Source organism: Grus americana, chromosome 14 (assembly GCF_028858705.1).
Source record: "Grus americana isolate bGruAme1 chromosome 14, bGruAme1.mat, whole genome shotgun sequence".
Taxonomy (NCBI): Eukaryota; Metazoa; Chordata; class Aves; order Gruiformes; family Gruidae; genus Grus; species Grus americana.
In genome coordinates this window covers 20,113,760-20,235,655 of record NC_072865.1, presented here as the reverse complement: position 1 = coordinate 20,235,655, position 121,896 = coordinate 20,113,760, and the positions used below count along the sequence as shown (strand labels likewise).

Below are 121,896 nucleotides of genomic sequence, written 5' to 3'. Positions count from 1 at the left end.
AGCGTTCATTTTTCACAAGTCCAGGTAGTCAATGAGCAGCATTTTGCATCCCCTGATTTGCAAAGAGCGTTATCCTGGCTGCAGAATGCTAGTGACAAACACAGCTGACCAAAGAAGGGTCAGAACAAGGTCCATCTAGCCCAGCACCTGCTCTCCCGTGGCCAAATAACAAATGCAGGAAGGGTCCGAGCACGGGCTAAGCACGCAGCAATACTTCTCCAGAGTACTCACCCAGTCACCAACAGTTTGCACCCAGAAGTGTCTTTGTATTAACAATTTTTCCCCCCCAGTCCCTTTCTGAAGCCACATTCACAGTGCGCAGCGACAAATGCTTGCATGCCTCAGCCAGATGTGTGCAAAGCCACCTCTTCTTTTGAGCTGGCCCCCCCTTTCCTTTGACCCTCCTCTAACATCTAATATTCAGAGAAACCCTCTTCGATACTCACGGTTTTATAGACCTTACAGCTCCTTTCCCAGCTCGGTTCTCTCCCCGCAGCTGATGGGTCCTATGCGATACAGGAGCTGTGCTATACCTTTGGTCATCCTTCTCCACGCCTAGTTTAATTCTACCTTAACTTATTTCTCTGGGCACTTAGTGGGAGTGAACACCGACATCCTGCCTGCTTCACGCTGTAGTTACACGAGTCTCCAACAAGGGCTGTGAGACTGCAGAGAGCAGACTCTTAGGGAAACTGCAACTCAAAGAAACCACGTTATTTAAGGCGACTACAGGAAAGGTTTCTTGAATCCACTCTGTAGCTTTCTGCAAAGGTTTTACTGACTCAGAGGCACGAGCAGCAGCATCCACCAGCCTGCTGGTCCTCTTATAGGGAATTCAGGGCGCTCTCATCGCGCACCGATGCTGAAAACTCACCAGCACGTGCTCTGATGAGCTGAATGCCCTCCCTTCAGTCAGACTGCCCTGCCAGGGCGCTACGTGTGTTCCCAATCCTTGGGAGGGCAGGAATCAAAAAAAGTGAGAGCATTAAACAGACGGACAACAGGTCAGGTAAGAAAAATACTGCCTCTTCATTTAATGTTTAAAGACGTCAGTAAACAAACAGAACAGTACAGAGGCAAACCCCCTCCGCCTCCCCGGACGGTAGACTCCAAACCACGACAGGTACCAGGTGACGACTCGGGAGAAGGAGCAGCAAAGTTTGGGATTTGAGGGACGGCCAAAAGAAATCTCTGCTGTGTGAGGGCAAGGCGACAGGACTTGGAGGAAGCAGCTTCCCTCACCCACGAGCAGAGCAATGTCTCCTGGGTACAGTCAAGAGGGAACGGTTTCCACCCCGTGCCAGCAGCCCAGATCTCTTGCTCACACACAGAAGGGCCACGCGTGAACTTGGAAAACACAGCTGGAAGCTACATTAGAAGTGCAAGAGACACCATGTACTGACCTTGGCAGCCAAACCTCTGTTCCACAGTGATTTTAGCCTCTCGAAGAATAAAGAAAACAGGGAAATTAGGTCCAACTCGGCAAAGTGTTGCAGTACTCATTTGGGAACACAAAACTGAGTATGGGGGGGGAACGAACAAGACTATGCTCTGCATACATTCTTCCATCCCACTCCATCAAGCTGCTCCCTGCTCCAGGAACACTTCTGATCCCTATCCCACACCTGGCCTTGTCTTCTCGACTAGTTTTCCTTGAGCTGTGGAGCATCAGATGGTTAGAAGGGACATCAGGAAGCAACTCTCTGTGCAGGCTTCAGAGGACAGTCGACTGGGTACCTGAGTGCAGGGCTGGGGAGAGCAGGATTTTGCTGCTGAAGAGAGGCAGAGATCATAGGCACAACTGCTCCAGCTCCCACCTCGCTGGCAGAGGCCCGCACAGGAGTTACGGGAGGTGACCGGGTCAGGCTCCGAAGGCAGTCGCACGGCCACCAGCCAGTACGCAGCACAGATTCGAACGTTAACTTAAATTTCCATTTCCCAGAGCGGTGACAGCTGGAACTGTGACACGTGGTGGAAAGTAAGGAATACATTTCACTGCTCACGGCCTCTCCAGTTGGCAGAAGCCCGTAGTGGTGGCGTTTCTGCTGCCACCGCATGCGATCAAAGAGGAAGGGAGGGCTAACCGGCTCCTACGTGGCCCCGTTATTTGCTCCAAGCACCCATGTCCAATGTGGGACCCCCCCACAGTCCTGAGCCTCACACCAAAGCCCTCAGATCTCAACGTCACTCTCTTTGTCATTATCGTGGTCACCGTCATAAAACTCGTTGGCAGCTTCAGGCCTGGAGGGAAAAGACAACCACTGTCAGTGAGGAGAGCTTGACACCGCTGGGGCCAGAGAAGGACACCTAGGTCACACTGCTGAAGATGCCCTGCACCCAGACACCCCATGAAACATGACGTGAGGAGACCACACATTTCTAGGGAGGGGCTCCCTGGTTGAAACCAGAGACTCAGAAGTAACTTAGTATCTGCTCTAGGAAACAGATAGGCTCCTGGATATCATCCACCCAGCCCAGCAGGGACAGAGAGGGACGTCCACTTCTCCAGAACAACATCTGGTACCTGCTGTAGTTTTCCTCAGATCCTCTTTCCTCTGGATCAGGCTCATCTGTGCGATCGTAGCTGAGCAAGTCAGAAGGGACATCATGGATCTGCACGCTGGGAGCATGGTTCAGCATTTTCAGGTTCTCAAATATCGTCTGCCTGATCTGATCCAAGTACTACAGAGAAACAATAGAGAGATCTGGCAGTCTGCACAGAGCCACAACTGTTAGCACTGCTACCTGCCTGCATCATCTATGCGGTGGCCATGAGAAACAAATCTGTGCAAAAAGCTATTTATCAGAGCAGAGGAGGTGGAAAAGTTAATTCCATCATTGATACTCAAGCACACAGAAAACAGTAAGATAACCCAGCAAGGTTCTCAAACCTTACGAGACTTTCTGATGTCCCAGAGGAAAGGTTCTGCTTGTTTTCCCATCATAGCTGATAGTGCAATAAGGCTGGAAGCACTCACCTGCCTGGAGTTTTGATTTTCAATCCTCGTACTGACGTCAGGATGAAGGGTGAAGTCTGGAGCGAAGTATTCAAAGTACTCTGTGATGGAAAGAGCAAGAGAGTTACAGCACAGAGGCAAGGCAGCCAGCCTGCACTGCCTGCACAGCGCAGAGCTCACTCTCCCACCGTGCTCGAGGTGACCAGACCCTACAAAGCACAGTGATTTACAGTTCTGCAACCACAAGCGGTTATACAGAACAGAGCACACAAAAGCAATGCTCAGGTCACCGAGTAGGAAGAGATCTAGATTAAACGACACATGAACACAGCAAGGGTGTGTCTGCCCAGCAAAGCCTACAAGTGGGTGGTAGGAGATTACTACAGCCATCTCTACGATCAGAAAGTGCTGTCACTTTGGCCCTGGTCTTATCTCAGGCCAATGCAGAACAGAAGCGTTAATTCTTCAGTTGATATAACAAATATGTTAGCTCAGCTAATGAGGGAAAAAACAGGAACTCCAACTCACCACTGTATGGGAGCTCTTCGCTGATTGCTTCATCTACGAGCAATGACGTTTCATAAGTCCTGAAAACATGGAATGAGATGAGCTCACTCCAGAAAAAACTACATGGCGCACGCGGTGACAAAGCCCACAGCAACTGCTTACCCAGTGACCTTCAACAAGTAGAGAAGAGACTCACCAGCATCGTGCCACATTGCGGACTGTGTAACCACCTCCTCCCAGCACCAGCAAGGGGATGTTGAAGCTCTTTACGTACTCCACGCACTCCCTAGAAACCCCAGACAAACAAAAAAATAATGCCAGAGCTGTTAGCTGCAGCGCACACTCACATGTCAGAAAGGCCACCGTGCACTCAAACGCCACCACAGCCGGTGCGATACACCTGGAGTTCAGGGCTTCCACCCAGGGAGCCTGAACCACGTGCTATGCCGTGAACCAGCGCTCTGCAGTGCCTTGTACAAAGCCTCATTCTGAGACCCCCTCCCATCACACGAGAGTTAAAAAACCAGACCCAAAAAGCTGCCGGTGCTGCTGGAAGGCCAAAGCTCAAACCTCACAGCAGAGGACTCTGAGCCCTTCGGACTAAAGGACGGTCTTTCAACTAACTGCTCTGCCCCAGCCCCACTGTACTTACCCATGTCCTCTTATACTGAGGTTAAAACAACCCAAACGGTCACAACCCAGAGAATCAGCACCGCACTGCGGGGAGAGGAAAAAAAGAACAACTGAATTTTGGCTATGGAGGCATTGCTTTCCAGGCACACATCAACATCCCCACCCCTTGGCAACCCTCATTCATCAGAGGGTACAAACGGAAGCTCAGCTAAGACACAGCAACCCCAAATCCCTGGGGACAGAAGGTAACGCATCGATAACAGCCCCTTCCAGCCTACAGCCTCCGAAAGGGATGGACACGGGCACAGAGGCTTGCTCTCTTACCTGCAATACTATGCAGGTGGGCTGATAGTAATCTACCACCTGGTTAATGACTGGCTGGAAGAGGTGTTTATAACCTGTGGAGAGAACGGTAGGTTTGTCACGGCTCTGGAGTAGAGGGACGAGCAAACGCCTGGGGAAGGGGAAATGGCGGGGAACACCTACTTTGGTCGTCAATGCCATCTCGTAGAGGCACGTTGAGACAGTAGTAACGACCGCTCTCTGCGCCAACTTCATACATGTCACCTGGTCAGGGAAAGACAGGAGTCACAACAGCTCTGAGACTTCAGGGTGTGGAAAGGCCAGAGCTGCTCTCGGTTTAGCTCTCTGAACCTAGCTGGGATCTCTCTCTCTTACAAATCACTATACTTCCGTTCCTCTCTAATTGCTTTTCCGTGCCCTTTCTTCCACTATTTCTTGCTGCAGCTTTAATTTTGTGACTTTACACTTTTATTCTCCAGCAGAACTTTCAAAGGATTCTACAGTGAGGCCACATTCACACTGTAAGGGAAAATACATACCTGTACCAGGAAAGAAATAGTTCCCATATTTATGAAACGACACTGTCATGACACGGTCCGTCAAGTAGAAAGCCTCCTGCACACCGTCTCCATGATGGATATCGATATCAATATACAGAACACGTGGGTGATATCTATTGAATACAGGAGGAAAAAACAGCATCAGAGTCTGCACCGCAGCCAACCTCATGATTCCCCATGTGCCTCAGTATCCCCGAGAGCTCTGAAAACCACCACCGACATCTACTTGCCAAAGGAAGTCACATCAAATGGTTTTGATACGGGACATTTGTATAAAATCACACCCCACCACTAAGACATTTTCTTCTGATGCACTTGGAAGTAGATATTAGAATAAAAGGTTTTCAGATGAGGCCAGAAATGACTTGGAAAGCACATGATGAAGAGAACCTGTTTTAATCAGGTGTTAGAAAGTTGTGGGGTTTTGTTTCCTCTACAAACAACAAAGTTAATATTTAAGAGCTCCAACAATTTTTAATCGTATCGGGAACTGAAAGGTAAGCTAGCCAAGGAGGAGGTAGGAACACTTACTTCCTCCACGTGCCAGACTACTGGCGGCACTGTGTCCCAGCCAGCACCAAGAACACCAGGCTGGACTAAATTTACTGGAGAAGCAGCCTGCAGGGTCACAGAGACAGAGGGTGAGGAAGGGCGGATCGTCACGAGTAAATACATTGGGGTAATGGTCAAAGCTGACGCACTGTCGAGCTCTGGAGACGTGACCCTAAGCCGTCCCTGCCTGCCAGCTCCAGAGCTGCCTGCTCAGCTGGAGAGAACTTCTCCACCTTTTCACAAGGAAATACTGGTCAAACCCCAAAGAATGGGGGATCTGGCAATGATGCCAAAGCCCTTGGGGACTGGGGAGGGACCTGACAACACAAAACAACATCAAAACGGAGAGGAGCATGTGGTTTGTGCCATCTGCCTTGGAACCACAGCTTTGAGGTGATTAGCAGACCAGAACCTTGCCTCAGTCTCCCAAGAGAGACACCAACTATTTAAAACAGCCCAGATTATTCATCCCATAGACAAATGACAGCAAGGAGAAAAAAGGGGATGCATACAGACAGCCCAAGGGAGAAAGGGACCTTCTAAGAGTAGAGGCACCACAGTACTCCATGGTGGGAAGCAAACTCAAGTATGCAGTCGCCTGCTGCAGAAATGATTCCTGAGAAGTGGGAATAAAAGAACAGGGACATATTATAATCTCCCATGAGGGGTTACTGGGCTGTGTTTGAAGCCTCTGGCATATGGGACTCAGGTGAGACTAGAAAATGGGTGTGCAGAGACACACAGGGAAGACCTGAGGTTCCACACACAGCGCAGGGAAGACTGGCAGAGAGGACAGAGGTACCAGAAATCGCAGGACATCCCGTAAATCTGACTGAGAGTGGGTAAGCTTGCCACCAGTCATGTAACTATTGCCTGGTCAACCCCAAGACTTTTTTAATTCCGTAACATCTTGTCTCAGATTCAGTGACAAGGAGGGCACTTGAGAGTAGAAAACAAATTAAATAAATTACAGATTAATCCAAGAAATAGAAGGTATTTCTGTAACTCTTCTTCTCATTCTGAATTTATTTTTCATTTTCTAAAAAGAAAAAAAAAAGCTGACTTTTCTACTCAAAGCAAGTGTCCTTTGATCATCCATGTGTTGCTCAAGTCCTGTTCTTAAGCCACTCAAGCAAATCAAGAAAGATTCAAGACATTTAACTGTCTCCAGTGAGCTGTAATTCGCATTTACCTACAAAAGGCTCACCGTGGTAAAACCCCTGAGACTCAGGAGACCCTGAAATGAGCATTTCACAGATGGATGAGAAATGGAATTGAAGAACTTTTCTTCATCCCTTAAGATGCATGCAACAAAACTGGAAGCACATATTCCAATTCGAGATCCCCCTTCTTGTGCCTAAAGAAGAGGCCAGGCCAAAAATCAAATTCTTGGCCTTCCTTGACTCCAGAAAGACAAACGATGAGGAGAACAGGGAGAGAGAAGAGCAAAGCAGCAAAGGGAAACCACATGCCAGCCAGGAGAGTACCACACTTGCCCCACATCCTTACTTGAGCAGCTCCAGGATGCCGATAACTATGTCGTTAACGTAACAGAACCCAGAAGCCTGCAAGATGGAGAAAACCAAATAGCATTAGAACGGGATCAACATTAGAGCCTGGGCGTCAAAAAGACAGAGGAATATGCGGATTTGCCTCATTACCTCAAACTTTTTGGCATGATGCAGGCCTCCTGCCCAGTTTATTGCAATATCACAGATCTAAGAAAGGAAAGATAAAGTTAGTTTAAGGCGACGACGTGGTAACGACCACCTTGCACCCATGTCAACCTGCCCAGCCCTGTGGCCCACAAACACCCTTCTGGCCTTTCCTTCCCCACACAGGCCTTTCCAAAGTTCCATCTCAGTCGTTAGCCCAAGTTTTGGTTACATCTTGTCCAGACCAGATTAGTCCTGCGCTCTACATTCCCTGTTAGACTGGAAAAGATCCTCTCTGCCCCCCCTCCCCACTGCTCCCAGCAGCGGGCAGAGCACCTGGCACATACAGTTTGTTTCTGCACTTGTTCTTTACACTCATTAGACCTTTCTCAGGTCTCTCCTTAAACTGAAAAGCAGTTGGCTTACGCCTGCGTGTCAAAAGATGAACACATCAGCTCAATTACCTTGTTGTTCAGCTGTGTTGCTCCCTGTAGGGAGGCCCCAGTATAGCGAGAGCAAAATTCAAAGAGGCCTGGAAACACTGGGCTGAAAAAGAAAACATGATTCAAACACAGAACAACTTCTCATTTCTCCACAGGAAAGTCAGGAATAAAACTGCCCAGTGACATTACCTGAGCAAGATCAAACCTCGTTCTCTGGGAAAGAGTTAATTTGGGATCACTCTGACCCTGCTTATAACACACCATGTGCCAGCAGGCAAGTAATCTGGCTGCAAACACAATGGGAAACTCCATGAATTTGATAATTATTACCAAATCTTCCAGGTTAGTCCTGAAAACGCTCCCCGGCTGCCCTGTGCCCAGAGCTAGGACATGATGTGAGACACCACATCAGGAGAGGGGAGGACAGGTCTGCTCCTGCACTATCTGGAAGATCCTGCCCACACCCTGCTCCTAAGTGCCAGGATAAACTGTGACCGGACATGAACACTGCTCTTAAGACAGCACTAAGGTCTGGTCCATCCCACCACGCAGAGCCAGCCCAGGCACCGGGGGAGTACAGGAACACAGGACATGGAGCCCGTGTCACCAGCTCACTGGCATCGTGTCACACATCTCATTCGTGGACAAGCAACGGCTTAGAGACTGCGGGGTTTTATTTCCCCTTTCATTTCTGATAAGATAATTTCTGATCATCAGAGCAGCGAGGTTACAGAACAGTCTTCTGATTCTCAGCTTAAACGTTAAAACCCAGGCTATACCAGTATTTTCCTGGGATAACACTGTTCTCTAGCAATCATAACTCCTCCCATGCTAGTACTTACAGCTTTCCCCTCCACAGAATACATAAGAACAGTCTTACTCTCTGACAGCCCTCATACTCCTCAACCAGACAATGCCCACTGTTATTTCCCCAGTCACCCATGGAGCCTTTCTACATATTTCTTTCAAGTTTCATCTCTCACAAGGGTTAAAGACTGGAACTGAATATTCTCAACAAGATCTCACGTAGTTTTGTACAGAATCATGAATATTTCCTTAGTTCTACCTGAAAATCAGGCTCTCAAACGCCATCTTGAATTTAACATGTACATATTAAAGTAGCTACAATGACATGCAATTATTTAAAAAAAAAATAGTTAGCATGTTCAAGAAGAACTGGAGGCTCTGCAAGTACAGGTAGCGATACAGTCTCTAACCCAGCAAGCTTACAGCTTAAAGATAGATCTAAAAAAGAGGATTGCAAGATCTAAAGAGTAGGGAAAGGAATCAAGGAGGTTCCAGTAATTCAATATATGCAGCAGGGACACACTCCTCATTCTGGTTAAAAACAAGTAAGAGATGGGCCATTCTAAGAGAGACATGGGACGTTCTCTGGACAGGAGTGATGCAGGAGCACCTGCAGGTTCGCAGGAGGCACACGGCACTCACCAGTCATCGCCCACGTTGAAGGCGTTGAGGCTCTTGGTGAATCCTTGCATGTTGTTGGGGCTCACTCTCTGCAGGAAGTCTATGTAGTCCTCAGAGTGGAATCGGCACATGTCGTGCTGGGATGCCTGGTACGGTTTGAAAACCTTCAAGAGAGAAAGGCAACATTATTTCCCATCCAAACGTGTGTTTGCTTTGGCTGTAAGAAATTTCAAGCTAATTGACAAGCGACCGGCATGAGGTATTTATTTCAAAAAAAATGTTCCAATCCATTGGGTTCCTGACATTCCTGTTCATTTAAATTCAACAAGCTGCTCCACAAAGCCTGCTTTCCTACCAATTTTTCTCTTTCAGCCATAAACCTGTCTCCTGCCTCTCCCAATAACTGCAGCTCTTGCCACATAGTCTCTGATGCCTTCCTTCCCCCACTGCACACCCCCCCTTCTCAGGCAAGCCAGTGGAATCAACAAGTCGAGTTCAAACTACAGCTTTTTATTCTCAGGAGGGCACTATTCCCTTATCAGTCACCAGCTTCCGTACAATTTTAAGACCTCGATATAGGGGCTGTTTCAAGTCCCTCTGTCAGATTTGCCTGTAATAGGCTCAAAAATTATTTGGAGAAAGCTCACAGGCAGACAGCAGAGTTGTGTAAGCTTTGTTTCCTTTGAAAAGCCAGCAAAAAACGGTTAGGAAACTGGATGGATTCAAATGAAAGATCTTGTGACAATACAGGCTTGCCAGTTTGGCACCTAACGCACATCCCTCGATATGCAGGAAGTTAAAAATTAACATCGCGTACCCGACAAGAGGAAATTAGAGTTGTGCTGAAATCAATGAGATTGTGTTTCACAATTTCTCTTAATTAAAGCACTTTATAGAAAAAGTGGAACATGAAAAAAAAAAAAAAAAGATGCACAAGCTTGTCTCCAAAGGGAAAATTTATCAGGGCAACCGCACCAATGAGCCTGTTTCCTGGGCTAAGCAGGAAACATGTTAATTTTCAGAGACACAATATACCCTAACAAACCCATCATCTCCTTTCCTGCTTTGATCTGCGTGGGGTACAGCGTTTATCTATGTTTCGCTAACTCCACAGAAAACTCTCCTGGCTTTGCCAACTTATCGGATTGCATCGGTTCACAGAGGGATCCGACAGCGCCTGGACGCAGCAGGAACACACCACAGAGGAACGGGGAAGGCGAGCAGCAGGATAAACCTCCCTCTTTCGGGAATGCTGAGCTTCGCTTTGCCACGTTCTCGCGCACCGCAGCCACAGATAAACTGGGAAAGGCGTGGAGAGGCGAACCCAGCTTGACAGTATAGCAGCCTTTTATTTGGAGGAGGCAGAGAGGGTGGATAATGATGTAACCACAACACAAAGTTAACAGGACCTTTCACAGCTACAACTGATCTATAATCCCCCGTGTTTATTTGCTCATCACTTTGCCAGTCACTGACTGTTCAGGATGAAGTTTCCTCTGCAGTTTTCAGCTTGACGAGGGCATCACACGGAAAATGTAACACCCAAAAAAGAGTTTTGAGACTAAAAATACGGCGAAGCGTACAGCTCTGCCTACTGCTTCATTCAGACGCGGATCTGACATTTAGAAGCGTTACATCAGAATATGCTTTTTGCTGTTTCTGCAGGAAAAATCCCGACTCTAGGGAAGTTATTCACAGAAGTTCATACGTTTACAGTAAAAATCTGAAAGGTAAATTCTGCAAAGATTCCGCGTGCCCTGGGCGTACTCCAGCTGCATCCCCCTGTAAGCGCAGCAGCAGGGCACCGCAGCTGGATGCTATTTTATATTAATCATACTAATTACATAGGGAAGCTTTTCTAATGTTTAAACATACCAAATTAATTTTACATAGTGCATCAAGAAACTGTTCCACTGGTTCATTTTAGCACCTTCCTTTAAAAATTGAGATTGCACTTTAGTTCTGGCACAGCTTATTTTCTATTTGCTTTCGCTCAATCCACAGGTCTCTCACCACGCAGGGAGATGCGCTGGCAGTGGAAGAACTTAAGCCCACGCCAAACGCTGGGCACTTGTGCACTGCTAGAGATAACGACAAAGCTGTGCAGCATGGACAGGCAGGTACAAAACAGCTGAGATCTGGCTTTTCCCTTTGCCCCACTTCTATTGGTTTGGCTGTTTAGGCTTTGCCCTAAAAAATAAAAAGCAGGAAAACTGTATTGCTATCACGCCTACAAGGATTTTGCACCTTGTGCTGCCCATGGTGGAAAAAGCCATGGTAAACATGCCAGAATTAAACCCACTGGTCTCATCCTGCTGTATTGTGCTCACCGTGATACGACTTTGCTTGAGAAGTGCCCTTTAAGGACAGGCCTTTTTTTTTTTTTAATCACAACAACTAAATATTTAGTCAGGTCTTTGAGGGCACAGTCAAAATCGGTTTTAGTTTTGCTTAATGTCTCAGGGTGGGGATGAGGGAACCTGGGAAGCTAGTCAGAGTCTGGAGAAGTGTCTGGTCTAGCTGGAGAGGGACTGGAATTTGCATGTTTCTGTCCGACGGCTCTGCGTGATCACTGTGTTTTCCCAACGGTGCACAATTTATCCCTAAAGCATGCTGCAGATGTGAAAACACATCACTGAGACAAGCTGATCATGCTTTCTTCACCACAGCCTCCAAGCAAACCCGGCTATTACTCTATTGCAATCTTCTACAATTGCAAGCAACAATCTACGATGGAGTTCTACAATCATTTTGAGAGCACTTGCCTTCAAGAAACCTCCGGGGTCACCCAGTTCAGGCTCATGAGTAATAGGGGAAGCGGCTGGCTGGCAGAGCCCGATTGCAGAAGGGCGAGGAAGGCACATGGGATGCATGAGCAGAAAGAGGAAGGATGAGGGAACATCAAAACATCCCTCGCAGATCAGAGCAATGATGGTTTGGCCCTTCTTTCACCTCCCCGTTTGCTATGCACAACAATGCCTGTGACAGAAGTGCTCGTCACCTCTTTTCATGAGGTAATTCCCATGAAAAGACACCGCACATGCACATATGTCCCTACACGTATGTATATAAATACATACAGATTTGTACATAGAACCAGAAGTGCCTGGAGCTGTAGGCTACAGAGTTATTTATAACATTCTGGGTAGGGGCCTTTCCCCAGGGCACATCAGACAGGTCACAGGCTGCGGGGACAACAGGCAGCAGCTACCCTGGACCCCTGGATCAGACAGCACGACCTGGAACTGCTCCAGTAACCCAGGAATTAAATCGCCCAACGGCCCAAAACAGCTCAGAAGCAATCTCACCGCACTGAAAGCGAGAAAAACCAACAGGAGACAAAGCAAGTTGCCCCAAAAAGATCAGCAGCTGCAGACAGCATCTTCTGCACGTCAAAATGGGCTAAAGGCATCTCAAATGGGGCAGAATGGTAGAAGACTTTTACCATTCCTGCCTTGATTTTGTATTGCGAGGCAGTAAGTTACACGCCCTGTACTCCTGAGAGATTTTCACTTGCCCTGTGCTGCAAGAACAGGCAGAAAAAGCGAACAAGGATTCCAGGGAAAGGAGCACGGTTCAATCCCACTTGCATCAGATGAAATAAAATACTTCAGAAGAGGGGTACCACACATTCACAGCGATACTCCATCATCCCCAAACTAGTTCATTTCTTGAAAGATGAAGATTTAAGTTTTCTTTTTTGATTATCGCTACATGCTGACTGTGTTTTAGCAGGTTTACCCAGGCTAGATTTCAGGAAGAGAAAAATCTTTCTAACAGTAACAACCAGAACGCACTGAACTAAGTTGTTTGAGCTGGCTCGGCAGCAAAGACTTTGACGAGCAGGCTGGACAATCATTTATCGTGCATGAGATGGGATTAGTGAACCCCATTAAGGCCTCAAGGTAAATCAGCGAGCCTCTTAAGACTTTTTTTTTTTTTTTTTTTCAGCTTTACTATTCTACGATCACCTGGTTCCCAGGGGCCACCGGGTCCTTCCTAGGAGGGGCTACAGACACAGAAAATTCAGGCGTGGTGCCCGGCAGCACTGCTGCAGCTCCACGGACAGCCTGAAGAAGATGCTGACAGCCAAGGACGGCACCTTTCCCTTTGGGTTTGAATCAGCTCTGGGTGGTCCGGTGGGGGCTCGGGGGGGGGGGGGGGGGGGGGGGGGTGTGAGAAGGCCCGAGGAAGCTGTGAAGAACCTGCTAACATGGGCTAAGCCTTAACACGGAGGCCGTGACCGGAGTCAGCAGGACAGCGCACAGGTCCCCAGCACCTTTCGTGTATGTCAAAGCCTAAACCGCCCCCCCACAGCCCCCTCGTCCCCCGCTGCCTGGGAGCGGGGGGGATCTCCCCTGGTTGCACCCCAGGAGAAGAACCGCTTACGATCATCTTCTTGTAGAGCCCGTAGTGCAGGACCAGGCTGTGGGTCAGCGCCAGGCGGTGAGGCTTCATGGGGTGCCCCGCTCCTGGAAGGGAAACGGCGCGGGGAGTCACCGGGGGGCACACGGACACACACACCAGCCGCCCCCCACCCCCGGGGCCGTGACCGGGACCCGCCAGCCCCCCGGCCCGCTCGGCCCCGGGACGCGGTGAGGGGAGCGGCCCCGGGAGGTCCCGGCGAGTCAGGGCCGGGCTGGGCCATCCCCCCGCCTGGAGCCGGGACCGGGACCGGGACCGGCCCCGGCCCCCTCCCGGCCCGGCCCCTCCGCCGCCACCGCCCCGGTTCTGCCCCGGCACCGCCGCCCGCCCCCGCCCGCACCGTAGTGGAAGTTGCCCACGTCCGGGTCGTAGAAATAGGCCACGGTCTTCGCCATGGCGGAGAGTGCGGGACCCGCCGTTGCGCGCTTACGTCATCACACCGCGACGGCGCCGTCAGCTTACGCCTGCCTGAGCGCCGCCGGCAGCGAGCGGCGGACACCACCCGGGGGGCGGGGCTGGGGGCGGGGCGAGTATCTCAGCGGCACCCGCGCGGTCCTACCGCCTGTCCCCGGTCACCTCCCCCCCGCCCCTCTGCCCCCGGTTACTCCCAGCTGCTCCCAGTTGCCCACTGGATTCTCTGCTGTAACCCTGCGGCCGCCCCAGTCACCCCCGGCTGCTCCCCAGTTACCTCGAGTCTCACTGCAGTCACTCCTTGCTGCCCACCGCTTCCCCCCAGCTGCCCCCGAGGCACCCCCAGCTGTCCCAAGCCACTTCCAGCTGATCCCAGTTACTCCCAGTTGCCCACTGGATTCTTTGCCATAACCCTATAGCTGCCCACCAGTCACCCCCAGCTGCTCCCCAGTTACCTCCACTTTCCTCCCAGTCACCCTCAGTTACCCCCAGCTGCCCCCAATACCCCCCAGTCACCCCCAGCTGCTCACCGGTTACCCCCAGCTGCCCCCAATACCCCCAGCAGCCCCCGGTCACCCCCCACCTCCCACCCCCACAATGCGGGCGCAGCCCTCGTTCCCCCCCACCCCACGTCCCAGCTGCAGCTGCTGTTGGGATCGGGGTGCAGCGAGTGTGGGGGCGCAGGCGTGGGGACCAGCTGTGGAACCCACACCTCCATGGGACTCCCTGCAGCCCCCCGAAGCTGTGAGGGACGGGGACTGCTACCGCTGGCTGTCACCCGGCCACGCAGCCCTCCCAGGTCCCACCCCGCCAGGGTGCAGGTCCTCCAGACCTGTGGCAGCCTCCAAAAATACCTGGCCGGGGTTGGCAGGGACAGGGAGGCACCGCCAGGCAGAAGGAGAACAAAAGCCGGCTGGAAAATTGCCGTGTACAAAAAAACCAGCCGTGGGGAACGGGGGAAAAACCCTGAGCCTCACCTGGACATGGCGAGGGATGGGACTGGGGCTGTGCCACGGGTGACGCCGGCAGCAAAAATCTGTTCCCTGTGGGCTGGAAAGAAGAAAGGATGAAAGGAGCAGGTAGACTTGCCCAAAGGCTTGGAAACAAATCAGCCGAAATCGGCGCTTGGCAAGGACTCAGTCCTGCCGATCTCCTGCCCCACTGCTTCCCGCGGGCAGGAGGTCGGGGGTGAAGGATGCTGCGCTGGAGGCAGGCTGCCCAAACCACGCTCAATGCAGCAGGGTGGCAGAGAGGAGCTGGCCAAGGGCAGGGACCCCCACAGGGCACGCCAAGAGCCGACGGAGGATGGAGACCACGGCAGATCGGCACCGGGACATTCGCTGACTTCTCGGCAACGGGATTTTTATGCTGGGTAATAAACGTGTGGGAGGGAAAGTCCTTGGTGTGCAGCAAGGGGAGCTTCACACGTGCTGGGGATGGAGCTGGTGGGGCGGGATGGGTTTTGGGTGCCATGCCAGGGCTCAACCAGGTGAGAGAACTTTTGTCAACTCATGATTAAATTATAGGATTATTAAACGATGTTTTGGCTGGCTCTGCCACTTTCTGCAGGGGCGCTGCTCTCTCCACACTGCTCCTTGTGCCCTCCGGAGGTGTTTCCCTTTGCTCCCAAGCACGGAGCAAGGATGCTCCGGGGGCACCGGGACCCTCTGGCCGAGACCCCGCAGGTCACAGCTGTGGTTCGGGCCGCTCAGAGCTGCAATCCCCGGCAGGCCGAGCACTGAGCCCAGCACCCATCGCCTTAAATAAACAAACAGGCTTTTTAATGTGCTGAACAACAAGGGTGTAGCAGCAAACACGTGGAGCCCGCTGACGTTCTCGGCGGGGGCTGCTTGTTCAGCGTGACGATCGCCCGGTCGCCGCTCCACAAGGTGCTGACACCAGATAGTGTCCAGCCGGGGCCACTGAGCCACGTGGCTGAGCCGTCTGGCTGGGGGAAAGGGGTGAGGAGGGGAGAAACGCGTCCCTGCTTCCAGCAGGGATCGCTTTGCCAGCTGGGCTCGCCCTCTGGAAGCCGGTCACTGCTCCGGACATCTTCACGGCTCTTGGAGCAGTGCAAAGAAACGTCAGAGAGGGATATTTTTAGATGCTTTTTATGCTCAGAGAGCAAAAGCACGCTGTGGTTTAAAGGCCATTAGCTTGCCGGGGATGTTTGAAAAACTTAAATAAGGGCTGAAGGTTCAGGGAGATGTTTGACATGACATTTCTGCAGAGATGATGGCAAGTTTTGGGCCGAGCAGCATAGTGGAGACCCCAGGAGAAGCCTGCCCATGGGATTGCCAGAACCGGGCAGCCTGGCCCGTTTAGCCGCCACGTGGGCAACCAGCGGGGCCCCGGCGGGCAATCCTCCAAGCGGGCACATTCGCGTTGTTCGCGGGGTGACATCTGTCGTAACGGCTGCGGAGGCGCGGGAAGAGACCGGACGAGAGGTAACGTGGCAATACGCCGGGACCGGAGCCGGCCGTGGGATGGGGCGATGGGGGACGGTGCTGTCCCTTCACCCTCTCCTCGGTTGCTCTGTCCCTTCCATCCCCGGCCACCTTGCGACCTGGTGGCTTAAAATTTAAGGGCTTCCAGGCAATGTCGCGAGAGGATTCGAAGCCTCCAAAGACGCCCAGGATTCGTGCCCATACCCAGCAGAGAGCCCTGCATGGGTGACCTGGGCAGGAAGGGCAGGGGGATGGCAGTGGTGAGTGCAGGCAGCAAGCAGGCAGCTGCCTGCCCCAAAGCTCCGGTCAGATTGCCGTTGTGCCTCAGCTTGCGCTGCCTTGGCTGGTGGATGGGGACAGGAGCTGGGATGGGGTCGGGAGGATGGAGTGGGGGCTGAGGATGCAGAGCCCAGCCTCCGGAGATGCCACAAGCATCCAGCCTGCAGCCATGCCCACACCTCCATGGCACGGTGTGGGGCTTAGTCCCACGCAGGGACCGTCCCCCCCAGCTGGGATGGACACGGCCAGATGGGGAGGGAGAGCTCACGTGGGTAGATTCACGCCTGCCACGCTGGCTGGCCCCAGGGCAGAGGGGAGCTGTGGCATCTTTTTTGGGTCACCTGCGAGGCACAGCGTGGGACAAGGCTCGTGGTCCGGCCATGAAAGTGCCAACAGGGTCCTACAGCAGGACGAGGACTGAGCAGCCCAGAGGGATGCTGAGGCCAGGGTGGTGGAAGCATAATGGAGACCAGGAGCACGCGATGCCCAGGGGGAGCATCGGGAGGGGAAATGCGATCGGCTGGGATAACCCAGCTGCAGAGCTGGGTGGGAGCAGCTTGACAGCAGTGGAGCCCTCTCCTCATCCCAGTTCACCCTACGCAGGGCCAGGACTTGGTGATGTCCTCCCTCTCCCTGTCCTGCTGCCCCCCGGGCTGTGAAAATTCTTCGACACCAGAGGCTGTGGGAAAATGAGAATCTTCCTTTGAAGCGGGGAGGGCTGAGCAACCCGGGCACGTTCAGCCTGGCACGGCTGAAGGCTGGAAGGGGGGTAGGGTGCAGCAATGTGTCGGGTGGGCGGTAATGCCTGGGAGGAGAAAGAGCGATTTATTGTGCAGGACAACGTGCGTGGGCACGAGGAAAATGGGAATAAGCTCACCATGACTGCATCCCCTCGGGGCTCTGCAGAAACCCAGAGCTGTGAGGTCCCCCGCTTGGAAGAAACAAGGGTGAGGAATAAACTGCCTTTAAGATCTCCATCAGCAGAGACTCACATGATGTTGCAGCTTGTTGATCAGGAGACCTCTCCTCTCCTGCAGCCTTAGCAATGCAAGGCAGGAGCAGTAAGTCTTGCTGCCCGTGGTTCTTTTCTTGCCATAGTTGGTCCATCTTAGGGCCAGGACAGCAGACAGATGGGTGGCACCTACAACGCGGTGACCTCCTGAAGTCATGGTGGTGGAGGAGGCTCTTGGGCTCCTGAGAGCTGACTCTTGGCCAGTTGCAGAGAGGGGCAGGAGCCCTCATCATCATGTAGTTGAAAGCCTGGAGGAGTTGCAGGTTACCTCACAGCAACACAGAGCGTGGTGGGATAATTCCCACAAATGGATATTTATATAGATGGACATTCGGTTCAGTAGAGATGGGGTGGGAGGGATTTTAAGGGTTGCCTGTGCTTTTTGAGGTCTGGGTGGAGAACTGGCAGGTGGGTGAAGGACTGAGAGGAACAAGCCTAATTTGCAGTAGCAAAGAAGATTTGGGTGAAGCCTCCCAGAGTGAGGATAATGTGGTGGAGATGAGGAGGTTATGGGACCACCACAGCCGGAGATTTCAAAGGGCTTAGCTGTCCCTTTTTTAAGAAGGAGGGAGAGGCAGTTGGGCTGGGGCAGGGTGTTGTGCTGCGGGGTCTCTCAGGGCTCCTTTTCCACCGTCTCCTTGGTGCTGTGATCACGGTGTGGGTGTCTGCACCCCTCTCCCCCTGCACACGCTGGTGCGGGACCGGTCCTGGTCTTGCTGAGCCCCATTTCCACCCCTCTGCCCTCCCGTCACCATGGCTCATCTCTCTAAAAATTCCCAAGAGTTTCGGAAAGGAGGGTGCCAGGGGAAATCGGGGCTGGCTTGCATGCGGGCGAGATTATTCACCCCGGGGCGGGCAGCAGCTTGCCAGCGCTGGCTTCCCTGAGCGGCACTCCTGTTTGCTCCCCACTGCAGCTGCCGGCGTTTCCCTGAACTTCTCTCTGCACCTTCATCCGCTGAAACCGCTTCGGAAAGATTTTTTTCCAGGGTCGGGACAGGCGGGTGTTCTTGCTGGCAGATAGCGGCAGGCTGTCGCGGCAGCCAGAAGCAGCTTTGGCTCCTTCCCGAGGAAGGAAGGCAGCCGGGAGCCGGGGGGCTGGAGGATGTTCGCCGCGGTCCCCAGCCGCGGGGATGCGGGGTTGCTAGGAGGCAGGTGAAGGTGAAGAGGAGAGCGCTGCGGAGGAACGCAGGCCCAGGTACCGCCGCAGCAGCGGGGACGAGGGACGGCCGGGGGACATCCTGCCCGTGCCGGGAAGCAGAGCCGGCGAGCGGGACGGCTGAGCTTTGAGCCCCCCGGGAAAGGGAGACGAGGAAAGCCCAGGGGAGCCGGGGAGGAGGGAGCGAGCTCGGTTCTGCGGGAGGACGATGCGGGAGCTGCCGGCTGGCTCGGCCCTCAGCCCGCCCGGCTGCCGCGGCTCCCTGCCTTTGCCTTTGCCGGCAGAGGCCCTCGGCCGTGAGTAGCCGGGGATGCAGGGGGAGCGGGCTGGTGCGGTGAGGATGCTCATCCCCCCGCCAGGGTGAGCGGGGTGATGCTGCCCGCCACAGAGCCCAGGGGAGGCCGGGGGACCCGTGCCCTTGGGAAGCCGCCTGCAAGGGATGGGGGAGCGCCGCAGCCCGGGGCCAGGCGGGCCTGCGGGGATGCTGCTGCTGCTGCCGCCGCTGCCCTTGGGATGCCTCTTGCCGGGTGCGTGCGGGGTGGTGGTGTCCTTGTCGCCGAGCCGCCTCCAGACTGCCCTCTCCTCCACGGGGCCCCTGCCATGACAGACCTGGCAGGGTGAGAGACAAGCCCTTGGCAGCCCACCCCAAGCGGGGAGCAGGCTCTTGCCCAAGGTGGATGAGAGGAAGAGGAGGAGGAAGAGGATGGGGACAGGGAGCTTGGCAGGGGGGTGAGCACCGGGGTCTCTGATCCGCCTTTCCCCTTCTCCTAGATCCGCATGTCAGACCAGAACAGCACCGACGATGGGGAGTCAGACCCCCAGCACAGCCTGTCTATGGTCTTCCTCCTCGTCCTTGTCTTCTTCATCATGGGGCTGGTGGGTTTCCTGATCTGCCATGTCCTGAAGAAGAAGGGTTACCGGTGCCGGACTTTCCGGGACGAGCTTGACCCAGATAACAAAGATGTGCTGGCGGAGCTCCAGGCCAGTGAGTGCTGGGGCGATGGGGGCTCAGTGGGGGCTCGGCCGCTGCCTTTCGCTGGCATGGACCGATGCTCCTTAAATACGCTTCTGGGATGCGGGCTGGGGGCGGGAGGGTTACCTGTCACGTGCTGCTGGGTTGGGAAAAAGGGATGGGGTGGCGAGAGCAGCGCAGTGTTCCCCAGGGATCAGGAGCCTGCAGCCCGGAAAGACCTCTGATGTGCCAGCTCTGTGGGCTGGCGAAGGCTGGTGGTGCCAGGGAGGTGGGAGCCAGTGCCTGGCCCTTCCCAAAGCGGTGTTATCACCTAAAGATAATTCTGATCAATGGCCAGGACCTGCGCAATCCCCAGCACCTGGATTATAACCCATGTCCCCTCCAAGGAGAGCATCCCCAGCCAGGGCATGAGCTGTCCCTCTGCACCTTTGGTAAGTCCGGCATGGGGCCAGCGTGGTGTTTGCTGCCTGTCATGCAGGTCAGAGGAATAGGGGTGTTTCCTTGGGGTCTCTGCCCCACACTGGAAGGGGACATTTAGTGGTTTCTCCATCACTTCAGACCATCGTAAGCGGCTCTTGGGTAGTAGGATTGGGAAGTCACTGCAGCATCGAGCGTGGGTGCAAGCCAGAGCTCAGTCCAAGCGAACTCTGTCATTTAGCGTTTTCATTAGTCTCTGCTGAAATGGAGAAGACACGTTCCTCCGGCTGCTTCCTTGCCTGAAAACAGCCAAACAGTGCTACGTAACTCCTCTGGATCCTTTGTGCCATTGGCAGTGCTCAGGAGGTCAGCACCTCCCACTGCCACTTCTTGTGCACAGGACGGAAACGTGGCTCCCCCAGGTCCCCCGCGGATGCAGCGGGAGCTTCCAGGTGTCCTTGGATATGCTCCTCTGGCTTCAATGACTTGGCTGAACGTGACATGGGCACAGTGTCTGAACCTTCCAGGATTGGCTTTGCCCGCTGGAGTTGCCACAGCCCAGGGAAACATCTCCGTGGGCTTCCAGGAGCACAGCAGCAGCCCCTGACCATGCTCTTTGAGGCAGCTGCCTACCAGACCACAACTCTGACCTGCTCACAGGAACATAAAACGCTTCAGACTGGGATGAAGGTCCAGCCAGCCAAGTCTCTTGCCTCCAACAGCAGCCAGAAGCAGGTTGTGATGAATGCCGGGGATGAACACCACAACAGAGCAGACACCAAGCCAAGTTTCCCCAGTATACTATTTTAAGCTTCTAACAGTGTGTACCTCCGGGGATTTCTCCATCAGAGATGGTTCCTCCGTATTTAACAGGCCCCAGTGGGTTTCTTTTTTGTGAACTTGTCCCGTTTACCCTTGGAGACTTTTAGCGCCTGCAGCATCCTGCGGCCAGGGGCTCCAGGGCTGGACTGTCCCCACGAGGACCCTTCTCTTTCAACTTGTTCCAAACCTGCTTCCCACCCGCTTCACGTAATGCTCCCCAGTTCTGAAGGAGCAACACAACCTCCCTCTCCCTGCACACATGGCTGCTGCTGTAGCCATTTCTTTTCCAGGGTGAGGGATCTGGTGTTCCCCAGGGGCTTCCCGGAGTGATGGGGACACAAGGCTTCTCCAACCTCTCTGTCGATGTGGCTGTTCCTGGGGAGGGACCGGTGAGCCGAGTGTCTGAATCCCAGCCCTCAGTGCCACGTTTTGTCTTTTCAGATGAAGAGGAGGAGCTGAACGAAGACACTGTGGAGAAGATTGTGAGATGCATCATCCAAAATGAAGGTAAGCGTTTCCTAGGGCTGGCTGGAGACATGCTGACCGCTTTGGCTGACACATGCCCTTTTTCCTCTCTCTTCAGCAAATGCAGAGGCCCTCAAGGAGATGCTGGGGGACAATGAAGGGGACATCCCAGTGCCAGTGCCCAGGTGAGGGAAGCCTGTGCCAGCCTGTGGCTCTTGCAGAGTAAGGGAGAAGCAGCCTTTGGGTATCACCTTGGTCTGCAGACTCTGCAGCCAGCCCTTTTCCAGCTTGTTATAAAGCATCTTCCCAACAAGAAGTCCCACTGCCTTGAGGGTTGCAATGAGTGCTTCACCCTACTGTCAAGGGGAATAGACCTTCTCATTCCTGTCCTCATAGGAGGTCCCCTCCAGAGCTGCTGCTTCTGGGGGGTTGCCGCAGGTTGGAAAGACTCCTCCAGAAAACACAACCTGTCACGTCTTTCTCCTGTTGCAGCCTTTGTCCTCACCGTAATAGCCAGGACGGGGGCCCACCACATCACCACACAGTGCATCTGGGCTCCACGCAGGCCCCCTGCATCCACTGCAGCAAGAGGAAGAGGCACCCACTGCATCGGCAAGGACGGTCCAAGGATGGCAAAGGCAGGATGCATCCTGGAGAGACCACCGTCTTCTCAGTGGGCAGGTACTTAAAGGAGCTTTGCCAGACATGGCCCATCTGCTCTGATGGACCAAGCATCGTGGAGAGTCTTCTCAGGTCCCCTACTCCCTTCCCCACTCGCCCCATGCCAGGCACCCTCTTCTCTTCCGCATTTAGGTGCCCCAGTAGTAGCTCTGCAGCTGGGAGTCCCGAGGATCCAGGTGCCTCCTGCACCTGGAAATGCCTGTGGTATGTGGCAGGCCATGACACACCGGTGGCTTCTCTCCTCCTTCTCTGGGAAGGTGACTCAAGCCTGGCTTGTCCTGCTGACTCAGTGCTGGCAGAGCCCCAAATTCATGTCCTTTCAAAGACTGCTGTCCCAGCTATGTGCGAGCAGGGCTCTTGCCGCCCAGCAGGGACAGTGACCCCAGTTTTAGGGATCCCATTAGGAGGAGGAGGAGGTGACAGCAGGTCCCAGGTGCAAGTTACCAGCCACCACCTTCAGAATGAAAGAGTGGCTATGCTCCTCCAGGTCGTTGCCTCCAATGATGACTGTAATTAGATGCCATGGGAGGAATATAAGAATAGGGGAGTGTACCCAATACTTCCCACAAATATTCTTCCAGTCCCCAGCTGGTCTCACCTCAAGGGACTTCCTGAGCTGCCTGTGGTTTGTGTAGTCAGTAACCTTTAGGACAACCTGCAGGCTTGCCCAGGTTGTCCCACTCCCCAGCAGAAAGCATGCACAAGCATAGCAAGATCTTCCAGGGTTCAGCTTCATACCATGATGGTGACTGGGGCTGGGTGACAACCAACTGCTAGTCCCTGGTGTGGCCACCCCAGCAAGACACAAAGCTCTGCTGTGCTCAGATCCTGCAGCAGGTCTTCATTCAGGGCCTAAGCCTTGATGAAGCTCCATGTTGTGGTCCAGAGAGCCAGTCCTTTTGTGGTGATGTTAAGCCAGAGAGGGCATAGGGGGTGTGGGTTTTTCCACCATCACAACTAGGAGTTTCGGTAGGGAGGTGAACTGGGGGCTTTATGGGGAGCTGGTAAAGGGGAGAGACATGCCGGACCTCCCCATGCTGAACTCCAGCTAAGATCACACCTACTGGAGACCGACAGCTTCGGGCTTCCTCTGCCTGTTGCTGTCAGCTGTCCTGGTTTAAGGGGTGGTGTTTGGTAAAGCCAGATCTCTGCACAGTTGCATGTTCATGGCTAATCTCATCCCCTGGCTGGCACTCAGCTCCATCCACGCCTCTGTGTCCTTCATCCATGCTCTTCTCCATCTCCTCTCACTCACCTCTGAGTGCTGGAGAAGGTGGTCTTGTTTCCTAAAGGCACTTTCCCTCAAATATTGGTTTCCTCTTTTTATACTTGATACCCTGTGTCGCATCAGCATTCTCCATGGGACAGTCATTGCATTTCTCCAAGGTTACATTTTAAAAGTTTCCGCTTCCTGAATCTCCTTGGTGTGAGGTATGAAACTACCTCCAAATTCTGGTTCTTGCTTCCAAGCTGGCCCCTTTGCTCTTTCAGATCCTGGATGACTTTTCTAGGACCGTCCTTGCTGTGTCTTATTTACTGTGAATATCCTCATCGCACGAAGTACCTCGATTCACGACTGATCCTACATACAAAAGCTCCTTTAACCCAGCTCTTCTGTTGCAATCTTCAGGTCTTGGTCCTCTCTTTTTTTTTTTTGTTTTGTTTTTTTTTGCTGTTGCTTTTGTTTTGGACACAGTGGTTGAGAGTCCATCCCCCTTCCTTATTACCTACAGCTCATTGACTAGATCTGGTTCCCAGCTGGTAGGCACAGGCTCATTGCTAATGGAATGAGATTAGTAGAGATCCACCAAGATTGTCAAGGGCTGTAGCATGTGGCATGTGAGGAGCTGTGGGACTGGGGTTTGTTTAGCCTGGAGAAGTCTAAAAGGGGGATCTAATTGCTCTCGAAAACTACTCAAAGGAGTGGGGGGAGTTTAAATGAAGATGGAGCTAGACTCTTAGAGATGCACAGGGAAGGGCAAGGGGCAATGACTGCAAGTTGCAATAAGAGAAATCCAGAAAAGATGTTAAGGAAAAAAATATTTTACTCGGAAATGGTACAGCCCTGAGACAGAGCCCAGAGGAGTGGAGAGACCTCCCTCCTTGGAAGTTTCCAAAACCTGACTGGACGGGGCCCTGAGCAGTCTTACTGAGGGTGGGAGGTGGACCGGTTTGAGCAGAGAGTTGGACTGGAGACCTCTTGTAGGGCTTTTCCTACCTAAATTATTCTATACTTCCAGGTAATCAGGGTTATATGATCTGTACTCTCATATTATTGATTGATTTACCATTTATCTTAGGGCTTTCCCCAAACCAGTTGCTGCCAGTGGCAGAGCTCATCCACCAAAGCATCTGTGTCTGACCCTCTGTCCTTAGCCCCATCAGCCGCAGTGTGTCATGTCCTACTGAATCAAATGCTGAGGAGGCAGACAGCCAAGGCTCTCCTGCCTTTCCCCTCACCATCCGGAGGTTGGTTACATTACCTCTTGTCCTCCTTGCCTTCTCCTTTGAATTCGTTCCTGGCTCTTCCAGGCTGACATTGCTCAATGGTATTACCAATAAATGATCCTGCCACTCGTGCCTCCTCCCCGTCCCTCTTCGGGACCAGAATGTTCTCTGGTCTTCCCAAATCACAGTGCTGGTTCCATGTCTCCAAATATCTGGATAGACCTGAAAGGTCACATTTGCCGCTGCTTGGCCTGACCTGAGCAGTCCTGTGGGTACCTTGTCCAGAGCTGGAGCACTTCTCTTCTTGACCCTTCCAATCATGAGCAGCACTTCTGCTGCAATGCTGAGGGGGGTCTGTATTGTCCACAGACTGTAGCCCAATCCTCAGTCTGGCAGTGGTCTCCTTCATCTCTGGTTTCTCATCTAGGATCTGGTCTTATCTCTTAGAGCTTTCTTCTCAGCTTCTTCCTTCAGGATGGCCATACTGCCATTTCCTTGACCTTTGGGTCTTGTTCTTCTTTCAACCCCAGCAGTGCTTGAACTTTGCTGCTGAAATCGCAGTTTCAGCTGCAGAGTCCATCTGCAACTTCTTCGTGCATGACTCAAGTGCAGGGACAGCAGTTGCTGGGTGAGTCACAGGCTGCATGATGGATGTGGTTGGATTCACGTTCTTTGGCTGGTGGACACCAGCTCACCATGGAAGAGATTCCCCATCTGCTGGTCCAGTAGTGGCTTGCATTGCTTACAAAGAGGAATCACAGTGTTAGTCACAACCAGCTCACTTGCAATTCAGACTTTTAGGCTTTGCCTACACGTTATCCCTCACAAATCCCAAAGTTGTGGTAGATCCCTAACTTCCCTCTTCTCCCCACGTGCAATATTGCAACATCTCCGATTATAAATGCACCCTTTGTGGGTGTCAGACCAACTTCTGCAGTTGTTCTCCTGCCTACCCTGGAGCTCATGGTGGAGCCTTGGTGAACCATCCATCACTCCAAGAGATTGTGCCCAAGGTGCTCTGGCAGATTTTAACCAAACAGCTCCTCCTGGCTTCTGATCCCTGTACCCAAATACAGCTTGTCCTACCAAAACCCTGTCCCTGCCTTCACTTAGGGTGCCCTGCCTGCCAAAAACTCTGGCTCTTGTTCTCCTGATGGCAGTTGGTGACTGGGTGCAACATCCACCTGGCTCTGCACGGCCATCCCTTCCTCACCAAGCTCAGACCGTTTGCATCCCACTTTCTGAATCAACACCTGAGTTGTACGAGCTCTTGTTCATTCAGGTTGCATCTCAGAACATTTCTAAGAGCTTCGACCCATCTTGCTGCGTAGAGGATAGGCTGGCAGGGTCTGCACCAGCCAATATCTGGATTGACCTTTTCATCCTTCTTTTCTATTTGCTTTGCCAAAAATGAAGGGAAAAATGGGGTCAGGTAAGTGCAGGCATAGCTAGAGTGGGGGGTCAGTGGTGTTGAATGGATCTGAAAGGTTGGAGATCAGCACCAGTCCATGACAAAGAGAGGAGAACAGAGGCTAGAGGTGCAGGCAAGCTGGAAATACAGCTGGGAGAGAGGAGGGAAGGGATTTTGATCCATCCTGCCCCCATTCCAGGTTTCGTGTCACACACATTGGGAAGAAACCCACTTTCCATGAGCAGCAGGACGGTCCCCTGCCCGACGGCAGCCGGGAGCCGAGCACGGAGGAGCTGGAGCACAGCAGCGACCGGCTCCAGCGGGATCGGGCTCGCAATGGGACTGTCCCCACGGGCGGCCTGCAGAACGGAGCCGTCCAGAGGGGTGCCCAGAGTGGGAAAGGTGGGGAGCAGAGCCGCTCCACCACCCCAGCCCCCAACACACCAGCCAGCTCCGGCACTCGTGACAGCAGACGGGCAGGCAAGGCGTCCGGCGCGGCAGGCTCGCTGCAGGATGCCAGCACTGCTCCCGGGAGCACGAGCCGGCAGCGGAAGCTCCTGAGCCATCGGGTGCTGGGAGGGTCGAGTCCCAGCATCCCAGGAGAGCTGGTGCAGGAAGGAGCCAGCATCTGCCTGGAGGAAACCGGACTGGGGTCAGCCGATGAGGTGTCAGATATTCACGGGAGTCTGAGTCTGCACGAACAGGCTGATGAGTTGGAAAGAGAGGACAGCAGCAGAAAACAGCCCGGAGCAGCGGTCACGGGGCAGCAGGTAAGTTCCTCCTCTTCTTTGTCCCCGTGTGGTCCCCTGGGCTGGAGGGTTTGAAGGGCTGTGGCTCAGCACCCCAAGTCCTGCCTGCCAACAAGATCAACTAGCCCAAGCACAGCGGTGTGAGCTGTGCAGTGGGGACAGGCAAGCTGAGGCTTGGGACCTACCCTGTTTCTGCTTAACTTTTCTGATTGCATTTTCCCATCCGTTTCCTAATGTTTGGGGCAGGCAGAGTCACCGTGACAGTTCCCACCCTGCCGGCACCCGCACTGTGGGGGGAAAAGGCAGGTCACTGCTTGACTTGCATGGGAGATGCTGCAGACCCGCTGCCCTTGGGCAAGGGACGAGTTTTCCTTTGTGGTTGGGCTCTTTGGGGACATCCATTGGGATCACTTTTTCTTGACCTGAGGGATCTCTGCCATTGCACATAGCTTGGTCTCTCCAAAACCGTAGCTTCACTGCAGTGCTGGGGCTCAATGTGGCCAGCAACGTAAAGGCAGGGACAGATGTCTCGAGGAGCCTTTCTTGCCTTGAAGTCTAGGAAATGGTGAAGCCAACTGGCTGTCTCTTGGTTGTTCTTCCCTGCCCCAGAGGGGCTGGTGCTGGCTGTGCTCAGAGAGGAGGACAGCCCACGCTGACTGGAGCTCCCAGCACCCTGGTATCTCCCAACCTTCCCACCCAACAACCTTGCTCCAGGGCAGCACTGGTGAGGACACCATCCACTTGGTTGTCAACGGCCCCTGATTTGGGGGATTTGCTCCCTGATGCTGCCTCCGGGCTGTTACCACTGAGCAAACGAGGCTCACTCACTTACACGCTCACCCATGGTTCTGTGGTTGGGAAAAGATGGAAAGGAAGCTGGGGGGAAGCACCTGGGTGCAATGTCATCCCACTGGGGCCCAGAACCCCCAGAAGTGTCCAGGGCTTGCCCCACAAAACCAGCACCGGGGCACACGTGGCAAAGCCCCTGGAAGAAAAAGGAAGCAAACGCACCTGAGTAAAAATCCCGGTGTTCTTCGAAGCCAGGGACTTTCCCCAGGGCTGGGTCTGCTGGAGCTCCATGGGCCTGGCACGGCATGTGCCAGCAGCCCTGGGCAGGGAGGTGGGATGGGGCAGGACTGGGTCAGGGTGGGAGAGCCCAGGGAAGGGTGCCTAGCTGAACTAGCTGAGGAAAAAGCAGGAACCTGCTGTGTTTATTGTGTTCCTCTTCCTTCTGGTGCTGGGGCTGGAAGGGTCTGGGCTCCTCCAAGCTGGAGGTTTGAGCCATTTTGTGGAGAAGGGTGGCCCAAGGCAGCCACGCTGGACGGACCTGATGAGCTGCAGCCCTTCTCTGGAGACTTGGAGAGGTGGTGACAGGTCCTCCTTCCTCCCCCTGCCCACCACGCCTCAGGAGATAGCCATGGCCCCTCTGATCTCCAGGGAAAGATTTGCATGCAGGACAAGTCCAGGGACACTGATTTTCTCATCTTTGTCTGTCCCCTCTGCGGTGCCAGGCTCTGGGCATTGGGGTGTTGCTTCAGCATGACCCAGGACACGAGGTCCCAGGAGAATGGTGATGGGACCTCACTGGGATGTTTGTCACTGAGGCCTGGCACCGCTCGTATGTTCCCTTGTCCCTTAGGTCCCAGCTGGGGCCACCACGAGGGTTGTTAGCTGCTGCTCACCACGTCCCGCAGGCGATGGGGCTTGGGCTGTAGTCAGCTCCTGGAGCCTCAGCGGGGTTGCGCCCACCTGCCCGTGGGTCACTGCTGTCACCAATGGAGACCTGGCCCCCCCACCCCAGCACCCTGCTCCCATGGGAGTGCTGACATCTGCATCCCTCCTCCCTCCTGCAGGAGCCCAGTGTCGAGGTGCAGGACCGAGGAGCAACCGTGTGATGTGAGTGCTCATCCCCAGCCCCTGGGGTGATGTCCAGGGTGGCGGGGGGGGGGAAGGCACTGGCAATATCCCTGCCCCAGTGGGTCACAGCCTGGTGATGGAGAGAGGGTGACCCCCTTCTCCAGGAGGGTCAGTTCCCAATGCACTGGGTCCTGTACCCAGGCACAGGTAGTGCTGCCGGTGGGCAGCCATGTCGGCTCCGGGCGGACACGGGGCCAGGACAGCCCAGTCAGGGCTGGGGGATGCCACAGCCGTGGGGATGAGCCCCATCCTGCCCCTCTCCCCACAGCTCCTCTCCACTCCCGGCAGGAGGACGGAGGTGCGCGGCCCCTGGCCCCCACACTGGGCTGGGGACTCTGCTGTGGGGGGACCGCAGGGCAGCCGGCCCCGGGCGAGCAGCTACGCGCTTGGCATGGCCGGAGCAACGTTCCGACGTTACAGACAACCGCGCTCGGCGCCAGACCTCATCCCATTGGCAATAGGTACCTGACTCCCACCCACTGCACCTACCCTGGAAACCCCCCCCGGGGGACCCTTGGGCCTGGCAGGGGCAGGACAGCACCCGGTCCCCACTGCCCACCTGGACCCCGCAGCCCCCCGACGCTGGGGGCAGGATGCATCGGATGGGGCTGCAGCGAGGGGCAGGGACAGAGGCAGTGGCTTGAGTTCCGAGTTCCCCTGGGGTGGGGGGCAGCACCCCCCCCCCACCCGGCACGTTCACCGCAGAGCACAGCCCCGTCCCGGGCACCCCCCTGCCACGCAGAGTGGTCACGGGCACAAATCCTGCGCTGGTGAGGGACCCCGCAGGTCCCTGGGAGATGCTGGCAGAGAGGAGCATCCAGCCCCGTCCCAGCACAGGAGGGGCCGGAGCCCGGCCCTGGGGGCAGGATGGCACCCAGCTGGGTCAGCGGGCAGCCCTAGTGCCTGTGGCGAGCTTTGGTGTGTAACCGCACTGTACATAGACAAGCTAAAACCATTAAAGCTGCTGAACCCCTCGGCAGAGTCAACTGGCTTTATTGGGGCACAGCCCCCACGTGTCCGCTCCTGCCTGCGGGGAGATGCCGGGGGTGCAGGCAGGGCGCCAGGGCTGAGCAGCCCCCCGGGGAACCAGGGCTGCGCCGGGGCGGCACAGGTGATGCCAGGCACGAGGGGTGGAGGCAAAGGCTGGGTGGGATGGGGCATGGCCGTGGCACCGAGCACCCCAAGAAAGGGGCTGCTGGGACGCCTTGTGGCGCACAGGGATGCAGGACCGCTCCGCAAGTGGCGCTGGGCAGGATGCGGCCCCTGGAGAGACCAGCTCAGGGCATGAGGCAGCCCCTGCCGCTGGGACAGCAGCCCACGGGGGTGCAGAGGCTTGCTCGGGCAAAGCTTTTTGGGGAGCGGGGAGGGACGGGGTGACCCGCGCGGTCAGCTGAAGTGCAGCTCGGGGTCGGGCTCAGGGGCTCTGCTGGGTGGTGGTGGGGGTGCACGGAGCTGCGGAGAGAGAAGAGGGGATGCCGTGCCGACACACCGAGGTCGCTCGCCCTCCTCCAGACCCGCCCCTCCAGAGCACACGGGTGGCACCATCCCCCATTACAGGGGGGCTGGGGGCAGGTTTGGGGGGCACAGCATCGCTGTGACGGGGCTTACCGGCCGGAGGCGGGTGGCTGCTAGGTCCGGAGAGCTCTGCCCGCTGCCTGTGCCATCCTGCCTGCAACCTGGAGGGGCCGGGCAGCTCAGCCCAGCTCTCCGCGTGGCCCCCCAGCCCCTTTCCCAGCCCCCCCCCCACGGCACTCACCTCCCAGAGGCGTTTCGGGAGAGGGGCTGGGGGCCAGGCTGGTCCCGGGCACAAGGCCGGGAGGGGAGAAGGGCGGCGGGGATGGCGATGGCAGCTCCTGCAAAGACGCGAGATAAGAAGGGTGGGAACAGCAGGGGTGGGGGGCCACCCACCAGCAGCCACGGCACAGGATGGGGGGGCTGCCCCACACCGAAGGGACGTGGTGACCCTTCTGCCACCCACCTGCCCGGCTGCCCCCTGGCCCCCGGTGAGCTCCTCCACTACCAGGGAGGGGAAGACGCCGATGCGGCCATCAAAGTCGCCTGTCCAGAAGCCGTCGTCCACCTCGCCGGGGGCGTGCGGCAGCACCCGGATGATGGCCCCCTCGGGGAAGCTCAGCTCCTCGGGGCTCTGCCCCTCATAGTCGTACAGGGCTCGCACCAGCCAGGCTGCGGGCAAGATGGGGTGGGGGGCTCAGCACCCCCCCAGTGCTGCTGCAGGGGCTCAGCATCCCCTGGGCATCAGCCCTGTGCATCTGTCCCCCTCCCCAAAGAAGGTGGCACCCCAGCACCCACCTCCAGGCTCCAGCACCAGCTCCGCAGCCATGATGCTGGAGAGCTGGCGGTGCAGGGCAGAGGGTCCTGGGGGGCCAGCCCCGGCCCCCGGCTCGCCGCCCAGGGACAGCAGGTACTTTTCAGGGACATAGCCGACCTGGCCTGCCTTGTTCCGAGCCTGAGGGGGCAGAAACCGTGTCACCGTCCCAGCCCCTGGAGTGGGGACAGCCCTGGGGACCTCCGAAATGTGTGTCTGCCCAGTATGGGGGGGGGGGGTGCTCAGCCCGCTCCCACCTTCACCCACTCCTCCGCGTCCCCGTCCTCGATGACCTCCAGCTCCTCGCCCTGGGCGATGGACAGCTCATCCGCCTGGCAGCCCTGGGGGATGGGGGACAAAGTGGCAGAGAGGCTGAGGGTGCCGGCTCTGGGGCAGGGTGAGGGACAGGCAGACGCGGGCGTACCTGGTATCCGAAGATCACCCGGCAGGTGTAGGGGTAGGTGCGGGCAGCAGGGCCAGGCTCATCGTCCTCATCCGGCTCGTCACTGTCCTCGTAGTCATCAAACTCGGACAGATCCAGCCCTGTGGGTGCCTCCTCACCCGCCCCCACCATGGCCCCTGCCAGCCAAGCATCCACGTCCAGCCCTGCTGCCTGCAGCAGCGCCAGCCGTGCCTCCGCCTTCACCTGGCTGACCTGGGGGTGACACACATTGCCAAGGTCTAAGGGGACACCTGCGGGGTGGGGGGACAGCCCAGCAAGGCCCGTGGTCCCCGGTCCCCAGCATGGCTGCCACGGTGGCAGAGCATCCCCAGCGCTGCATCCACACCCTCCACATCTCCTCACCCCTGCGTGTCCCCCACCCCAGGGGTGACAAACCTCGAGGCCACCCCGAGCCTTCTGCCTGGGGGACCCACCTCTGCCTTCCGGATGTTTTCTCTTGCTTCTTCCATCCGCCGCTCCACGACGGCCACCTCCACCTCCGGGACTTGCTGCCGCCTGGCCTCCAGCCGCTGCAGCACCTGGGTGGACACCTGCAGGTCGGGGGGGGCAGGGAAAGACCCTCCTTGAGCCCCCCTCATGCTCCGTGGGGAAAGGCAGCACCCACCTCCTCGCTGTGCGCCTTGTTTTTGTGGTCCCGAGCCACGCGTGTGGCCCAGCGCCGTGCCTCCTTCTCCAGGCTGGCCCCATCGTCCGCCGGCGGCAGCAGGCACGCCTGGGCCAGGACAGGGTGGCTGAGAAGGCTGCGTGGATGTCCCCCGCTGTGACGTGTCCCCCCCCTCACCTACCTCCTCCACCCCGGTGAGCTGGAAGCGCTGCTCCGGGGCCAGGGCGAAGGCGGGGTGGTCCTGCAGGAAGAGGAGGAGGTCCTGCTCCCGGCATACCTGTGGTGGGGGAGCAGCATGGGGCTGGGGGCCTCGCCTGTCCTCTCCTGCCCGCCCCCCCCCCACCCCGGGATGGATGGGTGCCGTTACCCGTGCGGATGCCTCCGCAATGCCCTGGAACCAGTCCCGCGTGGCCTGGCAGGTCTCCACCTCCGTCCGGCTGGCCACCGACAAGTGCTCCCGCAGCCGCTCGTAGAGGTCACCATCCAGCGCCTGGGGGAAAGCGGGTGGGAAACCCCCCTGGCACTGTCTGCATCCCCCTGGGGAGCATTCCTGACCCCCCCAGGGCAGCCAGCCTTGTCCCCGCACCGGCGGGACCCTCCCCACCGTACCCCCTTGCAGCGGCACTAGGGAGATGCTTTTTGGGGGACCCCGGGGAGGGGAGAGGAGGGGGGGGTCTGCAGCTCCTACCTGCATGGCAGCAGGCAGCTCCACCCGCCGGTAATGCTCCAGGTGGGCGGTGGCGGACACCAGGGCGAAGCTGTACTCGTTCTGCACCCCCGCGAGCTGCCTCGAGTGCTCGGCCAGCCGTGCCGAGAACTGCAGGGACGGGGAGAGTGAGGCTTGGTGGTGGGGTGGGGACCACCACCCCATTTCCCCCCCATATGATATCCATAAACACCCGCATCCCTCTGCTTGGGTACCCTGCCGGCCCCCCACGCTGCTGACCTTGGCGCTGAGTTTTTGCAGGCTGGCCTTGGTATGAAATATCCTCCGGTCGCTCTTCCGGAGCCTGGGGACGATGCGGGGGGGATATGTAAGACCACCCCACGGCCACAGCAGCCCCCACACCACCGTCCCCTCCGCTCACCGAGCCTCCACGTCAGCCGCCTTGTCCTTGGCCACCTCGCTGCTCCGCTGGAGGTGGGTGAACTGCTTCTTCGCCTTGTCCAGCTCCTTTACCGTTTCCAGCAGCTCCGCCTGCGCCTTCTGCAGCCGCTCGATGCCCTGTGGGGAGTGTCAGCCGGGGGGGGGGACACAGACACGACACAGGCATCCCCATCGCCTGGGCACGGTGACACGTCCTTGCCCTAGTACCTTCTTCAGCATCCGCTCCTTGGAGAGGCGGGCGGTCCGGGCAGCCTCTGCGGCGAGGGCACGGTAACTCTCTGAGGTGGTGACACGGACCTGCCCGGCATGCGCAGTCCCCTCGATGACACCCTTCCAGACAGCGACCGCGCTCCTGCGGGTGCAGGGGTTCAGGCAGGGCTCCTGCCTTACTGCCAGCTTTCGGTGATGCCCGGCAGGACAGCCAGCACCCCCAGCCCCTGCGGTCCCCTCTGAGTTGGGTACCACATCCTTGGGGACATCCCACCCAGGGACATCCCCAGGACACCCGAATCCTGGCTGGGAGGGACACGGATGGGCACAGCCACCCCCAGCCCCTCATCCCCAGCCCACCTCGAGTCGCTGGCCTCGCCGCGGCCCCGCTGCCAGTCTCTCTTCACGAACTGACTCGCCAACCTCTGCAGCGCCTGCGGACAGACCCGCCATCACCGGCACTCCCCAATCCTGCCGAGCACCCCAGCACCCCACCGTCCCATTCCGGGGCTGAAACTGGGCTCCCCCCCACTGGCTGCCTGCCTCATGGGTGTCCCCAGAGTGGGGGACCCCACAGTGGTTCGGTGTCAGCAGAGACCCCATCATGCTCCTCACGGGAAAACCTTTTTGGGGAGCAGCCACCACCATGAGAGGACTCCCCAACTCCCCCACTGCGGCTTTTGGGACAGAGGATCAGGAAGGGGACGCCAGCGAGGGACACCGGCTGCAGAGGCAGAGTAGAGGAGGCCCCAGCAAAGCCAAGCACAGCACAACACCAACCCTGGGGGACCGGTTCCCCCCCAGCCTGGGGGCCAAGGGGGTGCGGGGTGGCATGGCACCTGGCCGCGGGAAGGGGGCAGGCAAGCAGGGAGGGCGTCTCTGCTGCATGGTGTCCCCAAAGGACGCTGCGGGGACGTCTCACGAAGCAGGACCAGGCTCTGACATTTAAAAGCAGAGCCCTGCAATGACCCAGCAGACAGTAGAGCTGGGCCCTTTCCTCCCCCTGCAAGGTTTTCCCTCCAGGCTCCGAAAACACCCGAGCTTCGGGCCCCCCTGTGCTCAGCAGAGCACCCCAGTGGGTGCCCTGACACGGCTGGTGTCCCCCCCGGCACAGAAAATGCTGAGCCCATCTGCCGCTGCCCTCCGCGGCGGGCATGGAGCAGCCAAGCCCTGCTTTGGTTGGATAATTTCCAATGCTGCCCGTCGCCTGCGTGGGGCTGTGCCCCCCTCCGGAACATCCCACGGGGGACAGACGGAGCTCGGTGCTCGTGGCTCCCCAGGGCCATCGGTCCTGAAACCGGCAGCACCCCCTTACCTGTCCATACTCCCTCTCGATGGCGGCCCTCTGCTTGCTGTAGGACCTGCGGGGAGAGGCCACGGGGGGCAGGCGAGGACCCACGCCGGGGGGGGGGGCAGGGATGGGCCACCCCCCCCATCACCCCCCTGCCGTCACCCCGCACCGGGATGTCGCCCCCAGCCTGCCCCCCGACCTCGAGGTGGCAGGCTCAAGGTGAGCAGTGCCTGGCAGGCTGGCCCCCGCCCCACGCGTGGGATGAGCTGGGTGGTCTCAGCTCGGGGAGGGGGGGCAGGACACACGCGTGGGACCCTACCTGATGTCCTCCAGCAGCTCGGCGTCCCGCTGCTGCTTGCCCTGCAGGCCCGAGAGCTGCTCGAGGAGGTGGACCCGCACCTCCTGGGTGAGCTTCACCTGCGGGACGGCACCGCTCAGCACCCGGGGACGGCTGCGGCCCCGGCCGGGCCGGGATGCGGCGGGGGGGGAGGGCGGGTTGGGGACACGCGGTGCCCCCGCTGGGCCGGTACCGGGGACTGCCCCCCTCCACGGCTGCCACTGCAGGTGCCGGTGGCCACCGCCCAGCCCCAATCCCGCTTGCCCAGCCCCGGTGAGGGTCCCGATTCCCGCTGCAGGACCCGGTACCTGTCCGCCGGCACCGACAGAAGACCCGGTCCCACTTCCCCGGTCCCGATCACTCGTCCTGCTACCGGGACCCGCCCCGGCGCCTTCTCAGCCCCACGCTTACCTTGCGCGGCGGCGGCTGCATCGCTGCGCTCCCCCGTCCCCGTCCCCGTCCCCGTCCCGGTCCCGTCCCCGTCCCGTCCCCACCGGCACCGCCCCGCGCGTGCGGAGCCCGGAACTGCCGGGACCGGCCCCGCCCCGCCCCTCTCCCGGTGCCCCGCCCCTCTCCCGGTGCCCCGCCCCTCTCCCGGTGCCCCGCCCCTCTCCCGGTGCCCCGCCCCTCTCCCGGTGCCCCGCCTCCTGCTCAAGCCCCGCCCCACAGACACACCCTTTCCCCAGACAAGCCACGCCTCCCGCCGGGAAGTACCGCCCATCGCGCCAGGCAAGCCACGCCCCCCCGCCGTGTCCCCCGCGCCGCCTAGTGGTGGGTGCTGCACGTCCGGGAGGAGCGCTGGGACACGGACACGGGGGGGCACGGGGAGATGGGGACACGGGGAGACACGGACATGGATACAGGGACACGGGGAGATGGGGACACAGGGAGACACAGACATGGATACAGGGACACGGGGAGATGGGGACACGGGGAGACACAGACATGGATACAGGGACACAGGGACACAGGAAGATACAGACACGGGAACACAGGGACATGGGGAGATGGGGACACGGGGAGACAGGGACATGGGGACATGGGAATAGAGCGACAAGGGGACACGGAGATGGGGAGACAGGGACATGAGGATACAGGGACATGGGGACATGGGGATACAGGGACATGGATACAGGGACATGGGGAGACAGGGACACAGGGAGATATAGACACGGGAACCCACAGACATGGGGACACAGGGAGATGGGGACATGAGGAGACAGGAACATGGGGACATGGGGATAGAGGGACATAGGGACACAAGGAAACACGGACACAGGGAGATATGGACATGGGAACACAGGGACATGGGGACACAGGGACATGGAGACAGGGACACAGGGAGATGGGGACATGGGGACACAGACAGATGGGGACATGGGGTGATGGGGAGCACTGGGGCCCATGTCCTTGAGCATGGAGACATGGGGAATGCTAGGACACCGGGAACGCTGGGGACCAAGTCCTTCTGCATGAGGACACACAGGGACGTGGTGACACGTGGGGTGCTGGGCACTGGTCCTGGGGTGCCAGGGTCTGGTCCTGGGGTGTGGGGGCATGTGGGGCATTGGGGCCTCAGCCCCTGGCACAGGGACACGTGGGGTCCCATGTACCCTGGCTTGGCCGGACCCTGCTGTGGGGCCACGGGTGTGGTGCTGAGCAGTGGCATTTGGTGTGGGGCACCTGGAACCATGAGGGTTCCCCAGCCAGCCCTCACCCTCTCTGTCCCCCAGCCCCTCTGTCCCTCTGTCGCCTCCCTTCCCCCTCCACCCCCTTCAGCTCTCACTTCTCCTTCTGTCCTGCTTTTTCTCTGCCTGTGGTTCCTGCAGACCTCGTGCCTCTTCCCACTGTCCCTTTTGTCCCCTTCTTGCTCTTTCTCTGACATTTTTGGGGTCAGCTGCACGTGTCTTGGTGTGGTTTAACCCCAGCCAGCAGCTCAGCCCCATGCAGCCGCTCGCTCACCCCCCCGGCGGGGTGGGGGAGAGAATCCGAAGGGTGAAAGTGAGAAAACTCATGGGTTGAGATAAAGACGGTTTAATAGGTAAAGCAAAAGCCGTGCACACAAGCAAAGCAAAACCAGGAATTCATTCCCCACTTCCCATGGCAGGCAGGTGTTCAGCCATCCCCAGGACAGCAGGGCTTCATCATGCGTAACGGTGATGTGGGAAGACAAACGCCATCACTCCAAATGTTCCCCCTCTTTCCTCCTTCTTCCCCCAGCTTTATACACTGAGCATGACGTCATATGGTATGGAATATCCCTTTGGTCATTGGGGTCAGCTGTCCCGGCTGCGTCCCCTCCCAACTCCTTGTGCACCCCCAGCCTGCTCACTGATGGGGTGGGGTGAGGAGCAGAACAGCCCTTGGCTCTGTGTCAGCACTGCTCAGCAGAAACAAAAACATCCCCGTGTTATCAGCACTGTTTGCAGCACAAAGCCAAACCACAGCCCCGTGCTTGATACTATGAAGAAAATCAACCCTATCCTAGCCAAAACCAGCACACTGGTTCCCCTGACGCTGTCGATGTGTGAGGCTTTGTGTGTGTCGCTAGCTCTGTTATTCCACTCTGCTGTGGGAGGGAGCTGGGAAAATGGACTGGGGGCCACGCAGCACCCATTTGGGTGGCAGGAAAGGGACGGCAGAACGGCACAATGCAGGGTGGCCCATCCACAGGGTGACATCGGCTTGTCAGCTCAACCGAGGTGATCAGTCCCTGGGGATGTCTGGTCCTGGCAGGGCTGGACAGAGGTGCCCCATGACTTGGGACGCTGCAATGGTGCCAGGGCATGTGTCACCAGGTTGGGAGCCGGCCGTGTCCTTCCTGCCCTGTGCCCGGAACACATACAGCTCCATCTGCCCACTGTGCTTCACAACTGTCTTTGGACGGCTGCGTTACGTCTGCTTCCTCCTCCCCGCAGCTGTGCCATTGCGTGCCGGCGGTTGGAAACCACCCCGGCCTTGATGATGTCCCCGGATGCTTGGTGACGGTGGCAGCTGACAGTCTCCTCATGCTCCCCACCTCCCGTCTGGCTGCTTGGACCACAGAGATGTGGGCAGGACGTAGGCGCGACGTGGAGGAGAAAGAGGTAGAGTTCCAGCGGAGAGAGCGCTGGTGCCTGTTCTACTGTGGTGACGCACGGTGGGATTTGTGCAGACCCAGCTTGTGCAGAGGCCACCTTGAAGAGATGTCCCGGCTGGTGCCTTCACCCAGCTCTGCTGCTGCCTGTGTCACCATCCTGCTTGGCTGTGTCTGGCTCGTCTCGGCCACCCAGTTCTCTCCAAGTAAGTGCCTGGGTGGGTCTGGGGGGTGATGGGGCAGAGAGGCTTCACTGGGACACCCTGACATCATGTCCTGTGAAGGGGGTAGCTGGGTGTCATGGTGAAAGCTCAGGGCACTGTTCTGCTGCCTTGCTTGCATGTCCATGTTGAAAACGAAAGTGAAGACCTGAAACTTTGCCACCCCTTCCCCTTTTGGCAGCAAAAATCAGGTTACTGCTCTTGTAACCTGAATTTCCCCCGTCCTCTGGCTACGGAGAGGTGGCAGAACTTGCGGGAAACCTGGTGGATGTAACCCGGGCCTCCCGGGGCCAGGCCTCCTGGAGACCACCGGGATGGAGCTACTGGAGCTGGGGGTGACGTGCCGAGGAGCAGAGCCCAGCTGTGTTTTCTGAGAAGCACAAGCCCTGTGTTTTTTGAGAAACATCAATCCCCTTTTCAAGCCAGAAAAGGGATTTGATCAGGAGTTGTTTGTCTGGTGTTCTGGGACTTTGCTGTTCTTCGCATGCAGTGAAAAGCCTTTGAGCACAGGAAGACGAGCAGCAGTGCACGGGGGGTTGAGTTGGGGGGCTGGCTAGGAGGACGAGGAGGAGGCAGGAACTCTGGTGGGAGAACATCTCCCATCCTGGCATGGGTGGCTGTATCCCAACCCTGTCCTGGTGTGGGTTTCCCATCTGCTCTTTTGATCCTGTTGGGTTGCGGGGTACCCATTGTGCTGGGCTCGGTAGGAAACGGGACGTCGGCAGAGCCCGTCTGGGCTGCGGATGGGGCTGGTATCGCCATGGTGGCACCAGCGGGTGAGCGGCGCAGACGGCGCAGGATGTGGCATGGCTCCGCACGGCGAGGGCGGCAGGATGTTAAGTGTCCCAAGGTGTCCCTGCCATGTGCAGGGGGACACCAGCTCCTGCATTTGCTGGCAGCTCTGCAGGGTGGGGTTACAGCTCCTGCATGGTCCCAAGTGGGAAGGGGCAGCAGGAGGGGGCTCTTGGCCAAGCCTGATGCCTTGTGTCCTCCGCAGTGCGAGACAAAGGGCGCACCTTGATCCGCCTCACTCCACAAGAAAAAGCCACGTGTCCCAGTGCCTCCGTGGAAGTTTTTCTCAACAGCACCCTCACCACACGCCTCCTCCCTGCCCTCTACTCTGTGGTCCTGCTCGTGGGGCTGCCGGCCAACGCTCTGGCCTGCTGGATCCTGGTGACTAACTTCAGGAAATGTTCCAGCACCCTCTTCCTGCTCAACCTGGCCATTGCTGACCTGCTCTTCATCCTCCTGCTGCCCTTCAAGATCTCATACCACCTCTTGGGCAATCACTGGCTCTTTGGGGACTACCTGTGCCGCACCATGGTGGCCTTCTTCTATGGGAACATGTACAGCTCCATCCTCTTCCTCACTTGCATTGGTCTGGAGCGCTACATCTCTGTGAGGCACCCATTTCTGTGGAAGGGCTCCAGTTGGACATGGGGCAAGGCAGGCATCTGTGTGGGCATCTGGCTGGTGGTGGGGCTGGGCATGAGCCCTCTGCTTTTGTATCCCCAGACAAGCCACATTTCGAGTCTGAACATCACAACGTGCCACGATGTCCTAGGGAAGGATGAGCACAAGTTCTTTGTCTACTATTTCCTCTCCCTGGTGGGTCTGGGCTTTGGATTGCCCTTTGTGCTCATGACCATCTCCTACAGTTGCATCCTGGTGCGACTGCTGGCCAAGGGGAGACGCTATGGGCAGGTGGTGCGTGTCTTGGCACTGGTCCTCCTGGTCTTCATCTTCTCCTTCACCCCCAGCAATGTGCTGCTTTTCATCCACTACATGCTGGAGGCCACGGGGTGCCACAACGTCACCTACATCTGGTACACCCTGGCCCTGGCACTTGGTGCCTTCAGCAACTGCTTTGATCCCTTTGTCTACTTCTATGTCTCCCAGGATTTTCGGGGATGGATCCGGGATGCAGGCAGCTGCTGCCCAGGGGGGCTTAAGACCTCAGCGGGCAGGGCCTTGGAGAAGGCAGCCTTGCCTCTGAGGTCCAGCGAGGAGAGCCAGCTGTAGGCAGGGCTGGGGAGGCACCAGGCTGTGTCCCCCTGCCCTGGAGAAGGGGGATCCTGTAGATCAGTGCTCAATACAAAGGGGTGCGCTACTTGGCCTGTGCCATCCCTGACTGGTGGCAGACTGGGGCAGAAAATCCCCCCTGGACCTGAGGTTTGCAGGGACTTTACCCCAGTTTTGCAGTTCTTCTGCAGGATTTCCAGGCGTGACCTGCTCCCAGCATGCTGCCGGTGCAATGCGACTGGCACTACCCCCATCCCATGGGTCCACCAGCCGGGTGCCCAGCCCTGGCACACCGCAGCATACCTCACCTCCCTCACCACTCCTCCTGCAGTGACCAAACCCTCCAGAGTACAAATAAACCTTTATTTCTCCCTGTTGGTGGAAGGAACAGGTATAAATACCCCAGCCGAGCAGGAGCTGTCCTCCATCGCCAGGACTACGTGCCGGGCACACATGGCCAGCCCTGCTCCTGTTGACCCCCCTGCCCCCCTCCCCAAAAAAAATGCCACGATAGATGCAAGAAGGGAAGTGGGGATGGCTTGGGTGTCCTGACCCTGCCTCACAGGTCCAGCACTGGGGAGGGGACATCATGCTGTGTTCCCCTGTGCTGGCAGGGTCCACATGTCCCCCTGCCTGACACCGCACTGTGCTGCTGAAATACGCAGGCAGGCTTTTGCTTTCTCTTTTACTTGCTTCCCTTGGCACTGGGCCTGATGGCAGATGTGCCACCCACGAGTGAGAGCACGTGTGGCAGCATCCCCGGCCCTCCCGAGAGGGGGTACCACCCCTCAGCATCCCGGTCCCCACTAGTCCCCTGGTCCTCACTGGTCCCCGCTCCCAGCCCGGATCAGGAGGAGGAGGAGGGCATGGGCTCCATGGTGTGGGAGCGTGGGGTACCCATTGTCGCTGCCACCGGGCACGACTTGACCCCCAGGCTGGTGGCCATCCCTTCGGCACGACGGGTCACGTCACTGGCTGGCCTGGCCCCGGCGGCTGGCCCTCGTTCTTCCTGAAAATGACGCTGCTGAGCTCCTGGATGAGTTTGTCGTTGATGGGCGAGGGAGGTTGCATGTTCTTCTTCCTGGGGATCTCCAGGGAGGTCTCTGTGCTGGGACTGCTCCCTGGTGTGGCCACCTGGTCCCAGTCCCTGGCCAGCACCAGGGAAGGCTCCATGTTCCTCTCCAGAGAGGCTGTTTTTGTGGGTCTGAGCCCCTGGGCTGGAGCTTTGTCACTCTCCAGGTTCAAACCCCTTTCGAGGGACAGGGCTTTGGTGACGGAGGGAACCGTCACCCTCTGGGCTGGGTTGGAGGGCAGTGAGGAGCGCAGTGCCATGGCCGGGGGCTGCTCGGGGAATGGGGCTGGCTTCTTGGACCTGTCCACGGGGGGCACGGCCGACAGGTCTGCCAGCAGCTCCCGCCCCAGCTCCAGCGCGGCCAGCTCGGGGAAGTTGCCCACCTCCTCATAGACAGGATCGGCATCCACCTCCTTCTCCTGCTGCTCCTCCAGGGAGTCCTGGTGCATCTTCATGGGCTGGGGGAGGGCAGGGGGTCAGGGTGACGGGCACTGCCTGCACTGCTCAGCCGTACCCCTCCGCCCCCACCCCGCACTCAGGCACTGCCCAGGGACCCTTGTCCCCTTGATGTGGGGCTGATGCCCGCAAGGCACCCACCCTCCATCAGGTCTCTTTGCTCAGGCACTGCTGCCCTTTTTTCCCTCCATCGCTGATGGAGGGGAAGTGTTTTGGTTACTACTGAGGCACTGTCCATGGCGCCAGGCTGTGGCACCTGACCAGCATCCCTTGGCAGAAGTGGTCTGGGATGGGGAGGGCAGATGAGTGCCCATGCAGAGCACAAAGCTGGAAGAGGTGAGGTCCAGCCAGGTGGCCCCCGCAGAAATAACCTGATGGTGAGGAGGACCCAAACCTATTTCCTTGCATTTCTTATGTTCAGCCCCTCTGGGCAATATGGGAGAGGTGCTGGGACCTGGGCTGGGCTGTTGTGGTCTTGCTTGCATGCACCAGGACCATGCAGGGACCCTCTGCTCACACACAGCAATGGGCACCCCCTCCTCTGCCACACAGTGTGGGCAGGATGGCCTGAGCATGTCTCTGCAGGTGAGATGCTGCAGGTGAGCCCTTGCCGCCGTAACCAGGAGGCACGGTGCAAAGCCAGCAACGGACGCGCTCCATGCGTGCGGGTACTTACAAAGAACATGGACAAAGTCCTTCGCGTGTGCAGGCGGCGCTAGAAACAGAGGAGATAGGCAGAGGTAAGCATGTGATAGCATGGAGCAGGGTCATGGATGCCTTGACAGGCAGAGGACAGGCAGCAGGGCACAGCACCATGTGTGCCCACACTGCCCTACATGCACGGAGAGCTGTCATGGACATAAGCAGAGCATGCAGCACGCACACACCGCTGAGCACAGGGACACACACCCAAAGCATCCATTGGTGACAGGCGGCATGCACCCACCTCCGGGGCCCTGGGGTGGGTGCATGGCCTCAGGACAGGTGCATGGACCTGGGTGGGTGCAGGAGCACCCGTGAGCAGGGGTAGCTGCGGGGGCTTTACCAGGGTTTGGTTGGCGGAGAGCATGGTGGCATCAGTGCTGTCCCCATGCAGGGGCACCAGTGGCATGGTGCCGAACTTCTGCTTGGCGAGGTCGGAAGAGGAGCGACGGCGCATGATCACAGGGCGCAGATCATCGTGCTGTGCACAAGGACAGGGCAGGGAGGGGGGTCATGCCAGGCTGCCCTGCCAGCCCCCTCCCCTCCCGTCCTAGCCCAGCCCAGCCAGGTAGCATGGCCAGCCTGCACCCACCTGAGCCTTCAGGATGCTGGTGGTCCAGTCCCACAGCTCAGCCTGCCCTGAGCACACCAGGTACCTGCAGAAGAGTCACCTTAGAAGCTGCCAGGGAGTAGGGCCAGTGGGGTCCACATCCCCTTGTCACCTTGCCTGTGAGCCCAGGGCTGTCAGGTACAACTACACCCAGTGTGGCTGCACTTCCAAAACTCTCTGCATGCCCAAATCGCTGCTTCAGGGCAAGGCGAGAGCTTGTTGGGCACCCATGAGGCACCTCGGCTCAGCTGTCCTTGCTGCTCTTAGAAGAACATCTCAGGCGGGGTGCTCAGCTGCTGCCCCAGCATCAGCAGTGTCAGGGGAATGGGGACAGGATCAGCAGGGTGCATGGGTGTGCCTGGGCACCCAGTGGTGCCAGGGAGGCCGGAGCAGGGACCCCAGCTCATTGTGGGAGCAGGGTGCAGGACCACCTGGTGTTGAGTGCGTGGGAACACAGAAGAATGTTGGGTAAAGGCTGGAAGGCAGCACAGCCATGCAGGTGACATGCACACCTGGGCAGGACCCTCTGGAGCCTGGTGCTGGATGCTCGGAAGACGCCTCTCCCAGGGGTGCTGGTGTGGATGGGGAGGTAGGAAGGGTATGTGGTACAGAGATGGATTGCCCCTGGAACCCGGCCCCCACCTTGTGCCAGGGAGCGTGTGGTCACACCAGTCTGTCCCTTGAGTGCCCCAGCCAGGCACCAGCTCTGCCCTGACTCCCAGGGCCCTGTAGCACTGCCCCGGCTGTCCCAGTCCCACTAAACTTGGGGACAGGTCTCAACATGCCCCCCTCCAGCCCCGGGATGGCAGGGACAGATACTCACAGCTGCTGCTTGTCCAGGGTCAATGTGAAACCCCACCTGGGGAAAGGGAGAGACAGGCTGTGGGGCAGCACCGCCAAGCTCAGACACCCCCCTGGGTCTGTGGGCAGTGGGGTGGGGGGCTGACCTTGCCCCATGGGCCCAGGCTTGTCATGGCTTTGGGTCCTGGTGGGTCTTGGCATGCTCCCAGGGGCTGGGTTTGGGTGCTGGGGGCCAGGGAAGGTCCCACTTACTGGGCTGGTGGCTTCAGCTTCTTCCTAATGCCCATGTAAACCTTGGCTGCATCCAGGGGCCACTCGCGCTCTGGCTTGGCGCTCTGGGGAAGGAGATCCATTGGGTCAGCCCAGCTTGGTGCCAGCCTCCCAGCCAGGAACACAGCCACCACTGTCCCCAGGCTCCCCCTCCCCGCCTCTCCTCCCGCCCTTGGGATGCAGGTCCATCCCTGCAGCATCCCCTGGGTACCCTCTTCTCCTTGAGCAGCAGCAGCCTCCGGTCCCGGATGACGAAGTAGCGCTCCTGAAACTTGTTCCCCAGCAGCTTGGGGGGCTCCTCGCGGCATTTCAGCAGCCCACACTTGGGGGTCTCACGCTTGGTGCCTGCCCAGAGGGAGGAGACGGGGGTCAGGAGGGCTGGGGGCATGTGAGAGTGACTGTGGGTCTCAAGGATGTGCCCCTGATGGCTGCAAGGGGAAGCTGGAACAGAGCTATTCTCCTCTGGGGACATCCCTAAGGGCTGGGCCCCTCTGTGATTGCCTTACCTGTGAAGAGACAGCTGCCCTCGCCGATGGGGACCTTCCTCACCAGCAGGTATGCAGCGCTGGGCTCTGGGAGCTTGCACCACTGCAAAGCCTGCTCCAGCACCTTCTCCTTGGGGTGCAGGGGCCGCTCTGGGGAGGCAGGGACACTCTTACCACTGCATCTTCTCCACTGTGCCAGTCCCTGTCCTCCCCTGCCACTGGCAGCAAGCTGACCCCATACCACACACCTCCTCCTCACCAACCCGGTTGTGCTGAGACCATCCCCCTGTGCCGTCCCCACCATGCTCACCCAGCTCCCCGTTCTCCAGGGCCTCGAAGGTCAGCCAGATGTCCAGGCTGGCTGCCACGTTGCGCATCTCCAGCACCTGGTTGGTGAGCTCCTCTGCTGTCATCGTGGGGGACACCTGGGACCGGACACATGGGGAGCTGTGGTGGGTGGTGGCAGGATGGGTCCCAGGGACACGCTGAGCTGGGAGCCTGCATCCCTCCTCATTTCCTCTTGCACGGCCATCTTTTGGGACTCACCTTCAGGGTGACGCAGCAGTCAGGCAGCTTCTGCTCCAGGTAAACCTCGATGATGAGGTCCCCTGCCTGCGAGAGCTGGGGGAAGAGAGGGCAGCATTGGTACCATGCTGGCATGGGTGCTGTGCACATCCCCTCTCCCCAGGGGCTGGTGATGGTGTTCCCAGGGAGCTGGGGCTGCTTCTTCCCTGGGCAGAAACCTCAAAGTGATGGGCAAAGGGGAGACAAGTGGGGGAAGATCCTTCCCCAGATATCTGGTGTGGGACAGCAGGGACCCAGGGTGGGCAGCTGGGACTACCCCTCATCCTCCAGACAGTCCCACCAGTCCAGGGGTCCCTGACATGGTGGGGGGTGGCAAGCACTTCTCTAGTACCTGGGTGTCCTTCCAGGTGGTGATCAGGCTGTTCTCCAGATCCATCTGGGATACCTGGTCCTCGTCAATCTGCCAGAAGATGGGCACACGGGGTGAGAGAGAAGACATGTGGAGTCAATGTGGAGTGGGATATGGCTGGAGGATGCATGGCCAGGATGGAGGGATACAAGGGGAGACAGACAGAGCCAGCATGGAGGTGTCTGGCATTGCCCCTGCAGGAAGCTTACATTGAAGATGCTGACATAGTTATCAATGAGGTCTTCCATCACCTTGACCTCGTGCTCCCCTTTGCCATCAGTCTGGAAGAGGCTGGGTGCAAAGAGCAGTGACAGGTTCTTGGTGCTCATCTGGTTGAGGTCTGCACATTTCTGTACCCTGGGACAAGGAAGACAGAGGTGAGGGGCTGGTCCCACTCTGGATGAGGTTTCAGCCCCAGCCACCCTCCTCTGCCTCATACCATCTCTCCTAAAAAACCAGCCCACTTTCCCCTGCTCCCCAGCTCCCAGCAGTGGAAACTTCAAGCCAGGCAGTTCCTATTTCCAGGACTTCCAGCTGCCATCAAATCAGAAAACAGCCCTACCTCACACTCTGAGTTGGGGATGGGAATTTGGTTTCTTCTCTCTTTTTTGGGCACTGGATGAAGTTTATGTCCTACAGGGCAGATGTCCCCTACTCCCAAACCTCCTGTCACCCCCCCTTGCTGCGGGATGACTTTGGGAACATCTGAGATGTCCCAGAGCAGCGCTCCAGCACACCCCAGCACCCCAGCAGTGATGGGAGCCAGCATTCCCTGGGCAGTGGGGAGACCCCACACTGCCAGCTGGCCTTGGGAACCCCAGCTGGACCAGGGGACCCGGCGGGGAGGTGGCCCACTGACCGGTAGAGGTGCCCGATCAGCGCAGCCAGGGTCTTGTGGTTGAGGCGAGGCAGGCGACGAATGAGCTCCTTGTACCGCTCCAGGCGCTGGGGCTTCGAGGAGATTTCTGGAGGGAGGGAAACGAGTCATGGACCATTTCTGAGTCTGGTGGACACAGAGCTGGACATCAGTCCCAGGGGTCCCTGGCAGGCAGCTCAGCGTGAGAGCAGGGGTCAGGTGAAGGAGGTACCTGCAGCCTCCTTCCACTGTGGGTGCAGCTCCAGGGTGAAGACAGGGTCCTCGAGCTCACGGAAGAACCTCTTCAGCACATCAGTGACGTCCTCAATGAAGTTGTCATTGATGCGCAGCTTGACGTTGCGGGCGTCCCGCCGAAACTCCTCCATCAGTACCTTGATCCGGGACTTGGCTCCATTCTTGCGGTAAATCCCCTCGTGCCGCAGCCCTGGGGCAGGGACATAGGGTCACAGGGGCCCGATCCTGCCCAGAGAGTCACCAATGGGGCTGGTGCCCCGAGAGCAGTGCCTTCTGCCCGGACCCCTCAGCTGCCCCGTGTGTGCTGGAGGATGATCCAGCCATGATGCCGCCGCACTGGACTCACCGTACTGCGTGATGAAGGCAATGCAGCTGTCCACGATGATGGGGATGTCTCCCCGGCTCAGCTGCTGGTCCCGCAGCGCGTTACCCCGGCCGCCCGCTGATGCCTGGATGTCAGTGTACCATGCCGCCGAGTCTGCCCGCGACAAGCCCTGCAGGTAAAATGTCCTGAGAACAACAAGGGCAGAGAAGAGGGAATGAAGGTTGCTGGGGGAGCATGTTATCCCCTCCTGTCCCCCATGTACAGAGAGGCTCCAGGACAGGGAACAAGGCACAGCCAGGCTGAGCTGAGGGACATCCTACCCCAGCAAGAGACCCTGGGCTGGGGTGACCTCTGCAAGCCCCTTGTCCACAGCCCTGCTCTCCCAGCAGGATCCCCACCGCAGGTTTGGGATCAGCATCAACCCATGCATGAGTGCCTTTGCTCCAGGCAGCCTGCTGAGGTTGCTTGGCTCATTCCCCATCATTCCCACAGACAGGACTCACCTCCCCATCTCCACTAGGATGAGCAACTCCTTCTTCTCTGGGGTCTCTGTGGGGGGAACCAGACCTGCATTGGAGTGAGAAGTAGAGGGGTCAGAGCCATGCACAGCCACCCACCACATGGTGCCCATCCCGGGCTGTGGTATGGCACTCACTGAGCTCCTGCAGCCTCCGGAGGTTGATGCTGTCCTCACCCCCGTCTTCCTCGGCAGGGCAAATGAAGAGGTGGGCTTTTTGCAGAATGAAGAAGGCCTGCTGCCACCGCTCGGGGTTGAGCATGCACTTGTAGCGCAGCTGGCCCACGCGTTGGAACTCGTAGCCCAGCAAGCAGTGACAGCTCACAGGCGTGAACCACTGCGGGACGGAGCAAGAGACAGGCCAGGTAAAGACAGGGCTCAACCCCCAAGAACAGACCCCCACGAGGATGGGGGCAGATTACTGGGGAGGATGGGAGCCCCTGCAAAGGGAAGGAGGGTGCATGCCACAGAGGATGAAGAACATGGGGAGCCTGGAGGAATCACAACAGGGAAATGGGGACAGAGCCCAGGGACCCACCAGCGGCATAGGGTGCTGGGGCTGGGGCTGGCTCACCTTGCCGATGGCGCTGGCCCAGGCTTGCAGTGTCTCAGGCCCATTGGTTCCCAGCTGCTGCACTTTTTCCCCGGTGAGGAAGAGCTCAAGGGTGAAGCGAAACCTGCAGAGCATGAACCAGCCCATCAAGGCAGCCCCTCACCCCGAACCTGCACCCAGAGCCATACCAGACCATTGCACCAAGCAGGGGAGCAATGCCCATCCTTGCCCCACAGGCTCTCTGGGCATGCAGTGGGGGCATGGCTGGGGGTACCTTTCGGTGGGGCCAGGGCTGGTGAGTGCCTGGGCTCTGCTCACGCCCAGGGAGATGAGGTCCCCGCTCTCGATGTGGCCCAGGGGTTCGGTGCATTTCTCCGTCTCAAAGAAGAGCAGGGCTCTCTCCAGAGAGCACCATGTGCGCTGGAAGTCTGTGGGACCAGGGGGGTCAGCGGCACTGGGGTGGGCACCCCACCGACTGCCCTCCTGTGCTCCCCACGCTTACCTTCTTTGCTCTTCTTGGCACTTGGGAGCTTGGGGGGGGGCGTAGCCCGGTACAGGTACCCACTGTGTGTCACTGGCTGCGTGATCTCATTGTAGACACCCTCCGGACCCAGTTCCCGTGCGCAGGGGCTCCCTGCAGGGAATGGCGCTGAGAGAAGGGTGGGAGAAGGCACCCACCAACCAGGTGGAGGTAGAGGGAGACCCCACTCATGCAGGTGTAGGCAAAGGGTGTGCCAAGCATGAGGTTCCCTGAAAAGGGCTCCAGAGGTACCCGCTGCCTTGCCCCATCCCAAAAGAGGACTGCGGTGGGGCAGGCGGGTCCCCCAGAGAGCCACAGCACCTGATACCCTGGCTGTCCCCAGCCTTGGGGCATGCTGTGGGGGGGCAGGGGCAGTGGCAAGGAGGAAGCCCTCCCATCACGGCCAGATGGGGCTCGAGAGTCCTCCTTACCTGAATGGTTCCTGGGCCTTTTGCTCTCTGGTCCCCACCAAAGGTCGGCCCCAGGGGCCACCTCGCAGGCAGTGGGGTCAGCCACCAGCCCAGCCTCTGAGGAGGAGAAGAACTGCAGGATGGTCTTGAGCAGGGCTGGTCCTGCCACTGCAGCGCACAGTGCCTGGGATGATACAGGAGACTTTAGGGACCGTGTCCTGGCTCATGGAGACACCCAGTCTGCTGCAGGGGTGCTCGAAGGCAGGCAAAGTGGGACACAACCTCCCACCCCAGCCCCTGGGATTGCCTGGCACAGGGGTGCAGGCATGCACATGGGGCAGGCGCACATAGTCAAGCAAGAGGTGTTGGCATCTCAGACTCAGAGCTCTGGGGTGGTTCCCAGCATCCTGCCTGCACTCCGAGGTGGCCCCTACCTGGAGCACGTCCTCCTGAGTGGCGTAGTGGGGATGGGGCAGGCGGTACCGACCCTCTCGGTACTTGCGGGAGATGAAGTCCCGTCTCTGCTCAGCACTGGCGTCCGGGTAGAGGGCCTCAGTGGTGGGGAGGCGAGCAGCCCAAAAGCGGTTGGCTCGGTCATTTCCCAGCACGATGAAGAGCTGCAGGAGAGTCCTGTGGTCATGGCGAGCACCAGGGCCAGCCAGGAGGAGCAGGATGCCTGGCATCCCTGCATCCCATGGGAGACCGCAGGGCTGCTGCCCTGCCCGGGGAAGTAGCCTGGCCCCTGAACATGCTGTGCCAGCCCCAGAACCCTGCCCTGAGTGCCTCTACCTGCACGATTTCGTTGGACCAGACACTGGTGTCAAGCTTCAGACTTTGCACTTTGGAAATGTTGGAGCCCAGGCTGCGGTGCTGCCCTGCAGGGAGCAAGCGAGTGAGCACCCCATGACCCTCTCAGGGGAACCAGCACCCACTTTGCACCTGTGCCCCAGCCAGCACCCTGCTCACCCTGGCAAGCCCAGCCAGCACCTGCCGGGACCCCCATGTCCCCCCCGGTAGATGTACTGGCCTGCACACTGCTTGCAGATGACCACACACAAGTTGATGGATGCCCAGTCGGGAGTCTGAGCCCAGCAATCTGCACAGTATCTGTTGGCTTTGTTGGACCAGATCTTCTCTGCCACCTCGTAGTCGTAGAGCATCTCAGCTATGGCTTCCTGCAGGGCCTCCATCCACTCCCGCTTCTCCCGCTCCGACTCCGCCACGAAGCTATGAGCACCAGCATAGCCCAAACTCAGGGGACTGGAGCTCCCAGCACCTGGGTCCAGCACCCAGCTTCTCCCCCCGCCTTGTCCCACCCAGATTCCTGGGATACCTGAATATTTTGAGGGGGGTGATGAGCTCGAAGCTGCGGTTCTTGGCTTCACGGATGGTGGAGCCACGCATCTCAATGAAGCAGATGCCAATGCCCATTTTAAAGAACTGCAATTCAGAGTGACACCGGTGTTGGCTTTGCAGCACCGTGGCCACGGTGGACACACCACCCCGGACATGCCCATGATGCTGGGGCCGGAGTCAGGGAGCTGCACCAGGTACCCCCACTCCATCACTGCTCTTCTTGGACCAGTCAGACTTGGTACCCTGCCACATCTCTCAGCCATCCCATGTGGGCTGACATAAAGCCTTCAGTAAGTATGTTACACCTTAAAATGAAAGGCAAGTTCAGCCCACAGCCCCCAAAATCTGGCCATTCAAATCCCTCTGTTTTGGGGATTTGAGTCCACACTGAGACAGGCACACTCATGAAGCAATTATCAACTTGAGCAAAACCCACAGAGCTTCGATGCTGCTTTGTGCACTCCAGGGAAACTGGAAATGAGGTGACTGGAAAAAAACCAGGGGTGCTGAGAAAATTCAGCAGGCAATAGGTGGGGATTTCTGTGGGCAGTGGGCAGGATGCGATGGGTCGGCTGCCTCCCGTTGGGCAAGCCCATGTTGCAGCAGGTATGTTTGCTGGTGATTTTGTGGTCATTGATCCACCTGTCCTGTGATGGGACGCTTTGGTGTGACTAGGACCTAAGTGCCGGGCAGAGATGAAGATAATTTGGTGATAGCGAGGAGATTGGGAGGGGGGTCTGCTCCTGGCAGTCCCTGCATCTCTGAGCCCAGTCTCCCGCAACAGTTCCCCTGTGTGGGATCTCCAGCTTCCTGCTCCACCATTCTCTTTCTCCTGCCCGTCCTTTTCCTCTCTGCTCTCCCTTTGGCACTGACCCTGGCTAAGCTCCCTCCACCCCTCCATCGCTCTCACCCCTATCCACCACTGCCACAGCCCTCTGTGCCAGTGGAGTGTCTGATCTGACCACGAACCTGCTCGCTCTTGTACAGCCACATCTCGGGCAGGCTCAGGGCTGCGAACACCTTGGACTTCTGGCCCTTCAGCTCCAGGATGCCTGACTTCTGGCAGTGAGCGGTGTTGGTGGGCCGGGGCCGGGACCCCACCAGGCGCTGCTCCGTCACCTTCTTCTGCAGCGTGGAGCACCACTCATTCCTCTGGGCTGGGGACCAGGCATGAGGGAGCGGGTCTGAGCCCTTCCCAACAGCCCTGGCATGGAGCAGAGCACCCGGCAGGCATGGCAAGGGAGAGGTCCCCTCACTCATCGTGGCTGGATGCTTTGGGGATGGGGTAAGAGCTGCCCCTGGGATGCTCTGATTAGAGAAGGGAATCGGGGACAGTTCTCTGGGGACTCGTGGGCCTTGGCCCAGGTCTTCGCTTACCCTCATTCTCGGCGCGGAAGACGAAGATCCGGTGGCTGGTGAAGACCTGGAACTTGTTGTCCTTGGTGGACCGAGCCATCTCGATCACAGACAGCGGGATCACCCCCTTGGGGTAGGGCTCCTGGAACGAGCCCCAGGCAGGGTTACCCCCCTTTGCCCTTCCTGTGAGACACCTCCAGAACCTTTCCACCCCAGCACTTGCCTTGCCAGGCACGCTGGCACCATAACCATAGGGGTAAGGGGATGTAGCAGGGATGCCTGCAAGCTCCTGCAGTAGTGGCTGCTCTGGGGCCATGTGTGGGACCTGTTTCTGTGTGGGTGCCACTGATGTGTGCCCAGCCTGGCTGGCTGTGCTGCAGACTGGGGCAGCAGTGCCTGTCACCCCAGGCAGCATGGCAGCCACCAGCACCCCACGGCCTAATGGGGCCATGCAGAGCCCCCCCAGAAGGATGAGGAAGGGCTGTTGACTCATCCCACGCACTTAACCCACAGCCAGCGCCCAAAGTGAGAAAAGCTCCTCCATGCAGCACATCCTCCACATCCCCCAGGCGCTCGGCTGGGTGCTGCCTCATAACACAGCCTGATTGGTGGCTGGGACCCAGAGATCCCCCAGTCTGCCCCAGGGCTTCTGAGCCAGTAGGACCACCCCCCCCTTGCCTGCTCCCTGGGCTTCCTATGATGAGAGGATGTGTTCAGAGCCCCCCCAGGCACAGGGGGCCATGGCTGCTCCACCCTGGTGGTGGTAAAGCGGTGCTGGCTCCTTACAGAAGGACGAGGGGAGGCAAAGGGGATATGGCAGCTCACATGGTGTCCAGGCACCCTGTTTAAGCCTCCCCACCCTGCCCACATCCTGCCCCTTCATGCCTTCTCACTGCTGAAGTACATCAGGTTCTTCCCGTCGAAACGGACGTATCGCCTCTGGAAGACATAGTTCCTGTTGGGATGGCAGAACAAACAGGGCTGTTGGGAAGGGGATGATCCCCCCCAAGGACCCCACTTCTGCTCACAGACCCCCCCCACCCTTGCCCCAAGGATGGCTGCACAGAGACTCTTGCAGCACAGCTGGTGTACCCAAGAGGATCCTCCTCCTGTGGGGCGGTCTGGCTGCCCCAGTGTGTCCACCTCACCAGCCTTGCCCAAGGGGGCTTTACCTGTGGGGACTGTCCCACGGGTGAGCACGTACCCCTGTGGGGAGAGCTTGTCCAGCCAGCCGCTGAGCATGGTGGGTCGGGGCTCGGAGAGTGACGTGAAGCTGGCATAAGGGGAGATGGTGAGGTCATCCAGGACTTCATCTGGGTAGAGATGGGCTGGCAGGCTGAACGGGGTGCCCTCAGCCCGTGGTGCCTCCACGGTGGAGTATCCCTCTGTGTCATTCTGGACGATGCGGTCGATGAGCCGAGACCGGGTCTCCTCATCCTCGCTCCTTCCCTCGCTGCTGCACTCGCTGCTTGTCCTGGGAGAAATGGGGCTGTGATGGAGCCTGGCTGTGGGGTCCCGGTCAATGCCATCCCATCTGGGGACATCTTTCACTGCTCCCAGTGCCATCCTGAGCTCCTTGGGGCACCCATTGAAGTGCATGTTTGCATCTCCATGAGCAGGGTGGGACAAGGGCTCAGTGCTCATGGGCCCTGTGGCCACCAACAGCCAGAGGCTCAGCCACATGATGGCAAGGCTGGGGGTAGCTGGCAAAATGGGCTTCTCTACCACACAGGCCACCACACATCTCCAAACCCCTGGCATCACCTCCTTCCCCTCTTCACACCACAGGCAGCAAAGCAAGGCCAGACAGCTCCCCAGTCCCATGTCCTGCTCCCTGCTCTACACCCAACCCAGCTACCTCCTCACCAGGGGTCTCAGCCTGCCCTCTCCCTCTACCCCTCCAGTGTTCGTGGCACCAGGAAGGTCCTTCTGCCACAACACTCTCCTGCCTGCTCTTGTGTCCAGCCAAAATGTTTTGCAAAGGGATTGAGATGGACAGATGTGCTGGTGGAGCTCCTGCATCTGTCTCCTTTTCTTGAGAAGCCATGATTAAACCCCCAGCCGGGCCTGGTGAGAGTGTCCAGCCATAACAACAAAAGGAAATTATAAAAATAAACTGCTAAGCCTGCCCTTTTCCCTCAGCCCTCTCAGCCAGACTTTTTTCTTTTCCCGAAAAGGAAATGTGCTGGAAAATGTCTGGCAGTCCCAGGAGCTCACAGGGGAGCTGCCCAGGTGCAATGGTGATGGACAAGAAGAGAACATCAGCAGGAGAGCACCCACGCCACTGGGTCGCTTGTGACATCCAGTGCCAGGATGAAGAAAAGGCTCAAGAAAAGCAGCAAGCATGGTCCAAGATCTGTCACAGCTTCTCTCTGAGGAGCACCTGAGCAAACTGGGCATCTCCAGTGGGGAAAGGGTGAGTGATGGGAGCAGGTTTCTGAAATCATGAGCAGTATGAGGAGGGCAGAAAAGCATCTCCTGGCCACCACTGCTGCAGTCACAGGAGCCAGGTGACATCAGATAAAGGCAGCAGGAGCAAGGTGCAGAACCACTTGGGAAAGGAGCAGCTGACCTACGGGACTCCTCATCATGGGATGTTGCAGGAGAAATTTATGGAGGAGAAACCCATTGGGGGTTACTGAATATGAGAAATAACCTCCAACACAAGTCCATGTGCTAGAAATGCTTTTGGACCAGGAGAATGACTCCAAACACTTCCCCTCATCATAAATTCTCCAAACACCTGGTTCTGAGCCCTGCCTCATCATAGGAGCCAAGACAGTGCATGGACCTGTGCTTTGACCCTGGACAGGCACCGTATGAAGCCATTGGACATCGGATGTCCCTGAGCCATATGGGACAGAAACAAGAGCTGAAGACTGCCTGGGAGAGTGATGGGCTGGAGCCACACAGGCTAGGGGACAGCTCAGGAGAAGTGGGATGGTGTATGGGGCTGAGGAGGTGGGTGGAGGGAGAAAACAGCCTGTTTGGCTCCAGTGTCTGCAAGAAAGACAAGAAATGGCCATGGGCGTCCTGGAAGCTCAGAGAGCAACAAAAATTACTACTTAGCGTAACAGAGCCTTGTCAGGGTGATTCATCTGGCTGGAGTCCCAGCCTGGTGTCCAGCTTCTTCCAGAGGGACTGGCCAGGGAGCGGGGAGGCTGAAGGACTCTGTACATCATAGCCAGAGCTGAGTGGGAGACAGACCTGCTGAATGGGTCAGGACAAGAGAGAAAGGGGAAAAATCCATGACAGCCCCATCCTGACCCATGATTTACAGCCACTGAAACCACAAACAGCTGGAGGACAAGCAACATCTGGTCAAGTCATCTCCCTTTTCAGCTGGTGTCAGGCAGTGAAGATAACCAATGTTAGGGCCAAATGAGTCCCCAGGGCAAGGAGAGGGTATTTCCAGGTCAGCTGAGCCTGCAGGGTGATGCCTGAGGTGCACTGAGTTGGGGCAGCCTCAGCCTGTCAGTGCTCACATGGGAGAGCCGGTGGAGGATGGAGGATGAGTGATGGAAGAAAGGGATCTGCTGGTGGTGAGGGGGGCAAGGAGCTGCTGATGGATCTGGTAACTTCGACCGGGGGTCACGGGCCAGACAATCAGCCTGCGAGTGGGCATGTGGAGGTAGGTAGGGAGATAAGAAATAAGCTGTCAAGGACACACCATTCCCGGTGTTTCTTTTTCTGCAGGGAAGATGCCTTGAGGTGTGGGAAGAAGCAGTGTGGGTAGGCACCTGCCTGAGGATCATCTCATCACGGGTCTCCATGCAAACCAGGGCAGGGTGCACTGTCCTCATCATGATGCCTGATGAGTCACCAGTATGCTGGTTTTGGCTGGGATAGAGCTAATTTTCTTCATAGTATCGAGTATGGGGCTGTGGTTTGGCTTTGTGCTGCAAACAGTGCTGATAACACGGGGATGTTTTTGTTTCTGCTGAGCAGTGCTGACACAGAGCCAAGGGCTGTTCTGCTCCTCACCCCACCCCATCAGTGAGCAGGCTGGGGGTGCACAAGGAGTTGGGAGGGGATGCAGCCGGGACAGCTGACCCCAATGACCAAAGGGATATTTCACACTGTATGATGTCATGCTCAGCATATTCAGCTGGTGGAAGAAGAAGGAGGTGGGGGACACTTTTGGAGCAATGGCGCTTGTCTCCTGAAGTCACGGTTAGGCATGATGGAGCCCTGCTTTTCTGGAGATGGCTGAACACCTGCCTGCTGATGGGAAGTGGGGAATGGATTCCTGGTTTTTCTTTGCTTGAGTGTGCAGCTTTTGCTTTAGCTGTTAAACTGTCTTTATCTCAACCCACGAGTTTTCTCACTTTCACTCTTCTGATTCTCTTCCCCATCCCACCGGGGGGAGTGAGCGAGTGGCTGCGTGGGGCTGAGCTGCCGGCTGGGGTTAAAGCACAACACCCAGTCCCCCCAGCTCCATGGGGTGACACAGGCACTGCTGTGTCATCGTCTCCCTCCTGCTGAGACTGATGTCTGAAGCAGGGCAGATGCTGTCCTCCGCACCAGCATTTCAGGGGGATGAGCGTCATCAGCTCAGATGAAGGTGCTCAGTGTCAGAGCGGGCAAATCCCACCCTGCACTCCAGGGTCTGCTGGACCCTCAGAGACCCAGCTCCCAGTTTTAAGGGGAATTTGGCATTCCTCTTCTTCTTTGCTGAGGATATCTCATTGCTGGCTGAGGTGGCTCTGCCCATCTCTAACACTGACACTCCCTGCCCAGACCCCAAGCCAGGGAACAGTGTGGTCCAGATGAAACTCCTCCAGAACAGAGTGAGAGGAAGTAACGCTGGTCGGAGGAAGATATTTTGCCAAAGGGGTGGGAGGGCCTCTCTGAAGACTGGGAGTGGGAAATATTTCCCACAATGACTGGGTTGGTGGGTTGCGGTAGATGTTCGCATTGTCCCCAGAGACCAGGTGCCAGTGGGCAGGATGAGGAACTGGCTGAACTGGAGAAACACCAGTGCTGAAGAGGAGGATCGGGAGGTCCCACAGAGGCAGGGGCAGGGGCAAGGACTGGCAAGCAGCAGCTCAGCAGCTCAGCAGGAGCCCATAGCTCTGCTCCAGAGGGATTGCAGTTGGACCAGTGGGGCTGGTCTGGGGAGAAAACCATTGGAGCAGCTGGCCGACGGGGTCCCTGAGCACAATGCAACAGGTCTTCAAAGGCTTTTCTGTCTCTTGTTCAACTCCCCACACCCCAGCCACCTTAGCGCTCAGGCTGGGAGAAAAAAACTGGTGAACCACTGCCTCTGACACTGCTGATGGTCGCATCCTGTCTCTTCTCAGCAAGACCAGGCTGCAAAGTCCCTGGACGATCCAGGGCTGCAAGTGCCTGGCCAATGCCCTCGGGATGCTCTGGATCCCAACTCCCTGGAAGCTGCTGGATGGAGACCATGACCCCCAGGCCAAGCACCCAGCCCTGCTCTGGACTGCTGGTTCAGAGGCTCCATGGCAGATTTCAGTATTTCTGTTTACAAACCTCCCATTCCCAGGTATTTGCAGTTCCCCACCCATGGCCTGTGTTGGCTCTCATCCGACTGTGACACTGGATCAGGCCACGCTGCAGTGACTCGCAACCAGAGCAGGAGGTGGGCTGGACCAGCCAATACGGGGGCCAGAAAGGCAGGGGCATGGGGACCAGCAAGGCCATGGGCAGAGCTGAAGGACACAGAGCTGCAGCTCACCTCCTCCTCTCTAAGCAACACAGGAAAAGGAACCCTCCCCATCCGAAATGGGAAGAACAGCTTTCCTTCCTCTTTCTGAGATGCTATCAGGAGTTATGGAAAGTACATTTCAAAAGCATTTTAAAGGTGCCCCTCACATTATCACTGTCCACCACAGTGTGACAGATCAGCAAATGCTGATCTGATGATGCTGGAGCTTTTGGAGGTCGCACATCCCTTCCTCTGGAGCTCGAAACCATTTCATTTCTGAGCAATCCCTGTCTCTCGTGGTGTTTCCTTGCTCCCGGTGGCCAAATCCAGGCTCTGCCCGGTGTGCAAGCACCCAGAGCATCTGTTGGCAAGCACTGTCACTCCAAGAACCACCCACCAGCACACCTCCTTCTCATCTCTGAGCCCATCGACTCTTCTTGAGACTCCTGATCTGATCCCAGATGCTCCTGATCCCACTGCTCTACAGTGTATGAAAAGCCCCCACCGCCTCTCAGGCTGTCCCCAGGGGTGTCCCCTGTCCCCCTGGCATGCAAACCCCACACCCCGAGCCCAGACCAGCCCCTGCAGCCCGGAGGAGGTGATGCCTACCTGCACGCTTCTCTCTCCAGGTCCAGCTCAGACACTGCCTCATAGCTCTGATCGGAGAGGACGCCAGCACCCTGGGAGGAGACATTGGTCACATCTCTTTCCTCTGCCGTCTCCCATCTCAGACCTCCTCCACCTCCCTGGGCCACTGTGTGGGGGGCTGTGACCCCCACCCCAGCAGTGATGCTCAGCCAGGCACTGCCGGGCACCCACAGTCTCACCACCCCATTTTGCAGCAGCTGGTGGGATGCAGAGTGAAGGCAGGGCACAGCCACCATCCCCACAGTCTCCTCTCACCTTCTGCTCCCGTGATGGGGCTACATGTCCAAAGACGGTCTCGCTGTAGGGGCTGACAGGCTGCTCACCGACCTCTGTAGGCACAGACGTTGGGAGGAAAGGCAGTCAGCTGCAGGGCAGCAACCAGCCAGGACTGCCAACCCTAGAGGGGAACCCCCCACCAAGCCCACCACAACACATCCCAACAACCAGGGCATCTGGCACCACAGAGATACCAGCCCAAATACGTGTGGGGCTGGGCCCCGCCTTGGCCCAGGGCCAGCCCGGTCCCTGAGTGAGGCAGGAGCACGGGGCAGGACCTAGGGGAAGGCAGGGTGTGTGCGTGTCCCCCTCACCCCCCTTCCTTGGGGACACTGAGAGGTCGCTCAGCGCACCGGTGCCCTGGGAGCTCTCACCTGGCTTGCCGGTGGGTCTCTGCGGGACGGGGGGCAGGCCCCCACCGGGCCAGCCAGGACTGCTGGAAAACAGGAGAAGGGTTACTGCGGCTGGAACGAGGTGGGAGCCTGCGAGGGTTTTCCACCTTATTTTCCTGTCTGGCTTACATGGTCTGGGGGCTGTCCCTGACCAGGGCTGAGCCCAGCTTTGTCCCCTGGGATGTACAGCATCCCCTCCCTGCTCCCAGCACCCTCCTTGCTTCCTTTGCCCCCCCACCCTGGGACCTGCCGGGCTCTGTCTCCTGGGGCTGCCGGGCATTTCGCATCCCAGCTCGTCCCCCTCTAACACCTCCTGCCTTGTTCCCAGTGTGAGCCAGCCCCAGAGCCTTCACTCAGTCACCCCCTGACCATGCTGGGGAACCCCAGCCCTGCTCCCTAGGGGGCAGATGAGGGGCAGCAGCTTCTCCCCCCAAGCAGAACGAGTCATCTGGGTGCCCAGATCAGAGGGGACCCCAGCTACCCTGCAGGACAGCTCCATGCAGAGCCTGGGGAGGCATGGGAAGGGTGGTGAAAGGGGCTTTGTCAGCACCCAGAAGCAGGCAAGGCCAGGCTGGGGATGTGTTCCCGGGGGTGGGGACCTCTCTGGATCCTCAGCTCACACTGCTCTGCACCCCACCTCCGCTCCCCGGGGCAAGGGAAAGCAGCTGCTTACTCAGGCTTGTCGTCCGGCTGGGTCGGCTCCTGCGGGGACAGAGCCGGGGGATCAGTGAGACCCTGACCCTGGGGACCATCCTCCCCTCCTGAGTCCTCAGCGGGTACTGTCAGGGGCTTGAGTCCTTCGTAGATGACGTTGGACACCATCTCCAGCCTGCCCTGCCCTGAGCCCGGCTGTGAGGCTGCCCTGGGGCACGGCGAGGGATCTCTCCTGGCTGGGGCGGCTGCGGCGGGCAGGAGAGGGTTGGACGCGGGGTGACTCTCTGGCACATTCGCGGGGCTGGGCTCAGCTGCCAGGACCCTGTGGCTGTGCCGTGGTGGGACAGACAGGATGGTTGAGGGGGATTTCTCCAATGCCTCCAGGGTTTGTCCATGATCCGGAGCCGGGGGTGGCCGTGTCTCCTCCCGAGTGCTCTGCCATGCTCGCAGCCTGGATGCTCCCATGCCCATGGCCACGGCTGCTGCTGGGCCAGCCACTGGTGCTGTCCTGTGCTCTGGGCTCTCCAAATCTGTGGAGCTCTCCCCTGGCACAAACCCCTCCAGTACCACAAAGGCTGCAGGTGCCCAGTCGCTGCCCGGGCCGGGTGCTGGCACTGTGGTGCGTGCTGGTGGCACGGGCGCCAAGCCCTGCTCTGGCTTTGAACGAGGGAAAACCGTTCTCGGCTTGGGAACCGGCTTCACGAGGGGAGGAGCAGGGTCCTTCTCTAGAGGCGATGCCTGGGCGGGCGCAGTGACACGCTGCGTCCCAAAGGCGTCAGTAGCCCCTTCCGGCTCTGCTTTCATGGCATTATCACCTGCCTGGGGGGCATCCAGGACCTCAGTGGCTCGGAGATGGGTGTCTCCTGCTGCAGGTCCCCCCCGGGACTGACTGAGCATCCATGTCTGCTGTGCCAAGTTCAGGATCCTTTTGCGATGCCCAGTGGCAGTGATGCCGATCTGCTGCAGGTGGTCACTGTTGAGCGAGGCGACGTCTCTGGCCACATGGTACCCATGCTGCTTGAAGACATCCCGGTACCTCTCCAAGTGGATGGTGGCCAGCCAGTCTGCAATATCGGAGTCAGGACCGCACAGGGAGCTCATGGCCCTGGGGTGCCTCTGCGATGGATGCTCAGCCCATCATCTGTGGAAGAAGGAGAGAAAGGGAGTGAGGAGGCAGCAGGAAGGGAGGGGGGGGGTTCAGCTGTCGTGAAGAGCACACTTCCCATGGGTGGGCGTGCAGGATGTTCCCAAAGGTCCCCCTGCCTTGCCACTCTCCCCGGAGCTGCTCACCTCCCAGCTCAAGAAGCAGACATCCTGTTGTTCCTCAGCCTCAAGCCTCTCCGCCCCTCCCCGGAGCTGCCGGATCCTGGCCCTGCTTTGTCGGTGAGGCCGTGACCCGAGTCCAGACAGGAACCGAGCGGCTGGGGGCTCACGGGGGAGCGGGTGGGCGAGCAGATGCTGGGTGCTGGGACATCCTGGGCTCCACCGCATGCAGGGCTGGGCAGGAGGAGAACAAGAGCCGGCGCAGCCGGGGGGGGGGGGGGGGGGGTGTCCCAGCAGAGGGGGCTGCCCGTGGCGGATAATGGAGGGGGGGAGCAGCTGGGCCCCTCCCAGGGGATGAGCTCCTGTGCCGGCCAGCTCGGGGAGGGCTCTGTGGCCGGAAGGGCCAGACCATAATATCTCTCTCTTGCTGCTGGCGAGGGCATGGGAGAGGTCAGTATGACTCATGGGCAGGCAGAGGGGGGACAGCCTCCCACCCACCCCCAGCTGGGATGGGCCCCCGCACACCCTGCCGCCAGCACCCACGGCCTGAGACGGAGTGGCACAGCCCTGGGGCTCACACTCAGCACGGTGCCCACCCACCAGGTCCTGCTCTGCTGGGGACCCCCATTCCCAAATTATTTGCTGGCACAGCCCCGGGACAGAGCTGTGGGCTTTCTGTGGAGTGCTGAGGGCCTTTTTCCCATGAATCACGCTGCTCTGCACTAAACCATCTGTGCTGACTGTGCTGCCACTGGGTCTTTTTCCAGTTCCTCCATTTCCCTCTATTGTTCGGCGCAGGCTTCCTTCCTGCTGCCTGCACGCTCCCACGCATCCCCTACCCCTCCCGCGGGAGCCAAGGCGCAGCCGGGCCAGGTTTCCCACTGCACGAGTCCCCGTGCCCCTGCGTAGGCATCTGCATGCTCCCCGCTGCTGCCTGCACCGGCAAAGGGTTGCATGAGTGGCATGGGGAAGTGTGGGCAGGCTGGTGTGCTGGCAGAGGCGGTGGTGGCCCTGCAAGCACGTGGGGGGGGGAATGCTGTCAGCAAGCACGCGTGAACAGCGGGGGTGTTTGCTTGCATGTGTGGGTGCAGAGTGTGCAGGGTGTGTGTCCCCAACCGCATGTACGCTTGTGCAGGGGGTTCACCATGGGGTGAGCAGCTACGCACCAGTGTGCATTGAGGAAGGATAGTTACAGCAGGCACTGTGGGGAGTAGGGCATGGGGATATTGCAGCTGGGAGGCTGCTTGTTGATGTAGGACCCACACAAAGGGCAGGGCAGGGTGTGGAGGGTGCTGTCCCAGACCGGTGTGGGCTGGGTGTCTCTGTCACAGGCTTAAAGGACTCTACCTACTTCTGCCCAGAAGCCTGGAGTTGAAATGGGGCAATTTCCCCCTTTCTTGTGCTTGTATCGGCAGGCAGCCTTCCGTGGGGTGCTGGGTCCTGAGACCTTCCCACGCCTGGGCAGTGGGTGCCAGGGCCGTGCTGGGTGCTGGGCTGTGGGGTGGCCCTTTGGGGCAGTACTGCTGCGCCTGTGGGCAGCAGTGATTTATGGGGAGGTGGACACCATCCCTGTAAACCCACGCAGACCAGCCGGTGCAGTGGGCATGGACTGACCCGGTCCTGGCCCTTTCCCCCCTGTTCCCAAGTCTGTCCTGTCCACCCGTCCCCTCGGGGTGGTCCCTCACCTCTTGCCCCGCAGTGCGGTCCACAGCCCCCCGGGGCTGGCTCCGGCAGAGCAGTACGGTGGCAGTGCTGCTGTGGGCTCCACAGCTGCCCTGCGCTGGGCTCCAGGGTGATGCCAAGGTGTCCCCGCTGGGCACAGGGCTCAGTCTGTGGGCACAGGCAGGCAGCCCTGCAGGAACTGCTGCGGGCGCAGGCAGGCTTCGCGGCACCCAGCCTGCACCTCCCACTGCCGGTCCCTCCTCCAGACCAACCCTACGGTCCCCATCCCTCTCCCACCCTCCCGTCCTGCCCCTTCCCAGGCATGACGCTGCCCCGCACTTGGCCCCTGGCCTGGCTGCCCCGTGTCCTCCCCCTTGGCTAGGATCTGCTGTCCTTTGGGGGCTGTCCCCCACCTTTCTCGCTCACCCCCTCACGCTCCTTCTCTCACCTTCCCAGCAAGGGTCCTGTTCCCCAGCACGCGCCCTTGGACATGCACTGCCATGGGGGGACCAGACCCGCACCCCAAGGTTGCACTGCTGAGGGAGAGCTTTGAATTCCCTGGGTGCATTTGGCTTTATCTGCTGTTTCTGCCTCTGGCTGCAGGCAAGAGGAGATATTCACTATATCCACCATGGCAGCGTGCAGGTGCTGGGAAGGTGCTGCCAAATTGGAGAAAACAGGCTAAATCATTCATGCTAATGAGGGGACTTGGGAGGGCTGGCACTGGGGCTGGTTGGGTGAAATGTAGGGAACCCAAAAACCAGACCTGTGCTGCAGGGATGCTGGGGATGCAGCACCCCATCCAGCTGCTGGTGCCCCATGCTGGGGAGTGAGCTGGGGGCAGGGAGGCAGTGGGCTCTGGGGTGGCAGGGGGGTGTTGGGACGGTTTCTCTCCTGCAAGGAGCCTGTGCTTTCACCCAGCTGCCTTTAACGCAATGCTTTTCGCAAGAGCCCCAGTCAGGCTGGCAGTTAGCCTGGCTCTGCTGTTACCCAACCTTGCACATGGAGGATGTCCGAGGCTGGTATCTCACAACACCCTTCAGCCCTTCTCCGCTCCTGATGGCAAGGCTGATAACTGCTCCCTGCCCTGTGAGGGTCCAGCTCCCTGGGGACCCACTTTCTCCAACTCAGGCTGGTCCTCCCCTGCCCCAACGATGCCCCCAAAAGCCATTGCGGGGGGCTGGGAGCGGCGCGAGCCCCTGGTGTGGGAGGGCCACCCGCACAAGTCTCTGTGCACGCAGCTAGGTGTGGAAAGGCAGCTTCTCCTTATCGCACACTCGCTCCTACAAAGCAGAAGCAGAACTCGGCATGAGCCCAGCTCAGCTTTCCCCTTCCTCCTCCTTCCCTGCCAGTTGCTCTGGTGGGGGGTGACACATCCCTGGTGCTGGGGATGGTGTGGGTGGCCCCTTGGACCACCCTGTAGGTGGGGTGTGGAGACAGGGTGCATGGGCACCCTGAAGGTGCACAGGGACCTTCAGGACCTGCACCATGGACTGTGCCATCCCACTGGGCTCCCGCCTCTGCCTCTTAAAGGAAGTTGTTTGGCTAAATATAAACACTGCCACTCATGGGAAGGTTGATGAGATCTGCAGCATGAATGGCTGGAGGGGCAGAGCACAGGGTGCCAGTAGTGCTGGTGGCAGCCAGCGTGTTATCATTTCCATCCTGCCATGCTGGAGGCATTAGCACTGGTGAAGCATATTCCTGCGTGGGGCCAGATCCTGGCTCACCGCTGTGTGGCACCCTGCAGCACCTCTACAGACCCCTCATAACCTGCTCCCGGGGGTGGTGCTCCTCCCTGCGTGCCAGGAGGGCAGAGATGGGCTACTGAGGAAGGAAATGTTGTCCCCTCATTAGCAGAAGGAACACCCTGAGACATCCTCAGAGTGGCAAGTCATAGTCCTATCTCATGGCCCAAGGTGACCAAAAGCAGGGTCCAGCCCCCACAATCTATATCCTGATGGCTGCTGACAGGACACTTTGGTGCACAAAACCTTCTCCCTGGCTCCCTTCTCCCTCGACAGCCACCTAATTGCTGATTGGGGCTCAGTTCCCCTGGCAGGGTGGAAACTCCTGCTCAAGAACCTCTGCTGAGCCCCAGCACCCAGTTCCCAGAGGGGGCTGCCCCTTCCCAGAGCTGGGAGGACAGTCCAAGCTGGGACATCCCCCAGCCAAGCCTCTGCTTGATCTCTTTGGTGTCTGCCAACCTGCTGATGCAATCTATATTTAGACACTAGCCTCCTTGGGTTGAGGCAGAGCGCCCTATCATGTCTATGAGTTCACACAGCGGGAGGGTCTTGCCTGTTCCTTGGAGGAGGCAGATGGGTAGGATCGGAAAACACCCCTTGGACTGAGGGATTGGGCTTTGTGAAGATGCTGGTAAGGGCTGGAGGAAGCAAAAATCAAAGTGAAGGTTGGATCCTTCCAACATATTGGCCTGTGTGGTCCTTCTCCTTTCCCGGCAGCACCCACGATGACACTGTCCCTCTAAGTCCACGTGTCCATCCATCCATCCATCCATCCATCCATCCATCCATCCCTAGCCATCAGCCTTTGCTGCACTCTAGGGCAGCCTTTGCTCTACCTTCAGCCCTACCCACGCTGGATCATGCGGTGATGGTGGGAGCATCTCTTGGGAGCAGGACAGGGTGAGGGACACTCAGGGCTTGTACCTAGAGGGCAAATGTCATGTTGGACACCTGGAAATGTGGGGTTGGGACTGAGCCTGGAGGGTGTGCTGGGACACAGCAGAGAGCTGAGCCCCTGGGAGGGCTTGGTGGTGGAGTGGGGAGGGGGAATTGGGCTTGGAAACCTGCTGGACCTCTCCAGGCAAGACCCTTGCTGAAGGTCAGTCCATGAGATGAGATGGGCAGCTGGGGATTCCCTGCTGGTCTCAGGGTCCTGGTGTGGGTGGTGGGGGCGAGAGCTGCCCAAGACCTATGCACGAGCTCAGGAGATGCAAAGCACGAGAGCCTGGGGACAGGGTCACATCCTGCCACAGCCAGGGCACATTTGATGCTGGGAGCACTGTAGTGGGCTGTAGCAGCGTGTGCAGGCAGGACAGGGGCGGGGGGGCACGCCACGCCTCCCCTGCCCCCATCCATTGGAGTGTCGGCTGACATCACTGCCTCCGGGCTAATCTCTCGTCCAGCAGCAGCTTCCGGTTTCCTTTCCAATCTGTGCATCTGGGGCGGCTCCTCTCCGCTCAGGGCCAGGCAGGAAAAGCTGTCCAGCTGGGCTCTCGTGCGGGGGGCCGCAGTCCCCGTGGGTCTGGCCACAGCTGGGTTGTGGGCCACCCGCTCCCCCAACACCCCAGCAAGGGCACCCGGGGGGCTCCAGTCCCCCCGCACACTGCCTGTCCCCTCCATCGCTCAGGTGCTCAGGGGATGCCGGCGCTTGGCATGTTTGTGCCACAGGAAACCCAGCAGTGACACATCGTTCAGTAAGAAATCACCACACTGGGGCTCCTGGCACCCCATGGGGTCCGGGGCAGCTCCCCTCTCCAGCCCCACAAGTTTCACCCTACTCCCTGCCAGGGTGATGCTGGGGACCACAACCCAGTGATGGATGAGGACCAGTGTCCCTGCCACCCCGGTGGCCCTTGTCCTCCCCACTTGGTGCTACCTTCATCCTGGCCATTTTGGGCAGCATTCTGGGCTGAGATGTCCCCTTCCTCGGGGCTGGCTGTGGCATGGGGACTCCCAGCTGCCCTCTCAGTGCTCAGACAGCAGCTCCTCACACCTACTTAGGGCTGGCTAAAAATAGTCCCGCAGCAGAGCCGCGGCCTGGCTGCTGCAGAGAAACATCCGGGGAATGAGAAGAGACGACGCTGCATCCCGCAGCACCGAGGCTGTGTGGGGAGGTCTTTACCCCAGCACCCTGCGGGATCGGGGTGCCAGTGGGCTCTGCCCCATCAGGGCAGCACCCAGGGGTGTTTCTCCCCCTTGTTCTAGCCACGATTCCCTGCCCAGCTCTACCATGTTGCAAAGTGTTATCAGGGCAATTTGGGGCTGGGGTGTGTCTTTTCACAGGTAAAATCCTCTCTGCTGTGGGTGCCCTCCATCTGCTGACATGGTAGGAGCAGCACAGCACAAGGAGGAACTGCTGCCCTCGCCATGAGCCCTGTGTGCTGTGAGGGGGGAGCCTGCACATCTCCTGCCATTGGGTTTTCTGCATTTTCCCTGCAGAGGCGGCTTCTCGCCCCTGCTCTGCTTATGCAGCCAGCCCAGCTGCAAACCGCGGGAGCTGGCTGCCCCGATAGCCAGGACCTCCTCTCCCCTCCCCAGCACTCTCTGCAGGGACACACATGTGTGTGATGTCCCTCTGGAACAGCACAGGGGACATACATGACCTAACGGGGTGGCTAAAGGGGAGCAGTGAGCATCCGCGCCTGGGATGCTGCGATGTATATCCCGACAAACTGGGGAGGAGAAGCACGAGGTGTGGGAGAAGCAAGTACAGGGAAGCAGCACTAACAGCTCAGGGTGGGACCACAGGGGGTCAAGGTGACCCGGGAGCATGAGGATGGGCAGGGGCCCCCAAAAACTGCAGGGCAGGCTGCAAGCCCTGGGTGTTGCCAGGGGCTTGTCCCCCACCACTGTCTGGATGGAGCTCCGGCTGTGAGAGCAACTGCCACGTCCTGGTGATGTTCCCCAGTCTTTGCCTTGCTGGGACAGGTCCGGAGCCGAGCACCCCAGCACCGTGAGCAGTGACAGCCCCGTTTGCATTGGCCTTGCACAGATCAGGCTTAGACCCATCCGGGGCAGAGGCCCAGCAGCCACAGGCAGCTGCAGAGCACAAGGGTGAGCGGGCGAGTGGAAAATCCAGCATTTGTCAGCATATTTCCCCAGTGGTGTCTGTCTAGACTAACTTCCCGTTGTCCGGTGGAAGCTGCCCCATGCCCACGCACGCTCAACCACACGCATGTGGGTGTGCGAAGCCCAGCATCTGCCTCTCCTGCCTCACTGCTGGCCACCTCACTCCCTGCCGAGGGGCACCTCTGGGTGCTGGGACTGCAAGACTGGACAGCCTCAGCGTGGGATGGATGCCAGTGTCCTCACCCTCCTGCGCCAGCCCACAGCTCTCTCGCACACACACCAACCCCTTTTATTGTTGTGTCAGAAACCACAGCAGCAGCAAACACCGAGAGAGTGGGGACAGAGGCTGCCCAAGACCCCACTTCCAGGACAAGCCCCCGCAAACACCACCTGGGGAAGGGGTCCTCAGAGCCAGCTGGGCTAGAGCCAGCCTGCGGAGGTGAGCCTGATGCCCAGGAGAGGACCTGGGAGGGGGTTCCCTGAGATGGGAGGGTCACACAAAGCCTGGAAGGGCTTGGTGGGCTGGAGTGGGCCCAGCATGATTGCAGGGCTGGCAGAGCCAGACCTCGGGCCAGAAAGGGTCGATCTGAGCCCTGTGCTGTTGCAAAGCCCGGGCAGCACCCCCATAGAACCCCCTACTTCTGGACCTTTGAGGGACACCCCTAGAAGGTGTTATGGTGGTAAAGGGACATCCTGGTACCAGAAAAGCTCCTTCCAACCCCATGAAGCATTATTCTGCCTCTCTTGCCCTGCCCAGCCTCTCCTCAGGGCACCCACCCCCTCCCACTGTCAGCTCTACCTCCAGCGTGGGGACATCTCCATGGGCTACCATAGCCCCAGCACAAGGGGACCAGAGTGCTCATCCTCCCTCTTTCCAGCACCCGTGCTACGGGTTCCCATGGGACAGCACCCTACTGCATGGGTAGGGAGGGGTCTGTGACGAAGGAATTGGAGAGCAGACGTGACTATTTGGGGCCAAATTCCTGCCCGTGCCCCTTGGCTGCCAAGCCCCAGCTTCAAGGGGGGTCCCCCCACAAGAGGGCTGTGACGAGGGCTCAGGCTTCGTGGTCACTGGTGCTCAGGTGGTCCTCGGGCAGCCCCGTCTCATCGATGTTCTCCAGTGAGTCGGCGTGCTGCACCGAGAGCTCGGCCAGGCTGACGCTGGGCAGCGTGTTCTGCTCCGGGTACACCCAGGGCTTGTAGCTTGGGTCATGCTTGCGTTTCCACTCTGGGTACTTCAGCCCAGCCTTGTAGATCTTCTTCATCGCCTGTGGGCAGAGCGGGACCAGCCCTTCACAGTGCCCCAAGTCCCCAGTGGGGATGGAGCTACCCTGGTCTGTGGGCATGGCTCCCAGCTCCCCCATTGCTTGCTTTCTGAGGGTGCTGGGAGAGGATAATGGCCTGGCTCAGACCACACAGCCTCAGCAGCATGCCCAGTGCATGCTCTGGAAGCCTTGGGATACCCAGCACCTGTCCTGTGAGCCCTGGGTCACCCAGCACCCATCCTGCCCCTACCTAGGGGGCTGCTTCAGGGCAGCTCATCCCTGATGCCCACACATCCCACCGCTGACCACGCACCCTGCTTACCTTCGGTGCCACAAACTGGGAGACGCGGTTCACCACCCACTTTGGCAGCGAGCCTGCAAAAGCCCAAAGCCCCGTCACTCAGCCAATATGGGCCAGCCCCAGAGGAGAGTCCTGCAGCCCCCCAAGCCAGACTGAGCCCTCCTAGGGCTGAGGGCACCTGCCCCAGGCTGTGCCCTGGGAGGGGATCCCCTTCTTCCCTGGGCACTGCCCACTGCCCTTTGGACCTCCAGGTGATGGAGACCCATGGTGGGTGAGATCTGGGGGTACAACGGGACCCATCCCTGAGGAGGCATGCTGCACCTTTCCCTCCTGCTGGCACTCACCACGGGGGTCCACCTGGGTGAGATAATAGAGGATGCAGGCACTGGCACCATTTGCCTTGATCAGGTAGCCTGTCTGCAGGGACACGGCCCTCACAAAATCCTTCCGGGGTGGGTATTTCTGCAAAGAGATGCCATGCACCTCAGAGCCTGCCTGAGCCGCTGCCCAGCCCTGCCTGTGCCCACTGGTCCATAGGCTCAGCACCCCTGCAAGGGCTGGGGCCTGCCGGGGGCTCACCGGGTGCTTGACGCTATAGTTGATGATCATGTAGTCATTGCCCAGGGGCAGCCAGGAGCGCAGGGTGACAAAATCTCGGTTCTTCAGGGGGCTCGGGCATTTCCCTGTGGAGACACCCCATTATACCCTGACCTGCTGCCCCCATGGCCCCGCATCCCTGCACAGGGCTGTGGGGTCAGGGAGAGGGGCCCTGGGGGCTGCTCACAGGAGTAGTATCCCACATCAGCGTTTACAGTCAGGCGCCCGATGTCATAGGTCTCAATCATGTTCGAATCCCATTTCTTGCGGTAGCGGGTGTCATGCAGTACGTCATAGAGCGTCTCGGCAGGGACATCCTTGCAGGAGATGCGAGTCTGTGGAGAGACGGGCTGTTGGGCAGGGGCGCAGCACCCACCCCCAGAGCACAGAGCTGTGCGTATCCGAGGATGAGGACTTCAGGCTGTTTCTGTGTGTGGTGGTGTTCCCCTGTGCTGCTATAAAGCCACATACATGGGTGCCATGGAGGCTGCTTGGCAGACGTGGTGCAGGGCATGTCCCTGTGTCTGCTTCAGGACAGCCCAGGCAGAGCCACCATGCAGCACAGTGCAAAGGCAGGAGAGCAGCGGGGGTAGAAGGACGCTCTGCCCTCAAACGGGGTTGCCTGGTGGTCCAGGCTCTGGTGCCTGGGTGCCCCAAGCCCACCCGTCCCCTCACCCCATGTTGCTGCAGAGCAAGCAAAGGGACGCTCCTGCCCTGGCACGATGCTCTCAGGCACAGGGTCTGCTCTGGGGAGGCTGGTGGGGCCCCGGCTGTAACCGGAGCTGTGGAGCTGCCCGACCGCACCGACAAGTGCATTATTGATGAAGCTGGCCGCCCTGCTCCTCTCAATGCCGGGAGGAAGGAGATGTCATCTGCTCCTCGTTAGAAGCCTTGCATCTTTGATGAGGTGTTTGGCAGTGCCATGTAATTGGAGATGGCCCTCTGAACGTTTCAGGTCCCATCAATCTCGGGCAAGCTTTCCCCGATGGCCTGGGTGATGGTTTCTGCCCGGCGTGTTGGACTCGTGCCCAGGACAGGCTTGGAGATGTGCTGTGCTCCACAGGGCACCATGGAGGAGAGTGTGGGAGCACCCAGCTCCCTCCTTCTGCTCCCTGTCCCCAGCCACCCCCTCCCAGCTGGGTCTGGAGGTGCTGCTGCTGTGGGGTGAAGGATGCCTCCAGTTGGAGGTGGAGCTCATGGTCCTCCTGGGCTCCTGGAAGCTCCAGTTATCACACTGGGGCCATCTCAGCCTTGCACCCCAAAAATCCCCCACTAAAGCCTGTACACCAAGGATGAACAGAGGCTGTGCAGCAGCCACACCAGGCACAGCAGCAGGCGGTCAACTGGGATGGGGAAAGCACAGAGCCCCAAACCAGGCCATCCACAGTGAATTCAAGCAGAAAAAAATCCAAAACTCGAACTGTTCAGGGACTCTTCAGGTTAGGCCTGCATTAACAGAAAGACCGGGGCTCTTCTGACCCCCAAGTCACAGCCTGTACAGCTCAGGTCTCCTGCCCAGACTGGGTGTCATCCTCCATCCCTCCTTTCAGGAAGGGTCCCTGGGCAGTGCTAACCCCTGCATGATGCCCAAGCCCTGTCCAGAACAGGGAAAAACCACATCAAGGAGATATTACTTGTAATGAGCCAGGCTGGGCGATCACGCCCCTGAGCCTGCCTGGGGTCCAGGCAACCAGGTCCAGGCTGGTCAAGCATGACTTGCCCTTGGTAGGTCCCTGCTGCTCTTCCCACTGCCCTTGTCCTTCAGGACATGGTTTCCAGGAGGATGTTCGCCATCACCTTCCCAGGGACAGAGGTGACACAGCAGCCCATAGTGCCCTGGAGCATCCTTCTTGCCCTTCTGGAATACGGATGTGACATATGCCTCTTCTCAGGGACCTCCTGCAGTCACCAGAACTTTTCAAAGAGACATTGGCCAGACCCCTCAGCACCCCATGGCACGTCCTGCCTGGTCCTCTGGACTTGTGCATGCCCAGCTGGTTAAGTGCTCCCTGATCCTAGCCCAGAAGCTCTTCCCTGGCTCACTGCGACAAGGTGGCGTGTATTGCAGCTACACCTCTGCAGAGAGCACCACTCCTCCTCCTCACCTTTGCCCTGAAGGGCCTCTATCCATGGCAGCATTGCAATTGTGTGCCCAGCTCCTCCTGGTGTCTCCCCAGCAGCATGCACTGGTGCACAGGCACCTGAGATGAGCTGCCAGTTACTCTGTGTTCAGGAGAGTGGTGCAAGAGCCTCCTGCAGCGTACTGTACACAGGAGCCTCCTCACCACCTCCCCACACCTCCCCTGCTCTTCAGATCATAGTAACCCTTCCCTGACACTCCTGGTTGAAAGCTCTCTTTGTCAGGTTGGCTGTCCTGGAGGTAAGATGCTCTGCCCCTACTTTCTTAGGTGGATCCCATCCCTGCCCAGTGGTCCTGATCCTTGGTAGCCAGAAAAGCCAAAGCCCTGCCCGCAACACCAGCCATGGAGCCAGGCACTGACCCGTAGGATGCTCCCATGCAGGGCTTACCCCACGATGGGGCTCCCATGCCCCTCTCCCCCAGCACCCTGTAACCACTCCTGATGTACTCAGGGTCCCCTGGCAGTGCCATGTGGATGAGCAACAAGGTGTCACAGCCTGAGGGATGGTTGAACCTCGTTAGTCACTCGTTAGTCACATCCCAGATCCGGCCCCTGGCAAGCAGCAAACCTCCTGAGACAGCACATGGGGGTACTTAAACTCTCCGGGATGCCCACTGAATGCAGGATGAGAGGTCATGTGCCTCAGGATGGTGTGTCTGGGGGAGAGGCACCAGGGAGGCATCCGGCCAGTCTGTCTGATGCCCCAGGTGCTCCCAGCAAGGCCATTTGCATAATGTAATCGATCCCAGGGCCTTCCCACCTATGCCTGGATCAAGGGCAGCCACAACGTGAGCCCACAAGTGTGCATGCATGGCAGAGCACTGCAGCGGGCATCCCGGCAGGTCGAGAGGGTAAAGCCACGGGGCAGGCAGGGAGAGCCCGCAGAGCAGCTTGCCAGCTGGGGAAGCACCTCTGGGGAACTAACCCTGCTGGCATTGGGAGCAGCAACACCCCCAGGCAGGCTTGACCAGGGTGCTGTGCACCCCCAGGATGGGCCAGCACCCCAGGGACCCTCAGGAGCAGCTGGGCACACAGCTGGGGCAGGGAAGGGTGGCAGTCCTGCAGCCGCCAGTATCTACTTACCTTGATTTTCTGCACGGCGCAGCTTTCCTCCTGGCCCTGACTCCACACGGTCACACCAGCCTTGTTATACCGACAGTGCCAGCCCTCCAGGCTCTCACACTGATCCTTGAAGGAGCTGAAGTCAGAGTCATCTGGGATATAAACCATCTCCCCTCCTCTGGACATGGGGCTGAGCAGCCAGACCCAGGGTGCGGGCACCAGCTGCAGGCAGGCTCCTTCTGCCTCGCCTCCCAGGGAAACCTGGCTCTGCCCTTGAGCTCTGCCTCGCTGGGTGCCTGCTGCAGCTCACATCATCCTCCGAGCCCTGAGCCCGTGTCTCTGGAGTGGACACCAGCTGCCTAGGCACACCCAGAACGGCAGAGACCTCCAGCTACCCCGGCCACGCTGCGCTGCACGGAGCAGCGGGGAGGAAGGCTCCTTCCCTGCAGTTGCTATCGCGGCTGCTGAGAGCTCGGGTGTCTTCCTCGGCTGGCTAACCAGGATCACATTTCTCTCCGGCTGGCTGTCAGCTCCTCTATTATTCAGCAGGTAGCAGCACGCAGGTGGCTCGGCTTTCAGGGCAGAGCTGCCCCTGGCTCCCTGAGCCCCCTGGCCCTTGCCGGCCCCGCTCTCCCCTTGCCGACACACTGGCAATCTCTGTGCCTGACTTTGCAGCACCAGCTCGCTGGCAGAATCAGCTGATCACCTGCCAGGAGCAGTGGCCAGGCCCCCCAGCAGTGTGGAGGAAGCTGATGGGCTTTAGAATCACTGGGATGCGGGCCAGCGCGAGTCCTGGCCTGCCTGGGATGGGGCCACGGTCCAGTGCATGGGACCTTGGTTGTCAAGGTGTCCTGGGTCTGTGGGGTGGGAAAAAATTTGCAGGTAGGGAGGTTGCCCTTCACTGGGCTGGCAGGATGCTGGTGCTGCTGGTGGGAAGGGACCCCTGAGGGTCTCTACCCCACTGTCCTGCTTGGAACAGAAACACCACCAGCACAAGGTAAGGTCACCCATGTCTTTATCCAGTTGTGTCTTGAAGGATGGACCTGCCCCACCTCCCTGGTGGCATGTCCCACAGCTGCACCGCCTCCCCAGGAAAAAATATAATATTTCCTACTGTCCAACCTGAAGCTGCAATTAATGTCCATTTGTCCTTTGTTACACCTCATATCCTACCCAGAAAACGTGGCTCTGTCACCTTTGCATCTGCCCTCCAGGTAGCTGCGTGATGCTGGTAGATCCCAATCCATGTCTCTTGTGGCCCCAGGGCCACACCTGCTGGTCCGTCTCCAGCTCCTCCACCTCTCCCTGAACTGGGGGGCCAGGTGGGCACAGCAGCCAACTGGGGGTTCCCTGGTGCTGTGCAGAGGGGACAACCCCTTCTCTCAGGCAGCTGGCCATACTCCCCCTCATGTCACCCAGGATGCAGCTTGCCCCATTTGTTCAGTCTCTTGTCCAGGACCTTGTCTGGGATCTTGTCCCAGGTCCTTTCACTGGGACCCTGCTTAGCCCCTCAGTCCCCAGCCTGGGCAAAACCTGGGGTTATATCTGGCCTGTCTTGATGTCCACAAGGTTTCTGTTGAGCCAGACTTTGAGTTCCTTGGGGTCCACCTGGACTGAGAGCTGCAGCTGCTTGTAAAGTCTTTCCTGGGGAGGAAGGCTGCCTGCAGCTGTCTGCAGCTGCCCACGCTGTTGCAGGTTGGGCTGAGCAACCCCTTCTCCGTGCAGACTGGCTTGTCGTGGAGCTGCACCTTTCACAGCTTGGGCTGCTCTGGGTGCTGTGGTCATCTGCTGGTGAGGCAGAACTGCCAAGTGCCACGCTTGGTTAAAGAGCTGCCGCAGCGAGCAAGGAGTGACACATCCCAAGTTGGGGACGATGCAGATGAAAGACCTTGGGGTGGCCTTGGGGCTGTGGAGCAGGGAGCAAGCAAGGCCAGATGGATTTATGGTCTAGAGCTGTCTAATGCCATTGTTATAGTGTCCCGTGGGGTGCACAGGAGCATGTGCACATCTGTGTGTCCATGTGCGAGCATGTGCAGTCACCCCAGCCCCTGCAAGAGCCAGACACAGCCTGGGGAACCACACGTGGGTGTGTGGGGGAAGGTGGGACCTGAGCCTGGAGGCTTTGTGGCTCCAAAGAGTGTCGGTGTCATCCCGAAGGGGTGAAGGAAAGGAGGATGCTGCACCCTGGGGATGGAGGAGCTCAGGCCAGCTGCGTGGGAAGGAGCAGACTGCCTGCCCAGCATCGTGGAAGCAGGAGCCAGCCCTGCCTGGCCACACTTCTCTCTGCAGCTGAGGGATGGGAGCATTTCTCTGCCCAGTGAGTCAGACTGGAAACTTGAACAGAAAGTTCTTTCTTCTCTTCTGAAGCAGCCCTTGGGGTCAGTGTTCGAGCTAGACAACAGTGCAGCCACCCAAAAGTTCTCCAGTCACTATCACATGTCCCCCCAAGCCGTCAGCTGAGCTGAGATGGGTTCCCGTGACCCATTTGACCTTGCAAGCACTTGGGGCACAAAACGACTCCATTTACCACTGATGTTGGCTCTTTTGGACTCAAGGCCTGGATCTGGGGGATGCTGCTGGGAGCCTGCACCCCCCAAGGGAGACAGATGGAGGCAACTGTAGCAAGTGTAAAGCAACACGTTACTGTGACCTTGCTGCTGTTATATCTTGTTTCACTTCTTTTTGAGAGCATTGAATACTAAATGTCCCGTGGCTGGAGCTGCCTTGGGTTCCCAGCCAGGCAGGGGCTATCTCAGGAGGAATGTGACACCATCTTGTGGGGTGTCCCTGAGGTACGACAGCCCCATCCTTCCCATCCTCTGCAGAGGAAGCAGCAGGAGCTCAGCAGTGGGGAGGGAGGAAATAAAGGATGTTTCTCTGGAGGCATCAGAGCTGTCACCCTAACAAGACCCGAGCCCGAGGAAGATGGACTTCATAGGCTCATTCCGCACAAGTATCTGTTAGCAGGGAGCTGGCTGGGCTCTGGGCGCATCCCCATGGCATGGTGCCTTCCAGGGTCTGCTGTTGGGGCTGGCTGAACCTGCACCCTGGGGTTACACCCTGCAGCTTCCAGCAGGTGGTGGTGACTCCTCACACCCAGTTTAGTTGGACACTGGCTTTCCTTGGCTGTGGGACACCGGCAGCTTGTGGTGGCCCCATGGCTGGCATGGAGTTACACTCCCTGGCCTGACAGCATAGCTGTGCTCTGTGTCTGTGCCCTCCCAAGTGAGAAATGCAGCATCAGGAGACAGGCTTGTCCTTCGCAAGGTTGTCCCGTCTCTGGCATACTCTCCCGGGGTGCTGCTGAGATGAGTCCAGCTGCTGCGAGCACGCAGGGTCCTGCGCTTGGCCACGCTTTGTCACTGTGCATGGGAAGTGGGGATGACACGGGGGACCATCACGCCAGCATCCCCCAGGATCCCTGCATGCCACCAGCTTTGTGAGCAGGAGCCTCTCCACAGTCTGGTGGGACCAGGGCATCCGGGGGTCCTGGTTAGGGTACGACATGGAGGACCCAGTTCACATCATGGCTGTGTCTGAACAAGGACATTCTGGTCCCTTCTGCCTCCTCCTTTCATTCTCCAGGTCAAATTTCTAAACTCTCCAAGTGTCTTTACAGTCTCTAGAGCCAGGATGTGGGATTTACACACCAGGAGTGGGGTTGCAGATCTTTGTGTGTGGGTGTCCACGGTTCCATTAACAAGCTCAGATGCCTCAGCAGGACAATCTTCCAGCCTCTCCAGAGCTGGAGAAGAGCATCCAATCCCCTCTGCAGTGACTGCTCCTGCTCCTCTGAGAATCGGCTTTGGAAAGCTTTGCAAATTGAAATGAAAAATGTTTTTCCTACAGAAAATGGTTGTGCTTTGTCTCTATGTGAACTGCAGCACTGGCTCCCCTCAGATCCTCATTCCACCAGGGTTTATCTCCTGGGGAATGAACAAAAGAGCTAGGAGGAAAAGCTAGAGATGGTCTGGGAGTTTCCTGGCCTGAGAACCCCAACTGGAGCAGTTAAGAAGGATTACAGCCCAACAGCTTTAGGAAATGGTGGCTGGGAGGTGAAGATCTTCCTGGGATGGGAGCAGGAAGGTGTTATGCCCCTGAAAGACATCAGGTCATGCTATCTCTGGCCAGGTTGCCCCCCCTTTGAGGGACACAGCGAGAAGCAGAAAAGCCAGGGAAAAATGATATCCTAACCCAGGAGTGATGCAAGTCATGAAACACCCTGGGGCAGCAGAATCCCTGGGGAGACCCCAGAGCAGACCCCCAGGCCTGCAGGGACCCCTGGGTGCCAAGTGTGGTCCCAGAGTCCCAGGGTTGCAGGGACTCATAGGGGTCCTGGAGACACCCCAGAGCCCCGGGGCTGCAGGGACCTGCAGCCCCGGGGCTCTGGGGTGTCTCCAGGACCCCTATGAGTCCCTGCAACCCTGGGATCCTGGAGAGATCCCCGAACCCTGGGGCTGCAGTGACACCGCCCCCCCCCCCCCCAGTCATGTGTCCATCCAACCCAACCAAGTTAAACCCCAGCTTCAGTGTCACGCCATTCCCCGCAGGAAGACCACGTCCACCCACATCGGTGACATCCCCAGGCCAGGACCACCATCCCCGGGGACCCTGGTCGTCTCGTCCGGCGTGTGCAGTCTGGTGCTCGCCCACTGGGTGTCACGCGTGCTCCACGGACGACAGGGACAGGGACACGGCCAGCATCGGGGAGAGGACCGGGAAATGGACAAGCCGAGGGACAGAGAGAGGAACAGGGCCATGGCCGCGGGGGGGGGACAGCCGCAGCTCAGACACGATGTGTCCCCCTGCTCCACGCTGATGCCACCAGCTTGTCCACGGAGGTGATGGCTGGGGTTGCTTCTGACCTGGGTCCTCCACCCCGGTGCCAGGTGGGTGCTGGCTGCTCCCCCACATGCCCTCCCAGGGTGGCATTGACACTGGCTTTGCCCCCCCGCCCCATGCTCGGTGTTCCCCACTGCCTTGAGATGTTTTGTGGCACCCCAGGAACAGCCCAGTCTTGCCAGTTCAAAGCTGAGGGTTTGGGGTGATTTGCACCTCAGTTTCAGGCTTTTGGGATGCTCGATACTACTGGACTCAATTAAAGGTCTCCAGGACAGTGGGCATGTTTGGGGGGCACGATCTCAGTGCCGGCGAGCCCTGAGAGGTGACCCCTCCATAAATTTTGCCATTAAGCAGAGGATGGGATGAAGCCCCAGAAACTCTCCTGTTCCTCCTGGCTCCTACCCTGTGCTGCTGTTGCATCCTTCCAGCTCCTGGCAGGGTCTGAAAAGCCAAGCCCATCCACAGTGGCCTCCTTGGCCACTCGGAGCCTTCCCAGAGAGGGGGACAGGGCAGGGACAGCATTGGCATCCTGCACCTGTGGACCACCAGCTCCTGTATGCTTTATCATGGAGCTTTTCCTGCCACTTTGGGAGCTTCTGGTGCCAGGGAGAAATGCAGGGGTGGGGGGGGGAATGCTTCCCCCACACCCCCTTGGAGGCTGGGACCCAGCACAGCCGGGGTATCCAGCCCTGCTGGGTCCCTTCCCAGTCCCCAGTGCAGGGTCTCATTTCTGGCACCGTTTCACAGGGAGATGGGCAGAGGGCAGCACCATCTCCCTCAGGCAAAGGCAGGGGGCAGCAAAATCAGGTGGCACCGAAGACAAAGCACGGGTGGGTTGTGGGGGGGCCAGGAGGCTGCCAGGCACATTCCCAGGGGCTGGCACAATGACCAGGGGCATGGAGGGGTGGGGGTTCCCTGCTCACCCACACCATGAGTTTTGGACTCAGCTCTGCCCTCAAGAAGCCTGGTGGAGACCAATGCATGGGGTGCGCTCCTTGGAGTGCAGGGACCAGGGGTGCAGGTCCCACAGCTGCTATGCCCCATTGGTGATGGGTCAGAAAGTGCCTTCGGTGATGACTCCACATATCTCCTGAGTACCTGTGTTCCTCTCTGCTACTCCTCAGTGTCTTCCTACAGCTGGGGTCGTGCCAGGGCAGGGTCCTACCCCAAGATGCTCCTCCAGCTATGTGCATCCCACATATCTGTGTAACACATCTACACAGGATGCTGCGCAGTGGCATGCATCTGCATGACACACAGCATGGACATGGCTGTTGAAATGAGTCCAGAGGAGGCCACGAAGCTGATCAGAGGGCTGGAGCACCTCTGCTATGAGGACAGGCTGAGAGAGTTGGGATTTTTGAGCCTGGAGAAAAGGCGGCTCCAGGGAGATCTAACTGCGGCTTACCAGTACCTGAAGGGGCCTACAGGAAAGATGGTGAGGGACTGTTTATCAGGGAGCGTAGTGACAGGACAAGGGGTAATGGGTTTAAGCTGAAAGAGGGTAGATTTAGATTAGATGTTAGGAAGAAATCCTTCCCTGTGAGGGTGCTGAGGCCCTGACACAGGTTGCCCAGAGAAGCTGTGGCTGCCCCTGGCTCCCTGGCAGTGTTCAAGGCCAGGTTGGATGGGGCTTTGGGCAACGTGGTCTAGTGGAGGGTGTCCCTGCCCATGGCAGGGGCTGGAACTAGATGGGCTTTGAGGTCCCTCCACCCCAAACCAGTCTGTGATTCTGTGATTCTATGATTCTATGAAATGGCAGCACACTGCATGCATGACGCAGCATCATGTGGGGCAAGTGCACGTGTGGACGCAGCCGTGGAGCAGTGTCATGCCCACAGGATCCTGCTACATCCGGCAGGCACCTGTGACTCCTCCACCTGACTGGTGGCACAGAAACTGTCACTGACATAGAGACCACAGAGCAATGACATGTCTGCACGTGTGTGTCAGCCACCCGCACGTGCCCAGCTTACCAGCACACGAGTGGCAGCACACGCAGCTGGTGAAACACACAACCCACAGCTTGGCAGCGCACCAGCCGGGGGCCCGGGGCAGCCCACAGGCACTGAGCACCCACACACCCATGCACATACATGTGTATGCACACACAGAGTGGTGCAAACGTGCTCAATACGTGTGCAGACACATGTGCGCACACTGCAGCTCCTCCCACGGGTATCCTGATGCTCCTCAAAGGCCTCTCCTCGAGCCCCCCACTCCCATCTCCCTAAGCTTCCTTGTTGCATCCTGCTCCCCATTTACCTCCTGCCACCATCCCTGCATGGTGGCCGGGTGTTCCCCCTTCCCTGGTTCTCCCACCACCTCACACTGCTCGTTTTAGCTTCACCCTTCTGCTCAGAGCTGCTCGGGTGGCAGCCAGCCTGGTGTCAGCCCTGCCTTGTTTGCCCCAGAGCATCCCTCCCTCCCTGTGCTGCCTGCTGCCAGCTCAGGACCCTGCACCAGCCCCCGGCTGCTCAAAGCCCCGCTCTGCTCCATCACGCTTTTCCCAGCCTGGCAGACAGGGCTGTGGTACCTGCAACCCCACATCTGCCAGGCTGGGGCTTGTTTGCACAGTGCCCCAGCTGGGCATCAGGAAGATTTAAAAGGACTGTGAAAAATGTAGTTATTTTTCCCCCTTTCAGCTGCAAGTCAATACTTGGGGAAGGATCTTTAATTATCTTCATCACCCTCCTAAATCTCTTTATGAGAGGGTTTGGCTGCAAATCTCCACATCATTTCAAAGTTATTGGCTAGCATGGAACACAGCGGCACAGTGAATTAGCTGGTCGGAGCAGGCATGGGTGTCCCCCCCCGTGCTGTGCACGGCTGGTCCCCCCACTCCGGGGCTGTGCGAAGGCTGGTGGCAGCAGGGAAGCCCCCTGCTAGCGCGGGGGTTAGGGCTGGTGTCCCCTCCAGGCATGGGCACTGCCCTGCCATCGTGCCTGGTACGTGCCCCATCCCTGGGGCCTGGCTGCAGCAGGGGATGATGCCACAGGCTGGCAGCTCCTGTGGGATCCAGGACCAGGCAGGATCCAAGGGACATGAGACAGCCAGGGCCACCCCAGAGTGACCTCCTGCACCATGAGGTCCATCCTTCTCTCTGTAGCATGGTACCCCCAGCACAGCTTTGCTGCACCCCCTTCCAGATGCTCTCCCCAGCCCTGGGACCCTCTCCCCAGAGCGGGGGCTGTGGTTACCAGGTGCCCAGCCCCCCACGGCTGGCAGGATTCCCCCGGGGTGACCCCATCCCACCCTTGGCTGAAAGATGGACCCGGATGGGGCTGAGGCATCTGCACACCAAAGATGCCAGGTCCACCCAACTGCTCTGACCCCCCCCAACTCCCCAGCCCTCCACTTCGCACTTTCTCAAAGGCAGATGGGAGAGCGGGCACCACTGTGCTCCCCAACCCCTCCTCTGCTGGGGGACACAGAGACCGGGGTGCATCCCCACCACCCAGCACCATCCCTCACAGGCAGCACCCAGCACCTGCCATGCCCTAAGTCTCCCATTCTCATGCAAAGCCAGCAGAGCCGGGGCTGGGCTGGAGGCCTGAGATACGCCAGAACAAAATACCACCTTCCCGATAATGCCTTTTATTGGACTAGGTGACACGCAGGCTTTAGGGGATAGCAGGAGAATCCTCTCGGCTCATCCGCAGAAAGGATTTCCACAGCCCTCCCGGCGGCTTGTCAGCGCTCGGCTGCGAGTCCCTGAAGAGTTATTACCTCCCGACGCACGGCTCTGTCTGCTGGGAACTGAATGGCGTCCCTGCCCCCTGTTTGCTGCTTAGAAAGATTACGCCGCCTTTGAATAAGCTCCGTGGAGCGCTGCTGCCGACGCATCAGACAGGGGCTAATCAGAAAATTAGCAGGGAAAGAAAACTTTGTGGCAGGAACTTATCTCTGGCGCGGGTGCGTGTCGCTCCGGCTGCTGCTGCTCCCGCGCCCGGCCCCAGCCCTCGCCCGGGCTTAAGCAAAACTTCCCTGTGATTGCAGCGAGGAAACTGGCTACAAATGCATTGTACGAGGAGATGCACGCACACACACATGTGTGTACAAACACACCTGCATGCACAAGCAAACACATCCAGCCTTATACATACACATGCCCATCTGTGCATGGTTGGCACAGACATTTCTGTACATGAGTGCATGGTTATACACGTGCACGCACAGACACAGAGGCATGCCTACACTCGTGCGCATGCACGTGCACACATGCAGACATGTATATATATATGTGCATATGTGCACATGCATCCCTGTGTGCATAGACATGTGTTTACACACATGCATGTACACACACAGCTGCACTTACAAGCATGGACTAACACACACACATACATCTGCACACGCATATTCCTACACACGTGAACATGCGCTCGTACGTGCATACGTGCACGTACCTCTCCCATTGCTGGCTGAGGAGTGAGCAAGGGACGGATGCTGCACCAAGCCCAAATTACCCCACCGATGCCATGCCCACTCAGGACAGAGGCGTGTCGCTCTCCTGCAGTGGCATGGCACTAGTGCCCGTGTCGCAGCGCCATCCCGGCGGCATTGCCGGGCACGCTTGGGTGGTCCCCAGCCATCCTGTCCTGTGTCCCGGGAAAGGGTGTGGGACAGGGCCCATGGAGATGGCACGGGGTCCACGGTGGGCAAGGGGGCAGTGGGCCGTGCCAGGTGTGGGGAGCAGTGCCTGGGAGCAGCGTGCGGGGGTGATTAAAATGCGCTGTTTGTTTTATTTGAGCACAACTGTCAGGGAGAGTTACAGGGCACTGAGCTAGAAAATAGCATTTACAGAAGCCACCTCCTGACACTCGGAGCCTTGACCTTTGCAAACTTCATCAGCGCCATGTAGATGCCTGCGCATCCAGCCCGGGGGGCACATGGAGGGAGAGGGCAGGGACCCCTCCCCACCTCCCTCAGCCCACTGCCAACGCAGCCCCTCTGTGGGTCCCCAAACGCCGCCACGTCCCTCTGCGGGGGGGTCTCCTGCCTGACCCCCACGCCACTCAGCACAGCAGTGTTGGTGGCACCGAGGGCAGGAGGACACGGACCGTGCTGGGACCCCCGTGCCCCCTGTGCCACTGCCCCCAGGGCTGTGGCTGCTGCTGGGCAATGCCACCAGCCCTGCTCGGCCACGGCCACGGCCATGTTTTGGGGATGGCTGGTCCAGCCGTAGCAACAGTTGCTATGATTTTCTTTTCCCATTCCCTTTTCCTGGCTCCAGCGACTTCCCATGGCAGCTCTGGCGCTGCCGGGGATGTGTTTACAGGCAATTAAAGCTCATTAATTGCGCAGAAGCAAGAGAAACCCCGTGGCAATGTGCGGGGATGAGTCCCGCAGGAGATGGAGCCAGACCCAGCCGTCCCTGGCACATCCAGGGCGGCATGGGGGGCAAGCAGGGGTCTGCACTCACCCCTGGCCATGCAGGGCTGAGCTTGGCCCGGAGGGATCCCAGAACCGGCAGCAAAGCCTGTGTGATGGGGGACACGCACGGGCATTGCACCCACTCTGCAGCCCCACGTGGATGTCCACCCGGGCTCCAAGCACTACCGACACCAACCTCAGAGCATGGGAAAGAGTCAAGCCCCCAGCTGCTGCATCCCTGGGGGGCACCAGCCCTGTTCCCCCCCTTCCCCGGCAGCCCAGTGCTTGGCCGTGGGGATGAAATCAGCTCCGGTCTCGGCAGGCGGGAGCTGAGCGGGGGCTTGCTCGAGGTGTTTGCCCGCACGTGTCTGAGCAGAGCTGGCGCGGGCAGGTGCCAAGTCGCTGCTCCCGAGCTGGGAAAAACAATAGCATTTGGTAGCAGGGGGGAGAAAAACCTTCTCCCGAATGGATTGAAATGATGTTTTGATTGGGAACAGATGTGAGAGATAAGGGGGGGAGGCAGGTACTGGCATAGTTGCAGCACGGGGCCAGCCGCCAGCCTGCTCACGGTTCCCTGCTGCAGGGAAGGGAAAAGTCCCCGGAGGTGGCTGGCACTCGGCTTCCCCTGCCTTGCCTGCTCCGGGGCTGCCGGGGTGCACGTGGGCCTGCTCGGGCGGGCAGCGGTGCCAGCGCTGGCACCGGATGGGGCGGAGGACGCAGCGGTGTGTGGGATGCAGCGGGCAGCTGGGTGCGGGATGCTGGGTGCGGTCCTGGGAGGACTGGGTGCTGCCATGGCGGGGTGTGGGCAGGGGACCCCACATCACTCCTGGGGGGGGATAAGTTGTTCCTTGGCTGGGTGGGGGTCACCGGCAGCGGGGATTCATGGGGAGGGTGCTCTGCCATACTGGGAGGAGCTGCAAGCCTGGGACTTATCCTGCCGGGGAGGATGTGGGACTGGACGTGTGAGGCTGAGCCCTGTGCCCCACACACCGCTGCCCGCACCTGGCTTGGCACAGAAGTGCTGTGGGGAGCATGGCGTGGCCTCCCCTTCCTCTTCCTCTTCTTCCTTCTCCTCCAGCGCTGGGCCCGGCAAGACAAACCACAGCTCTGCCAGGCTGAGACCAAGGGCACAGCTGAAAAATAAAGACTAATCATGCTGCCGCCGAAATTCCGTGCCCCCTGCCCTCCTGCCCACACAGAGGCTGGTGTGCATGGGGCCAGGTCCCGGGGTGCTGGCAGGGATGCTTGGGGGTGTGTTGGTGTCAGCGAGAGATGGAGCATGGCTTGGCAGGGCCTGACCCCTGCCCCGGCTTTCCCCCCCACCCCTCCAGCTCTCACGCTCGCCCGTGGGGCTGTGGCCCGCTGGCACTGCCTGGCAGAGGCTGGTGTGGGGAGGGGGGGTTGCAGGAGAGGCATGGAGCTGCCCACTGCTGTGTCTGGGCTTGGGTGGGCAAGGACATCCTGCCACATGAGTGGGGGAGAAGAGAGCACCCGCTTGCCCTTCGGAGACCCCCAGATTCCCCTGGCAAGACCTGCAGAGGGTCATCACCCCCCTCTGAGGAGGTACAAGCCTTTTTCCCACCTAAAGCCAGCTCCCGAGGCTGGGAGGCGGCTGTGCCCCCATTCCCTGGGAAAGGATGCGGCACGGCAGGAAGGGATGCAGAGCTCACCCAGCTTCCCTGCGAGGCTGCAGGCACCCGCCCAGCCCCGTGCCGCCCCTCTGCCCCACCGTGCTCTGCCCCAGGGCTGAACTGATGTAGGACTGCTCCCTGAGCCCTAGGACCCGGGCTGGGAGATGGCCGGGGCAGACAGTGAATACTTACGTGAACCAGGGCATCGGGGTGCCTGGCATCCTGGGGAGCTGAACAGGCTCTGTCCTGCCTCTCGCCCCATCCCAGCTCATGCCTGGGCGGCAGGCAGCGCCAGCACCAGGGCGGGGCGGGGGGGGGGGAAGATGCTTGGCCCTTTTTAACCCTTTCCATGGCACCGCTGCCTCCGCCGCATGATTGCCACCGGGCTGGGTCCCCGCGCCCCCCGTCATCTGCAGAAGATCCAGCGGGAGGCAATCGGCAGGCGCACGCTGCGGAGCGGCGCTTTTCTTCTCTAATCTTCTTATTTCATTTTAGCATTTACAATACACCCAGCCGGTAATCCTGACATCAAACACGCCACGCGCACTTTCAAGCTGCACCGACGTCAGGCTGCGCGAGTGCTGGCAGGAGCTGGCAGCTCCGACGTCTCGAGATAACACGCAGAAGAAAGACAAGGAAAGCTGCTCTGCCAGCATGATGAGCAGGCACTGGGCGCCGTGTCCTCCAGAGCCCTTCCCCAGGGGGCCACCCACAAGGTGCCCCCTCGGGGCTGCAGGGTCTCTCTGTTCGGGGTGCCCTGGGTGCTGGAGCCATGGGGCACCTCTGGAACTGGCATGGCTGGGCTTAGGGGGATGCCCACGCTGTTCAGGGCAGGTTTTGTCTCTAGCAAGAGGTTGGAGTCAAAGTCATCCAAGCTGGCAGCACAGGGGGCAGGGACAAAGCTGAGCGACCCCACTGGTGCCCACCCGGCCACCTTCCTCCCCCCGGAGCTGCACACACCTCCGGGGCAATCGCAACCCCCGAAGATGCTGGAGGCTCTTCCCAGCCTTCTCCTCACCCGAGCATCCTTCAGTGCCCGGGCATGGCAGCTGGACCATGGGCTGGCTGGGGCTCCTGGGGGACCCATCCCCACCGCAGGGATGTCCCCTTTCTCAGTGGGAGGGTAGGCAGGGGGCAGCTGCATGCTTCAGGTGGGGGAACAGTGTGATACCTGCTATCCGTAAGCACCACGAGTGATGGGGCTGTGCAGTGCCATGGCACCATGTCATGCCGTGGCTGGGCAGGTGGCGATGCCCAGAAGTCCCTTTCTCTGCTGCATCTGTCTTGTCCTCGTTGGACACCAGCTGCTGGGAGAGAAATTTAGGTGGCAGACGCTGCCAGGGAAACATTTCCTAATTCCCACTGGGTGCAGTGCAACACCTATCAGTGTTTGCTGAGTCCCCTGGGGTGGCTTTTTTTCCCCCAGTTTGGTGTCCAACACCAAGTTTCCAGCTGCTGGGAAATTCCTGGAGGTTTCTGGGAGCCGAAAGTCTCAGCGGGGCTGGATCGGGGAGATGGGGATGAAGGGCTGAGAGAGGCAGAAAAGCCTGAGAAATCATTTAATCCCCCTCAGGTCCTAGTGAGGATGGGACCCCTGCCCAGCACCCTGTCATGGGTGGTTTCAGCAGGCACCCCAAGGCTTAGCCAGGCTTCACCACATCAGAGCATCCTACTGCCCTGTGCCCGCACAGTGCCCTGCGCCTGTGCAGCTTTACCGTTCTCTTCCTCAGCTCACATAGGAGGAATGAGCCCAGCAAACACGTGCTCTGTGCAGCGCTGGCAGTGCCAGGGGACATGAGGAACAACAGCCTGTCGAGGATGGTGATGTCTCGTGTCCCTGTGCATGCCTTGGTCCTGCCAGCCCCTTCTCAGCATCCCTGCACCATGCCAGGCAGGCGCTTGCTGGGGGCAGCCCTGGCCCCGCTTCACATGGTGGGGGGACCCCCCGAGGAATAGTCTCAGCTCTAATCCTTGTCTTGATATTTGGGATTTAATCAGCACTGAAGTAAGTAGTTTTTTTTTTTTCTTCTTCCTTCTAAGGCAGAGAAGAGCTGCGACTCAATAGGAATTAATTTGCCTAATTAGCGTCTTTGGGAAGCTCTCCCTTCTGCGCACGCCCCGATGGGGGGGATTTCAGGGCTTGGAGACCCACTGTGCAGGCTGTGCTGGGTGGGGTGCTGCCCAGCATGCTGCCCGTACCCCTGCCTGCCCGATCCAGACAGTCCTGCCCCGGTGCCCTTGCAGGATCCAGCTGCAGAGCATCAGCCGGATGCCCATCACCGTGACAGCACCCACCAGCCCCATGCTGGTCCGGCCGCAGCGGGCATGGGCGGCGTGGGGTAGGGGGCCGGCCGGGGGGGTGCGGGAGCGGGCAACTGACAGGGAAGATGAATGGTTTTAATCACACCGCTTACAGGGCACCATCTGAAGTTTCGTGTAAGTTATGATAGCGACAGTTTGCACGAAAATTGTATTTCCAGGCTTCATTGACTGGCTTAATGAGAATCTTTACGTGTCAGATATTAAATTAAGAAATTAAAGAGCTGTTTCGGTGTGTATAGACTCCTTCCCTCGCACTGAGCTGCTTCTTCCAGATCAATCAGGAACGCGCCTCTAGAAAAGATGGGAGAAGCCTTTGATTTTCTGTCACTGGGGAAGTGAATCTAATATGCGTTGGCACCTAATTCATGTTTTATTAAAAGGCATGAGGTGGATGCTGCCGGCCCCCGCCTCTGCCCGCTGCCCTCTCTCTGCCTGCGCCGCTCTGGGAGGAGGGAGCATTCCTGGCTCTGCCATCCTCGGTTCTCCGTGCTGCCTGTCTGTCACACCGTGTCCCACATGCCACCATCCCGGGGCTCGGGTGATGCTGAGCACCGAGAATGTACAGGGCATTGCGTGCCCTGGTTGGTGGGTTTTGCTCTGGTCACCAGAGATTAAGGTCAGTTTGGAAGAACCCATGCTGGAATCAGTAGGTTGGAAAATATTGCTGCTGTCCTGCCTTGCATCCCTGCTTTCACTCCTGTGCTGGATGACTTTGACCTGAATTCACTGATCGTTTTGGTGTTCCCTCAAATTTTGCTGGGAATGTGTACTTGCCAACAACTCACCAGCTGGTGGGGAGCGGGGAAGATGTCCTGGCCACAGGAGGAACTCAAATGGCCGGGGGATGTGGAGCGGGCCACGGTCACCGCAGGCTCTCAGGCATGGTGAGTGGGAGTCAGGAACCAGAGCAAGGTGGGAGCAGTGAATCACTGAACACCACACCACAGGCTTTGGAGATAAACACCTGGCACAGGGATGCTGGAGAGTAACACCTGGGGCAGGGACACTGGGGATACATGTCCCAGGGCAGGGGCAGCCAGGGACACTGGGGATAAATGTCCCCATTCAGAGGAATCCAGGGACACTGGAGATAACCCCCGGGGCAGGGACATGTGGGGACAGTGCAGATAAGCTGGGAACACCACTCAGCTCAGTGTGGTCGGGGAGGGAGTCCAGCTGGGATGTCTCCCTGTTTCCTGATTCACCTGGCCCCTGCAACATGTCACGGAGGAGCCCGGGGCCACCTTGGCCCCTGCCGCCATCTCAGGTGTCCCCAGCAGGGGACAGAGGCATCGGGCTCTCTCTGGCCAGGAGGATGCTCTGGTGAGCCCTGAGCCCCGGCAGTCAGCGTGCCTGGATGGAGTCCTGCTGCCCACGCGCTCTCCGAGTTCCCTCGCCGCATCTCCACCTTCCAAAGTCGAAGGCGAGGAGGGGAAGGCCGTCGTTGTTGCAAACTGTCTGTCACGGCAAGAAAAATCACACCTCTAGGCCCCTGAGCGTGCCATCCATCTTCAGCTCCCCGTGCCGGCCCCGGCTTCTCCTTGTGTGGGGAAAGTTTGAGTAAACAGCTTAATTTGGCACTAATACGAGTAGAGACATCGTTCGTGGTGTCAACTATTGATTTGTGTCCTTACGGCCCCATCAGTCATTCGGGCTTTTTCATTTTTTGATATTACAATTGGAAGGGATAAACCTCCCGGCAGCCCCGGGCTGAGCTCGCCGAGTCCCGTGGCCGGGGACCCCGTGTCCCTGCAGGAGGCTGGTCCCAGTGCCATTAGCCCCCTCCCCACTGCAGCTCGCAGCGTTGCTCCCATGGGACATACGTGGGTGCAAAGGGGGATGTGGGGGGATCTGGAGCCACGCTGACCCCTGCAATGAGGGCTGGCTACCAGGATGCTTGCGGGGCCAGTGCCCCGAGGACCCTTGCCCAGCAGGACAGGGATGGGGTCAGGACTGGGGTCTGTCGGTGTTGTCGTGCCCAGGCGATGGCCGTGCTGGCCGAGGTGCCGTCACCACCCGCACCAACCCACCCCACAGCCAGGCACCCCGCTGGCCCTGCCTAAATGTCTCATTAAAGGGATTTGCAGGGCTGCCGAGCCGGGCTGTAATCTGGCGCTTACCGTTCATTTGTTCCAGCGTCTCAGGCAGCCGGCAAAGGTCGTTGGATCTTTAATCACGCCAAGGCAAGCGGCGGGCGCAGCGGGGAGGAGGAACGGCTGCGGGCATTGGGCAGGCAGCCCGAGAGCGGCAAGGGAGTCCTGGCTGATGAGGGAAATGCTCTCTGGCCTCCAGGGCCCCAGCAGATGCAGCGAGCCTTCCCTGTGCGGCGTTGTCGCGGCCAGCCAACCGATCCCCTGGCTGCGCGGTGACCGCAACCTCAGCTGGCATTGCCCCTTCCCCTTCCTCCTCCTCCTCCTCCTCAGTGGTGCATCGCCTGCCCCGCAGCCCCAGCCCTGCTCCCGTCTGTCCTGCTCCTGTGGGACGTGATGGGAACCCAGCCCTGGGCTCAGGGAGTGGCTGGGTGCACACCTGTGCACACTTATGCATGCTCCATGTATGCAGCATGTATGTTTGGGGTCACACCCCCCCTGCTCCCCGGGGCAGGTTTTGGGGCCGCAGCTGTGCCTGTGCCAGGCTGAGCGGGGTGGCTGGAGCTCAGTGAGGACAAGGCAGCATCCCCGGCTGGCAAAAGCACTGGGACATGCTGGTACCTCGTATGCCTGGGCAAGGGCATGCGTGTGCTCCCTGCCTGCAGATGCATGTAGGATGGAGGTGATGGGTGTGGGAGCACTGTATGGGTGTGTTTGTGTGCCACGGTGCTGAATATGGGCTGGGCGTGCATGTACATACATCTCCCAGGCCTGAATATGCACGTGCATGTGTGTGTGTGCACGCTGAACAGGCGGTGTGTTCGAGCATGTGGGTGTGTTTCCTAGTGCTGAATGCCCCCAGAATAAAAGATATGTGTGTATATGTTATGTATGTGTGTGTAGTGACATGCATGCAGGATATAGGCTGCGCCGGTGCATGCACACAGGAGAAGGGTTGTGTGTACACACTGCGTGTGCACACATGTGCAGGGCTGCTCAATGCTTGCAGGATACAGTGTGTGTGTGCACACTGAGCCGTGTGGTGCTTGTTTGTGCTGTGGGAGGGGGCTGGAGGATGCCGCATGGTTGACAGGGCTCCAAAGAGCAAGTGACAGCAGGATGGGAAGTAAAGAAAGTCAAACAATTATCCCTCCCCTGCGCGCAGAGCCATCCTGCTCCGCGACGGTCATTAATGGACTGTCATATCCCCGGCTGACAGGTGGGGATCGCGCCTGACACAGATTGGCAGGGAACATGGCGCTCCGGGGCTGCGGTCTTGGGGCGACAGGCAGGGACCATGGCAGGCAGTGCTGCCTACACCGGCCCCCGCGCTCTGCCTGTCTGCAGCCCCCCTTGGCCCCCCACGACCTGCAGCGTGATTCCGTACCCAGGCGTCCAGGGAGGCTCGGTGCTGGTGTGCAGCCCTCCCCGCTGTCCCCATGGGATGCAAAGCGTGCCGGAGGGATGCAAAGGCTCTGCCACCCGCCCTATGCTGCCGGGGGTCCCTCCAGCCCCCAGTGTGCCCCCAGGGCTGGCTGCAGCCTGAGTGACAGCCCGTCCCACTAATGAGCCCCAATGCAGGGCGGGATGGCTGACACCCCCGGCCACATCCTCGGGCTGTCCCTGGAGGCTCGCTACCGTCAGGCATTGCTGGGGGAGGTCCGGGGTGAGACAGGGCTGGCGCTGATGTCATCCTTCCTTTCAGTGGAAAGATGCCTGGATTTGCCCGAACCCAGCACTTTTGGGGTGTTGATTTTCCTAGAAAACATGAGGACTCGGAGGTGCAGCCGTGCTGCCCATGCTCCCCAGCGTGCAGGGTCATGCTGCCTGCCCAGACCCACGGCCCACGAGGACTGGTGGCACCCAGGAGCCTCCCCTGACTGGGCGCAGCCATCCTGGGCAGGACAGAAAGACATGGAGAAAGGATGAGCCTGGCCAGGGCTGCAGACCACGGTGGGCACTGGGCACTCAGCATGGATTCTGGAGCACCCTTGTCATGCCACAGCATCATCCTCCTGCCTCAGCACCATTTCTGGAGCATCCTCTGCCTCAGCATCACCATTTCTGGAGCATCCTCCTGCCTTAGCCCGTCATTTCTGGAGCATGAGCATCCTCTGCCTCAGCACCACCGTTTCTGGAGCACCCTCTGCACAGCTCCTCTGCATCGCTGCAGCTGTGCCCCTGGTGCCAACTCCAGCTCCTGGCTCCAGCCCTTGCAGTAGTGAGGGACCGTTATTCCGCATTTGCCTATCTCCTATCTCCCCTCCTTCCTCCCACATCTCCTCCGCTCGCTCGCTCCCTTGAAGACACACACGCCTAATCCGCTTGTTAGCCTCTCCCTTCATCTAAAACCAATATGCAGCTGAATGCCAGAGATAATTAATTGATCAATTAGATAGAGAACTGCCTGTGCTCGTGGCACCACACACACGTGGAGGGGGGAGGCTGTGCTGGCACACCTGCCAGCGTGATTCCCCAGCACGCGTCCCGTGCCTGTGCGAGCGGGTGCTGCAATTCACACCTAGTTGTGCTCAGTGCATGCACACAGCCGTGCACACCCAGCTGCATTCAACGTGCACAGCTGTGCACACCTGACCACGTTGCATTCAGTGTGCACACCCAGCCGGGCACACCTAGCCACACACATGCTATATGCTTGCACACTGCTATTTGGAGGGTGCTGAGCACCGGTGTGGAGCTCAGGGTGGCACACCCCAGTCCCGCATCCCCTTCCATCTCCAACACCCAGTTTCCTACCCCAATTTGCTCGCCAGCTGCAGGGGCACATCTGCAGGGGTCCCACCGGAGGGGATAGACCACCAGCCAAGGTGACCACAGGCTACGTGGCTGCTGCTGCGCCTGCGTGCCCCCAACCATCCCAGAGCACAGGGTGGGATGCTGGGCACCCAGGGGGTCCCAGCTGGCAGGGTGGGTGCCCCAGCACCCCGGGGGGGGCAGGCAGGGCTGCCGGGGAGGCAGAGCGCCGCAGGGAAGTAAATAATGCAGCAAACCTGTGTCTACCAACCCCCTCCTCCACGGGCTTTGAAAAGAAACACATTACCCTGATCTCCAGACATGAGTTTTTGTCACCAAACAGGGTGATGAGGAGACTTTGAAGCAAATACAAACACCGGGAAAGGGAATACATAAGAAGAGAGTCGCGTGTTCTCTTCAGAAAACAATTGCGGTGTCAACTACACGGAGCAGCTCCGCGGAGGGGGAGCTGCTAACCAGGAACCTGACAGCCCCACACGCCGGGAAATTATCATCAAAATAAAGAAATCCTCCCTCCACTGACAGTGCTCCGGCACCTTCCTCGCTCCTGGCCTGGGGCGCCCCTTCCCCTCCTCCCCTCGCACCCCAGGTTGTGCCCGGTGCTGCGTGTGCCCCTGCCCCTGCGCCCCAATGGGTCCCCTGTGGGGGACACTGTGCCCCTCTGCACACACTCGTGCTTTGCACGCCTGCTTGTCACCTGCAAATGCATGCCTTGTGTGCACAGTCCTGTCTTGCACTTGCACACTTGCGCCCTGCGTGCAGACGGCTTACACAGCTTCTGCAAACGCTCACACCTTGCACACATCTCCCGCTTTATGCATATGCTCACACCTTGCACAGGCACCCACACGTTGCACAGGCACCCACACCTTGCACGCTCATACCCTGCACACACTTGCACATGCACTCGTGCCCCATGCACATGCTCACACCTTGCATGCCTTGCACACTTCACCTCTGCAGTCCTACCCATGCCCTACCTGTGTGTTCCCCTTCTCCCTGACATCCTCCTTGAAGCAGCATAAATAAATATATATCTGTATATGTATATAAAGGCAGCGCTATATATAGCATGGAAGATGTTATCATTTTGTGGCAGGTCCCTCTCTGCGGCTGCCAGCTCCTGCCAGATTTTGCTTGGGCATTTAAGGTGCCTTGGTAATCCAGGCGGGATTTTGCGGGGGGTCTCCCTTTGAGCTGGGCCATGCTAGTGTGCCCCGCGTGGGAAGGGCCACCGGCCATGTGTCCTCATGGAGCTCAGGGTGGCCCCGGGGGTCCTGGTGTGGGGTGCAGCCCCTGCACCCTTGGGGTGTCCCCCAGGGCACGGCTGGCACTGGGGGTCCCTTGGTGTGGCGGTCCTGCCACAAGACCCCTGGGAGATTGGGGGAAGGGGGGGGACCCTCACGTAGCACACAGTCACCTCCTAGCCTTCAGATGCACGTGCACTAATGCTCTGCACGTGCACTCCTGCCCCGTGCACACTTGCAGCACATGCACACTGACCTCCTGCACAAGCACTCCCACCCTGCTCACACCCCCTGCACAAGCACCCCACCCTGCTCACACTCATGCCCTGCACCAGCACCCCCTCTCTGCTTGCACTCATCCCTGTATAAGCACACCTGCTCTGCTCACACTCACCCCAGCACGAGCACACCCACCCTGCTGACACTCACCCCCTGCACAAGCAGGTTTCCACCCCGTTCACACCGTCTGGCCCTGCACATTTTGTACACTCATTCATGCCTTGTGCGCACACACACACCTCTCACTCACTCATGGTGGCATGCTCACACCCACCTTGCACTATCCCACGTTGCACGTATGCTCAGCCACTGCGCGTGTGATCACACTCTGCCCACACACCCTCCCTCATGCTCCCGCTCGTGCCTTGCACGAGCCCATCCTGGTGCACGCTCAGAGATGCCTCCCAGGCACGACCACACTTTGACACCAGACATGCCTCTTCGCACCCCCGCGGCTTCAGACACTCCTCACCCCTCCCTGCACCCCCGCACCCCAAACCTTGCTCACACTCCCCCACCTGTGGGGGCACGCGGCAGACTGGGGCATGCCGGCTCACTCCCCCGTGCATCCCTGCAGATGCCTCTCCCTGTTCCCTCCTTCCCGCTCTGCTCATCCCCCAGCAATCCGTCCGTCCACCCCCTCATCCATCCGTCTGTCCGCCTGCCTGACACCTTCCTGCTCTGGGTGCTGGGCACCCTTCTCCTCCCTCTTTATCTCCGACTCCCAGCTGCTTCTTGCCCCTCCCCGCTGTTCCCTCCATCCCTCCTTCTCCCCATCCCTCGCTCCCGAAGCCTCCCGCCGCGGTTATCGCTCCCTCACACACATCCCTCCTCCCTCCCTCCTTCTGCTCATCCTTTCGCCCCTCTCTTGTGCTCCCCTTCTTCCTTTTCATCTCCACCTCTCATCCCCTCCATCCCCAGATTCCTTTCCTTTCCATCCCTCCCTCCTTCCACCACCTTGCCCGGGCACCTCATGGTCCAGCCTTGGTGCCGCCACCTTGCCCGGCTGCACGCGTCCCCCACGTTCCCCTCTCTCACGTGCCCCCCAGGCCCCTCCACGTCCCCGCGACGTCCCGTTTTACCCCGCTGCCGCAGCCTTTAAAGTTTCAATCAGCGCTCGGCTGGGAGAGGCGGGGAAGGCTGCTTCCAGCCCCGCGACGCCGCGCTGCCACTCTGAGCGCTCCCGCCTTATAAATTTTACATTATTACCCTCTTTAAAGTATATAAAATAACTATTCATAAATTATTGAGGGGAAATTTAAAATACTACAAATGTTTATAAATGTTTATCAAGAGGTCTTCAGAAGTGAGCGAGCGGAGCCTGAGTGACTTCCCACGGCTGGCAGGAGCACGGCAGCCGCCCTGCCCCTGCCCGCAGGGGGATTTTCGTGGGACCGCCAGCAGGAGATCGGCACAGGCTCCCACAGCCTCTTTAATTCATGTCCCCGTGGATGGCGAGGAACAAACTACCATCCGTGCGCTGTCTCCTTCTGCCAGCGGCGCTCTGCATCCGGGCAGCCCTGTCCCTTCCCGTCGCCTGATGCTGTGCGACCCAGCTCTGGGGCTGTCCCTGGGCAAGGGCAGATGGCCTGCCCTGCTGGGGACATGTCCCGTCCTGCTTGGGGACATGTTCTACCCCACTGGGGACATGTCCTACCCTGCTGAGGACACATCCTGCTCCGCCAGGGACATGTTCTGCCCAGCTGGGGACACATCTTGCCCCACTGGAAAGATGTCCTCTCCATCTTCGGGAGGTGTCCTGTCCCGCTCGGGACGTGTCCTGTCCCCCAGCCCAATGCCCACTGTGTGCCCAGGCTGGCTCAGGGTCCCCAGCGAGGGACCAAGCGGTCCACGCACACAAACACTCCTGTACACACATGTGGGTGTGAGTACACACATGCACAGGTGTGCACATGCAGTGCCAGCCCGCTTGCATCCAGGGCAGGGACGCGTCCCCTTAGGCAGAGTGGCACGATTCAGGCAGCCAGCACCCTTCTCACTGCTGATGGCATCCCCAGTGGCCCCGATGCTGGCTCAGCATTGGCACAACTGCTGGACCCCCGCAATGCCATGGGAGCAGCGGTGCAGTGGCACCGAGCCACGCCAGGATGCCGGTGGCAGGCAGGCAGCAGCGTGTTGGACACAGTGAGCAGGACCTGGCCAGGGCTGCCCGAGTTGTGTGGCAAACAGATGGGCCCTGGCACAGTCACCAGCTTCGGCGCTTGCCAGTACTGGCACTGACACACACACGTGGTACCTCCCGGCAAGCACAGCACCTCCGAGATTGGGCAGCCGGCATGGCATGGCATGGCATGGCACAGACCTGCAGGTACGGTGCTGGACAGGCACAGGACTCCAGAGATGTCCTCTTGTTCAGTCACCACGAGAAGCCCAGCACAGGCTGGAGACCGTGCCCACGGCAGTGGGAGCTGTGCCCACCGCAGGCTGGCAAAGGGGAGATGCTGCAGCCCCGGCGAGCGGGTCTGCCGAGTGTGTGCAACTTGTGCGTGGATGCTCGGTGATCCTATAGCTTCCAACAGGAGCTGCCTGCAGGGATTGTGTTTAAAGCGCCGGCTGATTGGGGTAATCATGGGAGCACAGAGTGCATTAGCTGTGAAGGTTTATAAAGGGAAATTAAAATAAAATTGGATGTGACAGAAAAGTACATGGAAAATTAGTATAAGAATATGAATATTTATGGCTGCAGGAGCACGCACTGGGAAAGTGCTCCTCTGTGCTCCCTGCCACCCTCCCTGCCATGGGTCTCGGGCAGGTCCCGGGGGCAGCACCAAGCCGTGGGGCCAGGCTGCGGGGCTGGGCCAGCCAGGGTGGGCATGCCGTGCTCCTGCCACCACCAACCTGCCTTCGGGGGGTCTTTGGGGGTGATGGAGGCTGCGGTGTCCCGATTGCATGCCCGTGTGCCCCTCACATCCCAGGGGGTGTCTGCGGGGCTGGCGTGTCCCGGTGTTGATGGTGGCACTGGTGACAGGGACAGGCGCAGCTCGGGAGCATCGCTGGTGGCAGAGAGGAGGAGGGTGGCACCACTGGCGCTGGCACACGCCGAGGCTGCTCATGCAGGAATCGGGGCACTGGGACAGAGCTCAGTCTGCCAGGATGGCAGGACACAGCTCACCTCCTGCCCGCTGCGGCTCTGCCCGCCCGGCTGAGCTCTGGCAGGGCTCACACCCGCAGCCGGCAGCGCTTGGCACCGGCAGCTCCCCAGCAGCACGCTGAAGATGCTGCCACCCTGCTGGGGACAACATGCTGCCCCCCCCCCCGCCCCCCGCCCCAAGCGGGGGCTGCCCTCAGCACCCCTGTCTGCCTGCCCTGCTGCGGGCCCTGTGCCGGACCCGGGGGCAGCCATCCCCCCCGTCCCCTCCCGCTGTCACACTTAGAAGCCATTAAAATAATTGAATGCTTTAAATATTCAGTGCTCGGCTTAAATATTCATCAGCAAAGTTATTCTGATTGCTAAACTGCATCAGCACAGGCTGGGAAACAGTTCCTCTCAACAGAGCTCCCCTCACCCGTGTGCACAGCCGTGCACATGCCGATCCTCACGTGGGCGCGCACGGGCACGCATGCACACACACGCACGTACACACGTGCACGCACACATGCGTATGTGTATGCACGCGTGTGCATGCATGCAGCTCTGCATAGACACGCATATGCATGCACACACACAAACACTCTCCCAGTGCAGGTGGTTGCGGGCATTGGGAGCAGTGGGGAGCACTGGGAGCATGTTTAGGTGGGTGGTTTGTACCCCCCAGCCGAGGGTGCTCCCCTGGCAAGGCTGGGAGGGAGGCGCTGAGCCCAGCACCGCCTGCAGTGTCCTCGTCACCAGCAGCCTAGATCCCACTCCAGGACCATCTGGGGTTGTCCTCAGCACCCCCGTAGCTGTGTCACCCAAGGTCCTGGCACAGTCCAGGGCACCGCAGCACCCGCCTCTACCGAAAACTCGTGAAATCTGCCGTGTGCTGTGCACCCTGAGTAATATTTCTGGGCAGTCTCTGCTGCAGGGGTGCAAGGCTTTGCAGTTGAGCATCCTTGAGCTGGTACTTGCATTATCTACGTTTTTTTACAAAAGGGAAGGACAGATTAAGGATTGGTTGATAAAAAATAGTAGCGAGAGACTGTCCGAAGCTGAGCTCGTTGCCTGGGAAGGCATTGCTTTGAACACCCCTTGCCCACTCCGGCTGCTCCCCACTGGTACCCCAGCCCTTGCGGTGCTGCCAAGCCGTCGCATGCTGGGGACGGGCAACGGAGAGGAGCCTTTGAACACGAAAGGAGGGTTTGCTCTCATCTCTGCTGGGCTGATTCACCCAGCTGGGCCCGTCAAAGCCACATCTTTATTCTTCCTAAATGCCTGCTGCATAATCCTATCCCTCAGGCTGGCTCTTGGTGGGGATCCTCTCTGCCAGCTCTGCAGATGTGGCACCACATGTCGCTTGCCAGGGTGATGGCAAGATGTGCCTGGTCTCGGCCATACCTCCCTGCCCTTGGCTCTGATGAGCAGGTGATGCTCCACTTCGCCCCCTGCTGTGTATTTTCTTGGCCCCCAAATGCTGACCAGGATGGCCTGAACTGGGGTGTGAAGGAAAAGAGCACCAGTGGAGCATCCCCTGCAAAGCTGGGGGGGCAAAGTGGGATCTGCTGGGAGCCTTGAGAGGGGTAAGAGCTCTGCACCACACGAGGCTCTCGAGCTCCTCTTGTCTGCTGAGCTTGACAGCGCTCTGGTATAATTTTCCATTAGGAGACAGAATATCATTGCTCAACACCTTTGTTACTGGAACAGAGCAACTCGGCTATGAGAAGAGCAAGAGGAGGAGAATCATGAGCTGATAGAACCCATGGCTGGGAGCAAAGGATTCCCTGGAAGAGGAAAACAACTTGTTACCAGCAGTGAAACCTCTGCTACCCACCAGAAACCAGAGCCAACACCCACTTTTAAAAGGATTTTCCTTCTTCACTGAGATGTACCGAGGTGTGGGAGCATCGGGGGAGCTTGTGGGAGCCTGCACATCCCTGGCCAGGCAGGCACACCACTGCTTTCTCCACCTTCCCATCTGGAGTCTTGCAAGAAGCAAGATCTGAAGTCCAGCACCTGCAGGAACCGGGGATCCAGTCCATCATGTGAAGCCCCAGAGCCACCCAGCCCTCCAGCAAAGGTCTGCACCACCTGGAACCTTCCCGGCTGAAACCTGCCAGCAGTCCTGCATCCCTCCTCATGGGTGTCATCAGTCGATAAAGAGCTTTTGCCTTTCACACAGGATGCATTTTCTCCCTACGGCTGGCTGGCAGGGAGGGCATTACATGCGGGCTCTGGTGCACAAGTGCATTCCTGCATGCACATGGGTGCTGGCGTGTGCAGGCGCATGGAGAGGTGGAAACAGCCCCAGCAAAGCTCTGCAAACAGCACCGATAAAATTGTTCCTCAAATACCTAAAGCAGGCTTAGGTTTAAGCAATCTCGCTCCAAAGACGGCTCCCGCATACATTTCGCAGGCTAGAGCTGCATCTTTAATCCCAAGGAATCATGTACTTTGCATCCACATTTGCCATTCAAATTTGCACCGCAGCAGGCTGTGCCGTCCTGCACAAGGGGGGAGAGGGGGCTCGGTGTTCCCCGCCGTGCCGGGGCTGCTGGCATGCTGCCAGCCCCGGGTGGCCGGACCCTGCCTGTGCCGTGGCTCAGCCGGACCCAAAAGCAGAGCTGCCTGCCTCCCTGCGCGTCGGCTGAGCGCCGGGAAGGAGTCGCTGGTTTATCTGATACGATTTAATCAGCCCTATAATTAGATTAATTTGTTGATTTGATAGCAACCCATTTCTCGCCGTTAGATTTGTTTATGTGTGTTTTATGCTTCAGTTTGGCAATAAAATAGGAACCGAGGAGGTGGGAAAGTCTCTCCGTGCACCCATGCTCTGCCCCTACTGAGTGTCTGGGCTGGAGACGCACGTCCTGGGGCAGGAGTGGGCAGGACGGGCAGCTGCAGGGCTGCCGCCTCGGGGGCTGCCAGCAAATAGTCCATCGTTGCGGGGGTGCATCCCTATGGGGGCAGCCGGGGGGGATGGAGGTACCAGGGATGGTCCCCGTGGCAGGAGGCACCCCGTGCCCTGGGCTGGGCTTGGGGGAGCGGCTGCAGGAGCCGAGGGGCTGCATCCCCCGTTCGCTCCTCTCTGCCTGGGGTGTTTTACAGAGATGGGTTCTGCTTGCTGAAGCCGGTTGCGTTTTGTTTTGAGGAATGGGCACGAAGCTTACCTGAACCTGCTGCATCGTTTCCCCAGTCCCACCCTAGCCACCCCACCACACCCTAAAGCAGTGTCCCCTTAAAGGAAAACAAAACCACCCAAAACGTGCTTGTTCAAGGGGGGACTAGATGGGCTGCAGAATGTATTGCAAAACAGAGGATGCTTGTGCCGACTTGGCGAGGCAGGGGGAAGAGAAGGCTTCAGAAAGGCTTTGCTCGCCCCCCAGGCTCTGCTGCCGGCTCACCCACCCCGGCAGCGCAGCACGGCAGCCAGCAGCTGCTGCTGACTGATGCGGAGGGACGTGGCCCTCGCGATGCCTTCGGTGACGGGCTGTGCAGAGCCCCGAGCTGCTGCATGCCCTGCCTGCCCCCTGTCAGGTCTTTCCCCCAAAGGAGCGAGAGGCTCGACCCTCCTCCTCCTCCTCCTCCTCCTCCTCCTTGCTGCTCTCCCCGTGGCTGCAGCAGGACAGGAGATGTGTCACGTCACAGCACCCGGGCTGGCTGCCGGCACCTCTGCCAGACACGCTGCCTGCTCCCAGGTGTGGCACAGCCGTGGCATCGCCTGCCACCGGTGCAGGGACACCTCGCCGGCACGTTGCGCCATCACCTCGCCGGCAGCTACCGCGGCATCACCATTTGCTGGGCTGGCAGCCGCCCCGGCAGCCCTTCCTGGCTGCCTCACAAAGAGAATGGGCTGAATAATTAAAATTAAAAATAATGATTTCGGGGAGGAGTGTGGAAGGCTGGGGGAAGGCAGGCAGGAGAAAGGAAGGCAGGAGAGACGTGGAGCGAGCGCGAAGGTTTGCTGGAGAAGCCAGCGCGAGGAGCTCTTTGATGGGCAGCTCCTTTGATCAGAGATCTGAATATAGCCCTCACGTTTCCCCCGTGTGAGCCTGCTGCCTAATTACCAAATGGCAGGGCCGCTTTGAGTCCTCGGCACGTTGCTGTAATAGATTTCACCACGTCCAGCCTGGAGAAGGACATCGATTCTCCCCGCAGCCGCAGACTCATGCTAAACATTGCGTCCTATCGATTTTTTCTCCCCCCCTTTTTCCTTTTTCTTTTTTTTTTTTTTTAAGAATTTTCTTTATTTTCATTAAATCATTAATCAGGGAGAAATCTACATTTTTATCATTTCTATGGCTGGAGAGGAAGAGAGGAAAGTTATATTGCCATAGAAACCGTTCCCTACCATTCTCAGCCTCGGAGCAGTCCCTCTTGTGCTGTCTCTTGTCAAAAGGCGTAATTGTTGCTCCTGATCTTCACTGCTCAATTAGCAGTGATGTCTCCCTTCAAGTTAATTGCTGGAGATGGGAGGAAGTAGGACAAATGTAACCTTTTAGATGAAAAGATCTCTCTCCCCCCCCCTTCCCCGCCTCTCCTCACTCGCATGCACTCGAGGGCCCCTCTGCAGCGAGCTGCCGGGGGGGGAGTCCCACCGACCCAGGCAGGGGTTGCCACGTGCTCCATCGCACCAGCGCCGGGCTGGGGACCCCTCCTCATCTTACTCATCCCTTTATCCGTGGCAGGACCCCTCTGTATCCCCCCTCGGTTCCCTCTGCCTCTTCCAGCAGCATCGCTGCCTCTCCCCAGTCACCTCCATGCTGCTGGTGCCACCCACCCCGGCATCTCCTGGGCTGGGACAACCCTCGTGGGTGCTCCAGGATTGCTGGTCCAGCTTGCACGGCACAGTCCCGTGCTGTGGCAGAGCTAGGATGGTCCTCTGGCACCAGCAACGGCGCTTGGTGGGTTCACGGAGATGGGGTGTCCGTGGTCCAGGAGCAGGGGGACCCCAAGGCAGCCCCTGCATGTGCTCCGGGACTAAAAACTGGTGGTTTGAGCACAGAGGGTATAGGTGGGAAAACAAGCTTGAGGTTTTTATTTCCTGCAGAAATAAAGAGCATGGGTGCAGCTCACCAACATGTTTGATAGGAGCAGTGACCCTGAGCAGGAGGAGAGCTCAGCAATGCTGCCTGGGCAGAGGGATTTTTTAGCCTCGAGGGAAGACAGACAAGCCAGACAATACATTAAGGAGCGGAGAAGTGTGGCAGCTGCCTGTACTTTCGTAGTCCGAAGAAGAGCACTTAAACAATGACTAGAGTGTTTGTAAGACACAAATCACCCTAACCAGGCATGATGTGGAGGGCGCAGACCCACGCGGTGCTGCTGAGCATGCACAGTAGCAACAGCTAGGACAGGCAGGGACGCAGCCCCGAGGGTCACCCCAAAGCGGGGACATGACAGCCCAGCCAAGCCTGTGGCACAGGAACCCCCCCTCCATGTACCAGCTAAGGAAACAAGGGAGCTCCTGAAGATCAGAACGGTGGTGAAGGCAACATGGACAGCTGGTTAACAGCAGCAGATGGAGGGTGCAAGGGCATCCAAAGAGTTGTCCGGCAGTCAGAAGTTGGATGCAAGGAAAGAGGGTGTCACGATCCATGGGGGACACTGGGGGACCCTGAAAACCCTGGAAGACCACCCAGAAGGTCCAGGGCAGATCCAGCTAGCAGAGGCTGACAGCGAGGAGAGCTGCTATTGCCTTATGACAGTCCCTTGCCCCAGACCTGCTGTCCTCAGCTCCGTGCTAGGACCTGGGGGTTCCCCTGCAGACCTTCTCCCCACAAGGACCCCGGCTGACTGTTCTGGGTAATAATCCCTTGTGATGTCCCCAGCCATCCTGAAGCATTCTCGCTCTGGAGTTTTCTTGGTGGTGGTAGGATTGCTACAGCTATGCGTGCCTTTGAGAGCTGGCACCTTCTGCAGCAGTGATGTGGGAGAGGTGTCACCGATGTCCTCGGGCACTTCTTTGCCTTTCTGCGACATCTCCCTTGTGAGGATCCCGCTGCTCTGAATCGACACGGAGCAGGAAGAGCCCTTGCACCCCACACTACCTCCTCCTGAGCTGCATCGTGGGAGGTCTCAGCTAACTGAGGACCACGGCTGCACGGCCAGGACAGAGGGGACTGGGTGGAAGGGCCCTCTAGAACCCAGTGCTAGATCCTGGCAGAACCACAGCTAGAAACTCCCCAAGGATGCTGTAAGGAAGAACCCGTGTCACTCCCAGAATGTCTTCAGCTCAGCTGAGAGAGACCCACCTCCTTCAGCAAGCCCAGGGCAGCAGGAGACCAAGTGAAACCCTGCTCAGCATGACCAGCCCTCATTAAAAGCAAAACCTTGCTGTTGCTCAGCAAATCACTTGCAAGAGGACCCTGCCGAGAGCAGGACACTGTTCATCCTCACTCATGGTCTTGGGGTTACCCCCAGCTCCAGGCTGGTTGCTGTTTGGGTAGACCTGTTGGACAGCAGAAAGGTTGGCAGTGAGGTGTGAGGGTGGTGAGGCCACCAGAAATCGTGAAGCAAGGGGAGCCTTCACCTTGAGATGATGGCAAGGGACACGGGCACCACTGCTCACCCCTTGAGCAGGGGCAAGAGATGCTCGCCAGCCCACAGAATGATGGTTCTGACTGCTGGCAGGCTTGGCCTCTCCGGCTGATCTTCTCCTTTCGCCGTTCTGCCGAGTCAGACAGTAATTACTCACTTTCATCTCACGGAGTGGGGATCGGGGGAGCCAATCTCATAAAGCCAGAACTAGGTTACTCTCCCAGCTCCTGTCACTTGCAAGATGTATTGCTGAGCAGATCCACCCTCAGCCCCTGCTCCGTGACAATCTCCACCTTACCAGCCCAAGGCCACCACGTCTCTGCCTGGATGCTGCTGGCCCGAGCTCCTCCTGCTCCAGCGCTGCATGCCCTGGCTCCTCCTGGGCTTGGTTGGAAGGTCTGAGACAAGGACCCACTCCACCACCGTGCATTAGCCCTGGGGCTACCTTGCAGATGCTGCCCTGGCCATGCATGCACCTTCTCTAATACCCGGGATGCTCCTTCTGTAATGCTTGGGATGCTCTGGAAAGTCTTTAAGCCAGAAGAAAAAAAAAAAAAGCCACGTGAGGCTGAAAAGAGGCATTTTGGGGGCTGAGAGCATGGAAGAATCACTCGAGGATGCTTCCCTGTGTGGATGAGCACTTCCCTGGCCCCTTGGCTCCGGAAGGCACGGAGGAGCAATTGGCAAGCTAGTGCTCAGCTCCTGCTTCCCTTCCACTGGATGCAAACAAGCCCTTAACATTTAAGCAAGTGCCTCTGCTTGTGGAGACACGCGGGGTGCCGAGTGCTCACTTCAGTGCGCCTCGTGACTCACGCCCTCTGCAAGAAGGTCGGGGAGGAGGATGGCAGGGAGGAGAGCACCCAAAGGCACCGGGCAGCTCCCCTCCTGGCGGCAGGAGGTGAGGGCGCCCGTCACCCTGCCGCCCGGGCCCCGCCACCATCCCCCGGCTCCGCCGCTCCTGCCACGGCTGCAATTAAAGCTCACCCTGAGCGCTGCGTTAATGTCAGGTTTGCATCTGATTTCCCCTGCGCCAGGTAAGGAGGGGCCGGCAGGCTTGGAGAAGGATCACACGTGGCAGCTTTTAATAGAAACCCGCCCGCCTGTCACTGGCTTCTCATCATTCCTCTTGAAACGTTTGCTAATTACCAACAAGCCGGTGTTTGCGTTTTGGGTGTGACATTCCCCTCTGCAGCCCGTCTGCCCCTCACCAGAGCCGGCAGCACTGCTAGGGAACTTCGGGGAAGGTGGGACCTGCAGGGCAGGCTCCAGAAGGGATGTAAGGACCTGGTTCCTTCTAGAGATGGACCCAAGGGTGGGTGGAAGATGGCTCCCCACAGTCACCCTCTCCTCCAGGGCACCTCTCTTGCCCTTTTCAGGCCTCACCTCCTCCTCTGGAAGTGTCTGGACAGTTAGACCTGATAGTTGGGGCTTTGGGATCACACCAGCCCCCCCCTCCCACCCTGGCAATGCTCTGCTGGCCCAGGACACCGCTGCCACCAGCTCTGCCTGGGCAGGACACATACCCGTGTCCGCCTGCCCCACGCATCGCCGCTTTGGGGCCTCACTGTGGGTTGTGCCCAAACTCCTGGGGTACTGGGAGCTGAGCGGTGGCACATGTCAACTCCTCTCGTCTCCCAGCTGCTTCCTGGGGACGTGCCATCTTTTTGTCCCGTGCTCTGGAGGGCTGGGGGATGGTGAGCATGATGGGGCAGGGATGGGACGGGGACCTGCTGCCAGCGGTGCTCTGCAGGGACAGAGAGAGCCAGTCCTCAGGAGCTCCGGCCCCACGGGACATCTCCTTCGCCTCTCGCCCTGTGTTTGCGATCCCTGCTGGGGCAGCGTGGGGCGGGGACTGAGGGGGCGCATCAGGCAGGGGCAGACAGGGTTGGGAAAGGGGCTGGAGACTCGTTTCAGAGGGCGTCCAGGGACGTGCAATGCTGAACAGCCTCATGCCCCTCTCTGACCCTGAGCACTGGGTCTCGCACGCTGCCCCACGCCAGCCGCCCTCTCCTCGTGCCCGGTTTGCCGTGGCAGGGAGTGCTCAAGCATCACGGCACTGCACGCAGAGACTGGAGAGGGGCTGGAAGGACGCGGGGCGGATCTTTGCTGAGCCCAGTTCCAACCATCCCTAGGGCAGGGATTACCACTCCCTGAGGTGGGAGACCCCTGCGAGGGCTCCTCCTGGTCCCTGCCAGCCCCGGCAGCTCCCCGCTCCCCCGCCTGTCCCAGCAGCATGCCAAGCCCCGTGTTTCTCCAGCGGGTTACTACACGTGGGGTCCCCGGTGCCTCAGAAATGCTCCTTTTACCGCGTTGCAATCCGCTTCCCTCCTCTCACCATCCATCTCACCGGGGACGGTGACGGGGTGGCAGAAGCAGGGCAGCTGTACGGGAGACCCCCAACTTTACCCACCCGCCTGATGAATGTCAAGGCTGCCGCGGTTTTGGTGGTTGGAAAGGGACCGAGGCAGGTGCCTTGCTGGCTGGGGAGCCCACCCGGCACGGGGAGAGGCACCCACGGCACCCAGCTCCCCGGGGGCTGGCCGGCTCCTGCTGCCACCCGGGTGAGTGACAGCTCCCAGCCCCCCAGCCCACCTCCCCCCTTGTCAATCCACTGGGGAATTATTTATCCTGACAATAGCAATTGTCTGCACGGGCCCTTCCCCCTCCCCAGCACCTACCCCAACAAAGGAAATCATCCTGATATGAAAGGGAAAATTAAATTACCCCAATAAAGACTTAGTGCTGCTTTAATGACATCACCAGACTCAGGCGCTAATTAGCTGAGTACAAAGGAAGCTAAATGTGAAAACGTGAATTTTTGTTCCCTTTTCTCCTGTCGTAGAGTCTCGGGAGTGGGAGTCTTGGCAGGCACAGCAGGAGGAGATGCTCCCGCCCGGCCGGGTGGCTGCGGGCGCGTGCCAGGCTCCAGCAGCCGGGTGAGGGTGATGTCACTGCCGAGCAGCACTGGGGGAAAGAGCTCCCTAAGGTTTTGGGAGACATGTATAGCAGCTGGACCCTGTTTGGATCCAGCCAGGGATCGCCGGGGTGCCAACGCTTGAATCCTGCTCCACGCTGTCCTTGGCCACTGCAGTCTGCCACTCTGCCTTGGGTGTGCAGCCGCATGCCACGCTCCTCTCGCCAAGTTCATGCATCCACGCACCTCGCATGGCGTACTGCGCTGCACAGCTCACACCTCCCACAGCGAGTGTGCGCTGCGTGCGCACACCTCCCTGCACTGCACAGCTCACACCTCCCACGGTGAGCCTGCACTGCATGCACGCACCTCGCATTGCACGCTGCAGTGCACAGACTTGCAGCTCACTGCGTGCACACCGCACTGCAGGCGTGCACACACGCTGCGTCGCACACACAAACTGCACCCACATCTCATGCTTGGTGCGCCCACAGCTCCCATGCACTCTGCATGTCCACACACCTTCCCTGCACACCTGCACTGCATGAACAGACAGCTCACACTGCACACACTGTGTGTACACACCTCACACCACATACGGTGCGCAGCCCCTTGCCCCATGTCCATGTCCCCTTGCTCTGGGCAAGCATCTGCCAGGGGACCATGTCTCTGAACCCTGCCTCCATGACCTTGACACCCAGGACAGTGCCAGCACCTCCCTCTGACCTGTGCCAAAGTCGGCCACCCTCCTTCCTCCCCACACCCCATCAAGGCATCATTTCTGTTTGCAGCTTGCAGGCTTGGCCACCTCCTGTGCCACGTTCCCCCCCTCCCCGCCAATTGCTGCAGACCCCTGCCCTGGGCACTCTGGCCAGCAGTGCTCGCAGCCACCTCAGCACCCGGCATCCTCCTGGGCATCAACTTACCGGTGCAGCTACGCCGGTTTTCTTCCAGTCCCATCCGAACGGCGACAGCGCTGAGCAGCGTGACAGCCCCAGGGAGAGCTGGCAGCATCACGGAGCTGCTCAGCCTCGGGGTGTCGGCGCTGCGTGGAACCCCCCAAGGGCCAGGGGACGGCTGGCCAAGGAGAGCTACAGCAAACCCCCACCAAGCAGCGAGCCCTGGCCCTACCGCTGTCCCACGGGACCAGCGCATACCCGAACCCCCTCCTGGCCAGGGGGAGCAGGGCGGGGGGGAGGGACCTTTGCATCCCTTTATTTGCCTCCATATTTGGGGCTGTTTCTTCCCTTTGGAGGTGCTGCTACACTTAACCCCCCCTGGATAATTTCTCCCTGCGTGTGAGAAGCCGGAGGGGCCGTGGCAATGCGGAGGGGACTCCAGCAGAGGCACCAGAGCTGCCCGCAGGCGCCAGGAGGCCGAGCAACAGCGTTCCCGCTCCCGCCGGTTGCGGGGAAGGGAGGGCTGCTAATACGTAAAGCCTTATTTTAATTAAAGCTTAAATTATCCAGAAAGCCAAGATATTACTGCCTTCACCCTGAACCTCACGCCAACCCCTTGGTCGGCACTCGCAGCCCCTCCCCAGCACACGGGGCCATCTCAGGAAAATGGGGGGTGGGGGGGTGGGCAATGTGTTGACCTCTGCTCCTCACAGGCTGTTCCCTGTCACCTGCTCAGGCTGGGCTGGCAGCAGAGTAACTCTGCCCCAGTGCCACCAGTTGCTCCCAGCTGTCCCCGAGGGACGCTGGCCCCCAGGCATGCCCTGGGCAGGCAGCCCTGCCTGCAGACCCGCTGCCGGCTGCCGCGTGGGGTGGCACTGCTGGGGACCAGCCAACCCTCCTGGGATTTAAGGGGATGCCGGTTACCCCCACCCCGCTCCCCTCGCCTCCCGCTGCCGGGGTTCATCCGAGAGGGGTGGGTGCGAATGCCTCCGTGCCTCCTTAAAATGACATAGCTGGTCTCCATGGCAACTCTTCTCTGCCTTTCGCCTCAGACCAAGAGCATCATCCACTCCATCATCCCTGCAGGCCAGTGTCCGGCCTCCCCGGAAAGGGGCTGAAGGGGTGCTGAGGCTGCAGGACCCCCGCCTGCCCCATGCCTCTGCCCCGCTGGCAGTGCCAGCTCACGTGGCTCCCCGGTGTCTAGTCCGTGGCCAGCTGGAGGGGACCCGCGTGGCTGCGGCATCCTGGCCCCCAGCTGCCTCCATCCTCCTCCGGCAACTGCCTCCTCCCCTTCGCACTGAGGCCAGTGCCGCGGGATGCCCAGTACAGCCACAGCACAGCCTGCCAGGGCTGCGGGAGCAGCGGGGCTGTGTCTGGATGGAGCTGGGACTGCTGGTGATGCTTCATGGCCCCTGCCCACCCCAAAGGCTTGCAAATTCACAGTGAAGCCCCTTACTCCATGTCCACCTCCTCCAGGCACATGCTGGGTGGGCTGGGAGGCAGGTGAGCATCGTCGGCGGAGCAGAGGGGGACTGCACCAGCGATACCAACCTGCCCATCAACCACTCAGACCCTGCCGCGAAAATGAGAGGACAGAGCGGAGCGGCAGGGAAATTGCCCGGCACTCCAGCAAATCCCACCACCCCCTGCCTGGCACAGTGGGGCTGGCCTTGGCCTCCGACCCGGCACGTCACCGCCTTTCCCTTAAACCTCTCTAAGCTGCGGCATGACGGCAGCCTGCCGGGAGAAGCCGGGCTGGCAGAGACGTGGGGGCATGCATCCAGCTGTCCTTCTCTAGCCCTGAGGAGGCAGGGCCCCGGGGACACGGGCTGCCAGCCCCGGGCGCTGTGGGGGTGATTTTCGGTGGGGATGCACACGGGGAGAAGGGAGACGCGTGCAGGCAGAGGTACACAAGGGCTGAGATGTGTGCAGAAGGAGGGATGGAGGTGTGTGCATGTGGGACACACGAGAAGTGAAGGTGGGTGAGCATGGCGGGGGACATGCCGGGACAAAGGGGTGTGCGCACCGGGGTGAAGGCGGGGGTAAAGGGGAGTTTGCATGCACACAGGGTAGCATGCAGGGATGGAGATGTGTGTGTGCACTCACACGGGGGACAATGTGTGTGTGCACGTACGTTTGTGTGTGCGTACAGGAGGGATGTGGAGGCGTGCATGTCCCCTAATGGCACATTTTCCCCTCCAGACTGCGCAGGCGTTGTGTTACTTCAGACACCCTCCTGCCTGGGGGCCCCGGGGCTGCCCTGGCCCTGCCCGTGCCCTGCAGAGCAGGCAGCATGCCCGGCTCCCTGGGGAGCTGCCTTCCTCCTGATCGCTCCTTTGGCAGGCAATGTTTCCTAATACCCACACGGCATTTCCCCGTGCTCGGTCTCGTCCCATTACTCCCTGCTGCCTGCCGGGATCCACACGCAATTGCCTCCCGCCAGCATCCCAGAGTGTGTGCCGCGGCGTGTGGGTGTGTTTATTTATAGGGTTGCTGCAGAGCCGGCGTGCTGTGTGGGGGCCCGCCGCCCCCCCGGCTGGGCTCCTTTCCCCACTTCTCAGGCTGGGCACACGCCTGCCGCGATGCCCCAGTGCCCGCTGGTGTGCAAATCTACTCGCAGAGGGAGTTTATAACCGGGGCTGGGCTGGCTCCAGTGCTCTCTCCTGGCGGCACCATCCTCGCCCGTCACCCTGTCCTTCTGCACCTTGCTCGGCCCCGTTGCAGCCTTCAGGCTTGCCTGAGGTCCTGGTGTTGGGTTAAACTTTCCTCTCCAGAGGCACATGTGTCCTGAGATCTTCTCCTAAAGCCTCTCCTAAAGCCTCACTGAGATTTTCGGAGCACACCTGGTGCTCCCAACTTGTCCTGGCCTCCCAGTCCATCCCTGCTCCAACAAGGGAGCCTGCCTGTGCCCAAGGGCTCAGGCACAGGGACGTGCTGCTCCAGACCACTCATGCTCAACCCAGCGCACTGCTCCGCTTGCCTTCAGACTACAGAGAGACATGGAAGAGCTGCACAGGGATCTGTGTTGCAAATGCCTTCCTGCTCATGCACAGCCTCTAAGCATCCAAGCGAGAGCTTTGGAGTCCCAAGGTGCAGCTGGGCGGGTGCTGCCACGGGAGGTGACAATCCGCATGCCATGGGATGTCCTATGGGGCGCCAGCAGCTATCTGTCTGACGACAGGATAACTGGACGCTCAGCCTATGCGGGGAGATCCACCTGGCATCCAGCTCCCCTCTTTGCAACCAGATGGGCTGCGGGGGAGATGGCAGGGTAGGGCAGGACACCCTGCAGTGAGGGAGCACCAAGACCCAGCTCCCAACAGGACTTGGCGAGGGGGTGAGGGGGGCAAGGGGACAGGGATGGGCCAAGGGGTGCCAGGACGGTGCATGTGGGGTGGTAGCCGGTGCCCTGCGGGGTGTGGGCTGCTGCAGGGGGGCATGGTGGGGCCAGGCAAGCTCTGCCCCCCCCCCATCATGCCCCGATGAGAGCGGTCACTCGATCTCCAAGGGCACCGGGCCAGAGCCAGCACGTGGGACAGGGTCCGGATGCCGCGGCCCAGCCCCGCACTGGCTGGCCTCTCATTTGTTCTCATTAAAGGCTGGCAGGGTGTCTAATTAGGCAGCATGAGTGCCAGCGCCCTGCTGACAGACACCTGTGCAGACAGACCTCCTCCTCGGCCTGCCTCGTAATTAGCTTGCAGGATGCTGCCACGCCACCCGGCAGGACCTGCTCTGGCACCGGGAAACAAAGCTCTTCCTCGCCGGGACGTGGCATGGTGCCAGGCCCCACCAACCACTGCCGGGGCTGACGGCATGGCTGGCACCGCTGCCCCGCGGCATGTAAATCCCAAAGCTGTGGCATCCTTGGAGGGCATCCCCCTGCATCCCGCTCCTGCGGGTACCACCGGCATCCCAGCCACGTGCCAGCACCTCTGGGTGCACGAGGCAGAGTCACCCCCTGCCATGGGCACCCGGCTTTTGTGCACCCTTATTCGCCCCAGGGCTCTGCAGTGTCCTGGGCACCTCGGATCCATGGAGGAAGCGAGCCGTGGCTCTCTGTGCCCACCCGTGTGCACCCACCCGTGGCGCATGGACAGAGGCACGGCGAGGACGAGGCGCCTTCGTAGCCTTGTGAACTGTGCAGGGATAACGAGCCAGCGGCCGCTTTAATTAGATTAATTGGCTCCCATTCGGCTCCAGAAGAGCTGTCAGGCTGCAAGTGTGTTCCTGCTGTACCTGGCTAATTACGGCACCACGGCTGCCACTCTGCAGCGTTCACGGCCGTGGAGAGCCGGCACTGGGCAAAACCATGTTGGAGAGATGCTGCCAGGCGAGGGACTCTTGCGGGGGGTATGGCTACTAAAATAAATTGAAGACCAACAGGAGGAGAAGGATTGGGAGGTCCTGAGGATGCTCCAGGGCCGGGGGAAGGGGCAGAGCTGCAGGCGAGTGAGGGCTGTACCCTGCGAGGAGCACAGGGATGGGGTTTGGGGTGACCAGGAGCAGAGGATGGGGATCAGGGATGGGAAGGTGTTGAGGCAGGAGCCAGGAGGATGCGGGGAGAACAGCCAGAGGATGGGGTGTCCAAGGTGGGGGGATGGTGTCTGAAGCACCCAGGGGAAGCTGTGCCCAAGCCCCCGGGGGCTGGCAGGGAGGGCTGGGTGGTGGGATCAGGCTGTGTCCATGCTGTCCGTGCCTGGAGGAGGAGGATGCAGGCAGGTGGCAGTGAGCGGGCAGGGTTAGGCAGCTGCTGGGCAGGTGAGGCAGGGTCCTTCCCAGCTCCTCCTAGCATGGGCACATCAAGCTCCTGCCTGGCACTGGAGCTGCTCAGAGGCACTGGCTATTTATAAAAGCCACCCATGAGAGAAGCAAGGAGGTAACAGCCTAAAAATAACCACCTGGGCTGGGGTGGCAAGGCGCCACTTCCCCACAGACTGGAGAGTGGGAGGCAGTACCAGGGGCTATTTTTATCCCTCTTGTCCTCAGCCTGTTATTAAAGTGCTGGCCTGCAGTGCCCACTGCAGCTGGAGCTGCGGCCTCTGCCCACGCAGACGGTCCATGCTCCAGGGCACTGCCTTTTCCTGGAGGCACAATCCAACGATGACCAACGCTGGGAGTGCTAAAAGGCTGGTGGGGAGGAACTTAGCAGCTCATGGAGGCAAATAATGTGCCAGACACCCCTGCATGTACCCAACAGACACCCCACAACCCCTCTGGGGACCAGGGCTGCTGCAGGCAGCTGGTACCCCAAGGATTTGCCCAGCTGTGGGATACCAGCAGCTCCCTGGGGTGACTCCCAAGAGAGAGGCAGCGATGTGAATACGGGTTGGGAAGGCACACCTGCACACATATATGCACAGAGCATCCAGCTGATCCCACACAACGACTCACGACATGACACCAGGGCACAGCGTGGGGACCAGCTGGACCCCGAACACTCCTAACCACAACACAGGTCACCACACATCCCTGAGTACCAGTGCAATGCCCCGGGATGCCTTCCCAGCCTCCAAGCCCCAGCACACATCCATCATGCCTGCACGTCCCCAAGTGATGTCTGCACAGAACCCCTGCCCCAGCACTGGTCCCTGTGTGCGGTGGCTGGAGGAGGTGATGGCACTGCCAGGAGACAGGCAGAGGACAGGAGCTGGGAGAAGGGCAGGGAGAAGGTGGAGGCAGCCGGCTCCATCCTCAGGTGTGCGTAGGACACATTCAGCTGGGAGCTTGTTAGCCAAGACATTAGCAGCCCTTGCAAAGAGCTGACGCGGCTGCAGCACACACATCCCCGGGGCTCCCAGGGGAGCCTGCGCTTCGATTCGTGCCGCACACAAGGCCCCCAGAACAGATGCAGCTTGGATGGAGTTATTTTTTCACTGGTGAATGTTAATCCCGGCTCAGCTAATGCCTCTGCAGCGGCTCGCCTGGGCCCCCCTCCAGGCTGCCTGCTGCCCGCACTTGCCCGAAATGCTGCCGTGCCCATGGCAAAGCGCTGTGCCCAGGATGGGCGGCAAAGGGAGGAGGGTGGATGAGCTGCCCATGCCCAGCACCTAATGGGTGGGACACCCTCAGTATGGGGCAAATGGGGTGTCCCTGGGGCTTCCCTGTACCCACGGGGATGGTGGGGTTGGTCAAGGGGGGGTCTGGTACCCCTGTATCTGGTCCTGTGGGGGATGTGGAAAAGAGCAGGGTGGTGGGAGCTGAGAAAGGGCTTCCCCAGCTGGCGAGGAGGATGTAATTGTACAGTACAGATTGAGCCTGTCAGGCATCCCTCCGACAGTGCATCCCGGGGCGCCTTCACCATAAATAATAAATAACAGCCCGGAGAGGAGGGGATTAACAAGGACAGGCGAGGCAGTTATTTCCTAATTGATGGTTTTGCATTCCTGCGGAGGCTGGAACCACAGCCACCCTGATGCCATCGCAGGGAGCAGGCGCCTCCTCCCCACGGCTTTGCCGGGGAAATGCTTTTCCTCTCATCCTCTATTTTAACTTCATTTCTGCTAAACCTTTAGAGGAGTGACCAAAATGCCTTTGCACTGCCCCATCCCCTGCTCAGACAGGTCTGGGTGCAGGTTGTTCCATCTCCTGCCTTGCCCAGGATTCAGGGCATCTCAGCTGGACAGGAGAGGGGAGCGGGATGGGGTCCCTGGGCAGCACAGACAGCTTGAATTTCCACGTGGGTTTAGCTGAGCTAAAACCAGCTCTGGGAGGAGGCTGGGCCAGTTTCGGAGATATAATTATGTATAAAAAAAGCTTTGCCTGGTCCCTGTGGGGAGGAGCCGCATCCAGCTCTGTCGCTCGGGACATGCTGGGACCTGATGGGACCATGCCAGCCTCTGGGGACCCCAGACCCTGGCTTGGCCGGGCCAGGGGGTCTTTCCCCTCCACCCAGCAGTGTGGAGCCGGGCTGTGGGCAGGGAATGCCCGGCCACCGCTGTGCACAAGGCTGGTGGCCCATTCCTGCAGCATGGCCTGGTTCCCGTCCCGGATTACCCTCTCCCCACTGATGGGAGGGGGAAGAGCTCACTGAGTGCCAGATGGTGCCATTTAATTTTTTTTCTGGGTGAGGCTTGAATCTGTTTGTGCCTGTGAGCAGGACCCCAGGAGATCGACGCAGGCAGTGCCGGGCTGAGAGCCCTTCTACCTTCGGGCTCAGCTATTTCTCATCCAATAACAGGAGTTTTGCAGCAAGGACCATTCCCCAAAGCATCTTCCAAGGCTTTTTCTCACTTAGCAAACACCCCTCACTGCATGGGGCAGTGCGAGTGTGGCAACCCCAGCCTCCTTCGGCGTGATTTTGCCCAGTGATTCAGGCTTCCCCCCAGACCTGCCAGCTTGCCTGCCTTCTACAAGAGACGAAGAACCGGGTCGGCTTGAGGGACCCGAGGAGGAGGGTGTGAGGAAGGCAGGGAGATGTCCATGGGGGCAGCGCTTTCCCTGGTGCACGGGCAGCAGCACAGGTGCTGCCTGCCAGATTGCTGCCTGTGGCCTCCGCTCAGCTCGTAATTATCTGGGGTAATGGCAGGGGAGGGTGACCCAGATAGCGCGGGGAGGAGGATAATAAGGAAGATGTAAGTGAGGCTTTGGGAACGGAAAATGGGTGGGGGAACGAGAGAGAGAGAGAGGAGAGGAACTTCAGCATGAACCCTGAACTGGGAGGTTGACCTGGCTCAGAGCATCCCTGTGGTGCACATCATCCCTAATCCAGGCAATATACACCTTGGTAACTTAAAATGTTCCCTCCCTGCGTGTCCCTGTATGGTTTGGGGTTGAAAAAGGGGGAGGCAGAGGTCAGGACTGGCAGCAGTGTCTCCCAAGCAAAATCTTCCGTTCCCAGTGAGCACTCCTGGCTGGGATGAGCTGAGAGGCTCCAAGAAAGCCATGCTGGGGGGCTGCGAGCTCTGCTTGGCTCACAGAGGGGATACAGCTCTCAGCATGGGGCCATCTGCCATCCCCAAGGTCACATGGGGACTTTGCTGGGGGGCATCTTGCAGGAGAGCACCTGCAGGTCAGCAGAGAGGGGACTGGTGCTCCTGCCCTTGCTGAGCACCTTTCCTCCTTGCAAAGGGTCCACGCAGCAGTTCTGGGACCCAACCGGCACACGCCAAGCGATATTTCGTTATAAATCTCTCAGCCCTCTCCCATCATCCCTTCTCTGCGAAGAGCTGAGGAAGCAGACGTCTGAGCCAGTGCTCGTCCATCACTGTGGAGAGGTGTCCCCATGCTGCTGCCACCTGCTCCGGCCACCTTGGCAATCTACTGCAGCCATTCCCTGGGCGAAGCGTTGCCTGTTTGCTGCCTCTGGGCTGCAGCTCCTCTCCGTGACTCGATTTCCCCTCTGGCCTGCCCTGGGCTGGTGGAGAGCTCACCTCTCCCCTCTCCGATTGGGCTTTGAGGCTGAAATTCCGAGTCCAGCAATGAGAAGGACCAAAAGTGGCGGCCGCCCATCCGAGCATGGTGCTGATGACTTGCTAGCTGTGCGAGACTCTTCATTTAAAATAAAGGAAGCCAGGAATGATGTGGGATCAGGCCATTGCTCCCAGATCCTGTGGTGGGAGGACAACCCACGAGCTGCCCCCAGTCAGTGGATGCCTGTCCCCAGCCTGGTGGCCAGCCACGCTTGAGCTGAAAGCCAAGGGTCTTCATCCTGGCATGGTGCTTGGCTGTCAGTTACAGACCACAGTGGGGCACAGGGTCTCATGTGAGGCTTTTTCAGGAGAGCAGAGTCTGTCCCGGTCCTGCAGTGGGTGCAAGAGGAGCAGTCCCAGGAAGGGCAGCTGCAGAAAAGGGACCTTCTGCTCCACCAGTGGGTTGTGAGGGTGCTGCCAGGTGACCCCAACGAGCATTTTAGCCAGAAGGGTGTTTGTTGGCTGGATGTGGGTGGAGGGGAGCATTGCTCTGGGCACCAGCAAGGAGCCGGGGAGCAAGAACCGGCGGAGCAGCACCAGTGTTTCCAAGCAATCCGGACTCATCACTGCACAAAAATTTAAATGACAGAAAAGAAAATAGAACAGACAATGAAGGGTGGGAGAGAGGTTGTGCTGGAGGGAGGAGAGGAGCTGTCCCCCTCCCCTCCCACGCAGCCCCATGGCTTTGGGGGGGCCAGGTGGGCTGGGGTGATGCTGGCAGGGGGCCGGGGTGCGGGGCTTTTTCCGGGCTGGGTTTCGAAGGGGAGGCTCGCCGGTGACAGGAGCATGACGTCCTCGGCAACAGGCTCGAACGTGACTCAACGTCACCTACTTTCCACCACAATGACTTCTGTCGCTTCATCTTCTCAGCGCAAATCTGGGGCTCGGAGCACTCAAAACGTGGCTGGGGAGGGGGGCTAAGGGGAGGAGGCCGTGATGGGGAGGAGGATGTGCTGCTTCCGCCTTTGCTCCCCTCCCAAGCTCTCCCTGAGGGTGCCTCCGCCCTGGGGAAAGGAGCACGGAGAGCCCTGCAAAGCCACTCTTTCATTAATTGAATATTCAATTTTCAAAATAACCTTGAGGAACTAAATGAAGAGGCTGGGAAGAGATAGCTAATTGTCAGCTGCACCTGCTCGGCACACAACCACAAAAATGCTGCTTCTAGCTTCCTTCCAGCCCACTCACGCAATTTATTTATTTTTTTTTCCCCCAAGCCATTACGTCAATGCAGAGGGCACGGCAGCCTTGCAGGGCATGAGAAGCACACCGGGCCCCGGCGTGGGGGTGCGACAGGGGAACTGGGGCTCCAAAAGCTGGCGAGTGACTTGTCTGGCCCTGGGCGATGCTTTACAAAGGGCTGGGAGTGCAGGGTGGGATGTACAGGGGGGTACAGCCCCACGAGGGGGTGCAGGCAGTGGTGCATGTGGGTGCTGCCTCTCCGGGTGGCCACGGTGCTGGTGCCCACCAAGTTTGGGTGCCCCGGGAGCATGCTGCCTCCCTAGGGTGGTGCAGGGGTATGCAATGGGCTTCAGGGGCTGGCAGGGACTGGGGCATCCTGCACCCGTGCACGAGGGCTGTGTGTGTCCCCATGTGTCCCCATGCTGCAGCCAGTGCCACTGGGCCAGCCCAGGGATCTACACCTTCGCTCCACGACTGCCCATAGTGCTGATGCCAGCTTCTCCCTCCTTCCTTCAGGCAGCCCCCTGCCCCTGCATCACAGCCACACCACGCGCCTGCCCTCACCCTGGAAAAACCCCAGCACCCCTCTGTGCCAGCTAGCCCCATCCGTGGGACATTTTACCCACCAGGAACAACACGTCTTGCTCTTCTGGGGGGTGCTGAGTCCCCCAGCCCCAGCATCCCAGGGCAGAGGGTGTCCTGCACACCCAAGCTGGGAGCCGCAGGTGCAGGCAGTAGCACGGGGCACTTCTGCAGCTGCCGCATCGCTGCCTGCATGCACAAGGGGCAGGCAGGGCTCTGCTCCTACCATGCAGGGAGCAGGCAGCATCCTGCAGGCAGGGACCTCGCCACAGGGGCAGCCGGGCTGGGCCATATGCTGCCTTTCACCAGCGCTGGCTGGGCCCGTCTCTCCAAATCGTTTGCTGCCTCCACACTTGGCTGCATTAATAATCAGCCGGCTGATGGGGAAGGATTTACCAGCTGTTTTTCATGACTCCATTGGCCTCAGATAAATCAGGGAGGGGGTGTCGCACGGCGTTTGCCAGGGGCCTGATGGATGGTGCCGAGTGAGCGGATCGCTCACACGCTGACACTTACAGACTCTGTCAGGTTGGCGGAGAGCGCAGGATTAATGGCCCCAATCAAGCGGGAAGGAATCGCTGGGGTGGTACCCAGCCCACAACCCCCCCCCCCCGCCGCAGCATCATGGCCACCCCGGCCCTGTCCCGCGCGGAGGCTGCTGACAGGGTCCCCTCCCCTTCCCCAGCTTCCCTGCCGCCCAGGCTGGTGTGGGCAGCTCCCCCAGCCCCGGCTGCAGGATGGAGGAAGGAGATTAGCTCTAAAGAGCTGAGCACACACAATATTTCCAAAGCAATTGCAAGCGAAGCAGGGAGCAGCTGTGGGCTGAGCAGCCTGCCTCCCTCAATACCGGCAACATCTGGACGCGGCAGCTGTGCCGGCGAGTGAAACCTGTTTGGGGCAAGGGGGAAGGGTGTGGGACCCCATTGCGCAGCACAGTGTGTGCTGCTGGGCTGGTGATGAGAAACCTGCCTCCAGCTCCAGGTCTCTGCTCACAGGCTAATTCTCCAGAGGCACCATCCCTTCCCCTGTGCTGCAGGGCAAGGTGCTGGTGGCCCCCCCGCATGCACCCACTGCCCTGGGAGGGCACTGGTCCCCCATTCCCTGGGGTGTGGGGGGAGCTTTTGCCCTGGCACTGCGGCACGTTGCAGCTATCATCCCCTCCACTTGTTCATGGTCCCTGTTGCACAGAACCCCCTGCTCTGTGGCATGGATGCTGGGGAGGAGGGTACCCCAGGAGGGGCTGGGTGCCTCAGTGGGGAGCCCAGCTCTGCTCCGACCATCTCCACAGCATCGCCAGAGCAGGAGCAGATTTTAAAGGAGATCTTTAAAGTGAGCCAAAACCCGAGGGGGTTGTAGCTCAGGGGTTGCAGTTGGCTATCAGGGGCTGCTGTAATCCACCCCAGCAGCACGGGAGGCCCCAGCAAGCAGGGTCCCCAGCACAGCCCTCCCTGCCCACAGGGGTCTGCTGTCCCTCCGTGCTGCTGCCTGGCCCAGTGCTGACACAACCCCATCACACGCTCATGGCCCTGCTGCACACGCAGCCCCACTGCACACGCACACAGACACAGAGCATGCCTGGAAACAACCCGCAACACAAAGATGTGTGCGTGTACAGCCCATGTCACACTGCCACTCTCCTCAGCACACTCTGCCCACCTGGCCCCCCCGTACCACCCACTTTCTGCCCTGGGGGCTGGCCTGGGGATGGGGCATTGAGGGGCAGCCCCACATTCCCACTGAGCCCCACTGCCCTCCTGGGGACAGTCCGTTAGGGTCCCGAGGCCAAGAGACCATCTCCTGGTGACACCCCTCCTGTCCGTGCCAGCCGTGCCAGGAAACAGCGTGGCAGCAGGGCCCGGGCATGCTTCACAGGACTTCCAGCAAATGCCTTTTTGAAGCCAAAGCAAATGAATTATTCCATTTAATTTGGGGGCATGAACAGCAGTGCAGGCAGCAGTGCTGCCTCTCCCAGCGCAGCAGCTGTCGGCTCTGCGGCATCCCGTGCCACCCTGTGCCCTGCAGCACCCCGTTTGCAGGGCTCGGGGTCGGTGCACACTGCAAGGACTCTGTCTGTGCCGGTGGGGACTGTCACCCCTCTGGGCTGTGAGGATGGCTGTGTGGGTTCAAAGCAGGGCAGGGCAGGAGGTGGAAGCGAGCCTTTAGCCCAGCCATCCTGGGGAGGAGCAGGGTGCTGCAAGGGGACACCTCCAGCAAGCAGCCCCATGCCCACCCGCGGGTCCTCGGCTGGGCGGCAGCTCCCTGCAGGGCTGCAGCTCCTTGGTGTCCCCAGCTGCGGGCAGACAGTGCCAGCACTTGGACAGATGGGCTGAAGGAGGCACGGGCTGTGCCCAGGTCAGTGCAGCCTTCCTGGGGAGGGCATGCTGCCCAGGTGAGCTCCTGGCTGGGCTCCCACCCAGTGGCTTTGATCTCCCTCCCCTGCCTGCTCCAAGCAGACGTGCCCAGCTCTAATTGCTGCTACCTCTTTGCTCTACACCGGGCCTGGTGAAATATTTACACCATGTTCGCCTTTGAAGTCTGACGTGATTACCAGCCCCAGCTCACCGCAGCTTGCTCCCCTCTCTGCTCAGTGCTTTGTGGGCACTGAGCTCAGCCCCCTTGTACCCATCCCTACAGCGGGGAAAGGCTCGTGGCTGGGGCGAGCCACGCTACCTCCCACCGAGCCCACTGGCCTTGCTCCTTGCCTCCTGGCACGGGGTGAAAATGATGCCACGGTGCAACGCAGAGGTTTCTTCCATCCTTGGGGTGATGCTTGGATGGATGTGCCTGAATCCACAGACAAGCATCCCTGCTGCATCTCAGGTCTTACCATGCTGTCATCCCCTCCTGCCCTCATCCCATGGTGGTGGCAAACAGCCCCAGGCTCCGCAGCGAGCTGGGAAATGCAGAGCTGTGTGTTGGCTGGCTGGGGAAGCCGTGCCCCGCGCCATCAGCCCGGCTGCTGCTCCAGAAGCAAGGCTAACAAAGTGGAAAATGGGAGCTTGCCGCGGGTTGCTGAGCTGGAAACGGAGCCACCTCCCGCTCCCTCCGAAGGCAGCGCGGGGGCAGCCCCAGGCGACGAGTGAGGTGCCGCTCCCTGCCCCGGCCATGGTCCATTTGCTGCTGGCTGTGCCGTGTGGTAGCGTCCGTCCTTGTCCCTGGGGTGCCACAAAGAGGAGGTTTGCTACCAGGAGTGCCGCTGGCACTGCCACCCACCCCTGAGCACCGGGATGGGGTCTGACATGTGCTGGGTGCACCATCCATGGTGCCACGCAGGGGCCATGCAGCAGACCCTGGATGTGCCTCGCACACACCGCCATGTCTTGGGCAGCCTCCCAGTTGCCATGTCCTCACAGTGGGAAGTCCTCCACCTTCCCTCTCTGCATGGCACAGGGGGGATTTTGTTGAGCCTGGATGCTCTCCATGAGAGCCTCACTTCTCTCTTTACAAAGTGTGGTGGTCTTTGCAGAGCCACCAAGCACACACCGACACGGTGAGGACAGGGTGTCCCAGCTTGTGGCTTTGGCTCTGCTTCTGTGCAGGCACCTTCGGGGCTGGCCAGCCATGTCCCCAAGCTTCCCTTTAGCTCCAGCTCCCTGACAGGTGTGTTTCTGCTGAAACACTATCTCCCTCTTCAACAAAAAGGAAAATTGGACTCGCTGGGAAGCTGGATTTGGCAGATGCAGGTGACAAACAGGGAGCCTGCCTGCCTGCCTGCCTGCCAGGGGCTCTGCCTCTCCTTCCCTGGGGGGGGGCTGGTGCTGCCTATGAACATGAGAACCAGCCTTCTCCACCCTGGGAGCCTCAGTGATGCTCTTCATGGGGTGGGGGGTGGGGGTGGGGAATCTCCTCTGCTCTCTGAATACACAAATGGAGACCGCCTCCATTTCTTTGGGGTGCATTGGCTGTACTCGGGGGCAGTGCTGATGCCCCATGGGTAGCTGTGACTTCACTGCCCCTCTGGCATGCTACAAAGAGGGGCTCTTCCCAGCCTCACCCCTCCAGCCCAAGCCTCTAGATTTTACAGGGGGCTCTCCCAGTATCTTCTTCCAGCCTCCCCTGGGGTGCAGGAAGCTCCTGCCAGCTCCGATGCCCCCCTTGGGGCGGGGAGGGCATCCTGCGCAGGGTCAGGCATGGAGAGGGAGAGCTGCTAATTGCAGTCCTCTAGCATCTCAGAGGAGCGAAACTCCCTGATTTATAGGTTGGCGGCAATAAAGCTTCGCATCACTGCAAGGGGAATTCACCCGCCTCCAAAACAAGGTTAAATAAATAGCTAATAGGAGTGCTCGGTAATCCTGCAGCACACACATACACACAGGGCGGCATTTGCCTTGTGCCACACTCACAGTGACACAGCGGCATATGCACCCACACCCAGTGTCACTCCTCCCCCCCCACCAGGGATGTGCACATGCAGGGATGGACACACAGCGATGTTCCCAGACCCACGGCGATGCCCACACTCGCTGTCACACCCCTGGTCACACCGGCACCTTGTGCAGGTGGCAGGGGTCCCCCGGACCCCCCGGACCTGTGCGCAGGCAGCACCAGCCCTGCACGCTCGTTTTTGGCTTCTTTTAAAAGACCAGCAGTGAAGCTTTGGTGAGAGCCCTGTAAGCGCCTGGATCAGCAGAGGATGGAGACGTTACAGGATGACTGAAAAGCATCTGAAAAGATCCTGCCAGCTGTGTGTTGAGTGTAATGTTGGGGACGTGGAGCCGCACCGGAGCTGTTCTGCCCGAGGCAAGACGCCAGCCTGTGTCCCGGGGGTGTGGAGCTGAGCAGCGGCACGGCACAGCGCATGGCAGCAGTGGCTCCTGGCTTTGGCTCTGGTTAGCCCTGGCTCCGGACATGTATCCCAGAGATGGTGTGGTGATGGCCCCAGTGCTGTCCTGCCTGTATGGGGATGGAGTGGGTGGGTGCAGGGAAGGATGCAGCCAGGGCTGGTGTGCCTCAGATGCTTAGCCCTGCCTGGCATTACACAGCACCACCGCTGCCTGCTCCGCATCTCGGGCTGCAGCAGCAGGATTTTGCAGGAAAAGGAAATTGCCTGCACAGTGGGGGGGTTTACAGAGCATCCCAGCCCTGCAGCAGCATTGCTGGTGGGGAGGAAGCCTTGAAATCCCCCTATCTGGATCAGCTTGGCCAGCTCCAGCCAGCCCCCAGCCCTGGCAGGGGGACACCA

At 59.3% G+C, this 121,896-nt stretch overlaps 6 protein-coding genes across 13 annotated transcripts; 2 read left to right on the top strand and 4 right to left on the bottom strand.

Annotated features, from left to right (window-relative positions):
- Positions 1–1,005: 1,005 nt before the first annotated feature.
- Positions 1,006–13,937, bottom strand: HDAC3 (histone deacetylase 3). 2 transcript variants are annotated; one of them, XM_054841956.1, is made up of 15 exons: positions 13,804–13,937; positions 13,428–13,510; positions 9,060–9,202; positions 7,632–7,713; positions 7,174–7,230; positions 7,022–7,077; positions 4,940–5,073; positions 4,584–4,664; positions 4,422–4,495; positions 4,117–4,181; positions 3,661–3,750; positions 3,486–3,544; positions 2,979–3,058; positions 2,525–2,682; positions 1,006–2,241 (listed from the first exon to the last, which is right to left on the bottom strand). In XM_054841956.1, exons 1-15 carry the CDS (start codon positions 13,856–13,858, stop codon positions 2,172–2,174), a joined length of 1,287 nt encoding a protein of 428 aa, XP_054697931.1. In that variant the 5' UTR covers positions 13,859–13,937; the 3' UTR covers positions 1,006–2,171. The 2 variants fall into 2 exon arrangements, with proteins under 2 accessions (XP_054697931.1, XP_054697932.1); XM_054841957.1 differs by lacking the exons at positions 7,022–7,077; positions 7,174–7,230; positions 7,632–7,713; ... (1 more) ...; positions 13,428–13,510; positions 13,804–13,937 and adding an exon at positions 5,492–6,550.
- A 1,870-nt stretch (positions 13,938–15,807) lies between these two features.
- RELL2 (RELT like 2) lies at positions 15,808–29,625 on the top strand. Of its 4 annotated transcripts, none has more exons than XM_054842052.1 (8): positions 15,808–16,321; positions 19,540–19,753; positions 21,422–21,487; positions 21,564–21,630; positions 21,938–22,126; positions 26,185–26,755; positions 28,588–28,630; positions 28,920–29,625. In XM_054842052.1, the coding sequence occupies exons 1-7, from the start codon at positions 16,163–16,165 to the stop codon at positions 28,627–28,629; spliced, it is 1,308 nt and encodes a 435-aa protein (XP_054698027.1). In that variant the 5' UTR covers positions 15,808–16,162; the 3' UTR covers position 28,630; positions 28,920–29,625. The 4 variants fall into 4 exon arrangements, with proteins under 4 accessions (XP_054698027.1, XP_054698029.1, XP_054698030.1 ...); XM_054842054.1 differs by having other exon boundaries at positions 15,858–16,321; positions 28,940–29,625; XM_054842055.1 differs by lacking the exon at positions 15,808–16,321 and adding an exon at positions 18,537–18,807.
- Position 29,626: 1 nt separating this feature from the next.
- Positions 29,627–35,453, bottom strand: FCHSD1 (FCH and double SH3 domains 1). Its single transcript, XM_054842051.1, has 19 exons — positions 35,402–35,453; positions 34,973–35,070; positions 34,678–34,723; positions 33,723–33,796; positions 33,360–33,504; positions 33,133–33,269; positions 32,991–33,054; positions 32,733–32,861; positions 32,412–32,534; positions 32,226–32,321; positions 32,045–32,152; positions 31,854–31,958; positions 31,402–31,632; positions 31,235–31,318; positions 30,962–31,118; positions 30,630–30,835; positions 30,408–30,504; positions 30,260–30,327; positions 29,627–30,103 (listed from the first exon to the last, which is right to left on the bottom strand). Exons 1-19 carry the CDS (start codon positions 35,420–35,422, stop codon positions 30,038–30,040), a joined length of 2,055 nt encoding a protein of 684 aa, XP_054698026.1. The 5' UTR covers positions 35,423–35,453; the 3' UTR covers positions 29,627–30,037.
- Positions 35,454–37,032: 1,579 nt separating this feature from the next.
- On the top strand, positions 37,033–40,518 carry LOC129212815 (proteinase-activated receptor 3-like). The gene is made up of 2 exons (XM_054841933.1): positions 37,033–38,272; positions 39,285–40,518. The coding sequence occupies exons 1-2, from the start codon at positions 37,777–37,779 to the stop codon at positions 40,307–40,309; spliced, it is 1,521 nt and encodes a 506-aa protein (XP_054697908.1). The 5' UTR covers positions 37,033–37,776; the 3' UTR covers positions 40,310–40,518.
- Positions 40,519–40,655: 137 nt separating this feature from the next.
- ARAP3 (ArfGAP with RhoGAP domain, ankyrin repeat and PH domain 3) lies at positions 40,656–62,598 on the bottom strand. 4 transcript variants are annotated; one of them, XM_054841931.1, is made up of 34 exons: positions 62,377–62,598; positions 59,448–60,569; positions 58,757–58,815; positions 58,362–58,435; positions 58,068–58,138; positions 52,992–53,261; positions 52,673–52,742; positions 51,809–51,929; positions 51,401–51,588; positions 50,409–50,515; positions 50,103–50,302; positions 49,865–49,950; positions 49,510–49,692; positions 49,097–49,259; positions 48,648–48,779; positions 48,420–48,573; positions 48,167–48,269; positions 47,731–47,929; positions 47,579–47,642; positions 47,097–47,260; positions 46,728–46,940; positions 46,499–46,604; positions 45,849–45,996; positions 45,622–45,690; positions 45,252–45,326; positions 45,016–45,130; positions 44,727–44,855; positions 44,432–44,565; positions 44,203–44,285; positions 43,973–44,008; positions 43,132–43,195; positions 42,883–43,020; positions 42,514–42,552; positions 40,656–41,839 (listed from the first exon to the last, which is right to left on the bottom strand). In XM_054841931.1, exons 2-34 carry the CDS (start codon positions 60,527–60,529, stop codon positions 41,273–41,275), a joined length of 5,406 nt encoding a protein of 1,801 aa, XP_054697906.1. In that variant the 5' UTR covers positions 60,530–60,569; positions 62,377–62,598; the 3' UTR covers positions 40,656–41,272. The 4 variants fall into 4 exon arrangements, with proteins under 4 accessions (XP_054697906.1, XP_054697905.1, XP_054697904.1 ...); XM_054841930.1 differs by having other exon boundaries at positions 58,757–58,818; positions 62,377–62,597; XM_054841929.1 differs by lacking the exon at positions 62,377–62,598 and adding an exon at positions 60,719–62,334 and having other exon boundaries at positions 58,757–58,818.
- A 5,627-nt stretch (positions 62,599–68,225) lies between these two features.
- On the bottom strand, positions 68,226–72,722 carry LOC129212816 (START domain-containing protein 10-like). The gene is made up of 6 exons (XM_054841934.1): positions 72,558–72,722; positions 69,521–69,668; positions 69,316–69,419; positions 69,081–69,198; positions 68,758–68,810; positions 68,226–68,438 (listed from the first exon to the last, which is right to left on the bottom strand). The coding sequence occupies exons 1-6, from the start codon at positions 72,720–72,722 to the stop codon at positions 68,226–68,228; spliced, it is 801 nt and encodes a 266-aa protein (XP_054697909.1).
- Between the last annotated feature and the right edge of the window lie 49,174 nt (positions 72,723–121,896).

Bases quoted from the DNA above. Each gene is read 5' to 3' on its own strand.
- LOC129212816 (XM_054841934.1), bottom strand. From the start codon at position 72,722: ATGTCCAGAGGAGGGGAGATGGTTTATATCCCAGATGACTCTGACTTC. The intron at 69,669-72,557 runs GTAAGTAGATAC...GTCTCTCCACAG, and splicing joins GCGCCGTGCAGAAAATCAAG to ACTCGCATCTCCTGCAAGGA. The intron at 68,811-69,080 runs GTGAGTGCCAGC...GGGCTTTTGCAG, and splicing joins CACCCAGGTGGACCCCCGTG to GCTCGCTGCCAAAGTGGGTG.
- ARAP3 (XM_054841930.1), bottom strand. From the start codon at position 60,529: ATGAGCTCCCTGTGCGGTCCTGACTCCGATATTGCAGACTGGCTGGCC. The intron at 45,327-45,621 runs GTACTAGAGAAG...CTCTTCCCCCAG, and splicing joins CCACCTGGAAGGACACCCAG to CTCTCGCAGGCAGGGGACCT. The intron at 42,553-42,882 runs GTAAAGCCCCCG...CTCTGTTTCTAG, and splicing joins TCTCCGCCAACCAAACCCTG to CGCCGCCTGCACACGCGAAG.
- LOC129212815 (XM_054841933.1), top strand. From the start codon at position 37,777: ATGTGTCACCAGGTTGGGAGCCGGCCGTGTCCTTCCTGCCCTGTGCCC. The intron at 38,273-39,284 runs GTAAGTGCCTGG...TGTCCTCCGCAG, and splicing joins GGCCACCCAGTTCTCTCCAA to TGCGAGACAAAGGGCGCACC.
- RELL2 (XM_054842052.1), top strand. From the start codon at position 16,163: ATGGGATTGCCAGAACCGGGCAGCCTGGCCCGTTTAGCCGCCACGTGG. The intron at 22,127-26,184 runs GTACTTAAAGGA...CCCCCATTCCAG, and splicing joins ACCGTCTTCTCAGTGGGCAG to GTTTCGTGTCACACACATTG. The intron at 26,756-28,587 runs GTAAGTTCCTCC...TCCCTCCTGCAG, and splicing joins CAGCGGTCACGGGGCAGCAG to GAGCCCAGTGTCGAGGTGCA.
- FCHSD1 (XM_054842051.1), bottom strand. From the start codon at position 35,422: ATGCAGCCGCCGCCGCGCAAG. The intron at 32,322-32,411 runs GTAACGGCACCC...CCCCCACCACAG, and splicing joins TTGCGGAGGCATCCGCACGG to GTATGCCGGGAGCAGGACCT. The intron at 31,119-31,234 runs GTGGGAGCGGGC...CTGCCCCCTCAG, and splicing joins ACGCGGAGGAGTGGGTGAAG to GCTCGGAACAAGGCAGGCCA.
- HDAC3 (XM_054841956.1), bottom strand. From the start codon at position 13,858: ATGGCGAAGACCGTGGCCTATTTCTACGACCCGGACGTGGGCAACTTC. The intron at 4,496-4,583 runs GTAGGTGTTCCC...TTCTCTCCACAG, and splicing joins AGATGGCATTGACGACCAAA to GTTATAAACACCTCTTCCAG. The intron at 3,751-4,116 runs GTAAGTACAGTG...TGGGGTTTCTAG, and splicing joins CTCAGTATAAGAGGACATGG to GGAGTGCGTGGAGTACGTAA.